Source organism: Apus apus, chromosome 5 (assembly GCF_020740795.1).
Source record: "Apus apus isolate bApuApu2 chromosome 5, bApuApu2.pri.cur, whole genome shotgun sequence".
In the NCBI taxonomy this organism is placed as follows: domain Eukaryota; kingdom Metazoa; phylum Chordata; class Aves; order Apodiformes; family Apodidae; genus Apus; species Apus apus.
Genome location: NC_067286.1, coordinates 17800963 through 17906612, shown reverse-complemented (window position 1 = coordinate 17906612; position 105650 = coordinate 17800963). Strand labels below are relative to the sequence as shown.

The following is a 105650-nucleotide window of genomic DNA, read 5'->3' as shown; positions in this document are numbered from 1 at the left end:
GCAGGCCTGGCTGCTGTTGTCTTTCTTGCCCACCTAATGGCGGATCCAGCGGTTGAAGTTGTCCTGCCAGCCCCTCCCGAGCAAGAGCAGCGGGGGTTTGCTCTGGTGGCTCGGACCGGTGATCGCGTCCCAGCGGCGGCACCTCCGCACGGCAGGTGGCGCCAGAGCCCCTCGCGGCCGCCTGTGGGGGCGCGGAAGCCGTCCCGGCGCCTGCGCGCTGCAGAGGCGGCGGCGGTAGCAGCGGCCTGAAGATCCCTGCGGGGAGATCGGGCGGCGGCCGTGGTAGTTGTGGTGCTTTGGTGTGTCGCTGGGCAGTTGTGATCGCGTGTCAAGATGCCTGCGGTGTCGAAGGGCGATGGGATGCGGGGCCTGGCGGTCTTCATCTCCGATATCCGGAACTGTGAGTGGCAGCTGAGGCGGAGGTTGGGGGTGGGTAGGGCTGGGGCCTGGGCTCAGGCCAGGCCGGCCGTTGCCATGGGCCGTTGTCCCTTGGGGTCGGAGCTTCTTTGCCTCAGTCTCCTCCCCAGTGGTCTCCTCTTTCCCCTACCCCCTGCGGCGCACTGCTTGGAGCGCTCCTGCCTCACGAAATGGCGACGCGCCCTGGGAGGGAGGCGGGGAGGCGGCGCGGCGGGAGGGCAGCCTGAGGGTTTTGGCTGTGGATTTGGGTTGGTTTGTGCGTTTTGGGTGGGTTGTTTGGGGTTTTTCCTTCTCCCCCCCCCCCTCCGCAATGGCGGAGGGGCTCTGGGTTTTGTGGTCACTGCCCCGTAGGAAGAGAGTGCCGAGGGGTCGATGCTGGCCGCCGCTGTCGTTGTTCATAGGGCGCTGCAGCGAAGCTGGCGTGCGTTTGGGGTGCGGGTGGGTTTGCTGCAATCCGGAGAGAGGCTTCTCTGGTCTCCTTCCAAATGTGTGGACGGCTTTCAATTCAAAACGTCACTGATGGAAAGCAGGCCTCGGTAAGGGTGAATGCATCAGGCCCTTTCGTGGGTATGCCTAGGCTTGGCTTACATTAGATTTAAAATTATGCTTTCACAGAAATCAGCTCCTAGGATCTGTGTAATTAAAAATGAGACGGAGAAGAGTGCGAGTAACTGTCCCCCTGAGGGAAGAGAGGGGAGTATGCCTGTGAGTGTGTGGGGCAGAGAGGAGTAGTATAAATCTGCTGCCATTTGGGGTGGTGGGAAAGATGTATGTCTGGGGGCACACTTAAGCCTTCCTTTTTGACAGGGAATTGCATGTGATAGCCATTTAATATTTATCGGAATTAGAGATCTAAGTGTATGATGTGGCAGGAATTGCCTGGGGAAGGGCTAAGGTCACTGATGTGATGAAACAGCTTTATTTTGTCCACCTGTGTGTCTCTGTAGATTACTGGAGGCTACTTTAGAAGTAACAGTGGTAAGGCTTAATCTCTAGCATGAGAAGCATATTTGAAGAATTCTTTATTGCAAATTATGATGATCTAACTAGGCTTGTATTGGGATAATCATGCTGGCTTGGAAAACTCTTCATATTTATGACTTCTAATACAAAAAACTGGGAAGAAAGTGATACTGCTAAAATGAGACTGTTTAAATGCAGTTTCCTAAAACTAAATTCAGGTGATTTGGACTTCTAGCCATGTAAACGGGCTTTGTGTATAAATTGAAGGTTGTTCATCTTACAGCAGAAGCTGCCCCACTGTTTTTTTTCAGAATAGAGATGCAAGGCCTTAGGTTTCTTCACACTTCACCCTTGGATGTATCGGCGGCAGCTCAAAATGTGTTATGTATCAGTTCAAGGTTAGAAGATTGATCTTGTGCTTTGCCTGGTTGGCCCAACTATTTACTGAAAGTTTTTCAGTGCCCTGGTGTTCCATGCAAGCTGCATGTTTAATGACCTGGTGTCATAGCATTTAAGACTTGCTCTTTTATTTACCCACTTTTTTTTTTTTTCTTTTTATAATTACTGTTTTCATTTATTTAGCTATAATAAGTATGATTTTATTCTTCAGTGTCGGTTACGTCTTGCAGTTGGTTAAAATATTTGTCCACTCCTGTTTTCAGAGAGTTCAGCGGAAGACAATACAAGAGACACATTCAAGCTCTTAGGTTCCTAACACATGTTTAGAGATGTGGAATAGCATGGTTTAAGGTAGTGGGATAGAACAAAGTAACTACTGATTTCCCCACAAGTTTGCCAATGCATAGTGCGTAGGTAGTGTGGGAGCTGATGGAGGAGCCATCTCTCTGTCCAGATTGAACAAGTCTTTCATGTTCTCAGTGTCTGCAAGAGTGACAAAGATGTAACTTGCTTGTGAAATAAATAAAATGTTAACACTTTTCACTGTTTAAACAAAAACTGGTATGTCTGAAATGCTTTGTCCCTGTCCAGGTAGCTATTTGGGAACTGTAACAGCTTTTTATCTTTATAATGAAGAAAGTAACTGCCTTGTCCCAATTAGCTGCAAGAGCAGATAGTTCCCAATAGCAGGTGATCTATGCAGCTTCTATATAGCTGTTCAGGGGCATTTGAATCTGTTTCCTTTAAGGGAGCTCCGTGTTGCCAGTGAAGCATGGGTGGTGTATGCGTATTCCCAACAATGCTTGAGAGCACTCTGTAGAGTGTGCTTTGCAGGCATTGGTATGGGCTTAAGTTCCATCTTTCCCTCTTCAGAGGGGGAAGCTAGATAATTGTGAAGAAGAAAAAATAACAGCTGTTTAGGTGAACAGAATCTTTTGACTTGTAAATCTAAGAAAATGTTCCTGTTCTGAGATAGGAGGGAAGCTAAACACCAGGTGCAGCTATTAACCTGTTTCTAGCCTTAAAATTGGACTAAATGGCTGGCATTTGCACTGATGTCCAAAATGCCTGCTGACATTCTTCATTTTGGTCTTAATTTTGGCTGTGTTGGACTCATTTCTCTCTCTGTAAAACTACCATGAGGGCATGACATTTTTAGTTTGCTTGCCTACAGCATTTCCAGATTATGAGTAATGTTCAAAAATAGTGTGTGTGTGGTTTTTTTTTTCTGAAAGATTTTGCACAAATAAGGAATATGCACCATAGATGTTGCTGAAAAATGAAAATGTAGTAGTTGTTTGGATGTGCAGCATGTGATTTCAAGGTAATAAAATAACAAACTTCAGGAATATACTTAAATAAATTTAGATTGTCCACTTTTGGAGCTGCTTAATCTTACAAATGCCCAAGAAATTAGACTTGATGTATGTACATCTGCAGCACTAAATAATACATCACCTCTCAGAAGTTTACATTACCAATTTGAGAGTGATGCTTGTCTTCCATAACTGTTTTTACCAGTCTTACATGCTTCGAAAAATTCTTACATTATAGTAATTTTCAGTGCTTACAACTCTAGTTGATTGTGAGGGAGCAAACAGCTCATGCTGCCAGTCTGTCTTTAACAGATAAAAGGTTAGTTGTCACTTGTATGTTGGTTAGGCATATTTTTGGTGCTTGTGTTATCAATAAAGCTTATTGATCTGTATGTTAAATGCTTCTATCATAGAATAATAGGATGGTAGGGGTCGGAAGGGACCTCTGGACATGATCTAGTCCAACCCCCCTGCTAAAGCAGGCTCATCTAGAGCAGGCTGCACAAGAGTGAGTTTTGAATGTCCCCAGAGAAGGAGAGTCCACAGCTTCTCTGGGCAACCTGTTCCAGTGTGCTTTCACCTTCAAAGTAAGGAAATTTTTCCTCATGTTCAGATGGAACTCACAGTGTTCCAGTTTGTGCCCATTGCCTGTTGTTGGGCACCAATGAAAAGATTCTGGCCCTATCTTCTTGACACCTGCCCTTTAGATACATATGAGCATTGATAAGATCCTTTCTCAGTCTTCTCCAGGAAAAACAGAGTCAGGTCTCTCAGCCTGGAGAGATGCTCCCTAATCATCCTCTTTCCAGGAGCTCCCTGTCTTTCTTGCACTAGGGAACCCAGAACTGAACACAGTACTCCCAATGTGGCCTAACTAGAGCAGAGTAGAGGGGCTTCAGAACCTCTCTTGATCTGCTGGCCACAGTCTTCTTAATGCACCCCAGCATACCAATGGCTTCTTGGGCACAAAGACACTTGGGTCACTCATGGTTAACTTGTTGTCCACCTGGACTCCCAGGTCCTTCTCTGCAGAGCTATGACACATAGGACTTTGGATGTAATTCTACATTACTTTAAAAAGTCTGCCTAAAACATGCTGATTTCTCAAAAGTCTGTCAAGCATTGCATTAAAAAAAAAAAAAAAAAAAAAGGATCAGCAGCAATTGCAATATATTTTAAGGGGCAGAAGTGCTTCTTAACACCTGGACTTTGCTCTAATATCAGTGAAACTGTAATATTGAGTGACTTTTCCAAAGTGAAGTGTTCTTTATTCATAGGAATATTAAGAGAATTATAAAAATCCAGTAGTATAAGAAAATTAATTATCCTGCAGTTCCTGATAGCTCTCTGGAATTTTGTTTCAGGGGAACTCCTGGTTGTAGGCTCTGGATTTTTCATATAGAAGTCCTAGTGCAGCTGGCAGGGGAAAAAAAAAAGTTTTTAAGAAAGTAACCCTTTCGTATGCCTGACAACTCACCAAATAGATGTATGGACTTTTCTAGAAACTTGCTCAATTGTATTGTTTTATAACATATATTAAATAGCACAGCAAATAGCTTTTTGGCTTATCTTTTGTAGACATCAGAGAAGAGACAAGAAAGGTATTGACTGAAAGTCGAAGTACTTGGTTAAGATAGCCCAGTTACTTAGCATCTAGTTAATGTGGCCCACTGAGAAAATAACAAGCTGTGATTATGCTGTAAAATGGATTGTGGTGGTTGTGGCACTGGAAAGCTCTGAATCCTGTGGTTTGGTTGAGTGCCATCCAGACTAAAGAGTTCAGGTCAGGAAGAGTCCGTATGGCTGCTTGGGTGAAGTGCCTCATGTACTAAAATTCAGCAAAATCTGCATGCGTTATAAGCATACAGACACCTGTAAGAAATAATTCTTCTTAAATAGTGTGTTACATCTTGTGTGCATGTACTGCAGAGCTGCTGAAGTGATTTGGCTTATGCAAGATGCTGCTTTATAAACTCCAGCTGTATTAGCTGACAGATACATCATCAGGAGCCTCTTCATTATTTTGAGAATAGCTTTATGCTTATCTAGTGATTAAGTACTTTTAAGCAGTTTGTCACACAACCTCATCTGTTGCAACAGTAGTATTATCTGCTATTCACCCTGAAAGCTAGGGAAACATGCATTTCTCTGTTTTTCTGGAGGTGGTACTGTAGAAATAGTTTCTATTAAAATATTAAGTGTACTGCTGGTAACCCCTGCCTTCGCTGTAAAATCAGGAAGCCATGTACTCTTCGGCTGATGAAATGAGCTTACACAGACAAAAGCTGCTTTAGACACAAGCTTGGAGGACAAAATAGTTCTTAACTTCCCTCACTACTTTAGATAATTGTCTTACCTTTTCAGTGTCACCTTAAATGTTGGAGAGAGGAAGGAAGGTTTCCTGTAGTTTGTCCTCCATATTTTTCTGTATATGTTCTGTTCAAAATACTGTTCATTTCTCCTTGGCCTGTGTATTTTTTTTCTAAATCCAACAGATACATTAAACAAAGGTCTATCTCTTCTCATAGACCTTAATGCATTAATTCCTCTTTGTACAGGATAGGAAGAGGTGTCCAGAGACTGAAGCCTCAAGAAGTCTGACTTCAGTAGCTTTGCTTCACTTCTCTATTTTGGTAATACGGTTTTTGATGTGTAGGCTAAAGCTAGTGCATTGCTCTGCCGAGGTGTGCATTCTTATTCGCATTGGCTGTAGCTTTAAAGTAGGACTTGAGTTAGATAGTTGATCACTTTTCTTTATTTGTATTCTTAGATTAGTTATCTCTGTGAAGAAATTTGAAGTTAAGACATCTTGATCTGCACTTTTACTTCTCTTGAAAGGCTATGGCCACTCATCTAATGTGGGCATGTTCTGGCCTGAAAAAGCCCTAAGAGTGTGCTGCTTAGAGCTATAATAAGCACTAAGTCTGGTATCACTTGCTACTATTTGCAGGAGAGTGGTTTAAGGAAAGCGCAGTTAGCATGAGATTAATCTGAGGAGGATGTGTAGAACAGAACAAGTGTTCTGCCCATGGCTTCTCTGTTTAAGCTTTCTTTAGGTCTTTTCATGGAGCTCTGAGGGGCTGGGTTTGTTTGGGTTTTATTTTACTTGTTTTTACCACCTGATGAATTTGCATATGTTTGGCTGGTAAAAGAGGAGAAGACGCAAATATGATAATAGGTGAGAGGCAGTAAAAAGCTAGAATCTTTCATGTGACATTCAACTTCTCCAATGGAGACACTGGAAAATATAAAATCTGCTGAATTTTAAACCCTTTGTATAAATGTACCCATCAGGATTGGTAAGATAAATTTAAGGACTATTGCAGACTAATACGTATCTGTATCAATTAGTGAGCTCATTCAGGATTTTTTTAAGGCCCCTGAAATAGTAGTTGGAAGTGATAGTTAACCAAGGAGACTTTGGATAAGCTTCAAACTGTTGTATTATTTGAACATGAACTAGAGTAGAAGAGTCCACAGTGCCTTGTACTAAAACAGTGCAAATACTGCCATACACTGTTGAAGAGAGTGTAACTGTACAGTGTGAAAATACTGTTCAAGGAAATTACTGTAAGTGCTGTTCAGACAAGGAAGGAAGAAGAGCTGCTTTATGTAGTAGCATAACCTTACACTTCTGGTTTTGCCTATCTTCTTTGCTTAAAGCTCCTTTGATAGGAGTGATATGACATTAAAGTACTAGAAAAGCTCTTTCACAAAGACGAGAATGGGTGCACTGATTACTTCTACATGAATGTTTTCCTATAAGTATTTGCACAATTTTTACTGTTAGTATTTGTTTTGATTTGAACCCCCTCTTTCAACCAGTTTCTTTCTCCGTCCTGCTTTCTCTGACAGCAGGGTTTAAGAATGCAGTGTAGCCTTAGTGTTATGCTGGCAAGTTGTTTTAGCAATAGGAAAGGCAAGTGGGTAGTTTCATTACTTTATACCAACTCAAGTGGGTTTGGATGGTGAATGTGGTGTACTTCCTCTCTAGCTGGTCATGTTTTCTGTTGTCGTCTTCCTACATTATCATTTGCAGTAAAGCTGATATGACTTACCCTTTTGGATAAGTGAATTTTGCCTTTGGCTGTTTCACTTACTAACTGACCTGTAGCAGTACAAGGTAATAGCAGGAATGTGTACACCAGTAGAGTAGTGTTGAAGAGCAGTCTGGACTTGCTGTCTTTTTAAGAAATGGAACCTGTAATCAAATTATAAAACTATATCAACATTTAGCTGAAGCTATTAGCAGTTTGACTGTGGTGTTTCTCCCACATAACTTGCCAATCTTCTTAGGTACTCCTCATGAAGAAGCTAATAAAAACATAACAAAACAGAAAAATTCTTATGTTTGGGCACTTGATAACTTGCAGCTCTGAAGGAAAGCATCTAACAACATCTTTTAAACTTGATAACCTATCTTTTGTGTAAGCACTGTGTTCTTCTCACATAGATGTTCCTAGCCACTACAGAGTCTGCTCTCCTAAACAGAAAACTGGAGTTGTCCTATCTTTGAGGCTTGTTCAATAATTGAATGTGAACAGAAAGGCATGTTCTGTTAGATACATGGTAGTGCCACAAATAGCAACCAACATTGCTACTTGCCTTCAAAAAGCATGACAGAATGCTGGCAAGCTTTTTCTTATGTTAACAGAGCCTTCCACCCAACATGGTTTGCAGTTTCTTCAAGCTAATAATGGCACATGTGTAATCACAAGATCATCAGATGGCCACGGGGAAAGGAAGTCTAAGGGGTAACATAGTGTAACAGTTCTGACCTGTGCATAAATTCAAAATGAACTATTGGGTGGGCTCAATTACATTAGTTGCTGGCCATAAGCAGATTTGAGCCAAATGAGTACTCAGAATATCTAAACTTTTTTGCTTTAAATGTGGTCAGTGCACCTGTCTCAAGAACTTGTCTCCAGAAGTCTACTTGTATAGAACAAGTGCTTCTCTGTTCCTTTGGAAAATAAAGGTGTAGACTTGATAAGAAATATGCTGGACTCTAAATGGTCTGTATGAAAGCTAAGAACTTGCAGCACTTTGTTTCATCAGTGCAGATGTGCTTTGTCCCTCAGACTTGGCTTATGCAGTCTACAGTTAGTACAGCAACAAGTTAATCCTGATGGAGCAGGTGAGCCACAAGCAGCCCACTGATTCTGACCTTAAAGCACTTACATAGTCTTACAACCTTGCTGCCAAGGAAGTATTAACAAATGATCTCTTCAAATTAACCAACTCAGCAACTCCCTTTCCTATAATTTCTGTTTTCTCATTCTCCTGCAGATGGTAATGCAAAACTCCAAACTGAGATATGGAGGTGGTATGCATGCAGTACTGAAGATCTGACTGTAGCCTGGATTACTAGGAGATTTAAGAATAGTAATTGACTCTCTGAAGAGCTGGATGACTTTTAATGTTCACTAGTCTATCTTTTTGTTAAACAAGATGGTAATTACAGATAATAGTGTACTGCAGACTAAATTCACCTTAATAATGAAGGCAGTAAGCAGCATAGTGCAGTCTGATGCCTGGCAAAGTGCCAAATATGAAGTAATCCCTCATAAGGACCTTGGACAATGTTGTGGCTCAGTATCTCTGCTCAGTTACTCATCTTGGAGAAGAGTATCAGCAGTCCTATACTAGGGCTATAAGGCTATAAACAGTATGTGTCTTTTCTGCAAAATAGCCAGCTACAACCTGGCTTGCAATCACCTATTGTAATAACTTGCTGTGGATATTTAATCATAGTCTTGCTAGGCTGGAAAAAGCCTGAATAAGGAAAAGTGAGAATGATGTGGCCTGAACTGGTGTGGAACATAACCTTGTGCTCTGGTTTAAATATTGTCCAGTTTGTAGACATGACATGAAATGACATGACCTTCATTAGGCTTCTCCAAGTTGAATAGCTTGGCTATAACTCATTTTGTTAGAATACAGCTCTTATAATTTCTTGAAAATGAAAGTTGTGTAGCAGCCTGTAAGTGAGGCAGAGCAATTGCCTGAGCAAGTTTTGAAATGCAAGATAGTTCTGCAACACAGCATTTATTCAGCTGTCATTAGTAGTGGTCTTACCTTTGCTTTTAACCATCCTTAAGTTTACTGAATTAATGGTAAAAATCAGGTAGAGAAGTAGAATTCCTTCAGTGAGTTTTAACGTGGCTGAGTAATGTGATGAAAATGTACCAGTTAATCAAACACATTTTCTTAGGCAGCCACTGGCCCCTTTCCCATGCTTAGTGGGACAGATCTAGCTAAAAACCGGTCCTTGTTTTTTGATACTTTGGTATTTTCTTTTTCCTTAGGCATGGAACAAATTGAAGCTACTTACCTCTGTGAGGTTTTGTTTTGCTTTGTCATCCTCTAGAACAAATAGTAAATTAATTTTGGATAAGGTTACCATGCAAACTCCATGCTGGAGTTCAGGAAATTTGTTTTTACATACTTCAGCCATGTTTTAACTTACAAGGTTATGTGATTGTCCTCAGTGACATTTAACACCCACTGTGTTAGTGCTGCTCTCTAAAACTGCAATTTCAAGCACACATGGACTGTAATCAGTAATAAGGAGACAAAGCTTAATCATTCAACTTGATTTCCAGTGTATGGAGTTAAATTTTTATCGCCAGCTAGTTGCTATGCTATTCATGTTTGATCAAGGTCTAGATGAGATTATATACTACTTTCAAAGTAGAATACTCTGAAGGAATTAAAAAGACTTTTGTTCATATGCTGTTCAAGTTTTTTACTTAGAATAAGCCTTCAGATGGGAATGTGGTGTTTATTATAGTTCTTCCTGTCAACTCACTGCCTCAGTTGTGTGCACAGGGAATAGGATTTTGATTTTTGTGTTGCTGAAGCAGCAGTCCATTTCTCCCAAAGATGCTGACTTCACAAATTCCTGAAGTATTTTAGTCAGGCTTCCCTTAATGCTCTGTTTCTTGCTTTGGGCACAAAGACCCCAGTTTCTAGCAGTAACTGATAATCTGCGAGCATAATGGATACATAATGCTACTTGAAAGGTATGCCAAGGCAATTAAAAAAAGAAAAATACAGCCTTGATTTCATCCTCCTCTCATTTTTAACATCAATGATTATTGCCATGCTTGTTGAGTTTAGAGAAACAATTGCTAATAACTCAAATATTCCAGTGCACTTTCCTTTCAAACAAAATGTAAAGATGCAGAGCCGTGTAACTAAATATCCTGCCAAGGTCAATGTTTAATGTAAATGAAATACAAAATCTCCAGACTCAGTGATAATGTTTTTAATGAGATGTGCTCCTCACTTGTTAAGACAGAAACAAATTACTACTTTTAGAAATTAGAATTTTCATCGGGATCAGATGGATTGCTGAAAATAAGGGAAGTCTTTTCAAGTCTTTGAAATAGGAGTGCTAACATGATAGCTTTGTAAAATTGGAGTGTTTATGTAAATAAACACATGCACCCTTTTGGCACGTTACTTTGGCCTTCTGTTTGTAGAGTATGGTCCCAGTATCAAAAGACTTGCTTCAGTCTAGTAGTAAATTTGTAATGCTGGCAAGTATCTTAGACAAGAACACCGGAGTATGCCGTGTACACTAGATGAGTAATCTAATCCAGTTATGACAAACATAAAATCTATTGTAGAAGAAACTTCAAACCATAGATGCTATGAGTTGCTGCTTTGCTGCTTGTTTATATAATAAATAGCTGGTTTTAAAGCACTAACACTTACTTTCACAGAATCACAGAATGTTAGGGGTGGAAGGGACCTCTGGAGGTAATTGATTCCAACCATCCTGCCAGAGCAGGACCACGACAGAATCTAGGGCAGTAAGGAATTTTTTTTCCTCATGCTCAGGTGGAACTTCCTGTGTTCTAGTTTTCATCCGTTGCCCCTCATGCATCACAGGGCATGACTGAAAAGAGATTGGCCCTTCCTACTTGACAGCTGCCCTTCAGATACTTATATACAGTCTTCTCAAGACTAAACAGCCCCAGATCTCTCAGCCTTTCCTCATAAGGCAGGTGTTTCAGTCCCTTAACCATCCCCATAGCCCTTTCTTGGACTCTCTCAAGTAAATCCCTGTCCCTCTTGAATTGGGGAGCCCAGAACTGCACACCATACTCCAGATGTGGTCTCACTAGAGCAGAGTAGAGGGTGAGGATAACCTCCCTTGACCTGCTGGACCCACTCTTCTTAATGCACCCCAGGATACCATTTGCCTTCTTGGCCACAAGGGCACGTTGCTGTCCCGTGGATAATTTGTCCACCAGTACTGCAGGGTCTTCCTCCACGAAGTTGCTTTCTAGCAGGTCAGCTCCTAGTCTGTACTGGTGCATGTTGTTATTCCTTCCTAGGTGCAGGACTCTACACTTAGTCTTGTTGAGCCTCATTAGGTTCCTCTTTGGTCACCTCTCTAGTCTGTCCAAATCTTGCTGAATGGCTGCACAACCTTCAGGTGAATCAGCCAACCCTCCCAGTTTTGTATCATCAGCAACTTTTCAAGAGTGACAGAGCACTGGAACAGGCTGCCCAGAGAGGCTGTGGAGTCTCCTTCGCTGGAGACATTCCAAACCCACCTGGACAAGTTCCTGTGTGATGTATTCTAGGTGACCCTGCTCTGGCAGGGGGGTTGGTCTAGATGATCTTTCAAGGTCCGTTCCATCCCCTAGGGTTCTGTGATTCTGAGGATGCACTCAGTCCCCGCATCCAAGACATGTGATGAAGATGTGAAGATGCTGGACCCAGCACTGATCCCTGGGTAACTCCCACTAATTACAGGTCTCCAGCTGGACTCTGTACCATTGGGCTCTGTTGTTCAGCCAGTTCTCAATCCGTCTCACTGTCCATCCTTGTAGCCCATACTTCCTGAGCTTGCTCATGAGGATGTTACAGGAGACAATGTCAGAAGCCTTGCTAAGGTTAAGGTAGATGACATCCACTGATCTCCCTGCATCTACGCATTCAGTCACATCATAGAAGGCTATCAGATTAGTTAAGCATGATTTCCCCTTGGTAAATCCATGCTGGCTACTTCTGATAACCTTCTTATCTTCCATGTCCTTAGAGATGACCTCCAGAATAAGCTGCTCCATCATTTTTCCAGTTGTAGAGGTAAGGCTGACTGGTTTGTAGTTTCCTGGACCTTCCTTCTTGCCCTTTTTGAAGACTGGAGGGACATTGGCTTTCCTCCAGTCCTCAGGCACCTCTCCTGTTTTCTGTGAACTTTCAAAAATGTTGGAGATTGGTAGTGCAACAACATCAGCCAGCTCTCTCAAAGTTTGTGGGTGCATCCCATTGGGGCCCATGGATTTATGCATGTTCAGTTTACCCAACTGATCTCTAAGCCGATCCTCATTGACCAGTGGAAAGCCTTCCTCTAGGCTTACTGTCTTACATCCAGGGTCTGGGATTCATGAGGGCTAGTCTTAGGAGTAAAGACTGAGGCAAAGAAGGTATTCAGTAACTCTGTTTTCTTTGCATCTGCTGTTACCAGGGCTCCCACCTCATTCAACAGTGGGCCCACATTTTCCCTGTTCTTCCATTGATGTGTTTGAAGAAGACCTTCTTGTTCTCTTTTACTTCCTTTGCCAGATTTAGTTCTAAGAGGGTTTGGCCTTCCTTGTTACCTTCCTATATACCCTGACAATATTCCTCTAGTTTTTCCAAGTGACGAGTCCCTTCTTCCACAAACTGAACTTCTTTCTTTCACATGATTTTTTTCAGTAGTTCCTTCCTCATCCATGCACATCTCCTTCCTCTTCTACCTGATTTTTTTACTCAAAGGAATGCACATATCTTGAGCTTGGAGGAAGTGACATTTGAATATTAACCAGCTCTCTTGGGCCCCCCTATCTTCTAGAATCTTAACCCACGGGATTCCTGCAAGTAGATCTTTGAAGACTAGAAAGTGAGCCCTCCGGAAGTCCAGGGTTGCAATCCTGCTTATTGCCCTGCTTCTTCCTGTTAAAATACTAAGCTGTACCATTTCATGATTACTGTTGCCAAGACTGTCCCCAACCTTAACGTCTGCAATTGGACCTTCTTTATTTGTTAATACAAGGTCCAGCAGTGCACATCTCCTCCTTTGCTCTTCCTCTGCCTGCACCAGGAAGTTATCACTGATGCACTGCAAGAGTCTTCTGGCTGAGTATGCCTAGCTGTGTGGGCTTTCCAGCAAATATCAGGGTGATTGAAGTCACCCATGAGCACTCAGGCACGTGATCTAGAGGCTACTTCCAGCTGACTGTAGAAGGCCTCATTGACCTCTTCTTACTGGTTGTTTGGCAGATTAATAAGAAAAGACTCATAACATGTTGCATGATACATTACTGAAAACTGGTTAAACTTTGTGATGTCCACAGGTGCATCTTATAAACTGAGTACACTGTGATCTCTAGCCTTGTCATTGTAGAAGTTAATTGGTGTTTCTAGGTCAAATCGAGACAGTGAATACTCTTTTTCTTTATCTGAAAACCAAGATGTGTACAGATAGCAACTACAACTTACATTTCAGAACAGGTATCATGAATTCTTGAGCTCTGAAAATGCATAGTTGAAAAGCAGTAAGTAGATAAGCAGGTACAAGTAGTTTTTCAGGGTTAGTTATGAGGGAAGTAGAATATTTTTGCCATGTGGAGTGCCTGCCAAGGCACACTGCACTTCACTGTTTTGAGCATTGCTGCTTGGAAAACAGTCCTGTAGAATGGAAAAATACCATTTTAGCAAATCTGTAGGTATTTTGTTAACATGACAAGGCAAACTGAAGTAGTTGTTTCTATTTTGGGCCTAAATTGTTTCTGTTTGTGCAGTGTCCTGTTCTTACTATGTGTCTTTACTCTTGTGGCCATTATTATAGGCATATTAATATAAACCAGTTTTCTGTGTCTTATGCAAGAGCTGGTTTGGGAAGTGCATAACTTCAGTTTCTTTTTTTGTGTCTAAATCAAGAAATCACAATCTGAATTATTTTGTACTTGACATAGGATTCCCTTATACTTGCTAATAACCTATCTTGAGGCACATATTTCCTTGAGTTACTTCATCACCTTTCATCTGGCCTGCTGTCAGGTCATCTTTGGAATGGTAAAAGGATGATTCACAGTCATTGGGTGGCACAGGAGGTTTGAATATGCAAATGTAGTAGGACATTTTAGTGTTGTGATTTGTTGCTTTCCATTTGTGGAAGAAATGGGTGAGATTGGAGGTGCACACAATGCCGGTCTCTTCTGGCTTTGCCACATACTCTCATTGCACTGACACAGCTGTAGTCATGATCAAAGTGTTGTGGGGGGAAAAGTGGTGTGTGAAAGCAGGGTATTTGATCACGGTTCTCAGAAGGTTGGACCATTTTCAAACAGGGCCAGGAAACTTCTGTTCATAACCTTGTAGTCTTGTACTCTTCATATTAGATATATGGTGAAGAGTAAAGAAGGCTGCCTTTTCTGCTGCTAGTTGATGTTTTGGAAACTGGAAGTTTGAATAGGTACAGGTCTGAATTTCCAGCATAACTAGATGGCTAGTTCTGCATTTCTGAAATAGACTGAATTTGCTTTCATCAAACTTCAAGCAACTGAATATCATACGTGAGTTGGATATTTTACCCCACCACATTCACTGACATAGGAGGTCATCTCCATCAACATCTCCATCAACAAAGCCTAAAATGCTGAAGGATAATAAGCTGCTTTGGTTTGGGCAATGCAAGTGTTACTTGAATAAGCTTGCATTATCAGAATTTAAACTGCAGGGTTTTTTTAATGAATATCTAATTTGAATTGGCACTAGAAATCCTGGTGCTTACTCTTAGATTAAAAAGTTGATATGAAGTATAAACTGCTGAAAAGCCTAAGGTGGTAAAGTTATGTAATAAAATGTGACTTTTAAATATTTCTGCTTTTTCAAGTGACTTTCAAAGGGCATGTTGAAAGTATGAACTTATGCATGTGTCCTATCTGTCTGAGGTCTCTTGAGTCTTTGGGCTACTTTTAAGCTTACTGCTTTGCACTGTCTATTAAGAATGTTTTTGAAGCTGTTGAACTGATTGACAAATTGGCTTGTCCCTAAGGTGAGAATACAGCATAAGCTGTTTGTTTACAAGAATGTGTTTAGGAGACTCTTCTTCAGGAGCACTGTCAACCTGGTAATCAAATTCAAAGTAAAATTCAGTTTTCTCTTTGTCAGTTTAAAGAACAGAGAAATGAAAGCATTTGTGAAAGTCAGTAATAAAGACATCTCAGATTAACTGTGACTTGATACTATGTGCAAAGTGTCTTGAAATAGGGAGGTCCTTTTAGCTTCACAAATTCCCTTGCAAAGCAATTCTTAAATCAATCTGTTATGTTTCCCTTTGTCGTGTCCTAATACTGGAAAGGGAGAGTAATATTTCTTCCTAATGTTTATAATTCATGCAGCATGGTTGGGTGGAAGGAAGCTTAGGGTGGCAGAGGACTGTCTGAAGCACTGTATACTAATATGTGTTCTTTTGATTTCAGGCAAAAGTAAAGAAGCAGAGATAAAGAGGATAAATAAAGAATTAGCCAACATTCGATCAAAATTTAAAGGTAAGTGACTCGATCATACTGAAACTGTCTTATGAGGAAAAAAACCCATATATTCTTCAGTGGGTTTTTGTTTTATTTCGACATGTTCAGACTTCTTTATAAACTGCTGATTCAAGCAAAATGCTCAAGCAGGCTGTTGGAGTAACTACTGAAAGTATTCTCTTATCTACATAACTTCCTGACAGTCCTGTGATTATTAGCCATAACAGAAGAAAAATCCCTCCTGTATTAAAGAGCTGAGCTACTCTTCACAAACTTCTTTCTGATGCTTTGCCTCCTAACCATGTGACTACTCAGCCTTGTTTCTTCCAGAAGGCCATGAACTAGTTAGAAGAAAGATGGGTAGATGTAATAATTTCCAGTAAAACAGAATCTATTTAAACTTCTCTGCCCTTCCCCCTGTTTCCCCTGCACCCTGCCTCCCTGACCCCTTCAGGATAGTAATGGGTTAGGCTGTCTTCTAGCAGAATTAAGATAAGAATGTGTAGTTGATGAAGCCATGCATATTGACCACTCCCAGAAACAACATCCATACAAATTATTCATAGGAAACAAAGAATATTACAGTGAGTATTTCCATCCTCATGCATTCCAAGAGACAATTCGCTTTAAAAAAACATGGAAAACAAGTTGTGTGTATGGCTTGAAATTATAAAGATTCTGAGGGGTAGTTGGGATGCTTTTGAATGGTTTTCTACCAGTAGTGGCTGTAGCAAACATTCTGTTTAAATAGATACGGGGCTGTGTGTGTAGCTAGATAAGGTGTTGTAGTGTGGAGATCATGTATGTGGCTTCAGAATTTGCAGTATTCGGATTAAACCTGTTTACCATAACTATCTCCTGAGTTTGACTAGTGTATCTATTTGGAATACTCAGTGCATTAGGATTTCTTGCTTCTTTTTATGTAGTGTGACTCTTTGCAGGCCTTCATAAGCCTTTAAAACTTGTCAACAATAGCTTGGAAGGGAAAAGTTGACCACAGTGCAGGACACTCAAGAAAAGTGAAGTTCCTCTAAATTAGAAGCTGTTGCATGCCCCTGTGGTAACATTTTTCTCTTTGAAATTTCAGCATATTTTATGCAGATTGGTAACTTCACTGATACAGTAACTAAGGAAATTTTAATGGCTATTTTTATAGAGTGAATAGAAAGAGGAACTTTAATTTAGTCACCTCCCCATGCTGTCACATTGTTTTTCAATTCCTTTTCATTGCAGAGCTTCAATCTATCACTGATGTTGGTCTGATTTTTGTCAGGAGTGTAGGAAGTTTTGCATACTCCATTGTACAAACTGTTCTCCCACCACCCAATCCAATGTGTCCATTTTCCAGCCACAGTAATTGCTTGTGTCCGTTTTCCAGACAGTGATCAGCAGATACCGCCTTCATATACTTAATGACACATGGATACTGAGCAACTAGCATGTAGAGAAACCTGCATACACTAGAAACCTGCATGCAGAAGTAACAGTCATTTTTCTTAGTTCCAGCTGTATGATCAAAGTGAATTGTCTTATTGCCTAGTAAAATTAAGCATAAATTTCTAACTTTTAAATAAAGCAGTTCAGTCTCCAAACAAGATCTAGACTAGATCTAGACACTAGTGTGTCTTTCAGATAGAGAGACAGTTTAATTAAAAACTGTTGAAGAATTGTCTGTACACTTAAGAAGCTAGTTGAAGTTTCATGTTACTGTATTGCTCAACTGATTTCAGTAAGTTGATTAATCTCGAAGATACAGCAACAAATACTGCTTGTTTTCTCTTGCTCTGTGTTTGCAAAACTGTTTGCTGTTGGATGGCGCATTATGGGTTACCAGCTATTGCTGAAATTATTTACAGCACCTAAATCAACTTTTCACTAATGAAACTGGAAACTTACATCAGACTAAGTCTTCAGTTTGTGGTGAAGGTCTGAGAACTTCAACAGGTATAGAAAATTAAAGTTATTGAAGCTTTGTAGAGCCTTGCTGCCTGCTCTGTGTTCCAGTGTCCTTGAAATATGAAGGAGGTTTTGTCAGACCTGCTCACTTCCCTGTTGGAATTAAACATGCTGTTGTAAAGGAATGCAATAAAAAATTGCAGAAAAATTCATAATGGTTAGGGCTGTTTTAAGTACTAACTTGCAGGGATATTGTCCAGTTCTTACTGTTTGGCTATAGTCAAATTCTATTAAGTAGTCTTCTTTAGATAAGAACATTTAGTATATCTCACTTGCTGCTTGCTAGACCAACTTCTTATGTTTGCACCTGATGTGAAAAGCTTTAATCTACAAGCTGAAATGGGGGAGCTAGATTCAAACCTATTCCATATGAAAGCTAAACATTCTAGAAAAAAGTATAAATGATGGCTTAACATGCTTTGAGTAAAACAAGTTAAACTCCATTTGGGTCTATGAACCTCATGAGGTTCAAACAAGGCCAAGTGCAGTGTCCTGCACCTGGGCCAGGGCAACCAGAGATACCTATACAGGCTGGGGGAAGATATACTAGAGAGCAGCCCTGTGGAAAAAGACCTCAGGATACTAGTGGATGAAAAGCTGGACATGAGCCACCAATGTGCCATTGCTGCCCAGAAGGTCGACCACATCCTGGGGTGCATCAAAAGAAGTATGGCCAGCAGATCCAGAGAGGTGATTCTGCCCCTGGTGAGACCTCACCTGGAGTGCTGCATCCAGCTCTGGAACCCCCAGCACAAGAAAGATGTGGACCTGTTGGAGCATGTCCAGAGGAGGGCAATGAAAATTATCAGTGGGCTGGAGCATCTCTCTTACAAAGGCAGTCTCGGGAAGTTGGGGCTGTTCAGCTGGAAGAAGAGAAGACTCCGGGAAGACCTTCCAATACGTGAAAGGAGCCTATAAGAAGGCTGGGAAAGACCTCTTCACGAGGGCATGTAACAATAGGAGAAGCAGTAATGGTTTCAAACTTGAGAAGGTTAGTTTTAGGTTGGACATTAGGAAAAAGTTCTTTAATATGAGGGTGGTGGATCATTAAAAGAGGTTGCCTAGAGAGGTCATGGGGGCCCCATCCCTAGAGGCATTTAAGGTCAAGCTTAATGGGGCTCTGAGCGATCTGTTCCAGTGTGAGATGTCCCTGCTTATTGTAGGGGGGTTGGACTAAATGATGCTTAGAGATCCCTTCCAACCCAAGATTCTATCCATACCCACTAACCTACTTAATTTTTTAAACTTGTGAGTGTGAGAGAAGTGAATCTGTTAATTGTTTTGGTACCGTAGCAATCAGTGCAGCCTTTAAAATTAATGCTAACAATAATTATGCTTTCTGAGTGCACTTACTCAAAGTTCAATAAATCCTGTATAGAATCACAGAATGAACACTGGCATGCAATTCAGTATTTTGTCCACATCAGTCTTCCTGGGTCTTGCCAGATGAAGAGTCTACAAACCATATTCAGAATGTTGCTAAGATCACCATAAATGGCACAACTCAGAAAAAACTGAGTTTGGGCTACTTGCTTCATAACTACTTGAGGCCTTGAGATCGTGAGGAGGCAATAATTGTGTTCTTTCTGCTGCAAAAGTTCTATGCAGGCTTTGTGCTGCGTGGTTCTTCCTTGCGGAAGGGCTGTATAAAAAGGAGAGACCTGCATTTTATTCTTGCTTTAAGTGGGTATCATTTCGGTTTAACTCAGTTTCTTTTTATGCAGCTCTAACTTTTAAAAATGTTTTAAAATAATTTAAATTTAGACAGATGGGTGACCGTGACCTTAAGATTAAGTCCCTTGCTAAATAATTATGGGGAGTACTGGGTTAATTACCTGGCCAAAGACCCAGCTGTTGAACTGGCTGCATTGCTGTAACCAGATTAAAAGTCTGACCTTTACAGAGGTACATTCTTGCTTGAGGCTAGCATATGAAACTGGTTACTTTATGCTCCTCAGGATACTTCGTTGCATTATCTAGACACCTCCATTGCATGTAATCTGCAAGATAGCTTCTATAACAGTGTAAGAATCTAAGTATTTCTACTTTTGTTCTATCATGCAAGTAGCTGGCAAGCCTGTCTTGCAGATTGTTTGGATAACCTGCTGGTGGGTACCCTTGTATTTAACAGGCTTGGATGGGACTACACATCTCTAGAAAAGCCATACTTTTCTTGAATTGGTGGAATGTATGCCATAGCTTTGGTTTCTGATCTGGCTTCTGTGCTACAAGTTTAAAAGAAATCTAGAAACTCTGTACTTAAGATGACTTTGTCTCCTGTTTCAGCAGGAGGAGGCTCTACTGCTGAGGTCAGTGTGTCCTTGATGGTTTCTTCAAGTGCTTCTGTGTTAACCAAGATAAGGTGCATGTAGTAGAGAGAAACTACACTAGGGTCATAAAGCAGAAGTTGTAGGAGTTAAATGTATAACAGAAGGAATGGTATTTCTCCACTTCAGATGTTCAGGCTGTGAGCTGATCTTGCTCCCATGGTTGAGCCAATCTAGAATTCTGGCTGTCAGAGTAGTAATTGCCTTGTAAATGAGTGAAAAAAATACCCGGCTTATTAATTTTTTTCATGATTTTCATAGAGTAGATTTTGTGTGCTAACGAAACTGCCCCCAAATATATATAAGCTGTTTCTACAGTCAAAGGAACATTATTCTCTGCTTGATTCAGGTTTGTTCTTTTTTTCCAGATCTGGCATTAGATTTTAGTTTTGTTCTGATTGCTTAATAGAGTTTGTGTTACAAGAGTGGCTGGTGGATTTCAGATATGGTCGTATATTTTAGTTTTGGCTTGTGCAGAGGTGCCCCAATGTCAGTTGGTAATCTCAGCTTCGTGTTGTTTTTTTTTTTTCTTCCCTTCAGCTCTCTTGCTTTCCCAGTTTCATGCAATTCTTCTCTGTTGTCCCAAACTGCACAATAACACTTCACAGGAAGTTCAAGATAAGCCTTTAAGTACCTGATTTAAACAAAAGCTGTGTAACAGTGAATTGGTTTCCTGGCAGGCTCTGAAAGCATAAGCTTTTGATGGGTCTGGTTAATCACACTGTCTTCTGATCATCTAAGAGATGTATGAAGGAAATCAGACAGTAAAATAATAGTGTTTTTTCTGACAAAGTGAACTGTTTTAAGTAAAACCAGGCTTCAAGTATTGCCTGAGTTGTAGGGCTGCTCTAGTAATGCTCTGTTCTGGTAGTCGTGACTAAATACTAGCATATGGATTTACACAAGTTGTCTGCCACAAATATTCATCCTTTCTTTTAAATGACTTGGACTGCCTCTCTTATGGAAAGACAAATTTGTCTCCATGTCTAGTTACGTTCATAAAATACAACTTCATTTTTCTTATCCTCTAAGCCAGTAGTAGGCTTCTGATAGAGAATAACACTGGATTGCTGTTAACTGCATGAACACAGGTCAGTGTTCATCTAGGAAGGAAGCACACTGAATGCACTGGAAATACTTACAAATGTTGTCCATCCTGTTTTGCATAAGCCATTGCTGCAGTTTTAAAAGCTGAGATTGTCTTCTCTTGGTGGCAGCAATCAAACATCTGGATGCTAGTGAGACTAAATTTGTAATGCTCCCTTACCTTCTACCCGCCAGGGAACATCCTGCAAGACAAAACTGTCCTTTTGCCCCTTTTGGCTGGTAGTAGGTTCTAACCACACCAGGCTGGTTTTTAAGTATATTGAATTAGATTAAAAAGCAGTTGCTGGTTTTAAGCTGTGGTCCAAGTTAGAGACAAAGGTGCTGTCCGAGAACTGAAGTCTCATAATATATTTGTGCCTTACTACTTCCTTTGTGGAAAGCTGCATGCCAGATCTATGAGCAATGAAAACCAAAACTTCCCTGTTGAAATATTAGAGGTGATACACAGAAATGTGAAAGTAGTAATCATTTCCTAATAACAGTAGTATTTGCTGTTCAGCTGTTAATAGTTTATTAGAAAAACTACTACTGAACTTTCCAGGGAGAGCAGTTAGCCTTTGCAATGCCTACTGTGCTCAAAACGTGCTGACGTGTGCTCTGAATCCTTCCTGTTTCTGCTGACTTGATTTGTAGTACTTGCAAATGTTCCCATCAGCATTTTAAAACGAGCTGAGTTAAATTATTCTATATTGCAATAAAGATAACGGAATGTGTTAAATTTCCTTCTCTTGTTTGGATGCTTGTTTGAGGCTTGGAGAAGCTGTATTACTTTAGCATATGCTTAAGCAATGAGACTTAGTAGTAATTTTTAAAATAGAAACTATATAACTTTATGAATGCGACATGGCAGCAAGAGGAATTGAGTAGTTAAACTTGAAATTTCAGTAAGAATTTGAATCAAAAACTGCTTCAAAAGAACTGGAATTAGACAACTGAAGTGAGACCTTTGACTGCAATGGGCTTTTTTCAAATTGCTCAACTCATTCAATAATAAGTTTAAAAGACTGCAATGTTCTAGTATTGCTGGAAACTAATAAGACTTGAAATATGAGTTGTCGTAACTGCTGTTTAGTTTAGCTTATAAACTTGTGTGTTACTGAGAATCTTCAGATGGCCATCAATGAGTAGTCTGGGTTGGAATGGGACCTTAAAGATTACCTAGATCCAGCCCCCTGCCATAGGCAGGGACACCTCCCACGAGGTTAGGTTGCTTCAAGTGGTGGATCAAGAACTGTTTGAAAGAAGTCAGAGAGTTGTAGTCAATGGGGCAGAATCTAGTTGGAGGTCTGTGACTAGTGGAGTCCCTCAGGGGTCGGTACTGGGACCGGTGTTGTTCAACATCTTCATCAACGACCTGGATGAGGGTACAGAATGTACCCTCAGCAAGTTTGCTGATGACACCAAGCTGGGAGGAGTGGCTGACACACCAGAAGGCTGTGCTGCCATTCAGAGAGACCTAGACAGGCTGGAGATTTGGGCAGGGAGAAACCTGATGAAGTTCACCAAGGGCAAGTATAGAGTTTTGCATTTGGGGAAGAAAAACACCATGTACCAGTACAGGTTGGGGGCTGATCTGCTGGAGAGCAGTGTAGGTGAAAGGGACCTGGGGGTCCTGGTAGACAGGAGGATGACCATGAGCCAGCAATGTGCCCTTGTGGCTAAGAAGGCCAGTGGCATCCTGGGGTGCATTAGAAAGGGTGTGGTTAGTAGGTCAAGGGAGGTTCTCCTCCCCCTCTATTCTGCTCTGGTGAGGCTGCATCTGGAATATTGTGTCCAGTTCTGGGCCCCTCAGTTCAAGAAGGACAGGGAACTGCTTGAAGTAGTCCAGCGCAGAGCCACAAAGATGATTAAGGGAGTGGAACATCTCCCTTATGAGGAAAGGCTGAGGGAGCTGGGTCTCTTTAGTTTGGAAAAAAGGAGACTGAGGGGAGACCTCATCAATGTTTACAAATACGTAAAGGGTGAGTGTCAGGAAGATGGAGTTAAGCTTTTTTCAGTGATGACCAGTGATAGGACAAGGGGCAATGGGTGCAAACTGGAGCATAGGAGGTTCAAGGTGAATATCAGAAAATTTTTTTTTACTGTGAGAGTGACAGAGCACTGGAACAGGCTGCCCAGAGAAGTTGTGGAGTCTCCTTCACTGGAAACATGCAAAACCCGCCTGGATGCATTCCTGTGTGATGTACTCTAGGTGACCCTGCTCTGGCAGGGGGGTGGGACTAGATGATCTTTTGAGGTCCCTTCCAGCCCCTATGATTCTATGATTCTAAGTCCCATCCAGCCTGGCCATGAACAGTTCTAGGCATGGGGTATCCACAACTTCTCTGGGTAACCTGTTCCAGTGTCTCACCTGCCTGTGTTCTTTATTAAACAATTGGTTTGCAGTATTCTGTACTCCCTCTTCCCTTCTGGTCTCCAAAGTCAGCACCAGAGTCATTTAAGAAGATGAGAGAACAGGGTTTATGCCTGTCACTTGCATATTGCAGATGGATTGTACACTAAAAAGTAGCTGTAATTTGAACTCTTGGACTCCTGGGAACTGCAGTCTTGAAGACTGGTTAGGGTTTTTTTTCACTTTCCATAAAGTTGAAATGGAAGCTACTTTCTCCTGCTTTTTGGTGTATCTATATCAATGAGAGAAACAACTATTTATATTAATGCTATTAAATACCATAGCAAGTCCTCAGTTATGTAGATCTCAGCCACTAGAGGAACACTGACTAAAGAGTATTCAGCTTATTTAGTCTCTCCTTCTGTGACTCATAAGATCTAGTAAAGCGTACCCAGCATCACCTTTTCCTTGGAATTGGTCACCTGGAAGCAGCTGGCTTGTCATGAGTTGGCATGTTCTTACTGCTAAGTAATACAAAGTCCCCCTGGTTTATTCACTAATTATTTCTTCTTCCAGATATCATGCCAAAGATCAACTGAAAATCAAATCCTAAGAGCTTGTAGAAACTTTTCTTAAGCAGCTGAAAATGTTTAAAATCTGAACTTTTCAGTCTGTCTTTTCCTGGGTTTTTTGTAGTTGATTTTGTGGTTGGTTTTTTTTCCTGGTCTAAGGAAGGAAGGTGTCTTTGATTTGCATCTCCCTACCGTGATGGGATGAGAGGAAGCTTCTGCTGTTGAGTACCATTTTACTGGTAAAATAGTATAACAGAAGGTGTCTATTTCTCCTGTTACAAGTACAGAAGACTCTGTTCCTTTGTTGTTCAAGCCATAGTTTGAAGACCACAGCAGATAGACATGGATGAAGATCTACTTTTCTCTCTGGCTGTATTGCTTCCAAAGAAGGAAAAAAGCAAAAAAACTTTCTCCCTACCTAGTATAGGTGTTTTGCTGTGCTGGGTCTAATGTCTAATGGATCTGCTCGCTGGCTCAGCAGGAAAATAGCCTTGTGGCAGCAAACTGTAAATATGACTTGAAGAAAACATGTCCTTGGGCAGCTTCTCCAGAGCTGGCTGTTGTCAGAGGATCTTGACAGGAGCTAGTATAGCAGGATTGCGCTGTCATGAGTATCTTCAGTAATGGTATTTCATGTAACTAAGTAAAATGTGACATGTCTTGGCTTCTATGGTATGGACCTGAAGTCAACTCTTCTTTATGCAGCATAAAATTAGCTTCAAGGTAAAGTTGCTTTTTATTGGCAACTGATAGGCAGTCTGTGCTAGTTTAAAACAAATAAAATGAAATGTCGCAGACTCAGGTTTGAGGGGTATCATTGTCTGTATTAAAATGGTGGTTGTAGGCTTAAATTTTTATCGGTTGAAATAAAACTAAAAAGTTTCTAAAGTCAAAATAGAAGCAGCTCCCCAGAATTCGTAGTTGCAAGCTGTAGACATAATTTTTTTTATCACCATCTACTTCAACGTGCTATTGTATTTTCTCTTGGTTCACTAGTATTATGGTCCACTAGTATTATTATCCAGACATTCATGGTAGTGTTCATTCCTTCAGAAACTAAGTTTAGTTTATCTTGGTGAGGTTTCTGTTGTTTTTATAGAGTCACTAAATGTAGTGTGAAATCTATGGGAGCTATAAATGCATGTGGTATGGAAAATCTAACCTGCTTCTGCACGAGTGGGTGAGAAGGAAGGAGAAGCTTCTATACTGTTAAGATTCTTTATTATGTATTTAGCTGTCTATGACATAAATCTGAAGTTTTTTAGAAAAAATGCAGCTTGAAGCTTATTTCTTAAGGGCAGTGAGTTGGGGATATCTTATTTAAGCTTTTTTAAAATTTTTTTTCAGTGTTATTTTGGCTGAATGGGCCCATCACTAAGGAATGCACACGGATCTGACAGACCAGTTATTCTGGGTCCAGAATGCAGAGGCTAAGGAGCTTATAGCCTTGTAGTCAGCAGCATCTATAAAAAATTTTTCTACCCTGACTGACCTCTAGCATTCAGGCTTGCCTGATTCAGTGGATACTGCTCTATCACTGGATTTGGCTTATGAATGTTTTGCAAAAAGTCTATGTTCATATCTAGCCCTTCTGGAAAATAAGTGGTCTGCCTGATGAGCTGTTAGCTGCTGTACTGTTCCATATAGCTTTACCAAGCTTCTAAAATACACCAATACTGCAACATAAGGCCAAACCTATTTAGGGGGCATTTTTCTTCTAAAACTAAAACACTTGGGAATACTTTCATTTTACAAATGCTTTAAAGCTGTCATGGTAATCTCATTTCACGTGTTTATTCAAGGACTTGGAATACACCTCTATTGTTCTGTCATTCTAAAAAGACTTGCTGTTTTTATTGCTACTGAGTTCTCTATTGTGTTTTACTTCAATAACTGTGTTAAGACCTTTTACTGTGATAAAGATTTAATAATTGCTTTAACAAGAGAATGTGTGTGCGGAAGACACAGTTGCTCTTTACAGAAACAGGGAAGTCAAAGTTGAGTAAGCACATAGGTGCTGCCTCATAGCAAGAAAATACAAAGCACATAGCAAGATAGCTCAGGGACTAGATGATTTCCTGACTGTCCTGTACAATATAGATAATGGTAAATTGGTAGAAGTAACACTAAAATCTTCAGCTTTTCTCATTGGTGTTTTGATGTGTGATTGGGGTTTTTTTTCTTCTAAATGAATTTGAGATTTAGATGAATATTTAAAACAAGCACTGTGTGATTTTCTTGTTGATTCAGTGACAGCTCCGTTTTTTCCATTTGTGCTCAGAGCTACTTGTTTTTCTGTCTTGGACCATTAGGAAGAACTACAAGCTACCTAGGACTGGGAATAATTTTTAGAAAACCCAAGAGTTGCTTGATTTTTTTGACATCTGTCCATGATGGTTTGTGATAACTTTCATGTTCAGTACAAAATTATGTAAAGGCTTATAGTCCTTTAAATCAGAGATAAGTGGATAGATTTAACATTTTATTCACTGTATAGTGAATAAAAGCTGAAACAATACATTTAAATTTTGTAAAATTCAAGTACTGCAATAGCTGAACTGTCAGTTTGTCCATATTCTGTAGGGTGATACACGGTGAATCAAATATTAATCTAAATTTCTAGGTACAACAAAGTCTTGCTACTGTAAGATATGTTGAGGTACCTGAGTGGAACTGACAGGGAGAGGAAAGAGATACAGGAACAACATAGGCTTGATTGTTCCTTTTTTCCTTGCTTTGCAGGTGACAAGGCTCTGGATGGTTACAGTAAGAAAAAATATGTCTGCAAACTGCTTTTCATCTTTCTCCTGGGTCATGATATTGACTTTGGTCACATGGAAGCTGTAAACCTGCTCAGTTCTAATAGATACACAGAGAAACAAATTGTGAGTAACTCAGTCTCCACAAAAGATAAACTGTTCTGACTAATATCATGCCTCAGCTGTATAGTTAAAGTAAGAGACTTTGCTTCCTTTCCCCTCCCAGCCCTGCCCACCCAGTCTTTAAAACCTTATTTTGGATCTTGCAGCAATTCTGAAATGTAAACGCCTTTGTGCACAGGGAATTTTGTACTAATTGTAAAAACTAAAATGTGCACTCTGAATAAAATTACTACTTTTGTTAAGAAACTGCCATGAGTCTTGCATTAAAAGGTAAGTAACCTTTTGATTTTCAGACAATCTCTTTAAATCTTTCTAGGTAAAGTTGTGCTTATCAGGTACACATAGCTTAACTTAGTGTCTGAATAATAAGCCAAATTATTGATTTGCTCCCATTCATCTAAAATGTTATATATTAGATAAATTGATGAAACATTTAAAAATTCTAAGTTAGGGTGGCGCTAAACTTAGTCATTCTTGTTTACTTAATTTTTTTTAGCTTTTGCTCTGCTTTCTAAATATCTATTTCTGCTCATAAGTTTGGTATTGGAAGAGAAATTGTTTTTGTTAATGCCACAATAATTCTTTGAGAAACACATGTCAAGTTAAAATCAGCTTTTGTTTTCCTTTTCTTGAATCACAGGGATATCTCTTCATCTCCGTACTAGTGAACTCTAACAGTGAGCTGATCCGCTTAATAAACAATGCGATCAAGAATGATCTGGCCAGCCGCAACCCCACCTTCATGGGGCTTGCTCTGCACTGCATTGCTAATGTGGGGAGCCGGGAGATGGCGGAAGCATTTGCTGGAGAAATTCCAAAAATACTTGTAGCTGGGTACGTATGATATACCTCCTTCAAATACAACACCAATATACCTTTACAGCAACTCGGTTCCATTGCAGCAGCTTAATCCATGCTTAAAGCTGTGCAGCCCTGGGCTTGCAGTGCAAATAGAGACAATTGTCAGTAATTGCAGATCCTTTGATATACCTGAGCATGGGGTTGCTCAGGTATGTTCCTAAATATACTAATACAATGTGAAAATTAAGACTGTCAGTTTCTTGAATAGGCTTTTACCACTTTGTTGTGATGAAGTTTTTGTTCTTTATAAATGTGTGGCAGTGAATACCCCTGAAATGTGTTTCACTTTCTTAATCTCTCCTGATGAAAGAAATAAATGAACCTAAGTAGATGTTTACACTACAGATTTTGTTATAAACTGAATTCTTATTTAAGTCGGCCTGACTTCATAAGTAACATAAGAATACTTTGTTGTGTGAGCTTTCTTGCTTCCTCTACTAGCCATGGAAACAGCAATTTCTATAAAGGGTAAATAGTCACTGCCAGCATTCTGATTTTCCCTTTGTATTGCTAGAACTGGCAGATGTCTGTTAACAAGTTAAGTAAATCTGAAATGAAACTTGTGGTTGCAGGGCTAATTTATGTTGAATGCCTGTATGCTAATGCACGCAGTATGGGGAATAAGCAGGAAGAGTTAGAGGTCTGTGTACGGGCTAAGGGTTATGATCTGGTAGCAATAACAGAGACATGGTGGGACAGCTCACATGACTGGAATGTGGTCATGGATGGTTATGTGCTTTTTAGGAAAGATAGGGCGGGGAAGCGAGGTGGTGGAGTTGCTCTTTATGTGAGAGAGCAACTAGAATGTATTGAGTTTTGTGCAGGGGCCGATGAGGGGCAAGTTGAAAGTCTGTGGGTAAGAATTAAGGGGCAGGCTGGTGTGGGTGATACAGTTGTGGGGGTCTACTACAGACCTCCTGATCAAGATGAGGAAGTTGATGAGGCTTTCTACAGGCAGTTGAAAGCAGCCTCACAACTACAGGCCCTAATCCTCATGGGAGATTTTAACTACCCCGATATCTGCTGGAAGACTTACACAGCCAGCCTTTCACAGTCTAGGAGGTTCCTCCAATGCATTGATGACAACTTCTTAATGCAAATGGTGGACAAGCCAACTAGAAGAGGAGCGCTCCTGGATCTTGTATTAACTAACAAGGAGGGCCTTGTTGAAGCAGTGGTGGTCAATGGCAGCCTTGGCTGCAGTGACCACGAGATGGTGGAGTTCAGGATCCTGTGTGGAAGGAACAGAATACCCAGCAGGATCAGAACCCTGGACTTCCGCAAGGCAAACTTTGGCCTCCTTAATCAACTGTTAAGGGAAATCCCATGGGACAGGGTGCTAGAAGGTAAAGGGGCTCAAGATAGCTGGTCAACATTCAAGGACCACTTCTTGCGAGCACAGGATCAGAGCATCCCAATGGTTAGGAAATCTAGTAAGGGAGCTAGGAGACCTGCATGGTTAAAAAAGGAACTACTGGGCAAACTCAAGTGGAAGAGGAAAATCTACAGATCATGGAAGGAGGGGCTGGTCACTTGGGAGGAATATAGGTCTGTTGTCAGAGGATGTAGGGAGGCAATTAGGAAAGCTAAGGCCTCCTTGGAACTTAACCTTGCAAGTCAGGTTAAGGATAATAGAAAGGGCTTTTTCAAATACATAGCTAACAAATCTAACACTAGAGGCAATATTGGCCCTCTGATGAATGAGGTGGGAGCCCTGGTGACAGAGGATATAAAGAAGGCAGAGGTGCTGAATGCCTTCTTTGCCTCTGTCTTTACTCCTTCAGGATTTCCCCATGAGCCCCAGATTCATATAGCCCCAGAAGAAGTCAAGATAGAGGAGGAGTTTGCCATGGTAGATGAGGATTGGGTTAGGGATCAGTTGCGTAATCTGGACATCCATAAATCGATGGGTCCGGATGGAATGCACCCAAGGGTGCTGAGGGAGCTGTCGGAGGTCATTGCTAGTCCACTCTCCATCATCTTCAGTAAGTCATGGGTAACAGGAGAGGTGCCTGAGGACTGGAGGATAGCAAATGTCACTCCAGTCTACAAGAAGGGCAAGAAGGAGGACCCGGGTAACTATAGACCGGTCAGCCTCACCTCCATCCCTGGAAAGGTGATGGAACAACTTGTCCTTGGCACTATCTCCAGGCATATCAAGGATATGGGGGTCATCAGGAGCAGTCAGCATGGTTTTATCAAGGGTAAATCATGTTTGACTAACCTCATAGCCTTCTATGAGGAAATTACTAGGTGGATAGATGATGGTAGAGCGGTAGATGTGGTATACCTTGATTTCAGTATAGCATTTGACACCGTCTCCCACAGCATCCTTGTAGATAAGTTGATCAGGTATGGGTTTGGTGATCAGGTAGTGAGAAGGATCAAGAACTGGTTGAAACGAAGGAGTCAGAGAGTTGTAGTCAATTGGGCAGAATCTGGTTGGAGGTGTGTGACCAGTGGAGTCCCTCAGGGGTCGGTACTGGGACCGTTGTTGTTCAACATCTTCATCAACGACCTGAATGAGGGTATAGAACGTACCCTCAGCAAGTTTGCTGATGACACTAAGCTGGGAGGAGTGGCTGACACACCAGAAGGCTGTGCTGCCATTCAGAGAGACTTAGACAGGCTGGAGAATATTTTAGAATATGCATGGATCTTGTTTTATAACAAGCATCGTAATAATAAAAAAGCAAAATTTTGTGTAAGAGCTGTAATAACACTCTAAATGTCAAGTATTGGAACTTGCAAATGTTGGACACGTGGTTGCTTATGCAGCACTAATTCTGACTGTCTTATGTGCACTGAGTTGGCTGTAAGAGGAAGGATATAACGTGATACCTAGTCGTGGCAAAAGTCTTAGGAAATACTTCTAAACTCTTAAAATAGTCGTTGTAATAGCCACACTTCAACACTGTAGCTGTTTTTCAGAGCTAAAATGTAGTATGGGCCAGAAAGAAAAGAATAAGCATTTAGCACCTGATGCTTAGTATGGGACTGGTATGGTGAAGGAAATGGGGAGAATCTATTCCATAATTCCACCTTTCTGAGGTGTGAAATTTCCTATGTAAAGGTGTATGTTTAGAGATGGCATGCTCTGGGGCCCTCTCAGGCTTGTTGCTGTCCTATCCTGTATTTGCCAGGTGCTGTTCTCCATGTAGCGTGGTGGAGGCAACACTGCAATGATAATGAACCATGGATTTTAATAAAATAGCCTTAAAAAGTTCACTTAGTGTCATCAATCACAGACAGAGCACAGCACCTTCAGACTTGTTTGAATTTTGTGTTTAAGTTCTGAGATCAATCTTCAGGGCCTCATTCCCTCTGCATTTCCAAGAGAATATATATAAAATGTGTGTGAGTACAAGTCACTTCAAAGTGATCTGTGCAGAACGAACAGTCTTAAGTTACATATGCAACTTTATTGTAGCTCCCTTGACTTGAATATAAATTGGAGGGAGGTAGGAAGGAAGGGAGGAATAGATTTGTGTTTTGCTTGTTGTTGTTTTTTTTTTTAACTGACATACAATTGATCTCATGGAAAATCGGTAAATTAATGAATAGGTGGACTGAACTGCTGAACTGGAGTGTGGAGGTTTCTAAAAAAACAAGATTGAACAGTCTAAACTGTCTCTTTAAACTTCCAGTGCTAATGCTCTGTACATTTTTAGATCTTGTTTCTGCAACATACAAAGTGCGTAATTGACTACACTATGAAAGGTACTTCACTGAACCAGAATAGTAAAATGCTGCTCTGAAAATAGGCCATTCTGTGACAGCAGCAGGGATGGCAAGATGAATACATTTGTGGCTTGCATGTTTGGTGATGGGTGGCTGACTTTCATGCTAGCTGTAAATACTGAAGCTGTTGAGTACTTAATGGTTATAATCTAATATGCAGGACCTATCAGGAGATCCAGCTTTGGTTGCATGCATAATATAGTATACTTTAACTGTTTTGCGTGAATCAGGTTGGAAGAAGCCTGTTCTGATTAGATGAGCTTGTGCTCATCTAATAATGAACTTTGAATTATCCTAAGAAGATGTGACGTGTCAAAGTTGGAAAGAATCACTATAGAGGCTACTACATATATATGATTGTTGAAAACTTGACTAATTAAACTCACTGGACAAAATTAAGAACAAATACTGTAACATAGGAAGAATTCAGGGAACTTCTGTTTCAGCTTCTGTTGAAAATGGAGGCTCTACAGAGGGATATTGACAGGCTGGTTCAATGGGCCAAGGCCAGTTGTATGAGGTTCAGCAAGGCCAAGTGTCAAGTCCTGCACTTGGGCCACAACAACTCCATGCAACACTACAGGTTTGGGGATGAGTGACTGGAAAGCTGCCCAGCAGAAAGGGACCTGGGGGTGTTGATCAGCAGTAGGCTGAGTATGAGTCAGCAGTGTGCCAAGGTGGCCAAGAAGGACAATAGCATCTTGGCTTGTATCAGAAATAGTGTGGCAAGCAGGACTAGCGAAATTATTGTTCTCCTGTACTTGGCACTGGTGGGGCTGCACCTCAGGTACTGTGTTCAGTTTTGGGCCCCCCATTACAGGAAGGACATTGAGGGTCTGGATCAAGTCCAGAGAAGGGCAACAAAACTGGTGAAGTGTCTGGAGCACAAATCTTAATAGAAGAGTCTGAGGGAACTGAGTTTGTTTAGTCTGGAGAAAAGGAGATTGAGGGGAGACATTCTTGCTTTCTACAACTACCTGAAAGGAGGTTGTAGCAAGGTGGGTATTGGTGTCTTCTTCCAAGTAACAAACAATAGGAGAAGAGGAAACTCCCTCAGGTTGTGCCAGGCAAAGTTTAGATTGGATATTAGGAAAAGTTTATTCACTGAAAGGGTTACAAGCACTGGAACGGGCTGCCCAGGGAAGTAGTGGAGTTGCCATCCCTAGAGGTTATTTAAAAGGTGTGTAGACAGGTGTTTAGGGGTTAGGTTTAGTGGTGGTCTTGGCAGTTTGCCAGGTTTATGATTGGACTTGATGATCTTAAAGGTCTTTTCTGATCAAAACAATTCTATGGTTCAGGGGTGCTGAGTCAGTGTAAAGATTAGCATAATGCTGGTCTGCAGGTATTGCTGTAACTTGATGACTCTATTTTAAGTCCTTATTTATGTCTTGCAGAGATACTATGGACAGTGTGAAGCAGAGTGCTGCCTTATGCTTGCTGCGTTTGTATAGAACTTCTCCTGACCTTGTCCCAATGGGAGACTGGACATCTAGAGTGGTGCATCTTCTCAATGACCAGCACTTGGTAAATCAGCTTTGTTATGCTTCTTGGGCCTACTCTGTATAGAGAATGATGACACTTCTACTGTTAAGCACACTATTAATGTGTTTCTTCTCAAGTCTTTCACGCAAGTGAGTTGCTGTTTTTTCAGGCTTGGGGAAACAAATGGTCCATTTTTAGTTGCTATATATATTTTTAGTAAAGCTTTGTTTACCTTTTTTTTTTTGTTTTTTTTTTTTAGAGATAGAAGAATGGTATGTACAAGTTCTTTTGCTATAGCTGCAAACAAATTAAACTTGTGCCTTGTGATCCTAAGTCAAATTGCATAGGTATAATACTCATTTTCCTAGGCCTTTTAGGATTAGACCTGCACTAAAATGCAAGACCTAATTTGTCAGTGCCTGGACTTCTGTCCTTTGGTGTCCATTTTGTCATTCTTATCTTGCTGGTTTAGAAAAAACTATTGTTCTAGATAAGAGACTCTGTTTTTCCTTAGTCTACTTGCTTTATGAAAGTAAGGCTATTAAGACCTGTGCTTCAGCAGTGAAGAGTCTGCTCTCTCTTCATGTTGGGTTGTCAGAAATCTTTCCTGGATATTCTACTGCATCCTTTTTCTTCATGTTTCTCTTATGTAATAAGGCAGTTTGCATCCAGCCAGTATTTTAATATAGCTCTCCATTATTTTTAGATGTACTATCCAAACATGAGACAAAACTGTACAAAAATAGAATTAAATGCTCTGCAAGTGTGACAATATCATGCTGGATGTTGAAGATGTGCAATTAGTCTAGCTGCTCACTAAATAAATTGCCTTTTAATGTGGGGCATTGTCATGGAGATAAAGTTTTTTTTCTTGTATATTTAAAAATACTCGATGTGAAAGTTGTTAGAGGGCAACATCTTAAAGTATTACGAAATTTAATGTATTGCTTCATTTTTTTTCTAGGGTGTGGTTACTGCAGCTACAAGTCTGATCACTACTTTGGCACAGAAGAACCCAGAAGAGTTTAAAACTTCAGTCTCATTGGCAGTATCTAGATTAAGCAGAGTGAGTTCCATGATAACTGATAATACTTCACTGTTACTTAATTTACTCAGCTTTCTAGGTCAGGTTAGCTTAGTGTTGCTTATTTATTTGGCTTCCTAGGTCAGATTAGTTTAATGTACCATTAAAGGTGAAGATGATTCAATTTCACTTGGTGTAGCTGATTCAGCTAATCTCTTCTAGCACTTGTTGCTTACCAGGGCAGAAAACTATTAGCTTGCCCATACTTTCCTGTTGTAATCCTTGCTCTGTACCAAGTCTATGTATCAAAAAGATGTCTTCCTCTCAACTGCTTATTTTTGAAAGGATCCTCATGGTGAGTTTTTAATTCTCATTTTATGTAACTGTAACACCAAACAGTAGTTGAATAAAAGGCTGATTCAGCAAACTTCAGCACAGAACCCTCAAAAATACAACCTGTACTTCAAACTTTATCTGTGCTTCTTACAAGATGAGTCATCTTTCTGTTCCCTCTTTTGAGCTCCTGATAGGTTAATAATCATAATAATCCTATTAATTGCTGAAACAAGGAGAAGTCACACTTCCAGTTAAATATTTTGGTGGTAGAAGATGGTCATCTTCATTCTGAAGAAAAGCAAGTATGCTTTCTCGAAGAGACTTCCTAGACTTCTGTGTCTGCAAAACCTGATTTCTATTGTTTGAAAACCTGATGGCATACACATAGTGTGACAACTTCATGTAATTAATCTACTGAACTAAACACTGCGAGTGACGTAGTTTTGTAAGCCTCTGTCAAAGGTTCTTCAGGTCCCTTCCATGATTGCACATCACTTAACTTCAGTAGCTGATGTGCTGTCTGCTCATTTTACAGATTGTAACTTCAGCATCAACAGATCTTCAGGACTATACATACTACTTTGTTCCTGCTCCTTGGTTGTCTGTGAAGCTTCTGAGACTGTTACAGTGCTATCCACCACCAGGTAATGTGCAAATCACGACACAGAGGCCATCTGTTTATGCAGCACACCATCTCCAAAGAGCTACTGTGCTGTAGTGTTACCATAACCTGGAGTGAAAGCACGTTGTCTTAAGTATACTGAAGTTTGTACTGTTGAGTGTTTTAGATTGTTAAAACTAAACCACATAATTCAAAAGGCCGTGTAGCTTCGAGCAAAGTGTCAAATCAGCGTGCATCTTACAGACCAGCTGCAACTGCCATTTAAACATCTTTAATGTTATCAACTCAAAGCCTTGAAATATGTTATAATGCAGATCACGCCTGGCTTTTGTTCTTACCCAAATAGAACTGTGACTTAGGATTCTTTTGGCAGCTGTGTATCAACAGAGGATGAACTGCTTTTAATGTATCAGAATGCTACAGTTTATTCAGATTTACCAAACTGGAAGGCCTAAGGTAGGGATTAGGGCATTGAGCAAAGTGAAGTTGTCCAACAGCTTGTTCTTCTCCAGAAGACCCTGCGGTACGTGGTCGTCTAACAGAATGCCTGGAAACTATTCTTAACAAAGCACAGGAGCCACCAAAGTCAAAAAAAGTACAACACTCAAATGCAAAGAATGCTGTCCTGTTTGAGGCAATCAGCTTAATTATACATCATGACAGGTGAGCTGTTAGAACGCTTCTGTTATGAGAGGAATTTTAATGAAAAAGTGTGGCTTTGTCTTCAACACCAAATGGAATTTTACTGGGGGAGGAAGATGGAAAAGAATAGAGTATGAAGTTGCTTGCTAGATTGGAACACAACCACAGCAATGGAATTGAACAGTATTAATGAACTGTGTTGCTGCCAGCGTATTTTTTATTGCTTTGTTTCTTACTGCTTCTTTGGGTTTTTTTTGTTTTGTATTGACCCCACCAGGCAAATCCAGCAGAGATTGTGTGTTGTTCACAGTGTCCAAATTTTCATTTCACTAGTGGGGCATTCTAGCAGACACTTTGGAGGCATGTAAGAAATTTCCACTGCAGAAATAGTATTCTGTACTGGTTATTCTCAAACCTGTTGCTTTTAACCCTTTCACTTTCTCTCCTGTTCTGTGCAGTGAGCCAAATCTACTAGTTCGTGCCTGTAACCAGCTAGGTCAGTTCTTGCAGCACCGAGAAACTAATTTGCGTTACCTAGCACTGGAAAGCATGTGCACGCTTGCCAGCTCTGAATTCTCACATGAGGCTGTGAAAACACACATAGAAACAGTTATCAATGCGTTGAAGGTAAATATTTAAGTGTGCAGTCTATTTTGAATGTTGTCTTCTTCTCTGCCTCAGTGCCCTCTCCCCCACTGTCCTAAGCCCCCGATCCCCAGTTAAGCTAGTAACTCATTTGGTCAGAAATCTGTTTTAGTTGTTTGTTTTGTTGCTTGTTCGGGTTTTTTTATTAATGCTGCAAAATCTTGCTGAACTGGGAGTAATAGATGTTAGCTTCCATTTATTTCTGCAGCTTACTAGTAAGTCTGATACTTGAGCTGTGGCCTCAAGTAACACTTTGGTATCTCTTCAAGCTGTAGACTGTAGATTAATAATTATTTAAAAATGTGGAATTTCAAAACAGAGAATGTTGGGAGAAGACTTTGTTTTTTTGCTGTCCTGCTGTTATCAGACACTATTTTTTCACGGCAGTATCTTAGAGGGATCAGTAGAGCAGATAAAGGTCTGCTGCATAATCAAAGTCAAGAAACCAAAAGGACACTTTCTGAGGCCATGTTTATGTGAAAAATCAGAAGTTGAAAGAGGAAGACTGATTTGCATGTAAATTTACATGCACACTGCTGTGTTTACATGTATTGTTTTCTTCCAAGCTGATGCTGTAGCATGTTAATACATTTGTCAAAAGTACATAAGTATTCCAAATGGGCTTCTGTTAATACAAGGCAAGCTGCAAGTAGCTAATTGGCCATTGGCCTGGTGACAATTTGACAGTTTCAGCTAGTTATTGCATTAGTGGCCTGAGGTGCCAGTTACCCAGTGCACAGCAGACCACAAACTCATTCACCCTGGTTAGGGTAATAGTGAAGTATTCTGTAGAAACTTCTCCATTCTTTTGACACTTGCATGGATTTGAATTTGTATACTACAGAAACAAAACCTGATTATTTGAATTTTTTTAATATTGTCTAAAAGCAGGAAGCTATTGGTGTCTTCAGTGACCTCTTTCTAGGTGACTGAAAATGAGAAAAACTTGGAAATTTCATAGCTTATGTGAAGGATATATCTAGGTTGAAGTTCATTCTGCATCTGAAGATTATGAAAATGCATTTATTTTAAATTTTACTATTGGTTATAGTAAGTTCCATCTCATCAGTAAGTTATATATGCTTTCAAAATAAAGATTAAATTATCCTCACCTTTTTCTTTGTCTTTTTGCAGACTGAAAGAGACGTAAGTGTACGACAAAGAGCTGTAGATCTCCTGTACGCAATGTGTGACCGAAGCAATGCCCAACAGATTGTGGCTGAAATGCTGAATTACTTGGAGACTGCTGATTATTCCATTAGAGAAGAAATTGTGAGATATTTACATTTCCTTAATTTTTTCACAGCTGGCTTTGACACCGTTTGTGTAATTTATTAATTGGACTGCTGGATAGTTTGTGATAGTCTTTTTCATTATTATAAAGAAAAACAAAATACAACCCCCATGAGTTTGTCGCCTAATAAGCAAAGAATGTTCTTCATTTAGGTTAAAATTAAAGGGGGTGGGGGGAAATTCCTTGAAAACTGGGGATTTGAAAAATGAATCATAGTCTCAGGGGATTGCATATAGAAAGTGAGGTAAATTTTACCAATTCTTGAGCATATACAATCTCTAGATCTGAGAGCTATGTCCTAGTCTAGTCAGCTGTTTAATAGCTTCAAAAAGTAGTATGACACATACTTACTTGTTGGTAGAACTTCATACCATGAGTGTTGTGAGAACATTCAGTCTAATGATTTTTGTTCCCAAGGCTTGCAGCCTAACAGTGCTGGTAAAGACAGAGGTGAAGAAAGTGTTGAGAACCTCTGCCTTTTTAGCATTGTTGGTGACTAATTCACCTTTCCTGATTAAGATTGGGCCAGTATTTTCTTTCTGATTCTGCTTGTTTACTTACCTGAAGCCCCCTTCTTGTAGTTTTTGACATCTCTGGCCAATTTCAATTCAAGCTGAGCTTTTGCTTTTCTAACTGCATTTCTGTGTGCCCCGGCAGTACCCTTCCAGTTTTCAACAGGTATTTGTCCAGTTTTCTGTCAGTTTTACACTCCCTTTTGTTTTTTGAGCACACTCAGAAGCTTGCAATTAAGCCAAGGGGGTCTCTTGCTTCACCTGCTTCCCCTATCTTGAAAAGACATGAACTGTTTTTTGCTTCCAGGAGAGCATTGAAATCTCCCAGCATTTACTTAGCTCCTTTATGCTCTGTGGAGGGATTCCCATGGAATGAATCCCTCCCAACTGAACTTTGAGCTGAAGCTTGCTCTTCTAAAATCAAAATCCTGCTGTGGAAGCAGGTGAGAAAGATGACGTATCTGAAACTGAGGTTTCTGGGTTACCGTGGGGTATCACTAGGTATATATGAAGGTGAATCTTGATGCACAGCTTACAGTAGAAGCTAGTCAACCTTCTTTATTCTCTTGTGTGTTCAGGTTCTCAAAGTTGCAATTCTAGCTGAGAAGTATGCAGTGGATTATACCTGGTATGTGGATACAATCTTGAATCTGATTCGCATTGCTGGTGACTATGTCAGTGAAGAGGTGTGGTATCGAGTTATTCAGATTGTCATCAACAGGGATGATGTTCAAGGATATGCAGCAAAGACTGTTTTTGAGGTGAGAACAATTTTTTTTCAATTCCTTTCAATGTTAAGTAGGAACAAAGTAAACTCCCTGTGATCTTAGCAGGCGTGTGTGCTTTCCCATGTTAGGGAAGAGTAAAAACATCATCCTGAATATTTCAACAGAACACTGCTGAAGCTTTCCATAGCATTGTAGATTTTCTTAATCAAAGACTGTATTAAGTTGATGAGAAGCTTTTCTGGCTTAAGTAATATAGAATACACCTGTTACTGTTCTGTTTTTGGTGAGGGAGGGCACAGTGGGTTATGCTGGATTTTTTATTTTGATGGATGGCATTGAATGGATGGCTTAGTAAGGAAATCACATTACCTGGAAAATTACTGAAATGTAGTAAAAATAGAACCCTTTTACAGAGCAGCTTGCTTTCGTGTTTATTTGTTTTGTTAGGTTTTGCTGGTTTTTTTGTTTTGGTTTGGGTTTTTAGTTTTCTGCATGCAGGAATCCAAATCATTCAAACTGATAACTTGATGATCCCTCTGGAAGCACATACCAATTCCTACTGTTCAGCTTCTGATCAAACTGGAGTTTGAACTGTTAAAGTAGAACACTTTCAAATGTCTGGCCTTGTTGCTCTGGCTTCATTTGGATTCTTCCTTTATTATTTAAGTTAACTTTCAGAACTTATCCCTGCTATATGTTGCTTCATACTTAATGAAGACAGAATTTTAATCTTGGGCAGCTTTAGCACATTCTTGCAAGGTTTAAAATATAAGGGGAAACCTAAGCAGCTGTATCTGTCTTCAGAAGTCCACAGTGCTAATAGATGGGCCTAAGAGTTTTCTTAAGCAACTAATACTTACACTGGAGATTATTCTATGAAATCATGCCACCTATCATCCTATCATGCTTCTATTAATAAGTGCTCTATAGTGCCTAGACCTATGGTCTACTTTTACAGAAAAATAGACTAAGAAGCTGGACATGGAAGTGATAGATATTTTTTTATATACTACATGTCCATGACTATTAATGTCTTCTTACAGGCCCTTCAAGCTCCAGCATGCCATGAGAATCTTGTAAAAGTAGGTGGCTACATCTTGGGAGAATTTGGAAATCTGATAGCAGGTGATCCAAGATCAAGGTAAAACACTGTCTAAAATAATTGAAGTAGTAACACTTTCTGTAGAGTATCTGATGTCTATTTGATAACCTAAAGGCCAGTTAACAAATGATTCGGCTCTCGCTAGTAATGCATAAAGAGTTGCCATGTCTACAAAAACTGAAAAAATTATTTTTCTTCCCATCTTTTAAGTCCCCTCATCCAGTTCAACTTGCTACATTCCAAGTTTCATCTATGTAGTGTTCCTACCCGAGCTCTACTTCTGTCTACATACATCAAGTTTGTGAACCTGTTTCCAGAAATCAAAACTACAATTCAAGATGTGTTGCGCAGTGACAGTCAGCTAAAGAATGCTGATGTTGAGCTGCAACAGAGAGCTGTTGAGTATTTGAGGCTCAGTACTATTGCCAGTACTGATATACTGGTAGGTATACTTTTTTTTTTAATTGTTATTATGCAAAAACTCTTGTTGACAGAAGACACAGCTAAACTTAACTATACTTCACTTGATTGCTCATAATGCAGGATTAAGGATCCACAATGTGGGTGCTGATTCTTTTGGTCTACGTAATTCAGCTACCTAATTAAGAGCTAAAATCCAAGTTATTATTGCAATAGTGGGACAATTGACCATGAAAGCATGCTAATCTGGAGCTGGAAAGCCAGTAAAAGCTAGCATGGTCCTACAGTATTTGGATACCAAAAAGTCTAGTGCTTTGTTTTGAGGAATTAGTTGATGGTGGGCAGGAAGCTTGTAATTGTGCTGATTGTTTTGTTGGGTTTTTTTCTGTTTGGTCTGTAGAAGTTCAGTGTTTTATCCTAGTGCTTTCAGGCCTCACTTCTGCAGCATGGCACACTTAGTCTTGACAGCTGATAAATACTTGGGTCTGACTAGAAGCTTGGGTAATGTGCTGTCAGTCTAGGTCTGCTTAACTTAAGGACCATTAGGTCTGAAAGGATCAAATTTTGTTAGGGTTTGGTTTTGCCTTGGTTTATGGTTTTTCCTTGTTTTGTTTTGTTGGGTTTTTTAATAGCATTGTGCTAGAGTAGTCATGTGCTCATTTTCTCTTGAACTGCTTTGGGAATACTTCAGAAAATTTGAAATTTTTTTTTTTTTTTTTAAAAAAAGCAAGTCTACTCCCATCACTGTACAATAAACTGCATAGTTGTTTATGTGTGCATAATTACTTCTGCTTTTGCCTCATGCAGTCTATAAGGGTGTGTCTTTTCAAAGACTCAGGAGCTGGTTTGGCTCTATACAAGTGTAAGTTAACACATTTTTTTCTGTGATAAGGCTACAGTGCTGGAAGAAATGCCTCCCTTTCCAGAAAGGGAATCTTCTATTTTGGCTAAACTCAAGAAGAAGAAAGGTCCAGGCACAGTTACTGACCTGGAAGAGATAAAAAAGGAGAGGAGCTCTGATATGAATGGAAGTGCCGAACCTGCCTCAGTCAATGCCAGCGCTGTTGTGAGTTTAAAAGCTGCTGTTTCAGTAATTTAAATAATGTGCAAGTGAGAAAACAATTTTTCTTTTGGCTTTTTAGGGGTTTAAAACTTCTCAAATATTAAACTATGGGTGTTTCTTATAAAGTAGTAGGGGAAGATACAGGTGCTTTCCCTCGCTGCTTACTTGGATGCAGTTTTCCTTTGGAAGTCTTATGTAACTGGGGACAAACTGTCAGCAGCCCAAAAAAAAAAAAAAATCTCTTTTGCGTTGTTAATTTCAAAAAATATTGCTCAAAGGTTAGAAATGGGAATTTCCTTGCTGCTGAAATTGCAGTGAAGGTGGCATGATAAAAATAATGTATTTTAAAATTCCAGTTACTCCTTTTAAATATTAGCTGTTCTTCTGCTTTGTCTAACGTGGTAGATATTTTGCATCTTGTTTTGAATTGTTGCTAATTTTACTAGAATTGGAGGACACTTGAGTTCACACAGATGTCCTTAAATCAACATGATGGTTTTACTGTTTGAGAGTACTTTTTTAATTTCAGTTATGGTAGACAAGGGCACAGTCTTGTTTCTTCTCAGCTGAAATTTCTGATTTTATTATCAATTAAAGCTGGAAGGATGAATCATTCCAATAATGTAATACTTGTTTCTGGTTTTAATGACTAGCATAACTTGCAATTACATTTGAGATGTAGTACTAGATTACCTAAGAGGAGGAAATATTGTAGTGCACACTCTGCACAGTTTGTTAAAAGCATAATCCTTTAATTCTTAGTCACTGCAATATGTAAGAGTAGATGTTCCAAGTGCAACATCTCTGAATGGCCAGAAATACCTTTCCAGCAGAAAAATTGCCATGCAATGTTTTGAGTGCAAAACTGACCAAGCCGCCTAGGATTTAAAATTGTCTATGTGTTAAGAGCTTCACTTTATGGGTTGCAGCCACATAAGAAACTGCTATGTTTGTTTTCAGTAGTTCTTACTGATCAGCCTCTGAAAACTTTTTGCCAGGGAATTTTTTGTTATATTGCATCAAATTCTGTCTGTTGTTTAAGATAACTTTTAATTGACATAAAACCCCAAAATTTCAGTCTCAATCCCAGTGCATCTTATGACTCATCTCCAGCATATCTGGCATATTGTAGGCTGCTCATGTTTAGTACATTAACATTTTGTTTGAGTCTGTGCATTGCTCTTGTAAATGATTTGGGCCGATGTATGCAAGGGGAAAAAAGTGGGAGGAAAAGAAAACAACAAACCCTCAAAAACCAACTATATCAGTACATGACCATAGGTTGAAATGCAAGGTGATAACTATACTCATGAACCGTGTATCATTCAAAGCTTGATATTGGATTGGGGAGAGTCATGTTGCCATAGTTCAGTTGTCTGTGCAAAAGAGAGAACTTTGTTTTAGTTTTGCTGTAGTGTACCACTAAAGTGTCTTGTCTTCCCTAGTCTACTCCTTCTCCATCTGCTGATCTGCTGGGTCTGGGTGCTGCCCCTATCACCAATTCAGCTCCTCCACCATCCTCTAGTGGTAGCCTGCTGGTAGATGTATTTTCAGATTCAGCTTCTACGGTTGCACCTCTTGCTCCTGGTTCTGATGACAACTTTGCAAGGTAATGAAGTCACTATGTAAGGAATGTGAAGAAGAATTTGTCTGTTAAAAGAGGATTTGAGAAAAAAAATATACATAAAATAACTTTTGGCTTTGTTCCAGCCAACTACCACGTTACTGGGTGGTAGTTGGGCAGCAAAAGAGGTGTTCTTGAACTCTGTGCTGGATTTTCTATCTTTATCTAATACCTCTGCTCAAGGAAAACCTGAGTCTGTAGTAGTGGACCTGAGACTATTGGCCACACAGTATTGCCTAGTTTTCACAACGGTTTTGCTTCTTTTTTAAGCTAAGCTGCATGTGCATCTCAATAAATCTTGAATTTTGAGATTATCTGGCCCGATATAAATACCTTTATTCTTGTTGCTGTTAAGTATCCTTGTGTCTCTCCACTTATGGCAAACTGATAATGTTACAGTGAGATGGATTATATCCAGACGTATTTGTTCTCAAAATCTCAAGATATACTTAAAATTGTTCTGCTACTGTCTAACAAACAGGTGTGAAAAGGGGAAATAAATAGTATAAGATCACAGAATGGCTTTAAAAATCTCTCATCTTACTGGCCAAAGAAACTTTTACTGTTGTCGAGGACAAAATCTGGAATCATGACAAATTTGCATTGCATCTTAATATAAAAAAGATAATTAGTGACACTGTTCTGCCTGAATCATGGAGACATCCATAAAAAAAAATTATACTAGGCAGTGCATTATTGTAGGTTTGCAGTATTTAAGACATGATCCTATGTTTTTCTTGGAAGGCAAACAAGTGATTTTTATCATGCTACACAATACCTAGACTTATAGAAACCACATGAGCTTTTTAGAACTTTTTTTAAAAGAGGAAAATAAAACCCAAACAGCCCCCAATACTAGTAGCTTCATAAGCTAAGAATTCTCTCATTCTGCAGAAGAAAGTATAGCATTGTCCAACCTCTTGGTCTCTCTGTAGATGGTTAAATGCTTCTCTAATGATACTGAGGAGTTGCCTTTTACAGTTTCCTGCCTCTTTTTAGTGCTGTTGTCACTTTTGTTTCTAATCCATTACTTGGGTAAGTAATTCTCTGTGTGCCTGTATATTCTTGCCTATGCTTAATATTTGTGTGTTTTAAAGAACTGGTTGTGCAGCTGTAGTTATAAGTGCCACTAAGGTTGATGAGGCCTCTACTTCAAAGTGCACATTTGTAGTAGTAATATCTACATTTATGGTTTTGAACTAAAACTTTTTTTTTGTCACAATTAAACACCTACAAGGACTTGGTTCTTTAAGAGGTATAAATTTAAGTTACTGAACGTCTTCAGCTGTCTTTTGTCTTTGGAAAGAGTTGCTCGTTCCTAGCAATTGGGGGTGGGTGGGATGGGGGAGAGAAGTGGGGGAAAACATTGCCTAATGCCTAAAACCTTTCTAGGTGTACTGAGCTAGGGCAGCTAATAAATTTTCATGCATTAAACTCAGCAGTGCCATTTTTGAGGAAGGAGGTAAAAGAAATAACTAAGCACTAAGCTGTCTTTACTAACTCCTGCTATCTCTGTTGCTACTGCCTTTCTTCCTTTTGTGCTGCCTGAACTAGTCCTGACCTGGCTTCATCTGAGGTAGTTTCTGAGGAACCAGCTGATACTGTGCATGATGCTGATGAGCATTTTCACAAGTAAGCAATACTAAAACCTTGCAAGGCTGGGCAACTTCCAGAATATAGTTATAAAGCAAAACTATATTGTGCATTAACTTAATACCAGCAAAACTGGAACAACATACACTGCCAGACCTGTGACTAGAACACGTCTGTAGATGCTCTGGATTTTGTGACAAAATCATGAATACACAGGTTAGAATTTCCTTTTGAGTCGGTGCTATCACACACTGCTCTGAAATGAGGCAATGACAGTTGTATTTTAAATTTTGCAACTATTCACAAATAAAGGAAAAACAGAAGAGTAATGTGTCAAAAGTACTGATATTTGGGAATATGTAATAAGTGCCTTATACACAGAAGGTGGATGTTTGCTGACCACCTCTTCTACTTTTAAGTGAAGGGTGACAGGACTGAAATCACTGCAGGATGAGTTTCTTTTCTCAAAGGGGAAGAAAAAAACCAGCTCTCAGTTGACTTCTGTGATACAGAACCGATAAAACAAGGGATTCTTTTTTCTTTCAGGTTTAAACAGTCAAATCTTCAAACTTTTCAGTTCTGCATCAACCTAATGAGTTTCAGAAGTTCTGAAGAATCTGAATAAGAAATCCTAGTCTGTTGCCTGGTCCTTTATAGAGACAGTGTGTGTGTGTGTGTATAGCATATTGTGACTTCCTTCATAGTTTCTCAGACATCCTATCAAAAATCTTTTTTTAGTGTCCTACAAATGGTGTTGTTTTTTTTTTGTAAAATTGTTTCCTAACCAGTTTTGTGCAAAGGCCTCTCTCACAGACTGATTCACTCTAGGTTAACCACAATCTTCATCCTCTGTGTAAACCCTGAAGTTTGGGGTTCTAAATATTGTTTAATATCACTCAATTTAAAACACACTTTGCCTCTCTTCCCCTAGGTTTGTGTGTAAAAATAATGGAGTCTTATTTGAAAATCAGTTGCTGCAAATTGGATTGAAATCTGAATTTCGACAGAACCTGGGTAAGACCTTTCAGGCCAAGTGGTTAGCTGTCTGTGTTACCAACCCCAGCACCAGCACAATAGATAGGACTTACTTTCCACCTGCTTAAGAGGGAAATGTGATTTCAGGCCTAATGTGTCTTAGAATCTTCCCTGTGTATCCTCTGCAACCCTGGCTTCTGTGCATGGGTTCTTGTTCTCATGAACTTGTTGGGTTTTTTAGTAGCAAAGATGAAATGAGAGTGTTAAATGGTACTGTAAGCTCCAGCTCTTGCTGCCTAGTTGAAAGGCTGGTACAGGTAGGATTATAAAGGACCAGTTTCCTCAATTTTCATGTTGCAGCATAACTTATTGTGATAACATGATACACAATAAATACTGGACATGCTTATCATAATACATTAATGCACAAGATACTGAAAACATCTAGGAAAGAGCTGGGAATCAACCACAGACCAGTACCCGGATTGCTTGCCTCTCCCCTTCTGCATCACTTCTGGTACTGCAGTAGCTTCTTTACATAAAAAGTAACATGCTCGGGCTACTGAAGGACTTCCACTGATTATCTAACTAACTGTGTGACAGCCACTATGGGAGAGGTCTGATGGTTTTGTTTAATCTGTTACTTCATCTTGAACTGTGAATATCTTGGCAAGATAAACCATGTAAACTATGTTTTGTTTTTAAAAGTTGTCTTCATGACAGGTAGAAAGACGAAGTAGTAGAGACTGGGTGTACAGGTAATTCAATATGATTACATTTGACATACCTAAAAATTCTGTCTTTCATTCTTTTTTCTAGGACGTATGTTCATATTCTATGGTAATAAGACATCAACACAATTCTTGAATTTTACTCCAACAGTAATCTGCTCAGATGACTTACAGTCAAATATCCTTAAATGCAGTAGCGTATGTGATCTTATTTGGGTTCTGTGTTTTATGCCATGCCAAATTATGATACAGCTGCTGGATAAAGACCTGGTGTCCTAGGACATGAAATGAGAAGCTTGCTGATAGTTTTCTGAAGTTCTTGCAGAAAGAACAAGTCATGAGCAGATGTGGAAGATTATATAGAGAATGTGTGGACATGATGCTAATTCCTTATATAGCATGTCAAAGGATCTGCCATTTTTTTTAAGTTATAAATTCATTGATCATTTTCCTTAACCAGTTCTTATGCCTGAATCTTCAGACAAAACCTGTTGACCCCACAGTTGATGGAGGTGCACAGGTTCAACAGGTTGTGAACATCGAATGTGTGTCAGACTTTATGGAAGCTCCAATCCTGAACATTCAATTCAGGTAAAAACATAGGATTCAAATGCTAGTAAATTAGTGAAATGACAGATGTTAAGTTTGTTCTTGTTCCCTCACTGAAGTGTAGAATATGCACACACAGAGATTTGTCTTGAGTACCTGACTTAGTGAAAAATTGATCTAACTAAGCTTTAAGCTACTAGGGGAAACAGGAAAATCCACTTGGAACAATATGGTTGGAAGAAAACCAACAATAAGCTAATCAAGAAACAGCTACTGATGAATTGTCTCCATGACTTGTCTTTCTGCTATCTGTATAAAACAGCAGACTTCCTGTTTGCTTAAGAAATCTTGACAGGAATATGCACAGTAACTTCTCCCTTTTGGAAACTAAGAGCATTCTGCATACAACTTGACCTGGAAATGCATGCAGTCAGACATAGAATCTTATGTCTGCTCAACATCAGCCTTTGGAAAATCCTGATTTCTGAGCTACATTCTGTTATTTTACTCTATACTTGTTCTTACTGGTATGCTTTCTACAGGGATATGTTTTCACTCCTTTGGGTGTTATCTAAAGGGATAATATCCTATGTTGAAACTGAGAGATCTTTATTAGAAGTTCTGCCTATTCACTTTTGTGTGCCATCTAAGCATATATATAAAAGCATATATGTAACATATAACCATATATAGGCATATATTTAACCGTGGATTAAAACTGTCTTAGAAATAACATTATTTGCAGTTCGTAGAATCAGAGTGACTTGTGTTGGAAGGAATCTTAGAAGATTTCCAACCTAAACCATTCTAAGATTCTGTGATTTCTACCCCCCTGCCATGGGTAGGGACACCTTCCACTAGACCAGGTCATTCAAAGCCCCATCTGACCTCACCTTGAACGCTTCTAGGGGAGGGGGCATCCTCAACTTCTCTGATCAACCAGTTCCAGTATCTTGCCACCCTCACAGAAAATAACTTGTTCCAGTTGATGGATATTAGTCATAACAGTTGCACCTTAGTGTTCATCCTCAATTCTGTGGTTGATTTAGGCTGAGAGATTGCTGATACTGTGTTGCATACGCTGTGTTCTTTCTTTTCCATGTGCAGGTATGGCGGAACATTTCAAAATCTTTCAGTAAAATTACCCATCACACTGAATAAATTTTTCCAGCCAACAGAGATGTCTTCTCAAGACTTTTTCCAGCGCTGGAAGCAACTGAGCAAGTAAGACCTTGTCTGGGCTTGGGCTTGGGCCTGAGCCCCTTGTGGTTGGCCAAGGGAAGAAGAAGGGTGTATTTGTGTTAGTAGCTGGGGCGGTGCCCCATCACATACTTAATCCTGTGAGTTACAAACTTCCCAATATGTTGCTATTGAACATATAGTATATGTGTTACACTGTGTATTCATCTTCCTTTTCTTGCAGTCCAAAACAAGAAGTACAGAATATCTTTAAAGCAAAACACCCGATGGATGCAGAGATCACAAAAGCAAAGGTGGGTGGTGTTGTGGTATTTTTAATTTGTAGTGGTATAAGCAAAATTTGTTCAACTTGGTTTAAATGGCAGTTGGATCATCCTGTTAAAATGTAAGCTGATGTTGTGTAACAGACCTCAGACCCGTGGCAGTGCTGGGTTGAATGGACTGTTTCTCAGTGTGGCTTGAATTTAGATGTTGTCTTCAATAGCAGCTTGAAGCTATCTAAGAGAAGAGAAATTCAGGGCTTAAAACTGAAAGATACTTCAAGCCTTTATTTATACTAGAGTTACTAGTTAGAAATGAAAACAAGTGACTTTTTATAGAACTGGCTGCCTTAGGCAAAACAGAAGAGACTTGTGTAAGTCAGGAATGGCTTTATCAAAAACTGGAAAGACTTACTTAATCTGTTTTAGTTCTCGGTTTTCAAGAGGAACCTTTTTTCAGGAACAGGGCACTGTCAGCATTACTGTTGCTTCAAAAATTTTTTGTTGTTAAATTGGTATTGCATAATTCTTTAGTGTCTTGAATACTTCCAACTAAAAATTAGTCTACTACTTTTTTGCTAGTTGTTGATGGCTTTGCTTGGATAAACTTGATATTGGTGTCCTGCTGTCCCCACACCTAAGTCTTCTGGGTTTATGTCATAGATAATTGGCTTTGGATCAGCCCTTCTTGAGGAGGTAGATCCCAATCCTGCTAACTTTGTTGGTGCTGGTATCATACATACAAAAACGACTCAGATTGGATGCTTGCTTCGCCTTGAACCCAACCTCCAGGCACAGGTATCTGTTAAAGTATACAAGTTCTTGTTTGAACTAATTGCCAGTATATATATTTTATTTAAAATCAGTATTGCAGTAGCTAACTATGTGGCTGCACAGTCCAACAACAAATTAAATTGTAGCAGCCAGTCCTGGCCTAATTTTGTAAGCTGCTTCTTAATAGCAGTTCTCTTTCCTATTGGAAGAGATGGCTGTATTACTCCAGACTGTCCATGGAGTCTCATCTTCTCTTGAATGTTGGAAACTGTGTTTCTGTCTTGTGTACATTGAGACAAGATTAAGTATAATTCCCTTTGCCATTTTAAATTACTAAAAGAATGATAGGTCAAAAGAGAAGGCATGAGCAAACAAACACAATATTAAGAATATTCTTCCTCAAGCATTTTGATAGAGGCTTTATTAAAGTTAACTGAAGACTAAAGTTTTGAGTGGTAAGTCTCCTGTTTCCTGAACTGAGTGGTGGTAGAGAGTCTCTGGACTTTTCCACTAGATTTATTTATTTATTAAAGAAAAAATGTGGACAATGCCTTGCTGTTAAAGCCTAGAAATACTAGACCAATGGTAACTCTGAACAGGGGCTTGAAGATCCACTCTAGCCCATGGTTTGAAAAAGCTGTGTTACTTAGTGGGTAGCTGCCTCTGAATGTTTTAAGTTGACATCTTTTTCCTACAAAATCAAGTAAGAGTTAACTAGTAGTTTTCAGTAGTTGACTGTGCATTCACTTAATGCCAAACTGTTTCAGAAGTAAATAATGCTTTATGTTCTTTTTCAGATGTACAGGCTCACACTACGAACAAGTAAAGAAGCTGTATCTCAGAGATTATGTGAATTGCTGTCAGAACAGTTTTAATATTAACCATGTCAGTTTGGGTTTTTCCATTTACATCACTGTCATCATACTGCAAATAAATGTCTTGTACATCACTGTCTGAGTAATGCGATGTTAACAAGTACCAGCTCCCTGCCTTAATAGGACTTGACCCTTGTTTGAAATTAAGACTATAAAATGTGAAGAACAGGGAAGTGACTTTTTACATTAAAAATGGCTTTTAGTGTGTTACACAAAGGGTGTGAGGGCTGTCTTGTGGTCTCTTTTTTGTTTTTTTTTGTTCTTGGTTTGTTGGTGGTTGTTTTTGTTGTTGTTTTTTTGGGGTTTTTTTGTGTTTGTTTTTTTTTTTTTTTCAGAGGTCAGGCTTTTAGACTTGTTAAAGGGAAATTTATTTAGATGCAGTACCCAAGGATTTCAACTGGAAATGGCTAGTAATATTCTGCTTAGTGCCTTTTAACAGGTACTCCCTCTGCTCTGAGCTGAAATAAACCAATATAATTTTGAATTCAGATGTTAATGTAGAGTCAAAATTCTGTCAAGTTGCACATTGTCACAGATCTTGTACTGAATGGAAGGGCAGAATCCAAAATGTATTTAAATATGATTTAAGTAAGAATTTATGTTCAGTATCACCAATTTTCCTATTTGCTAAATACAACAGGACGAGACTTAATCTTGTAATCCTTTACATCTTTGTGTTTTTTGATCTCGTGAAAGTGGGTTGAACACAAAAGCTATTGTTAATCCTTCTGTTTATTGCAAATAATGAGGTGAGCTTCTCTGGTAGGTGGTGAATGAATACATGCGTGTTCATTGTTAGTAAAACTGAAGTTAAATACTCCATTCCGTGTTTTTTCTGTTTCCCATCAGACTTAGCAAGTGATAGTCCTAATGATTTGATATAACTAACTGCAGAGTCTGGTATTGTATAAAAGTAGAAGTGGGAAAAAATGGGCCCTGGAAGTGCTGTAAATCCTGCACTTAGATGAAAGAGTAATTTTAAATATTTTTTTTCCCCAGTGTACAGTAATGTTAAAACTCAAGAGAGTGAGTAACTGATACCTGAGCAGTTTCTTGTCTGTCAGTGGTGGTAAATAGATCCAACATGGTATAAAGGCTTGTGTTAAAATGGAGAGTAGAACGCCCAAAAGTGTTAAGCTTTTGTAGTGCTTTTTACAACCAGAGCCTTTGTAACTTGTTCCACATCAGCAGCCTCTTTGCAGAAGTAAGTGGCAACAACTTTGGCTCACACTCTGAAAACCTGGAGATGCAACAAAGGCTGCTGAAACAAAGCAGGTGAGGTAGTGCAGTTAGAAGCTGTTGGCAGCTGTCAGTGAGTACTATAGGTCACAATGAAGGAAGTCAGCTGCTGCTGACATGAGAATTGAACCTCAGATCAAGGTTTTCTCAAGCTTACTTAAAGGAAGCCTGAGTCTGGTGTCTCACAATACATACAGCCAAGTATGCCCGTGAAATAAAGGTTTTGAGTGATAGTGATGATACTGAAAATACACTTAAAAGTTATTTCATGCTGACTGGTGCACAGCAGGGGACAGGATTCTGCATGATTCAGTGTGCCTTTCATTTTTTTTTTCCCCTCTGTTTTTGAGTTGAATTATGGAACTGGGTGATTATAGTTTGGTTTGGTTGAAGGCTAGTGATGGTACTTGTGTGCAAGTGAAAAATGAGGAAGAAAGGTTTGGGTGTGCTGTGTAGATTTTGGAAGATAGTTTTGTTTCATAGCTATCAGAAATTGCTGGTAGCTATGGATGTTAAGACAGAAAACTTGGCTGTAGACCTGGTCTTTCTGCAAAAGTTCTCCTGAACAATTGACCCTTTTATGGACTATTAAGTAGTTAATCACGACTCCTTGATCACAGACATTGTCTTTGAAAATCTTCATGAGCAGTTCCTGCAGTCAGGTTGGGCAGTTGGCAAAATACTAATGGACTAGCTTATGTTTTGTGCTTTGGATGCCATATGGCTCTTTTAGTACTTTTATCTTAACTCTGCTGTTGGCTGCGACATTAAAAATCCAGTGTGTTGAAATAAAGGGAGTCTTGGCAAATATGGAGAGGAGCTTCTATTTCAGTTGTTCCAAATCCTGTTGTATATATGTCCCTCTGAAAATGTTGTGTGCCCTCAGGACACCTCAAGACACTGCACTACTTGTGTTAACTTTGCTTTGGTTCAAGCTGTGCTAAAATATGCATTAAAAATGTGGGAAGGAGGGGAGTAAGGGAACATGTCTTTTTCAGTGGTGACTGTATTAAGCTTATCACTGTTCACGCTTTGTATTAAATGTCAGCTCAAAGAAACCATGAGCAGAAAAGTGAACAAATTAAGGACAAGTACTTGATTGTTTTTTTTGTGAATGATGGTTAATTTACCAAAGTGATGTATCCTGTCAAGCAGACAAAGTAATTTCTGCAGTAAACAGTGTTATTGTTTCTAAGTACAGTATTTTCAGGCATTGACATGTGAAAATAACTGAATAGCAAAATAGGTAGCCTATGTTCATTCTTGACCTACACTCCAGTATGTAACATTTATGGTGATTGTCTTATTTGTATAAAACAAAGTTCTGTCAAATTAAGTGGATAATTTTCATATAGAAGACTATATATTAGACTATATTCATCAGAAGGATGTATTAAGATTAAATAAAAGATTAGAACAGTAATCAAACTGTCCTTTTTTGTCTGGAGGCATGGAAGTGTAAAGAATACTTACATGGAACAACAATTGATGTATAATGGTAAATTCTTTTCTGTAAACTACTGGTGGGTTGTGTTCACTTTAGTCTTACTTGGCCAGCAGATTCTCTGCTCCACAGTGAGGTTGTTTATGGATTTTTTGTGGGTGTGTTTGTTCACATGGTACAAATATTCTGCTGTAAAAAAAACCCAAAAAAACTTGATGTAGAGTCTTTGTTCCTGTAGTGTTTAACAACAGTAAGTATATTAACTACCTGCTGAGGTAAAGTGGTGTAGCGGTGGGGTATTGTTGAGGCTGTGAAGCACAGACTTGTAAAAAAGTTTGTTTAGAATATCTAAATTTCTAATTAACCTCACTGAAGCTTTAAATGCATGCTTCAGATTTTCAGTACTTCTCCACAACTTACTAAAAAAAATTAAATACCTGGGTACTATGAGCTTTTGTGTATTGATATAACTTTTTTTTTTAATTAATTGCAAAAAAGCAGTAAAGAATACTGTATATTAGCAGAAAGTAGAAATTGGTTGTCAGGTAACTACTGGTGTCCTGTTAAGACACATATGATCTTTGATTTCTTCCAGAGAAGTGTCCTGCAAATTTCTGCTTTGGCCAAAAGCCACACATCTGTGTTAATGATATTTCTAGAAACATCTCACCACATTAAGGGTGCTTGTAGAGACCTAACAGCTTTTGGTTGGCATCATGCTTTCTGACAGCAGCTGTGTATGCATGACAAGCACAAGTGCTGTGTCCACTTTGAAAGGAAAAGGAATACGATACCCTAGTTGTTTCTTCATCCAGTGAAGTAATGGGCTGTTCCACAGGTCCTAGTTCAACTGTAGTGAACCTAACAGACTATTTTCAGTAAAATTAATTGATCAAATACTGAGAAGTTAGCAAATTCAGTTCCTTCTACTTTATTTGAAAGTCACGTTATTGTACAGTGCATACGCCAGTTCTTAGCCTCTAGTCAAATTATCACCTTGGGCAAGGCCGCACAGTCTCTGACAGGGTTTTCCCTCCCAATACCCACCCTGCCCTTTCCTTTCCCTTCGCCCCCCTGCACCCTCTGCCCCCCTCAACCCCCTCCTGTACAGGGATAATTTATCAGTTAACTTCATTGACACTCCAGGTTGCTGCTCAGGAAGCCTCACTGCAAGGCTATCCTATATAATCAATACAAGAGAACTCCCAGCAATGAGCAGTCACTGTGAAAGTACTAAGTTGTGATCAGTGTTTAATTAAAAAAAAAATAAAAATAAAAAATATTGGTATCTCGGGCCATCTGGAGGTCTGTCTAGCTAATATATGCAATTTTCGAAGTTACAAACACAGCCACTAAATATAGTTATTTCTGTGACAAGCCTTTTCCTAGGTTTGTCTGGATCTTGGCATGGTAGTTGGAATTCCTTCTTAAGAAGCTGAAGTGGCCTACAGCAGCTGCATAGTGTGTTGACTGTCATCTTCTCAACATTCAGCCTGTTTGGAAGAGAGAGTAGATCAGTTAGGATTTGTATACAGCATTTTAGACTTACAGCTTTTCAAGTATTTGAAGGTTTGTTTTTTTCCTGATGGTGGAACATTTAGAGGAAGGAGCACAACCCTTCAGAGTTTACTGGTTCCGTCAGCTGCAGAAGTACAGACAGTGCAGCAATTCTCATGAGTGCTGCAGACGTTCAGGTGTACTGAGCTTCTGCCTTCTTAAGACGCAGTTTGCAAAGGGCTTACACATGATAGGCCTTAGACCTCACTAGGACACTAATAGGATTTGTTTTCCCCATTCTGCTTTTGCACTTTTGAAAATGATAAAGTATATATTTAAACTTTTTAAATATTGTGCACTGGACTACTTAGAATTAATTGCAAAAGGTCCCTGGTATGGTCTGTTAACAAAGATGCTAAATTGCATGTGATCCTTTTGCACAGTTCGTGGAGGAAGGAAAATCCATTTCCTCCTCTTAACTGTTAGTGCCAGAATCTAAGTTGATGCCTGCATAGTCAATTCTGGGCTGTGAGGTCAGTTATCAAAGTAGTAGTAGACATACATGTCTTGCTGAATTAACAGGAATAAAGCACAGGTTGGTGAAATTATAGCTTGCATAAGCAAGTGAGATTTAGATCATCTTCTGATAGTAATGTTGATCTGTTATACTGTTGCTTTTCTGACCATGTCCAGCCAACTGGCTACTGGACTTGCTCCAATTTTTTTTTTCTTTTGTCAGTGTGAAGTTGTATAAACTTAGGCTAGAATTCATCTGTAGGAACAAGAGAGTTATGGAAAAAAATATTTTTGTAAAAATCTCTACAAAAGGGAGAAAAGTCTGCTTGGTTTAAGCACAACTTTCTGAGTGATTATGATGAACCTTAGTAGTTCTCAAAATCTTTTTTCAGACTTTACATAAAACTCAAGATGTGAAGTGAGTCATTCCATTTTCAAAATGCTGAAGTCAATTTGAGGGGGGACAGCATTTAGATTCAGGTTTAATTTAAATTAGTTTTTGCAAAAGCAAACCCCTTCATTGGTATCCTGTTCTTGAACATTGTATTTGATTGGGTTGTTGGGAATATAACAGTTTTAATTTTTTCCCGAAGAACTGTGAACTCTGTAATACTCCTGCAGTAAGTTTAATCGAAGTCTTGATTCCCTGTCTGCATAGTTTTCTAAAGAGCAATCAGAACTGCATGTACTTGAGACAACCGACTTGGAACTATAAAATAGCCCTGAATTACACTATTAGGAGAACATAAGGAAACAATGAGAGAAATTCTTATTTTGCTATCTTGGATGTTTTGAAAACAGGTGTTTGTAGTCTAACTGAACTTTTATATATTAAAAAAATAAATAAATTAAAAAAACAACAACAAAAGCCCCCCAAAAGTTCAGCACTGGTCTTTTTTTTTTGTCTTTTTTTTTTTTTTCCTTTTAAAAAAAGACTTGAAGTGAGACAACATTCCTTTTTCAAATTGTATACCAATGTACTGTGTGGCCTTATTAACTTGTTTCTAGTTAGCTGGCTTATACTGCAACATTGTATTGCTGGGTAGATACCAACTGCATTTTTTTCCCTGAATTTATAGAGTGGTAGTTAACAAACACTGCTAGTTACAGATCACAAATAAGAAAAAACTTTCATATTAATACAGTTTCTTGGCTATCTTACTTTGATGAAGATGGACATGATCCTTCACATCTGCTTAAAGTGACATTTGTAGAACAGCCTTTGTAAGTTATTTTTTCTTCATATGTGAGTTCTCTACAATGCTCTGTCAAATGTAAAAAGAAAAAATTTATAGCAGAAATTTGTCTTGGTTTCTTAAGTGATGAGAAGCCTCCCCAGTTGGTTTAATGCAAAGCCTTTCCTATTACATGAAGCAAGTCAAATGTGAGTAACACAGCAGCATAAAGTTTTAAACCAGGCAATGAAGATGCATGAGAGTTACCCTGGAGGACAACTAGTTTAATGCAACTTGCTGGAATTGCAAATGAGCAAAAAAAGTCTTGTTAAGAATGTACTGTGAATTCAGTCCAGCAGGAAAAAACCACTGATGAGAACACAAAGATGCAAATAGAGTAACCAGCTGGCTAATTCTGATGGAGTTATTTCTGGTTCAGAGACTTCATAATAGATTTTACTTATTTGAAAAATGATTTACTCATTTTGAGGATTTATTTATAGGTAGCCAGAAGTTCACAACTTAAACTGACCGATGTCTGTCTTTCCTTAGTAGATAGAATGTATAATTCTACATAGCAGGTAATTATTATATATATTGATCTTGCATGTTTTTCTGACTTGAAGCAAGACACTAAGCACTTTATGAAGCGAAAAATGATTGAAAATTCAGGTTTTCCAGCAAGTTTAAAGACTGTATTTGAAGTTTATATAAAGAAGAACAAAGATGTTGAATACTGCACAGACTTATGTACCTCTTGTACAGTGCTCTTCTGAGCACATTCAGGTTCCCTGCTTGAAGGGTTATGAAGGAAACCTGAACATTGTTGTGTGGAAGGCTCAGTTAATCCTGTAGTAGGAATTTGAGAAGTTATTTGAAAATAAGGCAACTAATAACTGGACAGTAGACTTAGGTATTATACCTGTGCATCATAAATTAAGAGCTCAAAGCCAGGCCCATATTTAAGTTTTCTTTCTGGACTGAAAGGTGTTGTTAATATTCTGCAAGACTGAAAAGTAGCAGAATTGCTCAGTTAAGGGCTGAAAAATGTGCAGATAAAGGAGAAGAACTTGTTTGCAACTTTGTGAACTCATGAAATAAATACTGGGAGATACTTCCTGTTAACTGCAAGGACTAAACCTAGTAATGGTATAGTTGGGAAGATACTGTTCTGTAGCACTTCCCTTAGGGGAAAAAAAAAAAAAGTGAATAAAACTTAAAGCAGGCACCAAAGCCATTAGTATACTGGGAAAAAATCCTGCTTATGATAGTTCCATTCTGTGAGGTTAAAATTATGAGGATGCTTGAAAAACAGTGAAAGGGAGTGGGGCAGTAGAAAGAATCCCATCTCCTTGGGTCACACTATAATTTCCTGATGCTCATGCAGTCAGTCAATTTGAGTCCTTTCTGTTAAATAAATCCTGAAACCAGCCTCTTTGGTCCTGCATTACTGTTTAACAGTGGGAGGAAGGACAGATACTGTATTCAGTTGCTTGTTCTGCAAGTAATTAATTCTGCCATGCCTTGTGAAGGAGCTGACTGACCTGTACAAACTCCACTCTTCTGACAAGATTGACAGTGAAAACACTTAGGATGAAAGGTTCTGCTACAGGTGACTATTCCCACTCATATATTGTTTCTTATATCACTGTTTGAGAGTATTAATTAGCCACAAATACATTTTCCTTAGATGACTATTTGTGACCCTTTGTGTAAATCAGTCTTCTGGAGTAAGCACAGTAGGTGATGAGTTACCTGTGGTGTACTGCTTTGCTTGTTCTTTTTGCTGTTAAAGCTAAGTTTCTGGTTCAGTTGGTCTGATTGTAAGGACAGAATGGAGGACTTTGTGTGATGATTCACAACAACTAAGGAAATAGCATATAGTTCTGTGGAAAACATTTGAACACGTTTCAAAGATAAAATGCAAATACTTACAATATCATTATTAAGCAGGATAGAAAAGGGCAGGCCTATTAGGATGCTGCACATCCCTCCTAATTCTTGAAAATGATAAGGCAAGTGAAGGTTCTAACTTACTGGTGGTGAGGTTGTACTTTCTTTAGGAATTTAGGAAAACACCAAGAAAATTAGACAGTAGCATATGATAGTGGAAAAGGCAACAAGGAAAAATGCATTATGATATGGCTAAAGTATACTTTCCAGATAGTTTCTCTTGTATGTTGAACTCTCCCAAAGAAAAAATGCAAAAGTGCAAAATAGCTGAAAGTGAAATGCTAACTCTTTTCTGGGTCCTCAAACAGTGGTTAAAACAAATGAACATACCAACAAGAACCACACGAGGAATCTGCCTTTCATTCACAGCTTTAACATTGAGTTCCCATGTCATTCTGCTTTATTTGTAGAACAGTTAATCGGTATCCTAGGAAGTGTTGAATAAAAACTGCCTGCCTTACTGTTTCTTCACTATGAGGGTGGTGAGACTCTTGAACAGGTTGCCCCAGACGTTGTGGATTCCCCCTCCCTGGAAATGTTCAAGGCCAGGTTGGATGGGGCTTTGAGCAACCTGGTCTAGTGGAAGGGGTTCCTGCCCATGGCAGGCAGTTGGAACTAGATGACCTTTAAGGTCCCTTCCAGCCCAAACCATTCTATGGTTCTTGTTCATCTGCACCAGTGTTCCTGACTCCTGTACTGTAGATCCTAAAATAGGACAGATCAGTTTAAAACCAGTAGTGAGGATGTTGCTTTGTGTGCTTCTCTTTACATAAAGTTCTGCAGAAATTGTAGAATGTGGTATTCCCTCAGCCAAAACATACTTGGTTTTAAATACGCTCAGCAGCCCAAGAACATCACTGTACCTTCAAATCTGGGAAAACACTATCCCACAGAAGAAATACCAACAAATGCTCAAGTATGCAGAAAGAGCATATAAAAGCTATCAGGAGGACTGCAGGGTAAGTCAAGAGATAGCTTTTACAGGCTATTTCTCCTACAGTGTTTAACTAAGATTTTAGGATTAAAAACCCAGTGATTCTGTGACTCTTCTGATACGCAACCTGTCAGACTCCTTAACTTGAACTTTTTCATGTTTGCATTAGTATATAGCAGGGAACCTGTTGTTACGAAATCAAAGGTTTCAGACAGCTACTGCAGAAATGACACACAAAAGATGGAGCCAAAACATACAAATGGTATCATAGCAAAAAAAAAAAAAAAAGTAATATATGTATTCATACATTCATTAAAGAAAAATGTGGTAAAAAAACCCCCATGGTACCAGAAGTGATATGGGTATACTTTACCTTGTGGTACTGTTAATGGTACAACAGAAGACAAGGATGTTGAAACTACAGAGGTGAAAGAAGGAGGTGATGTAGTGTGGGTCGTGGCTAATGTTGTTTGCAAAGCAGTCCTTTCAGCTGACTTTGTAGAAGCAGTAGTAGTAACACTGGGAGCAAAAGTAGTTGTAGATAAAACAGTAGGGATCAAAACCGGAGTGGACTTAATAGAAATACTTGCAGGAGCTACTAATGAAGATGTTTTGCCATGTGGAGTAAATGTATTTTCAGAGGAAAAATATGTGGTACTCTCAGCAGTGCTAAATGTTGAAGTAGTGAGGGCCACTGGTGTAGGCATCGGGCTGATGGTTGCGGCCAAAGCAGAAGAGAACGTAGAAGTGGCAGTAGGTGGCAGCTGGGTGCTGAGCAGGGTGCTGGGGGCAGGTGTAGAGCTGGGACTTGGAAACATCCTTGTCAGAGGGACCTGGGTGCTGCTAGCAGAGCTGACCTCTCTGGAGACAGACATCTTGGAGGTGCTGCTGGCAGAGAACATGGCAGTGGTCTTCTGTATGGTAAGAGGCGGCACAATGTGTGGCACAGTTGTCATTTTGTGGGTGTAGGCTGCTGGAAGGAAAGCACAAATCAACTGAGGATAGCAGGACAAGAGAACAAGGTAAAGGAGGTGAAAACAAGCCCTGCACTAGGGCCTCAGGCGAGAAAAGCAGCCCTGTATCTCGCTGAGTCTTGCTGGGCAAGAGGGAGGAGTGGTTCTCTGGCTCCTTCCCTGAGTGTCCCCATCCTTCTTAAATTCAGCTGGGACCAGTGTGTATGCCAGTTCACAGTGGGTTGACCCTGCCTGGATGCTAAGAGCCAACATAGCCACTCGCTGCCCCTCAGCAGGAATAGGAAAAGAATAAGAAGTGCAAAAGAAAAAAACCAAACATCCAGATACAGACTGGTTCCAGAAGTGAAGATACTAAAGGAAAAACAAAGCAAAAACCACCCATGAGTTACAAAGGCATCTTCTCACAGGTGGCCAATGCCCAACCAGTCTCTGAGAAATGGCTACTTCTCTCCCTCTACTCTGCCCTAGTGAGGCCACAGCTGTAGTACTGTGGCCAGTTCTGGACTCCCCAGTACAAAAAAGACAGCTCCTGGAAAGAGTCCAGCAGAGTGCTATGAGGATGAGTAGGGGACTAGAGCCTCTCTCTTAGGAGAAAAGGCTGAGAGACCTGGCTCTGTTCAGGCCAGAGGAGAGGAGACTGAGAAGGGATCTTGTCATAGAATCATAGAATGTATGGGGTTGTAAGGGACCTTCAAGGGTCTTCTAGTTCAGAACCCCCTGCAGTGCACAGGGACCATTTTAACTAGAATCTTGACATCCCTGATGAGCTCGCATGCATTGGTGACCATCAGGTCCAGCATCACATCCCCTTGGGTAGGGCCATCTATTTCCTGTCTTAAGAATTTGACCTCAAGGCACTCCAGTAGTCTTCTGGATTTCCTACAGCTTGCCGTGTTACTTTCCCAGCAGATGTCGAGGTGGTTGAAATCCCCCAGCAGGATAAGAGCCTGTGAGCTGGATGCCTTCTGGAGTTGGAATAAGAATGTTTCATAAGTAGGTTCTCCTTGATCAGGTGGCCTGTAATATGGAGTCTCTCCTTGGTCACTCATTTTGGGTCAGTTATCCTGACTGTATCCTCAGTCAACCTCTTGCCCAACCGTGCCAGCTACCAGGCAGGAGGAGGGAGAAAGCCTGGATGCTGTGCTGGCACTCCTCAGTAACAGATATAAAGCATTTGTGTGCGATCAAAACTTGCTTGGACACATGTAAAGCACAGCACCAGGCAACTGATTAGGAACAGAAATGAGGTACATGGCAGCCAAGGGCAGTACACAGGCCAGGAATGAACCACGTCCCAGGCTCGACAAAGAGAGCAGAAAGGGATGTCCAAGATGAAAAAACGTGCAAGCAGTGAATTGTTCATGGAAGGAATGAAAGGATGGAGAAATGAAGAAAGGAAGGGAGAAAGCTGGGAAGAGCAGGCAGGGTGTTGGGAAGGGTAGGAGGGAGTCTTACTCGGGACTGAGGAGCTCAGCCATGTTGAAGACACAGTTGAGGAGGGAGCAGAAGCAGACGAAGGCAGTGGGCTGGTTTTGGCAGTGGAGAGTGTGGAGGACTCGGCTGCCAGCAACTCTGTTGGAGCACTGGACATGAAGGAAGACAGCTTGGGCCTTGGGGTTGTAGGGGTGGACTTGAGGCTGGTGGTTGGGGCCAATGTGGAGAAGACTCTGGAGGTGGTGGCAGGTGGCAGAGGGGTGCTGAGCAGGGTGCTGAGAGCAGGCGTAGAGCTGGAACTTGGAGATGTTGTTGCCAGGGGGACTTGGGTGCTGCTAGCAGAGCTGGCCTCTCTGGAAACGGAGGTCTTGGAGGTGCTGCTGGTAGCAGTGGTCTTCTGTGTGGTAAGAGGCGGCACAATGTGTGGCACAGTTGTCATTTTGTGGGTGTAGGCTGTTGGGAGGAAAGCACATGTTGGTGAGGATGGAGACAAGCTGGGAAGGCAAAAGAGGTGGGAAACATCCTGAAGGAGGGGACACATGCAGGAGAGGCAGCACTGTGCTGCACAGAGTCTTGCTTGGTGGGAAGGATGAGTGGTGTCTGGCTCCTGGCCTCATCTTCCCATCTGGTATCTTCCTCAAAAAAGGGGGGACAAGAAGACCACCTGAAGGATTCCCTCTAAGGCATAAGTGAATACCCTCTGCCTTTCTCTCCCTGGAAGATGACCCCTCAAGATCTGGGTGTTTCCCTTGAAGGAACAGGCACAGTGTAGCATGTGCCCCCTCCCAGTCCAGCATGCCAGGCTCCATGGGAGAACCCTGTTCCCAAGGGCCATACCAAACACAGGCCCCAGCAACATACTGATGCCAAGAAAGTGGGATCAAGGAGCTATGAGAAGAACAGCCTAAGTGGAGTGCGCTGCTAAAAAGGAAGGGTGAAAGCTGGGAAGAGCAGGCAGGGTGTTGGGAAAGGTAGGAGGGAGCCTTACTTGGAAGTGAGGAGCTCAGCCATGTTGAAGACACAGTTGAGGAAGGAGCAGAAGCAGATGAAGGCAATGGGCTGGTTTTGGCAGTGGAGAGTGTGGAGGACTCGGCTGCAGGCAACTCTGTTGGAGCACTGGACATGAAGGAAGACAGCTTGGGCCTTGGGGTTGTAGGGGTGGGCTTGAGGCTGGTGGTTGGGGCCAATGTGGAGAAGACTCTGGAGGTGGTGGCAGGTGGCAGAGGGGTGCTGAGCAGGGTGCTGAGAGCAGGCGTAGAGCTGGAACTTGGAGATGTTGTTGCCAGGGGGACTTGGGTGCTGCTAGCAGAGCTGGCCTCTCTGGAAACGGAGGTCTTGGAGGTGCTGCTGGTAGCAGTGGTCTTCTGTGTGGTAAGAGGCGGCACAATGTGTGGCACAGTTGTCATTTTGTGGGTGTAGGCTGTTGGGAGGAAAGCACATGTTGGTGAGGATGGAGACAAGCTGGGAAGGCAAAAGAGGTGGGAAACATCCTGGAGGAGGGGACACATGCAGGAGAGGCAGCACTGTGCTGCACAGAGTCTTGCTTGGTGGGAAGGATGAGTGGTGTCTGGCTCCTGGCCTCATCTTCCCATCTGGTATCTTCCTCAAAAAAGGGGGGACAAGAAGACCACCTGAAGGATTCCCTCTAAGGCATAAGTGAATACCCTCTGCCTTTCTCTCCCTGGAAGATGACCCCTCAAGATCTGGGTGTTTCCCTTGAAGGAACAGGCACAGTGTAGCATGTGCCCCCTCCCAGTCCAGCATGCCAGGCTCCATGGGAGAACCCTGTTCCCAAGGGCCATACCAAACACAGGCCCCAGCAACATACTGATGCCAAGAAAGTGGGATCAAGGAGCTATGAGAAGAACAGCCTAAGTGGAGTGCACTGCTAAAAAGGAAGGGAGAAAGCTGGGAAGAGCAGGCAGGGTGTTGGGAAGGGTAGGAGGGAGCCTTACTTGGAAGTGAGGAGCTCAGCCATGTTGAGGACGCAGTTGAAGAGAGAGAAGAAGCAGGCGAAGGCAGTGGGCTGGTTTTGGCAGTGGAGAGTGTGGAGGACTCGGCTGCAGGCAACTCTGTTGGAGCACTGGACATGAAGGAAGACAGCTTGGGCCTTGGGGTTGTAGGGGTGGGCTTGAGGCTGGTGGTTGGGGCCAATGTGGAGAAGACTCTGGAGGTGGTGGCAGGTGGCAGAGGGGTGCTGAGCAGGGTGCTGAGAGCAGGCGTAGAGCTGGAACTTGGAGATGTTGTTGCCAGGGGGACTTGGGTGCTGCTAGCAGAGCTGGCCTCTCTGGAAACGGAGGTCTTGGAGGTGCTGCTGGTGATGGTGGTAGTGGTGGTCTTCTGTGTGGTAAGAGGTGGGACAATGTGTGGCACAGTTGTCATTTTGCGGGTGTAGGCTGTTGGGAGTAAAGCACATATTGGTTGAGGGTGACCATGTAAGATAAGAAGGTGGGTGATGTGCATATTTCTGGCATAGAACGATAGTTGTAGTGTACAGTCAAGGAAGTCAGGACTGGTTTCTACATATTCTGTGGTGTTTTTTTCCAAAGATCAATGGGAGGGTCCATGACCCCAAACATGTCTTATCCCATCCTCCTTCTTCAGAGAATTGCAGGCTTGTGATGGCTCTGAAGGATTTCCTTTAGGAATTTATGCCTGTCTTCTTCCTTCTGTAGCTCTTGAGAGGGGAAGTGGTATCTCTACTTTTGTATGTGTTTCTATTGGTTGACAGATAGTATATAGTTTGCCTGCTGCAGCCTGTGCTGGATAGGATCCAAAGGCGATCTGAGGCTACTGAAGGGACAGTCATTAACCATGCATGACTCTTAGCTCTCTCCTTACCAGAGCACCCACTGGTTACTATTTTACTAAATGGAGTCTTAGCTCTGGTTGGCTCTCTTGCTACAAAGAAAGGGATGAGATAAAAGAATGGTTGAGTCTTGGCAAGTATTCTAGGCAAAGCATATTGTGGCATCTCCTCAAAGTAGGCAAGACAACCCAGGCATGCAGATTCTGATGGGTGTAAGTGGGAGTACTTTATCCTGGAGTTGAGTGTACACCTTCTTGCCCACCCTCCAGTGGTGGCTCTTTTGCATGCAGGGTCAGCACAGGCCAAAGAGATGGCATATGTTGGCCATCACTTGTCATGGGTGCTGCAGGGCTTGGGCATCCACTGGATGGAGAGTATTCCTTATGTTCTGCTTCTCACCCAAAACTGTCCTGAGGTGTAAGCTGGGAACAAGTTTCCAGTTTCACTGACTTCTGTTACCCCCACTGTGTATTCTCAGGGCACTGCTGTAAGGGGAGAGAGAGTGTTCTAGCTTGTTTCTGACTGCTAGTTACAGGGCAGGAACTTGCATGTCTGTATCCTGATAAAGGCTTGTGTTCCAGAGCCAAACCCCTGAAGTGACATGGGAGGAGGATGCAGTCAGGGTCATGTGCAGCCCAGTCTCAGGACCTGCCTGGGTCCCAGGAGTCCCATGGCAAGACCAGTGGGAGTTGAGAAAAAATACCAAAACTGTATCTTCTGTGGGACATGCTGCTTAGAAGAGAATGATAGGAGCTGGAAGGAGCAGGCTGAGCAGCAGGAAGGGCCAGAGGGAGCCTTACCAGGATGTGATGGTCTCAACCATGTCAAGGACACAGTTGAGAAGGAGGAAGAAGCAGATGAGGCTGAGGTGGTAGGTAAAGAGCTGGGGCTTGGAGATATCTTTGTCAGCGGGACTTCTGGGCTGCTGGCAGGGCTGGTCTCTCTCGGGACAGAGGTGCTGCTGGTGGATGTGGCAGGAGTGGTCTTCTGTGTGATTAAATGCTGCACTAGGTGTGACTTTGTTGGTTTTCTGTGGGTGACAACTACATAGAGAAAAGCACAGGTTGATTTAGGATGGTAGGGCAAGAGGGGAAGGCAAAGGAAGTGGGCAATTCCCAGGCAGAATCACCAGGATGGAGATGGGGGTAAGAAAAGCAGGACCTGACCCTACTGAGTTGAAGTGGGCAAGATGGACAAATGGACCAATGCCTACCCATAAAAAAAAAAAATGGGGCAAGAACTGAACCTGAAGGGTGCACTCTGACAATTCAGCACCCCTTTCCTCTTCCTGGAGCTCCTGAGGCAAGAAGAGCCTCTCTGGATGTGTACATCTCCCCTCCAAGGCATTCAAGACTGGGCAAGAACATTACCTAGGAAAGCTGGGGTCAGTGAAGTAGAGTCTAAGGCCAAGGATATCTTTCAGCTTCCTCTTACTCACCTACTGGGAGTTGGTGGGACAGAGGGGTTTCTTGGGTTCCCTCACTCTCTGTAAAGTAAGGAAGAATGGATATTAGTAACAGTTGGGAGCTGGTAAAGTTCCTAGTTAAAGTGGGTTGTGATACTTCCTCAGTGGAAGCTGTAAGTACTGGCACAAGAAGACAAAGATATGTGCAACCCAAAAGTACTTTGTGGGAGATACATGTACTGGAAGAGAGTATGCACCTGCCCTCCCACTACAATAGACTTCACCCTGCACACTGTCTCAGCCTCTGGTGTCAGTTGCTAACCTAGTAATTCCCATGGCCGTACAGACTCAGAGATTGTCCTTTTTGGCATATGGAGTAGCTGACATCCCAAAGGATGATTTCCTTTTTTTAACATTTCTTTTCAGGAGAATCTGTTACTATTACTATGGGGAACACATCTGTGAATTTTCAAAAACATGCTTCAAAGCATAGAGATTTTGCCTAAATTTGAAGAAAGTGTAGGGTATGGCCTTGAATAGAAATGTTAGGTTTAAGATGATATTTGGATGTCATGTACTTTCTCCATTAGCAAGATGCATAAATTTCCATTTTTATCACAGTTCTTCAGTTATTCATGTCCTTTCTTATCTATTTGCAATGTTAAGGAAAGTAGTAAGAATGTTTGGGGTTTTAATAAGGAATACATTGACATGTGTCTTGTGAGTGATGGCTTCACCTGGCAGATATCAAAAAGTGGTATTTACCTACTGTTGTTTGTTTAGGCTTGCTGAAAGTTGAGATCTGAGATATGGTGGTTTGAGTAGGTATTGAGGTGGTTGTAATTTCCTTTTTGATAGTGGTCTTGAAGGGTGGTGTGGTGAACCTTATTCCATCTCTATTGAAGCAGGAGTTGAGGTAACAGGTGTATGCGTTGGTTTGGTAGTAACAGTTCTTCTTGTAGAGATAGTTATGGAAGGGGTAGTAATGGTTGTAGTCATGTTTGGTGTGGTAAAAATTGATGTCATATGTTCTTTTGGAGTAAAGGTAAATAATATAATGTGACTAATCAATTCATTGAATAAATTAAAATAGATTAATTATGAAGTAGCTACCCATATCCTGGAGATACCTTTTTCACAAATGTTTGTATTAATGTTATTATAAGCTTGCCAAATCTTTCTCTACTCTTACTTGTTTTCTATTGTCAAATATATTTCTTTGTTCTCATTTTCTGTATTTTTTTCCTGTATTATATTATTTTTGATATAATTTTTCTAGAGAAGTTAGCTTTTTTGTCACTTATTGGCTGAAGTCTGTAAGGGCTTTCCCAAAATGACAATTTCATTGGCTATTCTTATGCTCCAAATCAGCTAGTTTCAGCTTTTCAACTAAATAATATAATACTATACGACTTTCCTTGTCCCAGTGCACAAATTTGTCACAATGGCAGCCTTTGAAGTTGTGCTTTGGCTCCTGTGGGACCTCTTTTTAACTCTTCTTTCTCTGATAACCTTAGTCTAGTCTATTAGTTGAAGTGCATGTTGGTGGGAAGCTACATGTTATTATGCCTCTCCACAATAGAATCAGAAAGTAATTTATATTAGAGGAGTCATCCTCCTGAGAGCAGGACTCCAGAATCCTAGACAAAGCTGCTGCACAAAGCTTGTGTGATTATGCTTTGGAGCCTGCTTATATTATTAGCTAATAGGTTGGGTGCTCCTTGGATATGACTGCATAATCAGTGGAAAAGAGGCTGAGATAATAAATCCAACTGGAGCTGAGCTGACTCACTGCTTAAAAAAAACTTCTGATGTGTTTCTCAGCTGATTCACACAAGTGGTTTGGTTGTATTTTTAACTGACTATATCCTTTCTTTTTCTACATAATGTCAATCTGCATGTCTGAGCATTTCTGGTTTACAAAACTCCCTTCTGGAAGCCTGCTTCATGCTTTGGAGTCTTATGCTTGGATGTTGAGAGAGCTTGCAATGCTTTCCTAGTGGAGCAACCATCTCAACTGTGTGTAGAGTAGGTTCAGCATGATTTATTTTAGACAGTAACACTAAAAACCTACCAGTTGTTGACTTCATTGTGACATGAGGTGATGCTGTGATTTTTGAGGCTATTGTTGGATTTGTAGTCTGAGGAGATATAATAGCTGCAGAAGAAGAAATACTAGGTACTTTTGGTAGAGTACTTGTGATAGAGCTTCTTGTTACTTTAGGCTGCACTGTTGTGAATAAGAAGAAAAATTTAAAAATCAAAGGATAAAAAATAGCACATGGCAATGTATTTATAATACACCTATGTAAACTGAAAATTATTTTGAAGTGAAAACACTATATTAACAACTATTAGTAGTAACTACTGTTAGAAAACATTACCTATTAGCCTAAACATTTGAGAGAAGTTATCTGTCTAATCCTTTGCTATTTTGTGAGTGAATAGATTAAACAGGAGTTCATGCAAAAGTATTACACATAATTCTTAATCACTTTAAAGCAAATTTGGCATAAATACTTATGCATACCAGCAGAGATGGAATTACATTTTATTGTTCAGACAGTCAACTGTGTAACTTTTTCCCAATACCATTAGTCTTCAGGGAAATAAGCGAAATTTCTAACAAAGATGGGTGCAATATAGATTCCTTTCCTGGATCAGGCTGTAGGGCTTTGGTAGACTCAGTCATACATTTCCTTGAAGGCCTTCTGAAATGGTCAAAGTGTTATATGGCCAGACACCACTATGAACTGTGATGAAATTTTGTGGGATTTTGTACATCATAAAATAGTTTGTATTGGTAGGGACCTTTAAAGGTCATCTAGTCCAACTCCCTGCAATGAACAGGGATATCTTCAACTAGTTCATGGAGCACTGAGGACTGCAGAGCTGGATGCAGTACTACAGGTGGGGTCTCACCAGAGTGGAGTAGAAGGACAAAATTACCTCCTTCTACCTGCTGGCTCATGCTTCTTTGATGCAGCCCAGGATACAGTTGTTTTTGTGGGCTTCAAGCACGCATGGATGGCTCACGTTCGGTTTTTCATCCACTAGTACCCCCAGCTCCTTCTCCACAAGGCTGTTCTCAATCTCTTCATCCCCCAGCCTGAATTGATACTGGGGGTTGTCCCAACCCAGGTGCAGAACCTTGTGCTTGGCCTTGCTGAACCCCATGAGGTTCACCTGTGCCCAGTTCTTGAGTTTGTCCAGGTTCCTCTGAATGGCATGCTGTTCTTCAAGTGGCTCAGCTGCACCACTCAGCTTGATGTCATCCATGAACTTGCTGAGGGTGCACTTAATCCCACTGTTTATGTCACTGATGAATATATTAAACAGTACTGGTCCCACTACAGACCCCTGATTCCATTGTTCACCAGAAACAAGACAGAAGTCCTTATTTACTAACAAAGATACTTCATATTGTTATTTGGAAGTGCCTGAGTATACTCAGGTTACGCTGTTCTCTCAGTTTTGTTGTGTTGGGGTTTTTTGTTTGTTTGTTTGTTTTTTCTTTAGATGTCTAACAGATATTTATCTGATTTTTTTTGGTGGTAATTATGATACCAAGTTACTTCTAAGGGATGTGAAACTGGTAACAATACTATATGATGCAAAAAACGTATGTGAGGTATTACTTACCTCGTAAACACAAACCAGGACACATATCAGCATGTAAGTACTGGTTTGTCAACTACATAAACTAACCTGTTGAAGGTGGAGATGCTTCAGGTGTGGTACTAGCGCTTTCATCTCCTGTTGAGTAAAGGTTATGTTTGTGAATGAAAGCATATTAAAATATTCCAAATAAAGCAAATTTCAGATTGAATTAAGAGGATTGTGTTAATCAGTGAGATATTCCTGAAAAGGCTTAATATTACAGATTTCAGTAGTAAACTTCACATCAAAGGAGTTAAACAAAGACTATGGAATAAATACATCTCAGATTAATAATGAACACAAGTAGGTTTTTGGTAACTTTCTTTTGATTTTTATGCTTAAGAGCACCTCACTTTCCAGGGATAATGGAAAAGTGAATAGAGATCTCTAACTGAGATCCTAATTACATAAGATAGAATTCTTTAATATGAGAAAAATTGTACTTTAATTATTTACATTGGCATTAAAATACAAACTATGCAGTTAGTCTATCCAAAACATTGTTAAATAAAGATAGGTTTTCAAAGAAGTAAAACATATGGTAATGAACTTGAACTTAAAGTAATTAAAAATATATATATATCTAAAAAGATATTTGCTAAGTCGAGTCCATTAGCTAGGTATGATTCTCTTGTATATGTTATCTTTTTTAATGAAAGGTGATGCATATACCCAAGAAGCACAGATCTGCTGAGGCAGCCCCTCATGCACATCAGAACACCAATATACTTTCAGGAAGACTCACATTTTGAAAAGTATTCACAGCTACAATGTGCATAACTTTCCATGTTGCTAATTAAAATCAACCAGGATCATCCAGCTTCACTATAGCATTCCCTACCCTAATCCTTCTTTTAATTAGTCCTTCTAATTCCCTTATTTACAAAACAGGAGTAACCTGAAGACTATCAGGAAAGACTACAGAGCACTGAGAGAGGTGGTGAAGGGCTCAAGCACAGGTAGTGTTTTCATCAGTCCTTCCAGTCAAATGGAAAGGCCTGGAAAAGACAGACCTAAATGGAAAAGTCAACAAAAGGTTACACGAGTGGTGCTTCAGTTACAGGGCTTCAGTTCCATAGACCACAGGACTCTGAAAAACCTGGTCTCTTGGGGCTGATGGGCTTCACTTATCTGAGAAAGGGAGAGAGTCTTTGGCCAGAGGCTGGCCAATTTAGTTAGGAGGGCTTTAAACTGGTGATGCTGGGGGAGGGAACCCTCAACTCATCCCATACCCATCACCTTGAGGACAGAGCCAGTAACAGATGCCCAGGGCCTGCAGGAGGATTGCAAGACAACAGGAAAGCATCTGAACTGCAAAATGTAATCCATGCCAGCATGACTGCTTTGAAGGGGGCCCATCTTAGATGCCTCTTTGTGAATGCACAGAGCATGGGAATAAACAAGAGGAACTGCAGATGTGAGCATGCCTGCAGGGCTATGACATTGTTGGTATCACTGAGATGTGGTGGGATGACTCCTGTGACTGGAGTGTGGGGATGATTGGGTACCAGCTGTTTAGGAAGAACAGGCAGAGCAGAAGAGGAGGGGGTGTCTCCCTGTGCATCAATGACCAGCTGGAGTCCCTGGAGCTCTACCTGGGGATGGAAGAGAAGTTGATTGAGACCTTATGGGACAGGGTTAAAGGGAAGACAGGGGCAGGAGATATCATAATGTAGGTCTGCTACAGGCCACCCAACCAGAATGATTAAGAGGATGAGGCTCTGTATAGACAGACAGGAGCAATTTCACTCTCACAAACCCCAGTTCTCATGGAGGATTTCAACCACCCTTATACCTGCTGGAGGGACAACACAGCAAAGCAGCAGCAATCCAGGAAGTTCCTGGAGTGCATTGGTGACAACTTCCTCCTTTAAATGATGTGAAATTATGTTGATGATGTGAAATTTAATGGGAGACTAAGCTGCAGTGACCATGACATGGTTGAATTAAGGGTCCTTAGGGCAGCGAGGAAGGAGCAAAGCAAGCTCACTACCCTTGATCCCAAGAGAGCAGATTTTAGTCTCTTCAAGGATCTGCTTGGCAGGGTACTGTGGGGCAAAGCCCTGGAGGGGAGCCCATGTATGCTGGTCCATATTCAAGGATCACCTTCTCCATGCCCAGGAGCTATGTGTCCCAGTGAAGAAGAAGGCAGGCAGGAGAGCCAGAAGGCCTGTATGGATGAGCAAGGAGCTCCTGGACACAGTTAAATGTAAAAGCAAGGTTTACAGAAAGCAAAATCAGGGGGGTAATACAGACAAGTGGACAAAGAAGCAATGAAGCAGGTAAGGAAGGCCAAAGCATGGAGAGAATTGAACTTGGCTTGGGATGCTAAGGGCAACAAGAAAAGTTCTATGGGTATGTCAGCAATAAGAGGAAGACAAAGGAAAATGTGGACCCACTTCAGAAGGAAACTGGAGACCTGGTCATGCAGGCCATAGAGAAGGCTGAGGTACTCAATGACTATTTTGCCTCAGTCTCCACCAGCAAAGGCTCTGATCACAACATCCAAGTTAGAGAAGGCAAAGGCATGAACTGTGAAAAGGAAGATCTCCCCACTGTAGGCGAAGAGCAGGTTTGTGACCATCTGAAGGATATGGAAGTATATAAGTCCACGTGACCTGATGGGATTAATCCATGGCCCCTAAAGGAACTGGCTGTTGAAGTTGCGAAGCCATTGTCCGTCATATTTGAAAAGAATTGGCAGTCTGGCTAAGTTTCCACTGACGGGAAAAGGGGAAACAACTCCCATTTTTAAAAAGGGGAAAAAGGAAGACATAGGGAACTAGAGGCCAGTCAGTCTCACTTCTGTGCAAGATCATGGAGCAGGTCCTCCTGAAGGCTCTGCTAAGACACATGGAAAACTAAGGGGTGGTTGGTGACAGCCAACATGGCTTCAGCAGGGGCAAATCCTGCCTGACTAATCTGGTGGCCTTTTATGATGGAGTAGCAGCATCAGTGGACAAAGAGCAAACAAGGTTATCTACCTGGACCTGTGCAAAGCTTTTGACACTGTTCTGCATGACATCCTGGTATCTAAACTGGAATGATATGGATTTGATGGATGGACGACTTAATGGGTAAGTAGTTGGCTGGATAGTCGCACTCAAAGATCAATGGCTCGATGTCCAGATATAGAACAGTGACCAGTGCTGTTCCCCAAAGGTCAGTACTCAGACCAGTGCTATTTAATGTCTTTGTCAGTGACATGGAGAGTGGTATCGAGAGCAACCTCAGCAAGTTTGCTGATGACACCAAACTGTGTGGTGAGGTTGATGTGCTGGAGGAAAGGGATGCCATCCAGAGAGACCTTGACAGGATTGAGAGGTGGGCTCCTGCCATCTTCATGAAGTTCTACAAGGCCAAGTGCAAGGTTCTGCACCTGGCTTGGGGAAATCCCATGCACAAATATAGACTGAGTGGAGAATGGATTCAGAACAGCCCTGAGGAGAAGGACTTGGGGCTGATGGTGGATGAGAAGCATAACATGGGCCGAAAATGTGTGCTTGCAGCCCAGAAAGCCAACTGAGTCCTGGGCTGCATCAGAAGAAGTGTGCCCAGCAGGTCAAGGGCCTGCCCCATGTACTTCATTCTCATGAAACCCCACCTGGAATACTGTGTCCAGTTCTGGGTCCACCAACAGCACCCAGGATATGGATAAGGATATGGAGCTCCTGGACCAAGTCCAGAGGAGGGCCATGAAGGTGATCAGAGGGCTGGAGCACCTCTCCTATGAAGACAGGCTGAGAGTTGGGGTTGTTCAGCCTGGAGACGAAAAGGTTCCAGGGAGACCTTAGAGTACTTTCCAGTACCTGAAGGGGCCACAGGAAAGCTGGGGAGGGACTTTTTACCAGGGTGTGTAGTGAAAGGACAAGGAGGATCAAAACTGGAAGAGGGAGATTTAGCTTAGACATTAGGAGGAGATGCTTCATTATGAAGCTGGTGAGACACTGGAACAGGTTGCCCAGGGAAGCTGTGGAAGCCCCATCCCTGGAAGTATTCAATGCCACTTTGGATGGGGATCTGTGGAACCTGATCTAGTAAGAGGTGTCCCTGCCAGTGCCGGGCGGTTGGATCTCGATTATTTATAAGGTCCCTCCCAACTCAAACCGTTCCATGATTCTATGAAATGGAAGTTTTTGCATACTAGCAGTACAATAATATGGTTATTTAAAATGAAAGTTATGTTTGGGTGAGCACTCATTAGTAATTGAGAACTACTAGGAAAAAATACTTTCTTTGAGAATACACAAATGTTTTAGTATAATTTTCCAGTCACTTTAGAGAAATAGAATGAGTATATAGGTTGCTGCTTACCACATGGCATACATCTTTCCTTCTCATAGTCGAAGTATTCATTATAAGAGCAGTTATAACAGCCTGGAGAAAGTAGAAGTTTGTCTTATATTTCTCAGAGAACAGCATTTAATTTATAGTGTTTATAGTCTAAGGTCTTTCACTTCTGTTATTAAAAATTGTATTGATTGCAACATCACCTATACATGGTAGGCATTTCTAGTGTCATCCTCATGACATATAAATTTGTCTAATAAAAATATTAACTGCTCTCTCCACACTTTCTTACCTAAGTACAGCGTATTCTTTTGATTTAGTGCAAGTCAGAATTTCTCTTCAGGATAGGCTGAGCTCAAGATAAAACTAGATGCAGTACAGGTGCTGAATTTTTTTAATGTATTTGGAACAGCTGTAGTAAGGTCAAGATCAGCAAAACTGCTTCAAAGATAGCATCAATTAGAATACTGTTATTTAACTGTGGTATGACTGATAAGAAAAAAAAAAACAATTGAAAATAATTACTGTTGCTGTTTCCTGGTTTACACTAGTATAGGCTATTACCTTCAATGTTGACGTATTTGTAGTTTTGATTTGGACAATTACAAGGCCTGTAATGCCAGATGCAGTTCTCATTGTTGTAGCCATATGAATAAACATCACCACTTCCTGTTTTTTTGTGAGAATTATAATACTCACAATAGACAGCTAAAAAAGGTAGAAGCAAGAGAGCAATCAGAATTTTTCAAATTAATGGCATGTTATTTTCAAACTACTAAACGGAGGACAGAATTAATAAACAGTTTGAATAAAAAATTTTGTCACTGAAGTTGTTAGCTTCTGATGTAAATTGCCATTTATGCTCCAGTGAGGTTAGTTTCTTTTTTGCAAATGCACTATACAGGCATTTTCACAATTATTAATGTATAACATAGCAAAAGGCTGAAAAGAAACCACCAAAGATGACATTACTGTTGATTTATAACACACTTATCCTCTTTCTTTCCTCCATATGTGGTGTTCTGAAAGACCTTGATATCTTTTTCCTGTTTTAGAGTGTTGAAGCCAACACAACTGTCTTTCTTTTCTTGACATCCACACAAAAGACTATTTCATCATTGCTAAAATAAAACCTACTTTTTTACGATTTTGTGCTCCCTCTGCTGACAAACTGACAGCTCACTATCCTGTAGCAGCAGAAGAAATAGTCTGCCTTCTGTGATCACAGTATTTTCTCTCTCATTACTCCATGGTGAAAAGAGAAATAATATTTTGGTTAATTTAGCACAAATGAAAACTACGGAGTTCAGAATCTGGGTGACTGAAGTAAACTGTTTGCCCTGAGAGAAAATGCAACTTAGGTGAGGCTTATTAAGCCATTACATATGTTGTCATATTGATATACTCACAGTAACAATAATACCTGTTTAGAGAGAGCTTAAAGAAACTTACGGCAGAACTCAGGGGTCCTCCAGTCAATGCAGATACCTTTATCTAAGCATGCCAGGGCATACACTGCAATGGCATCACACATGCATTCACAGTCCCCTCCAATGTCACAACCACAAGAGTCTCGAACACAGGCTTCATAATAGGGCATACGGTTCACCTGCATTGGAAAATAAAGTAACACATTTCCTAGGATTCTTTTGTGCCTATTTGCTAAGAAGGTGTTTTTCCCTGGATTAAACAATACATGTTCCATTACATGAGAGTGAAAAGTATTTCCTCTGAACACTTATCAAAGCAATTACAGTACCACTTCATAGGATTCTTTATAGGAAGAACGGAGGTGTCTCCTCATCAACAATACAAACTGATTCTGTTTTGCCAGATAAGTATTTCTAAATTCATACTAGTCCTGAATATATTCTGTTTAGTCAGCTAAAAAAATCCCCCAAATCCATACATCCATTCAGGCACAAGTTTGTCAGCCTTCCATAGATACGCATGAGCTCTGCAGCATTATCCACACTGGTCCCTTGTTTTCACCTACTGAATGCAGAGATTTTCCTTCAGAAGGCCTGGTTCTGATAAACCTTGCAATATTCTTAAGTAATGCCAGTCAATAACTGGTGAGAACAAGGGTTTTCAGGCTTTTCTAAGTTTGATTTTCTAGTAAAGGCTAAATGGTTTCAAAAGAGTAAGCAGTGAATTGATCGGTATCAGTTATCATCAATGGACTGCTTAACTTCTGATACCAGGCATCATCAATGGACTGCTTAACTTCTGATACTTATGTCTTAATTCTTTTTTTCACTCTGATAATTTTAACTAAGTAGTCAATGCCATACTTACCTTTTGTTCTTACAAAAGGGCTGGTGAAGTACAAACAAGAAAGGATGACGATTAACATAAATGAAAGCCATAAAACATTTAATAAATATTTTATTAAAATGTTTTTTGGGAAATGAAGATCAGGCGTTGGAGTGTGAGCATTTTGGAAGAATACAGGTTATGCCTATAAATAAAAAGGAGACCAAATCAACTCTTACCTTATTGTGACAGGCAGAAAATACTTGGCTGTTGATGATGGAACATGTCTTTTCTGCCCATGCTTTACGATAAGGGTTCTTGCTGCAGGGGTCCACTACAAAGTAGACATCCCCACAGAGAGGATTCTCTCTCCAAGAATTTACAAACTCTAATTCATTTGAGGCCACATACTTGCTTCGAGTTTCAAAGTCATCCTTCATATTGCCATTATAGTTCCCACACAAACCGCATATAGTTTCCTAGATTAAATCAAAGCAGCAATGTCAGTTCAGTCAGTTGCAGATACTCGCCTTCCCTTTTGATAAGTTTCTTCCCTTTTGACAATTTCCTGGTTTTTAGTAGTGAATGTGATCTACAAATACTCTCTCATGCATTCTAGTGTCTTCCACACGAGATTCTGTTCATCAGCGGATGAATGTATAAAATTGTAAACTTTCATTGTTAGAGATCAAATTCAAGTATGCAGTTGTATAAAATACAAGCATTATCTAAAAAAAATCCCAAGTGTAGTAGGATGATCACTTAAAAATCAGCCTCTAGTGAAAATCTATGTTGTTTTGGAGATAATGACGTGAGTGAATTGCTAGTAGCATCTCTGAAAAACCTTTGCCATTGTAGAGTCAAGACAACTGTCATCAAATGTGCAGTTCAATCAGAATTGAAGGACAGTTTACTGAGGAAGTTATTTCATAATACCTGTGATTCTCTGGAGATCTTGATGAAAAAATTCATATGCTTATTCCAGATGAGGGTCATGTTGTATTTTCCTGGGATAATAATGTCAAACATCAGGTGAAGGGCATTATTTTTCACCTTATATTGTACGCCAGGATTTTCTCCAGAAATACTGAAGGTTTCATCTCGCAATATAAATGTCAAATTCTGGAAGAAAATTGATCTGGATATCATAACTTACCAAGTTTCTGTATTTTCCTTATTCTGTGCCACACTGCTGAAGATCAGATGCTGTGCTACTGTGGACTGTCATGACATTTCCACTTATTTTTGAAAAGTCATGGCAGTTAGCTGAAGTCCCCAAAGACTGGAAAAAGGGAAGCATTGCACTCGTTTTTAAAAACAGTAGAAAGGACTACTGTAGCCAAAGAGCAGTGGTCAAGAGCTCAAAGTCCAGATGGAGATCACTAATGAGTGGTTTCCTCAGGGGTCTGTACTGGGACCAGTACTGTTTAATATCTTGATCAGCGACATAGACAGTGGGATTAAGTTCCATGATTTTATTTTACAAGGCTTTTTTACCCCCTCAGAATTATTTTCTTATGCATATGTAAAACTTTACAATAAACAAAAATATCTGTCATTATTCCATCTTCACTGTTAGGTGTGCTAGCAGTCCAACTTCATTTTGTGGAAATAATATATCTACATTCAGCCAGCATAGTAGAAGAAGTATGTTTTAATATATTCCTAAGAATAATTCAAAAGTTACAGGGAAAATAATTCCAGTCTTGAACTCTATTACCATCTCCCACTCTCATGTGTACTCTTACAACTTTACTCCTCTCATACTGCTGTGTTTCTATGTCTAGATAACCAACAGAAACGTTTGTCTGGAGCATGCACTTATGAAACTGGATCCCAGGCAAACAAACTTTTTCACCACACCACTGACTAGCTGAAACTGCCAGCATTTAGTCAGTAATGTGGCAGATGAGTGCTGATCCTTGCGATAGAATCTGTCCATACTGAAACCACTGGGCATTATTGTCCCATAGAACCAAGAACAATAACACTTATCTAATTCTAGAAGCTGTCACACAGCAGTAGGAAGGAGGACAGCTGCTCATTGCTGTAGTTTCAGGGACTTACCTTGGATAACATATGGATGTATTTTGAATTGCAGATATTACCTGTACTTAGAGAAATTTGGAGAGATTTTGCTCCTCATTCATGATGAGACTTCCTGAATTTTGTACTATTATTTTTCTGAGTTTGGTGGGGGACGGCAGGGGGGAAATAAAATATCCCTTGGCCAAGCAATTCACTGCTGATTCAATAAAGTTCAAAATTCTACAGCTTCTACACAAGCAAGAAGTTTTGGGACTGAAACATTGACATGAGAATTGAAAAAAAACCCCAAACATCTGATGGCAATTCCTACTAAAACTGAAGTTGTAGATTTGGCATATAATTTCACTACAAGACATCACTGCAAAGACACAAATAAAGCTCCCAAAAAGGAAGCACACAGGGGCTTACAATAGTTACTGAGCTGGACAAGAGCAGAATGAAAATCTTACCCCAAGGTAAATGCTGATGGATCTGGAGCATGTAACCCCTGATTTCCCACAGATGACATTCTCAGTAACAATTTTGAAAAAGGAAACAGGTCTACTAACACTGCAGCCATCCTAAAAAAAACCCCAGAAAAAACAACACAAATTACAAAAAGCACAAAACCCCAGTACACTCTGTAACTGGAACCTTCAAACTTAAAAGATAGAAGCATAGAAAAATAAAATTTAAGCATGTAATGACTCAAATTCTACCTGTTTTGGGAGGTGATGACCTGGTAGTCAAACCAACATAACTTCCTGAAATATATAGTTGATTGCTACAGAATATATACATATCAGTGTCTATTTAAACATGTTATTAAATCTAAAATTGGTTGTATTTGCATAAAAATCCCTGTGTTTTGAGAAGTAAATTATTTTAATCTTAAGTATTGAAATAAGGAAAATATATAGAAACACATTAAGTGTTCATAAAGATTCAGTGCACGCTATTGGTTTTAGATACTGCCTAGAATATTTTCACTAGCCATTTAAATAATGCTATTTCTTGATGCTAAATACTGCCAAAATAAGCAGCAAAGAGGCAGATTACCATAGCTAATATGTATTCACAGTTGCCATCAAACACAAAACGTTGTCCATCAAAAGTGGTGATGTGGCCTTCTCCATAGAGATTACATGTTGAGGAACACTTTGATTTCTGAACACATTTCCATTTGCCTTTTGTGCAAGTGCTAGGAGTGAGAAGAGAAACCATACTTAGGTTTCAAAGAAATACCACCTTAACATACTGCTTTTTCATTCATGCACCTTTATAGATCAGATGTCCATTGAACTGACTTGTGTACAATGTGACCTAGTTAAAATTAATAAAAGAAATATAACTAAAAGTTATGAACTTCCTAGAAAATAAAGTAAATTTTGGTGTGGGGTTTGGTTTTTTTAAATGAAAAAAAATACAAAACTTGTTTATTTTTGCTTTCAATGAGAACAGATGTCACTGTTCTGTGTGTGTTGGGGGTGGTGGTCTTTTTTAATTTTAATTCGTAACTGGAAAGGAAATAAATTACTTTGAGAATGCTGCTAAAGGGATGGAAACAATCTTTTATGGAGGTTGCTTTATCTACAGAAAAGAAGGAAGATTCTGCCCTCATCTTTATTTAAGTGTTAATCCTTGACCTTGCGTAAATTACAATTACAGGCCCTACTGGATGCCCTTATTGCTGGATATGTATATGGCAGAAATTATCCTTGAAGCCAGTACCATGACTCTTTTATCTATAGATATATGTCATATGCCGAGCTTCTCTTTACCAACTCTGTGCTATATCACTGTATTCCTTCCATTCAGCTTTCCTACTCTCCTGTCAACTAAGTGCTTTTGTTCTGTAGTTGTCAAGTTTAGTGAAACAGAGGTTCTGCAATGGAAAACTGAGTGATTCTTACCAGATCTCACATTCAGTTTGGATCTGTTCACCTTTTCCATAAGCAAGACCACCATATTCACATGGACACTCCTCAGCTGGAACACACACACCATCAAGATTTTCGTATAGCCCATCACCACAGACACAGCCTGATTCGCATTTAGTGGGTATCTGGTAGAGATCAACACATTGCAAAAACGAAAAAAAAATGGAGATGCTTTTCCTCTTGTATGTGGATGGTGTCAAGAATCAGCCTGTGCTAAGTTCTATTTCTTGCTTTCAGTTTTGTGATTTTTCTTGTACTAATATACTAGTCAGTTGAACCAGTTTCATTAAAGTTGTAAGATGTACTGCTTGTGTGAGGTATTAAACATACTTTAAGACTCTGAAAAATGTATATTTCTTTGCTACCAATCTTTCAGACAGAGTACCACAGAAGTTTCTTTATATGAAGGAAGCTTATTACAGTTCTTCCAATTAGTCTGCTTCCTTAATGTGAAGGTGTAAGAAAGTCCTATCAGGATAGACCAGAAGTTCACATAGCCTAGGTCTCCTGCATTCTGTGACTATCAGCAGCAGATAGTTTGGAAAGAATAGAACAGGAAACATAAACCACATATTCTACCAGTTTCCAGCTATGGAGTACATGAGCCAGATGTAATAGCCATGTAGTTAAGAATCTGTAATGGATTTTGGTTTCATTCATTTAATAGAAATTAATTAATCAATTAATGAGATTTAATTCTTTACTCATGTATTGAATATATGTAATTTGTGTCCACAATCTGTGGAAAGAACTTTGATGTTTAACTGAATCATATTGAAGAAATATCTTCTTTTATTTCACTAGAAGAAACATAGTCAAGTTCTAAGTAACAACTAGAACATTCTTCCCTTCTCAAGAGGATAAATATCGCAGAGCTGTGAAACTCACACATTCTATTCCAGTAGCCAGCATCTGACAGGTGGGGGCACATGCAGCTCCATACTTGTTTTCTAACCTTACAGAACATGATATATACTTCTTAGGAGCTTTACAGCTTTCTAGGAAAAAGGAAGAAAAACAAACATTGAGGAGATTGAGAAGTAGAAATTTTACAACATGGGGGGAGAAAAAATGTTTCTAAGTAAATCATATCAGACACATACCTGCAGGATTCTGAGGTTTGCCCGTGCAACTTAGCCTCCCATTAACACAGTAGCTAGGGGAAAAAAAAAAAGAATTAAGGGAATTTTAATGCCACTTTCTCCTAAGAAAGAAATTTTAAATTTTTTTCAAAATTATTTCACATTCCTAACCATTGGAAATGTTTAATTTATGTTACTAGTGACTCCTCATCCTTCAAAATGGAAAAAAAGTTAACTTGCCTCTCTTTACTTTTTTGTGGAATAGAGTAAGATCAGTTTTGAAAGTGAATAGTACAACATTTGCTATTATGGTGGCCTCAAGTAATTCTTGAGGTTTGTATATAGCTGTCCAGATGCTGTTGACAAAATCTCCTATATATATACCTATGAACTCCTAACTTCTTCCTTAGCATTTCCAAGCGTAAGGTAAGTAAAATGCTTTTTGTTTCTTTAAGAAACTTTGTATTTCAGGAAAGGGCAAAAAATGTAAAAAAACCCCAAGCCCAAACCTTTGCTATTAAAAGTAAAGGAGACGGTACTAGTTTTGGCTGGAATCGAGTTAATTTTCTCTATGTAGCAGCTCAATGGTGATATGTTTTGGATTTGTGATGAAAACAGTGTTGATAACATGATGTTGTTTTAGTTGTTTCTGAACAGCGTCAAGGCCTTCTGCATTTCTCATGCTGCCCAGCCAGTGAGTAGTCTGGGAGCGTACAAGAAGGGAGGTTACACAGCCAGGGCAGCTGACCCAAACTGACCAAAGATATATTCCATACTATACAACATCATGCTCAGCAAAAAAAAGCTCAGGGAAAAAAGGAGGCAAGAGGCATACTTGGAGTTACGGTGCTTGTCTTAATTCCTTACTTAGCTTTGATTGCACATACCATGTTGCTTATTAATAACAAAGTTATTAAATTTTCTCTATCTCAACTCACACATTTTCTTACTTTTGCCCTTCTGATTCACTTCCACATAGAGCTGAGCTGGAGTGAGCCAGTGGCTGTGGTGCTTAAGCTGCTTACTGCCATTAACCCTTCACAGGAACACATGAAGACCCTTCATCTCCATTTTCTCCATCTTTAAACTTGACACACTTACCAGGTAATCCCACTAGTTACAGTTGACTGATCAGGCAAGATGTACTTTCTATTTTCTAAATAGCAAGGACAATGGGATTTGTGAACACACTCATTCTTGTGGTTTAAGTACATCCCTGTGGGACAATGGCAGCCTTCAATAGGGATGTCAGCTGCATGACATTCCAGGGCTCGGTTGGAGAGTGACAAGCATGTCCTGTCACAGGCCTGAGCGTTGTAGCTGAATGTTTGATTGCCAGTACAAGTAATGGCTGTAAAACAAGACAAGAGTGTGTGTTAAACTTCATTTACTTATCTTCTTCCTTGTGAAAGATAACTGTGCTCATAATATGCTGCATATACTGTGTCAACAGCTTCAATGCTTATTGCTTCCTATTGCTTCTCTTCCTGTGGATGTGGAGCCCTAGCAAAAATATTGCAGACCAGGGCTGGACACAAACTATGTAGTTGTTCTGATGTTTTATGAAGATTAAATGTCTTGATGTTTCTTCCTTTATCTTGGAATAAGATAATGCAAAGAGAAGCTTTGCAGAAATACAGATGTATTTTTGAGAACCTGCAAAACCTGTGCCTATGTCTAATTGTGTAATAGCAAAATCCCATTTGTAACCAACGTTTCCAAGTTCTTTCTCATCTTATGGTACAATGTAGTTTTATGTATCTGTTTATTCCATCACTTAATTATCAAGTCCTGGAAACATCCACATGTTCACCTTGAAGCATATGAGTAATCTTTTTCATGTAGTCTTAAGAAAACACTCCTATTCTGAAACAGACGAGAAGGGCATTCAGAAGATGGATATCTGTCATACTATTTCTGCCTTCCTGTTCTTACTTCTTACTACTCTTACATTTTCTTGCACACTGGTTAGAGTATTACTTCTCTGTTTATGATTTTGGTTGTGTTATGACACATCAGTGAGGGCAGCAGGTCCTGGGAATATGGCTTTTATACCTGGTGATTGGCCTAGCTGAGCAATAAGTATCTAATGACTGACAAGTAGTTCTAAACTATGCTCTTACTCCTATTCAGTTTTGTCATAGGAGAATTAAACGTGGGAATATTCTAAACGGAAACAGGGAAATGCATGTGCATGCATTCATCTGATGCCAGACTATTAAGAGCTAGTTTGGCTACTTACTACAATTTTCCATACTGCTTCTCCAGTTCTCAAGGATTAAACCCATTGAACTGCATGTTCGTGCATACGATCCCAGAGCAGAACAAATGTAAGGAAAGGTCTCTTCATAATTACAGGCTTGGTAGACACATCTCTGAAAGCCAATGCACGGAGAGTACTCAGTTACTGGGGAGCAGATATTTGCAAGTGCTAAACCCTGGGAGAACTTAAAAGATGTGGAAATGTGATGCTCAGGGACATGATTTAGTGATGGACTTGGCCGTGTCACGTTTACAGTTGGACTTAGCTCCTCCCTTATGAGGAAAGGTTGAGGGAACTGGGTCTCCTTAGCTTGGAGGAGACTGAGGGGTGACCTCATTAATGTTTATAAATATGTGAAGGATATCAGGAGGTTGGAGCCAGGCTCTTCTCAGTGATGTCCAGTGATAGGACAAGGGGCAAGGGGTGCAACCTGGAGCATAGAAGGTTACATGTAAGCATAAGCAGAAGCTTTTTCACTGTGGGGGTGACAGAGCACTGGAACAGGCTGCCCAGAGAGGTTGTGGAGTCTCCTTCTCTGGAGACATTCAAAACCCACCTGGATGTGTTCCTGTGTGAGCTACTGTAGAAGATCCTGCTCTGGCAGGGGGTTTGGACTAGATGATCTTTTGAGGTCCCTTTCAACCCCTAAAATTATGTGATTCTGTGTGATTCTAGGCATTGCTGATCCAAATGAGTGGGATATCATAGATGAGTGCATTCTGGTTCATATTTGGAATCCTGTACAATGGCTGTCATAACAATTTCCTACCTTGTAGAAAGGAATAGGGTTCACCACAGCATGGCATTTCTCAAACACTGTATCCTTCTTGGTAAGAATGGAGCAATGAGTCTCAGCAGATATTTCTAATTAAAGTAAATCATGGACATTAAACAGATAAAGTTAGGGAAAAGGAATTTAAAACAAAATGCTGGACACACTACTGTAGTCTTAAGAGCTTTTGGCAATAATGGATTGAACAGCAGGACAATTTCTCAACTTGTTAGCTTGCAGACTATACTTCCATACAAAGAGCTCAGTAGGGCTTTTTTTTTTCCCTGGATTTGTTTTTTGGTGCTTTTTTTTTGGCTTTTTTTTTTTTTAAGACCAATAACAATAGCGGCTTGAGAAGGCAAAGCCTGGATTTCAGTCACAGCGTTGCTAAGCAAGCCTAAGACAACCATAAACATTGCTATTTCACTGGAAATATCTCCAAAACCCTCTAATTCATAATCTCAATCCCAGATCTCTAGAATGGGATCTGATAAGGTTTCAGTAGGTATTTATTCTAGAAATCAAAAATGTCTTGCTGGTGAGAGAGTTTGTGATGTTCAGCCATCTCAGTCTTTGCTTCTCTCAGACTCCCACATTCCTTTGTTCTGGGCCTATGGAAGTGTCAGACAAAGCTAGCTGGAGAGATCAGTTACAAAAGCATCATCTACTTACTGTTCAGTTGACTCAAAGCACAAGGGTCAGTATCTCTCTCTAAAGCAGGATGGCAATTTCCTGCCCTCCAGGAATCTACAAACAGGGAGGCTGTTCCTTCAGTGATGTCCATGCTAGTCATAAAGTCATCTGTAGTGTCTCCATTGTAATTGCCACACAGACCTAATTACATCAGAAATGCAAGAGATGGCTGAAATGTAAAGAATATGTACAGAATAGTGTATGTTTCATTCTATAATAATGAGAAAATTTATTCAAAAGTTCTACATGGAATGTCAATGGATACTGTAGGTGAAGTAGCCGGATGGTATTGATTATGTACACACTAAGTCTCCCTTCTCGAGTATAGATTGTCCACTTCTATTCAATGACAAGTCAATACAGAAGTTTTTGTCTCATTTTTAGAAAAAAAAAAAAAGGCTTTTTCAAACGTTTTAAATTATATAAAAGAGAAAAGCCATGAAACACTTTTGCAGTTACATGTGTTTTTGTATGTATATAGAATCTGTAATAATAAAGAATATACATTTAGACTTTTTTTTTTTTTTAAAGCTAAAGCTAAAGCTTCTCTGAAATCCTCAAAGATAATTAGGATGTAGGAGATGCCTTTGTGGCTAATGCTGCTGTGCAATAAACATAAACATCTCTGTCTGGCACTTATCAGCTGAGAAGCTTTTAAATTCTTAGGCTTATTGTGTTTACAGTGATTGTGCACTGCATTTGAAGCATCATGTGTTCCAAGATGTAGACACCACAGAGATTAGTTTGTTGCCCCTTTATTATGCAGTAAAGCACATATTGAAAACATACATAAAACATGTGAAAAATAGTATTACATTATATGTGAAAAATGTCACCCATCTAATTTTTTTTATTAATTTAAAAGTTATTAGCAAAACCCAAATTCTCAGTACATTGGTTTCCCAGTGCAGGTATTTTTGTTGTTTTGTTTTGTGTTTTTTCTTAATCTAGAGAAGAAAGTTTATTCCTTAAAGGATGTGTAGTAAGCTTTCAAAATTACACTCCCTACATTTTCTCCTTCATATGGGGACTAGATTTCTTACCTAGGGTTCTGCCTTTAAATTCTGATCCAACTTTCACATAGGCCTGGAACACAGGTGATGTTTGAACTACAAGTTCCAGCCCGAAGGTTGTATACATTTGAATGTACATTGAGGACTGTCTGAAAACAGTGATGTCTCCTAGAAGAATGAGGATAATTAGAGATTTGCTGCAAAGGATATTGCCAAGTAATTATTTTGATTCATATGGAAGTGTTCTAGCATTCTGTCTATGAGTCTCCTTCCACACACAACTCTCCACAGCGGAACAGATGCAACAGGAAAGATTTTATCCTTCTTCTAAAAACGTGATTGTGAGATGCTGGATAAGGGTAAAAGAGACATATAATGGAATTTGGATTTTACATATATTCTCTTTTCTTTACCTGATCTATAAGGTAGCCATTTAAGCTCATCATCGTCAGTAAGGAGTTCATTCTGAGAAATCACAATTTTATCCTATAAGAAAAGGACATGGAATCAGAAGTAATTATCTGTACTGATGTTATTTATATGTTCTTTAAAATTGAGGAAATGTATTGTCAGCGACCTATATAAAAGGAAAAGACTGATTTAAGCTTTTCCTCACATTATTCCATCCTGTTTTTAGTTTTCACTTTGAAAATACTTCCAGAGTTGATGTGGCAAGTGAGGTCTTTACTGTGTATGCATGAACTTGAACATACCTTTATTATCTGTCTCCCATAATTTTTCATTTCAGGCTACTAGCAATGTCTTTAAGTATCTATTTGGCTAATCTGACTTTGGAAATGCTGTATAGAACATGTGGTGGGAATACATACCTTCGTAGAGAGGTAAATTACAGCACTAAGTGACGTCTCAGAATAAGAATAACCTGTTTTTTCATATACAGCCATGAGTGTTCCATTGTGTGGCAGGCTGGAACTCTGGAGGAAAACAGTGAAAAGGGAAGTCCGTGTCAGAATAGCAATGATTCGGAGACTGGATATGTATCATAGGAAGATTTTGGTTTGCATTGTAATAGAAACCAATGACAGACTTAAATATATATATTTGATATTGTGTGTTTCTAGACTGTAGGAAATTACCTTTATAAGAATGTAAGTGCAAACCCCATGGAACCTGTATGATCTAGAATCAAACGTGGTAACAAAGGAACCTCCTTCCAGTGAACACCTTCCAGGGCAGGGCAAGTCTTCACAGTTCCATTGACCCATCATACATTTACTGAGGAAAACAATCAATTCTGTGTAAGGTTATTCTCATAGTAAGGCTCTATTTACCAGCAGAGGGTTTGGTCCTCCTGTCTGGAGGTTTTTCTGTAGCTGATCAACATACAAAATTGGTTAGCAAACACAGAGTAACACACATGTACATTCTGAATTTTCATTTCCACTGAAATTTCTTTATGCTCTAAAAACTCAGCTGCCTTCTAGTAATGGAAGGTTTGTGATTTGTATCACTTTTCCCCTTATACTTCCTGTGCTTTGATTTTCTTTGTATATCAGTTGAAGTTGTTAATCTTAATCCAAAGTTGCTGAACTCTCATATGGATTGTCAGCAAACTTTCCTGAATAGATTAATCATGAAAAGTGCATTCATTTTTACAGTTCTGAGGATCAAATTCTATTATTTATCCTTTATTTTAGTTATTAGAATTATGAGAGCAGGAGAATCACACACAAAAAAATCATTAAAATACTCATTAAAACACCTTTTGCTACTCACCAGCTCCTACATGCTGCTTTCATTGTCTCTCCAGGAGCATATGTTTTCCCATTCAGTGTACACGGACAATGCTTAATGTGAACACATGTTCGATTTTTTGAGATATCATCAAGAACAGTTCCTAGCGAAGAACATAAAATATATTCCATACCCTTACTTAGCACCAAATATACTATACCTTGAATTCTTTCCAATATTAACTTGAGAATTATATTCTTTCACAAGTGCCCATATTTAGAGATATAACTTGCAGGATATTTTCTCTTAATTACTATAAAACTGACTCTACCAGTTTTACCAACTTTTGGCTACTTTCTTAAAGAAAAGGGCAGACAAATGTCTTGATTTGAACTCGATTTGTAATGGTAGTATGCCTGAGTGTTTGGTGTTTTTTGTTTGGGGTTTTTGTTCGTTTGTTTGTTCTCTTTTGGTTTTGTTTATTTGTTTGTTTTCTTTGGTATTATTTTTGTTTAGTTTTTTTGCTGACTAAATAAGCCAGCAATTTGGAAGAGTGGAGACATTCTATTTCCTAGAGTACTAAGTCTAGTTTTAAATATGGAGCTCACAACACATTACTTTTGACTAGTAGTAAATTATTACTATATTGACATAAATACCCACATCACAGTAATCTTGGAGGATATTTCAGTTCTGAAATTTCAAGAAACTATGCAAATTATAATAATGATAATTACAATATTTCTAGGAAGTTAATCAAACTGTTTCAAAGGTATTTTCCAAAATGCCCATAACATTGCAGAACTTCTCCAGGGTATACTACCTCTTGATGACCCTGTAAGGTTAGATAATTCTTTGGGACAGGAAATTAATTAGGCTTACTCAGTATATTATAGTACAGAAATTTAAGCAGACAGCATGTAATTATCCCATCACATATCAATGTCTTGTGAGGAAAATGCTTTCACAACTCTGTTCTTGCAAATAGTTACAAAGGATCTCTAGGGACCATGACTCCAGTTATATGGTTTTACTTGAGAAATGGCAGTTTTAGCAGCATGATGCTCTGAGATGCACTGCTAATTCATTGTTAAGAAGTCTACTACATATTTTTATGGGTCATTTAGGATATGATGAATACAGAAATGATACCTTCTGGACAAAAGCAACCATAGGTACAATGACTGGAACAGCTGTACTCTGGGTTGGAACAAGTTTTAACACATGGAGAACCACATTCCTCATAGATTTGGTTAGAAGAACATTTTCCCACAGCTGCAAAAAACAGTGAAAGTGTTAAGATTTTTAAAGTGTAGACAGAAGAATCTCTAGTCTGCCACCTAAGATGGAGAAGACCTTGTAATTTCTGGCACTAATATTCTCTTATCCTGCCCCAATACTCTTATTATCTGAATGTTCATAATATTCACTCTAGCTTTTATTCATTTTTCATGCCCTATTTATCAGAAACTTGTTTCAGAAGCCTGAAGAATGACAAACAGGCTATACTGCAGCCTAATTACAACAAATAAGATTTTCTGTAGTACTTGAGGGATTTAAAGAATATAAGTCTTGATCATCTGCATAGCCCCTGCTTCTCAGACACAATTTGCTCTTCAGAAAGCGGCTACCTAGCAATTCTAATATATGGAACTCAGACTGTGTGATAAATTCAAGCAGATTTTTCCTTATGTGAAAGAATAAAAATCAGTGAGCTAGGAAAACAGAGGTAGGTAGAGATGAGGCTGACACAGTAACAATAAAGACTGAAAAGTTATTTTTCTTTGTATATTTGGCATTTATTTGCAAATTCTTACGTTCTCAGCTTTGGTTTTTGGAGGGGAAAAAAAGGGGATTTCCCATGTTGTTTTTTTTTTTTTCTTTCCAGCTTCCTCTTTTATCACTTTGCTACCAGACCTAGTAATGGCAGTATGAAAGCTTGTATGACTTGGAGAAGACCAGCTTATTATTTTACTGTGATTAGTAAGCATTATTGCACAGTTCTGTGAATGCACACAGTGCCTTACTAATATTTATCTGAATCTATAATATGCCACTAGAAGCTTACACTTTTGAAGGATTCAGACCAATTGCAGACCAACCAAAGAATAAAATGGGTTAACAATTTATGTAAGGCAAGTAACCTTGGAGAAGAGGAGGGAATAAATTATTCAGAAATAAGTGTAATTCTCAATTGTCAGGGATAATAATGGAGCTTAGTAGGGAATGTTTTCATTAAGTCTGAGGAAAGAATAGAAGAAAACTCAATGTTAAATACAAAACAAAAAATGAAGACTGGCACCAGTACATGAGATCAAGAGAAGAGCAGAGGAATATAGCACCAGAGATTCAGGAACGGCAAAATGGATGCAAGGACTTGTAACAATGGTGAGACTATGGCACATTAAATAATTACTTCAGGAATATAATTCAACTGTGATTTCACTATTCTTATGCTAAAATCTAAATGATAGTGAACCTTAAAGGTTTTTGAAACAGAATAAGAATCAAGGGATAAGAAGAAATATACTGTCGTCAAAACAAGTTATTTTATTAATTTGCTACCCATAGCCATATATTCACATCAAGTTTAAACAAAAATATGGTTAAATTGTATGCTTCTGAGGAACAAAATCATATTTAAAAGCTCACTTTGAAAGGTCCTCTTTTTTGACATGATCTGTGTCTCTGCTAATTTAATGTGTGAGTCGGCTTAGAAATAACACCAATTAAAATTACTTTTGACCTTTTTTGTGCTTAGCGTGTTCTCTTGTAAAACAATGAATCCTGCTACCTAACACTAACTATAGATTGAGCTTCAGGTAGATTCAGAAAGACTGCAAAAAGTGAATCAGAACCTTGTAAAAAAACAAGCGTCTGAAAAAAAAGCATGTCTAACCATGTACAGCTTCCAGACTAATGGAAGATTTGCTTCCTGTTTACTTCCTATCAGTAGTTATAATTAAGAAGGCTGAGCATGTGACTATGCACGACAGAAAATCTCCTGTGAATAAAAGGGGCTCTGGCAATCATTGGCAGAAAGGTTCAAAGACTTCAGAGGCCATTTAAGAGTTCTCTCCCTTCACTGGCCAATTTACTAAGTATAATAATGAAAAAACCTGCACTAAGAGAGGATAGCCTCCTGTTGGAAATCTGAGAAATTGAATAGCTTTCACTTGGTGGAAGTTTATCTCTTTTATGGTTGCTGATCTAGATGCAGGAGCTACATTTCATGCTTCCTCCTTCTCCTTTGAGTTTTCCATGCTCTCCTTCTTAATGCTTTACCAAAGACCACTGTAGTTGTCTTGAGAAAATAATTTTATTCAAGACAGTAGAAACTTTTCTATCAGTTTATTTAAATTTCAGTTAATAATAATTCTTCCTTTATGTAAGATCTAGCAAGATTAAGTACAATCTCCTATGAATAAAATGTTTGAACTTACAGCAGAAGTTTTCATTTCTCCAGTTGAACACCATTTGATGGGACATGGCACATTGCCTTGAATACTCTGAAAGTGTAGAGCAAGTGCAATTGTTTTGTCCTGGCTCACTGCAGTCCTTCATATCGAGCTGGCAACGAATGACAAACCCATCCTTTGGCACACTGCAGGTTGGTGACACCAAGTTAAGCAGCTGAGAGCAGATTATTGCCTAAATAAAAAGAGAGAGAAAACCGCTCCTAATAGTTTTTTTTTTCTCATGTAAAAAAACCACAATAGAATATCACTGCTCGTTATGATTTTCTTGTTGGTTTGTTTGTTATTCTCCTCCCCCAGCCCCCCCAGTTTAGTAATATGTGTTTGACTTAAAAAGAATCAGAAATTCTCAAATAGAAGGCAATATAAACCCACTGTATAACAGAAGGATATGTTGAATTAGTTCCACTTCTCATTAACCTGAAAATCAACAAATTCTTTCAGTACCATCAATGCCCCTAAAAATGGCTAAGAACATTACAGGCAGGGAGTATGTTGTCTCCTGGAGGTTCGATTCCAGGACAAACATCCTCAATGTGAAGATGGCAACATTCATTCCACTTTGAGCAAACAAAGGCTACACCTTCCAGCCAACAGTTGTTCTCCACCAGATCAAAGTAACTTTTCAGTGTGATTACAAGTAATACCTACAAACTTCTTCTTCAGGGAAGTACCTTCCTGGACCCTGTTCTTTATTCCTGCTCTATTTGTTGAAGACATGTTACAAAACTAATGTTTCTCTGTGTTTCTGTTGTGGGAAAAGGAGAATCTTGGAAGGAGTCTAGCTGGCTCTTCCTCAATAGTATGAAAGCTGAAATTTTTAGTGAGAGGACTAGTCTCTGTGTTCAAAATAAGATTCTTGGTTTGCTAGAAAAATACGATTAAACTGTTGTGGAAAAAAAAAAAAAGAATAAAAATCTTCCGTTTCAAGAAGAAAATTGTATGTATTTTGTAATTACTAGTAACTTCTATGGTGTATAGAAATAAGGACATGAGAATTGCAAAGTAAGGTCACATTCTTGTAAGTACAAATGGAACCAAAGAACATGATCATTCTATGCAAAGCAAAATGCTTTTTGGAGGATAGCAATGAGTACTTGTCATTAGGTATATGGTGACTCTATGACCACCTAGGTTGAAAAAAAGAACAGGTTGCTGATAGCAATTGTGGAGTTACCATCTCCTCAGCCTGGAGATATTAAAAAAACTACTGACATTAGCCTGGACAACCTGCTCTAGCTGACCCTGCTTGAGCAGAGGGGTTGGACTAGATGATCTAAAGATATCACTTCCAAGCTAAACTCTTCTGTGATTCTGTAAAATCTGTGTGGGAATGCAAAACCTGAGTTTCCTGGGTGAAACAACAGAATCATCCTAGGCAGGATTTGGTTCCTGTATCTGAAAAATTTAAAAAATAGAAGCCCTTTAGATCTTTGCTGCTACCAAGCTTTCTCTTTCAACTGTAGTTACATGGATGCATGATGTCTTGGGTATGCTGATTTTATTTTCATCTAGGCCTCAAAGTGATAGCAGTTCATAGTGGTTGTCCCTGTTATGAGCACTGCTATCTGGAAATATGTTTAAAGCATGGTTTTAGTGTCTTCAGGTCTTCAAGTCTGTACAGCTTACAATGTCAGGCCTTTAGACGTTCAATAAAAAGTTCTTTAACTATTCACTGGTTTCCTGAAATTCTTGTGATGACCTGCATGAAATTTCAGAACGATGAGAGCTAAATGCTGATAGATTTATATAAGTGATATGAATCCAGCCTCAAAAGTGTCCACAGGTCTTTTTCAAAATGTATTTTGATGCAAAGAACTAATTGTCTTTTTCATACCATGCTAGTCATTTTCATGAAACTACCACCTCTCTATAATTATTTGCTGTCTATTTTTCCACCTCTCTTAAGAATCCTACTGCAGAAAAACCAAAAAGATCTTTCTTACATATTCGTTGTGAGGAATGTTGGAAATTGATATCTCCTCAGACAGGCAGATCTCTGATGGATCATCCATTTTTTGTAATGCAGCGTATTTATATGTATCCAGCAATTTACCTGTAAATTGAAGGGTCATAATTTGTCAGGAAAAAGCCCACATGGATTTGTTGTTGTGATGTAGCAAAACTCGGATTCTAATCTTTGACTGTGAATGGTCCTAGTACTAATTAAACTTCCTGGTGATAACGGCTGCTACCTTATTTGCCCTTTACCTGAAGTCTATTCAGTAAAGCATAGATTTATCTCCTTGAACATTTCTCTGAGCTATTTCCTAATCTATCACATTTTACCTTACATTATAGCAGCCACTAGTCTTTTTCTGTCAGCTGTGTTATCTTCTGCCAGCTTCTAATTAATTTCTCTTTCCTCATCGCCCATTCTTATATTTTCTCCTATGTGTGAGGTTAAACTCATCGAAACCCTTCAAGAAATAGAACTTTTTAAAACTCTTTTCTGTGACGTGTACAGAAAACTGTCTGTATTCATCTGAGCTTAGTTTATTGTACAATTTAGTGTCTCCACGCTAGCACTGTACTTCAGATTAGCAGTGTGCTTTTAAAGCAAACCTTCCAAACATCCCCACTCTGTATAATTTTATTTCCATTTTGGAGAAGTCCTGAAATAAAGAATTCCTTTAAGATGAAACCACACCAAAAAATGTGCTCCAAGAGCATGTGTAATGAGCTTCTACCACTAATAGGCATTAGTTCAACAGAGTAGACTAACTCATGAGTGAGCCCCACAAACCACAGATACCACAGATGTTAAATTGTCAACACCAACTTTTTTGTTCTAAAGATCCACTCTTACTGAGACACATTACTTGTTAATGTTCTTGTCCACTATGTTCTTCTTATTATAGCCTCATTCTTGCTTCTGCCTAATGCAATTATTTCCCTCACTGTGCATTGCTATAGATCTAGACTGTTTTTAAAATTAGGTGAGAGAGAATGTGATCCTTACCACCTGTTTCTAAAATATGAGAGAGTCCTTATCACTTGTCTGAGGAACCCACAATATTATCATCATAGCAAATAACAGTGTGTAGCATAATCATATGATAGGTGTGTTGGTGACCTATGTGAGTCCTTTACTCAGTTCTGAGGCTGAGTGAGCAGTCAGAGCAAGGTTAGTACAGTATTAAATTTACACCTTGACTCAGTTTAACTAGTTTGTCTTTCATCTGACCTGTTCTTAGATCTTACCTTCATTCACAAATTCATTAAATTCATAACCATCATAATTTCCACACATTCCACAGGTTTTTCCCATGTATTTTTTTTCAGTCAAAACCTAAAATAAAATAAAACACTCAAAAGGATCACTCTAAGTAAAATTATTTATACAGCATTAACTTCCTCAGACAAATTCAGTTCAGGGATCCAATTAAAAGTTATTTTTCTCATTAATTTCAGTGACTTGACTGAGGAAAAGTTTTGGAAGCAGCTAACTTATTTTCACACTAGATAAACAGTGATTGTTGTGTTTTTTCATTTAATAAAAGAATAAGATTTTAGAACATTTGTATAGAAATGAAGGAGGATAATAATCTAAGGAGCTAGAAAAAATAGAAAAGGAAATTATGCTGTTTCCTTGCTTATATCTTTGTTGACAGAGCATTAAATTCAACTTCGTTCTCTTAAGAAACTGGTCAGAGGAAGAAAATCTTCTTTCAGAAGAAGGTTGTTGAATTTTCTATTGCTTTGGAGAGTAAAGTGGTAATATTACTACTGGCTACAATGAATGAATTATTATGAAAACTTAGAGCAGCAGAAATAATCTGACTATACATAGAATAGAATGTGTATCATCATAGTAACATTTTCTTTTATATGTGTGAGAGTAATGCTGGTAAATCTCCCAGACAATTTATTACATAACGATTTTCCTCTTTTAGCAAATGTACCAATCTAGAATTCAGTGTCTTTTGTGGCATTAATATCACAGAAAATACAACCTCTTCTCTAAAATATAGCAGGGATTTTGGAGGGAAAACATAAAGATTCAGAAAAAAGAAAGAAACAAAGGAGCTGGTAGGAGCACGGTATGTTTGAAACTAAAAGATGTCCAGGGGAAGCGCAGCAGAAATGGCAAAACTATGCATACACTATTAAATTCTACACAAGTTCAAACTTCAACATCCATTTAGCAAAACATTATAACCTTTTATAACCTGAGAAAAGTTTAAAATCTCTGACAGCAACCACATACCTCAACATCGGTGTCTTTAGTTAACTACCAATGATGGCTTCAGTTAACCACCAATGTTGGAAATTGAAGGGCAGGAAGGTATAAAAAGAGAAGTTGCTTATTTCAAGAGGATCGTATGAAACAGGAAAAGAATACATTTCAAAAACAGTAAACACATGCAAAAAGTATCCATAAAGTCTAAAGAAACCTTGTCATTCCATTAAGTCAGTGAAAACATTCTCTTTGCTTTATGAGAACATATTACAAACCATGAGATAGTCATCGTTGTCCCACATGACAACTAGCTCCATCTCCATCAGCTTGGCCACCAGACGGATGTTGTGTCCATAAGGTTCTATTTGAATTCCATTGCTGGTGTAAGGCAACTTAATGGCACTGTAATAAGGCAAGAAGAGAAACTGACCTCATACCAATATTATGCAGGTATTTAGTTATCTTTTTTAGATATAATGCACAAACAATCTGAGTACTTGCAGCAACACGGAATAGAATTTTTTTTCATTTGTAACTGTAACATTTCAAGATACATTAAAATTCATGTTGATTGAAAGTAAATGTCATCAGTTGCATGCAAGAATTATCAGGAAATGGTTGTATAGTGATTATACTAGTGAAAATGTATGCACAAGACTGTGTATATTCACTTGGTTTTGTTTTATTATGGTATAGTTATACATTTCAAGAACTTGTAACAATGCAGTTTGTGTGGTAGAACTGCTGTTGATATCCTGAATAGCTTCTATGTAGGAATTAATGCTGCAACTGAAAACTGACAAGGTTAGAGAAACATAATGCTACTAGATAACAATATTAAAGAACACATGTATTTAGCTAATTACTCAGTAAATTTGTGATACAATCATAGAAAATTTGGTCAGAAGGGACTTTCTGAAGTTGTCCAGGCCAGTCTTACACCTGAAGCAGGGGTTTGTGCAATGGTAGACCAGACCAGTCATGGTATTTGGTTCTTGTCAATGTAGGACAGAAATTTAAAATACAGATCTTTGGGTTAGGCCCATAGATTTATGTAGGTCTCCTGAAGCACAGACTAGCATGGCAAGTTTTTCGAAATACAGTTTTCTAAATTCAGGTATAGCTGCATATTGTCTTTTTGTCATGATGGTTATTGTAGCCAGGCAAGTATTTCTATGATGCAGAAAATTCACAATTATTTCCTGTATCCACTTGTACTCACAGACAAAAATTCAATACCATTTTTCTGCTAAAAATGCTGAAAACTGGAGAAGTTTCATTGCCATGAGAGCGATTTGTCTAAAAGAATGAATGATGCAGAACCAAAGTTTCCCATAAGTGCAATTCCTCAGTAAAAAAGCTGTTTTCTGGGCACAGTAATCCTTGGAATAATGTGAACAGTCAGTGGTCTCATACACAAGGACTTCTTTGTAAGCCCCTCCAATATTTCTCTGTTGGTTGTATAGTTCAAAGTTTCTCTTATATCCTATGTATATATTATCTTTAGCACAGAGGGTTCAGAGTTATCTAAGTCTCAAATCAAATGAACTCCAAAAAACCACTGGAATTTTAACTAATATATAGTAAAGAGTATAAGCTGTTTCATCTGTGCTTGCAGTAGAGATAAGCATAAGCAGACTGATAATACCCAGGAGACTGTAGTTTCAACTTAAGAACTGTTTTGATCTGAGTAGGTTAGTTCATTGCTTTGCCTACAGAAATGTACTCTAACCATAATCCAAATAACTGCAAAGAAAATAAGTATCTAGAGGGTGTAATGCTTGATAGGAGGAAATGGGAGTAGAGTCCAGTTAGGTGTTCGAACTTCCATAATTTGCTAATTAATTTTTGATACACAAGTAGTCTTCCTCAGTGCAACTGCTATATAACTCCTTTCCTTCTTTAAACACTTTTTCTCATTCGTCACAAAATCTTACCCAACACTCCTGACAGAAATGCTGCCTTTCTCAACAATGACAACAGAAGGCCCCAGCTCAATAATGATCCTTGCAATTTTTTTGTCCAGCCCACGGCGGAACTGAATGTTGAAATCTGGGCTCGTTTCATCACATACAGTTGCAAAGATATAGTTGCAGGTCCCAATGAAGTCATACTGGTATTTATCAAAGGTTGAAAAATGCCCTCCACCCCAGGTAGAACAGGAATCCTTGCTCAAAACTATGAAAGTGAAAGAGAAAAATGGATTTAGGACTCCTAACAGCGTAATTTCTCCTTCTGATAGCCATTTCAATTATACATAGCAGGAAAACCTAGTAACTTTCTAGTCATATTAATTATGTAAATAACATCCTAGCATTTTTTTTTTTTTTCCATAATCTCAGAATTTTAGCACAATTCAGGAAGTGAAACAATAGTTGGAGTAAGAGCAATATTCTTATTTACTGTAAGCAGTGGAGAGCTCCATAGCTTCCTACCCTGGGAAATGCACTTCCACTTAATTCATTGTTAATATAAGGGTTTACCTTCCTGTTTAAGTCTGCCTGATCTCTTTGTAAGGGCAGCAGCTTGCTATTGGAGAGATGTTTAACATCTCAGGCACAACAGCTATGAAGCTGTCTATGGCATTACTGTATCAGGACTCTCTGCAGTCACATCATTAGATATTCAGACTGTCTTCAAAGCCCAACTCGTATTTGCTCTATGTTTGTGTGACACACAGTGTGACCCAGATAGCTTTCTAAATATAAGCAATGTTTTAATCAGATTTCATTTTTTAAAATAATCATTTTTATATTAATAGATTGATTTTAGAAGGTTGAAATTAAGCATAAAAAAGATATACAACTCCAGCACTTGATATCAGATATTTCTAAACCTACTTAAAGCATTTGAACAGTCCCTCTGAAGTTGACAGACCTACAGAAGTAAGTAAAATCATGTCCTAGACTATATATTTGTAGGCCCAGATTGTTACTTTTCATTTTTAAATTATTTTTGCATATGGAGTTATATGAAGCTGACATGTCTCAGAATATATCTTAGAAGCACAAAGTATCAGCCAAATTTAACAAAGTTTATCTGCAATTTATATTCACAGCTTAAAAGCCAAAACATATATTTACTCTTAAAGAGTGATCAAATTACTATAGAATGCTACTGGTTTTCTCAGGTCAAGTAGAAAACACTGTTTCCCAATAAGCTGTTACCTGTTGGCAAAAAGTACTCCTCTTCCATACTTCTCTGCTGTCCAGAACGTTTGACTGGAAAATAGGAATCATCTAATTGTTATAATTGATTCTTCATGCCTAACTCCAGCTAGTTTAATATATTATGATTAAATGATACTGGCCAACAAACCCCAACTTTTTCAGAGTGTGGAAGGAATGATTACCTGGGGTTGCACAATGGTGAGAGTGCAATAGGTGTCTCCTTCTATGAATGTAGGAGTGCCTTCTGGGTATTTGTTTTATTTAAGTTGTATCAGAGAAAAGTTACAAATGGGAATGCTAGTAACTGAGAGAGTTTAAAACTAGATTATATATTTGTCTTTTGAGTTCCATTCTTATTAAATGATAGCTATGGATTTTATTTTCATTTGTGTGTATCCATTTTAGAAAGGACCTAGTGAAAACTCTGTTTTCAGGAGGGTTGTAGCCTTCTGTATCCTGTCTTAGCAGAAAAACAGCATGTCCTGTAAAATGCAGTATACCATGTTAGCATGGTGACATTTATTCACTCTTGTCACGTGTGTGGAAAATTAGATGTGTAATGAATGAATGAAATTTAAATTGAAAAGTCAGTGCCTCACAGTTCTTCAGAAAGTAACATGTGAAAGGTTGTATTGGTTCTGACCAACAATTGATGTATCAGTATTTTATTTTCAGTAGTAACCAGAAACTCTCCAAGGGAAAAGTACCATCAGGTCAAGCACATACACTTCTCCAAACACTCTCTTAGTCTCCAATTATTTTTAGTTCAGGGGGTTTTGTGAGGCTTCTGGTATTTGTCTGCTTACCTGACTTGTGCTCTGGCTTCCAAGTACTTGTTCAGCCGCCTTTTGAATCAAAGTGAAATTTCTTTGTAACAGAAAATGCCATAGTCACTGAGGTCAGAAGTAGCCATTTTGAGTTAACGTTTTAATGACACCTGCCTTTTGAACAGTACCTTTGATAACGAATATTCTTATTACTTTAAAGCTATAATATGTTCATTATTTTGTGCTTTGGCATGGCGTAGATTTTTGCGCAAGTACCTTTTGTATTTCTTAGACTCAGAAGGACTAGTGCAAATTTGCAGTAAGTAGGTGGCTGGAGTTAATTTTGCTTACAGATTTGGGTATATGCATACAAGCCATTCTTAGGAGATAAGGGAAAACTTTTGGGAAACTGCCATAACTGTGACAAGCATAGCTTCAGCTGGCACAGCTGAATGTTGAAGTGGAGATCTGTCCATAACCTGATTCTCCACTGGCTGCTGGATATAAAGATAAGGAATATTCCATATTCTGACCTCTCACTTGCACATAAATTTGTTTTAACCTGCAATCTTTAAAATAATCTCATAGTCTTATCCTGGATTTTGCAGCATCAACGGATCCATTTCCTAAATTCCTAGATAATATTAGACAGTTATCAGCAGGAATGAAAATCAAACATATCACACAAATTACCTCAATAGCAAATTTGTAATGTGGAAGGTTACTGATCTGCTCACAGTCTCTATCTTTAGACATCAAAACCTCATCATGGAGCATTAAAGCACCTTCCATTTAGTGTAAAACTTAAAAGAGTGAGACAACATTTTTTTACTGTTTGGGTTTTTTTAGGCAAACTCTTCATTTGCAGTTTCTAAAACCAATGCTTTAAAACACATGCTCTTTGAGGCAGGGAGTTATTTTTATTATGTGATTAGTTCAGTATTTTCTGCAACATAGAATTGAGGCTGAATTGAGTTGTTACTTCTAATTGCAATGTGAACATTAAATATCAGGTCGGGCACTTACTTCTCTGTAGAGATTCTTTCTGTTTTTGGAGAAAAAAGAGGGGCCAATAATTTCCTTCAAAAGCTGTGAAGAGAAAAAGACGAGAAAAAGTTATCCTTTGAGCAAACAAAACTTAAATATTTGTATATCTATTTATTTATTTATTTTAAAACATGGTACAAGTGAAAGCAGGGTCAGCACATATAAATTGTGTTGTGCCAGAGAAAATGGAATGGAAATTATAGTGGAAAAATCACATAATTCAGTCTGTAATAAACAATTCTTCTGTGACTAGTAAAATGTTCCCAAAAGCTGCCAGAAATCCTATACAATATGGGATTTCCTGTACTTCATCCTCAAATTCTATGTTCCTTGTGAAAAAAGAAAGGTGTGATAAATATTTCCTCATGTTTTTTCCTCCATCTGGGTAGAAGTAGTGAAGGAAATGGCCAAAACTGGGAAGAGATAGGAAAAGTAATGTCTCATGTTTGTCACAAGAATCATGCGATCTGTAGCTGAAGAATTGGAAACACGCAGGCCTAGTTGTTGCTTTTACTGCTTTACATTAAGGCAGAATGCTGCAAGATGTTACCAGCTCCCTTCCACACACCTCTTCACAGAGCCTGTTCTGGTTATGAGAAGCCAAGGAGTGCTTAGCAAATGTGTAGTATAGTATGGCTCCTCTTCCGTCACAAACCCAGAGCTACTGCATGTGCACAACACCATGTTCTCATACATACCCAAACGTTCTTTCACCTAGACACTTGCTTCCTGCTCAAAATGAGAAAATAGATGTTGAAAAAGGTCATCACAGCCAAGCTACAAGTGGTGAGCATTGTGCAGAATCAGAGGTGGTGCATGCATGGAGTCAATGTTAAGTCAATAGCTAGATGGTAACAACCAAATCAAGCTGTAAGGAAAAGAATCTGGGGTGCTTCAGAAATGTGCTACTAATTTTTAGTTTGTCAGGTCCAACATTTCTTAAATAGCTGGTGCAAATATCATCTAGAAACCATATGGTTCTCCATTATACGTTTAGGATCTTTTGCAAGAGAAATATTGTGGCAGAAGGTTTCTTTAGTCACATAAACCAGACCAAGCCTCCTAACATATCTATATATACACTACAGCTCTACAGGCCTCTGTTGCCTTCTACTGAAGAGAGTAAAAGTCTTCAGGGCTTTTACTGAAATAGACTCTCCTGGCAATTCTACACTATGCTACTGAATGTGAAGTAGTATTTATGATGTGGTATCTCAAGGATTGTAGGTAAACAGGTGAGGTTCTGCCTTGTATGTAGGCTAGATTAAGGCACAAGACAGCAATTTGGAGAGTAAGGATTTCAGCATGTGCCTTCGCTTTGGATCTGAGATCCAGACATCTCCAGCTTCCCCATCTGTCTATGTCTCAGTTCTCTACTAATTGAAAAAGATGTTATAAGGATAAACTCATATAAGCTTTTAATAACTAAAATACTGCACTGGTGGAATTGTATGCAAAGAATATCTAGAAAGAAGGGAAATAAAACAAGGTTGTAAGTTCAGTGACAGAAGTGCTCCCACCCTGTGTTCTAATAGCTTTAAATGACATTCATCTCAGCCAGTAGTCTAGACTATTTTCACAGGCTATGAAAGTAAATACAAATTTTCTGAGTACAATTTTATTTGCAAAATATATGTCTAGTATAGAATAAATGAATTACACACAATAATTTTATTTCTCTCTTCTGCTATAAATGAAACCTTAGGTGACTATCTGCAGTGTACATGCCATGTATTGTCTCTATCCTTCTTCCTAGATATTGTGTCCATTTCAATGGCACAATGCCCTACAGACAAAAATGAAATTTAAGAGTAAAATGCAAAATAAATGTACTAAGTTAGAATCAGTTACCAGCATAATAATAATAATAGAATGAGTTTGTGCGACTATCAAGCTAACATAACATAGCTCTTTACATTTAGAGTTGCTGCTGCCTTTACTGAACCCCTTGATTTTGGTATCTCTGTTTGTTCAGTTATTGTTGATTTAACAGTTTTACAATCCCTATAGTTTAATCCCAGACTACAAACACTATATTAATTGGATTTAAGAGTGTGTAACAGCTGCCTTCAGAGGATATTCGATTTGCAGGAATTGAAAATAGGCCTAATGTTATTTCAAGTGAGATCGATCTGGAGAGCTTGATGTAAAACTAGAAGTCTGATACTTCATGAACAAATATTTTAGATCAGGACAGTTTGATTCACAAAGCTTATTTATAAGGATTTCAAACTCATGATTCACAAGACTAAGCATGCTAAGCAGTTACAAAACGTTACAAATACTCCAGGTATGGTATATAGATTAAAAAAATTATTATAATAATTGTCCTGGATTACATGGAGATGTGCAAGAGTTATATTGAAAACAACTAAGGGCATGAAATCCACTTTAACTTTTGACTCAAGGAATGGCTAGTAAAACAAATGCAGAGGCATTTGCTGACTGTCTGCCAATCAGTCTGTTTCCTGTCAGATTAAACTATTAAACTAATTACAGCCTGGTAATTATTCTCAGCATTTACATTCTTCCTCTCCTACTTAACTCTGAAGAGATTAGTAAAATCATCCTGGCAATGTTAATAACCATTCACAACCACATTAAATTGCAGATTTTACAGATGCAGTAAGTGCTACAGACCCATGCAGCAGCCGTATCTAGCAACCATGAAGGATTTTATTACTGAAAAGGCTGTATTAGTGATAATGAGATTTCTAAACTACTGAAATCTTCCCTACTGTCATTTTCCTGTTATTGCAAATACTCTGTTTTCCTTTGAGCAATGAGATTATTTTGAATTAACATGAAACACTTAATTTTGAATTAGCTCAATAGCACTTTAAACAAACTTTCACTTTTCTAAGGTAAAGGTATTTTCCTTTCAATTCCTACTCTACTCTAGGTGGCCTGACTTTCTTGAGAATTGTATTTGTCAAAGTGTAGTTTCTGTGTGGTCAGTCTGTCTAGTTCATTATAGCAATACAATTCAGACAGAGAAGGTGACATACTGTGAATAAATAAGTAATTTTGTCCCTATCCTACAGTTACTATGAGACATCCTTATAAGGAAATGCAATTTTATGTGACAGTGACTTCAATCAAAGTATTCCACATCAGCTAAATGAATTAAAAAAAAAAAAAATCTATTTGAAGTAAAACATGGAAATGAATTCTTTTTTGTACTTCCAAACAGAAAGAATTTAAATTTATGTTCTGTAAAGACTTCAGAATATAAAATGTCAAAAAATCTGAAAAAGTCAAGAGCTTTAAAAAAATTATATTAGCCTACAATTAAATTTAACAGCAAGGGTAGTGTTTGAGTCATAGTTGCAATAGTAGTAATCAGTTACACATATTCATGAAGATTTCTTTTCAGTATGAAATTATTAACTCCCTTTGTCTCTTGCAAAACAAGATGGCTGAACAGCATAAATCAAGGTAATTTCCTGGTTACGTACTTAATAAGAATAAATATCACAAATGTAAGTATACTTCTGTTAGGGATCCATGCACAGTTTTGTCTATTGAAACAGTAAAGTAGTAAATCCTCAATTTACTAAACGAATCAGAAGCTTTTATTAAGTAAAATCTAGAACTAACAATTTAAGTCTAGTTTTAAACTTTTAGGGTTTTCTAGGCCTTGCTTTTAGGCTTTTATGTTTAAATTCAACTGAAGTTCCATCCTAGACAACACAGTCCTTTATAGATGAAGCCCTATTTGTATTTGACAAATTTAAACATAAAGCTTGTGGCTGAGTAGGGATCAACAGTAATTTTCCATTTTCCAATATTAGTATTTATAGTAACAGACCTACTAATCTAATATATGAAGTAATTAAGATTAAAAACTTGCAGGCATCTGCATTTGGGGTTAGGATCCACCTGATTTTAAAAAGTAGTTGAGATTAGAAATTGGCTCTGAGAGTCTACAAAAGGGTTGAGTTGCTTGTTTTAATTTTGTTTTAATGCTACAGTTTAAGCACATTATTTAAGAGTAATACATGTCCTTGCACAATTTGAACTATAAGGTTCATTAAATGTAGTAAGCCTAATACAGAAGAGAAAAACTAGCTTTGTTCGAACTACAGCAAGTGAAGTACACTTTTTAGCAGTTTGTAACCTGTTCTTGAAATCAGAGATAATTACAGGGACTATACAGAAGAGATAAAAAGAAACCATTACCTTAAACAATGCTAAAGAATGGCAAAAAAGGTTCACTCTCAAAGCAAAACACTACAGGAAGAGGAATGAATAAGAAGGCAGAGTAGATACAGAGTCAATGAACTTGTCAAGTTTTAAAAAAAATTATAGAGTCATCCAGTGGTCAGATAGGTTGGATCAAGAAAGTATGACAGAGCCCTTTAAAAGACTAAAGAATTGTATTGAATAATATATGGAAGAATACTTTAAAGGGACATATAAAATATTTAGACTGGAATAATTCACCTCTTCTCCAGCACAGGATTCTTTCTATCACATCATTCTTCAACAAAGTAATACCATCACATAGCTCATACTTAATACTTTTTGCAGTTTGCGTAACAAAGAAGAAAGTTTTGATCATTATTCTACACAGATACAAGGTTCCACAATGACATCATTAGAGCACTGCATCATGAACATGAGAAAAATGAAGGCACTTAGCAGCTTGTGAACACAAAACAATTTCCCTGTATCTAGGGAAACACATTTAGGGAATGATCCAACAAATCAGTAACCACATTTCAAAAAGACATTTAGAACAAGTAGTTCTCTATCAGTCATGGATTGATTAAATATGCAGGTGTGTTTTAAGAGAGGTAGAAGAAAATGTGTAAACTTAACTCTGATGGTTGTGGGAAAGGAGAGCAAGATCTGAACCTTATTGTAATATTACAACAGTCACCCACTTTGTTTCAGTGATGCATATTTCATTCCAAATCATATAGCAGAAGGAAGACAGATATCTCAGACTTACCAGTAGATTGCAGAAAACTGCAGAAGATGAGCAGTATTAGTATCGGAAACATGATACATGCCGTAGTGGGGGAGTTTTGTTCAGTACTTTCCTCCTTTCCAAATGTGCAGTGCTGCTGCTGCCACTTTCTAGGCTTACCTTTTCAAGCTTGGGTGCCTCATATATAGAATTGCAATGCCCTCCCTCATTCCCATGGCTCAGAAATTGTAACAGCAGAGTACCTGCCAAACAGGATCTCCTCTTCATCAAGTTCAACACAGCTAAATACCATTTAGAAAGAAAAAATAAAAAACAAGTCTCCTCCCATTCATTATCACTCTTACAAGGTACTTGCAATGGCTTCTATTTGTAACAGCTCAAACACATTTAACTTCATTTAGTGGACAAATTTGGTATTATGCCCCAAAGCCATATGCAAAAAGACAAATAATGCACAAATTAGAGCTCTATCTGGTAAGATGAGGAATTATATTGGACAAGTATACAAAAAGGAAGAATTAAGTGCAGGAGTTTTGGAACTGTAAGAATTGTAAAGAATAAGTGGATATAAGTGGATATAAGATGGTAAGGCATGAATGTTACAGATCTCAGATTTTTTTTTTATTATTAACTCCTCTTTCACTACTTTTTATTCACTCTCATGAGTGATTGTATTCACCTCTCCCTCATGTGACTTTTTAAGTAAAATTACAAACTTTGCCTCAGTAAAAAGGGCTGTCCATGGTACAACTTCTTTCCTGAGTTTGCAAGTGAACTAAGTAAGCTCTTGTCTTCCACCCTAGCACTTCGAAGTACAAAGAGCAGTCTGGAAAGGCTATTGCACTGTGGTACTTTGGCAATTTTGACAAGTTAATGCCCACCAACATCTCAAAAGATCAATTCCAGTTCTTTTTCAGCACGTGGAGCTCTCCAAATCAGAGGCACTGGGTACATTCACTGTATCACTGCCACCACTGAAATAACACAATATAAGAAGAACGTTACTTGCTTGATCCAGTCATTTTTCACTGTAATTGCTTCGGGAAAAAATAGTCTAATCAGAAGACAAATTTCCTCATTAAATAAAATAGGCATGGGTTACCTCTCTGTATTAATTTCTTCAGCTTTTCCTGTTTCAC

The 105650-nt window shown here is 39.2% G+C and overlaps 2 protein-coding genes across 5 annotated transcripts; one reads left to right on the top strand and one right to left on the bottom strand.

The window, feature by feature from the left end:
- The first annotated feature begins 215 nt into the window (after nucleotides 1-215).
- Nucleotides 216-52527, top strand: AP2A2 (adaptor related protein complex 2 subunit alpha 2). 4 transcript variants are annotated; one of them, XM_051622318.1, is made up of 23 exons: nucleotides 216-400; nucleotides 15581-15649; nucleotides 26668-26810; nucleotides 27448-27641; nucleotides 32804-32933; nucleotides 33856-33957; nucleotides 34787-34895; nucleotides 35389-35536; nucleotides 35974-36142; nucleotides 37295-37432; nucleotides 38545-38727; nucleotides 39738-39835; nucleotides 40007-40238; nucleotides 41109-41282; nucleotides 42725-42888; nucleotides 44458-44535; nucleotides 45428-45510; nucleotides 46291-46380; nucleotides 46670-46793; nucleotides 47859-47975; nucleotides 48175-48244; nucleotides 48875-49009; nucleotides 49783-52527. In XM_051622318.1, exons 1-23 carry the CDS (start codon nucleotides 334-336, stop codon nucleotides 49858-49860), a joined length of 2895 nt encoding a protein of 964 aa, XP_051478278.1. In that variant the 5' UTR covers nucleotides 216-333; the 3' UTR covers nucleotides 49861-52527. The 4 variants fall into 4 exon arrangements, with proteins under 4 accessions (XP_051478278.1, XP_051478277.1, XP_051478280.1 ...); XM_051622317.1 differs by having other exon boundaries at nucleotides 35386-35536; XM_051622320.1 differs by lacking the exon at nucleotides 44458-44535.
- Nucleotides 52528-53858: 1331 nt separating this feature from the next.
- Nucleotides 53859-104584, bottom strand: MUC6 (mucin 6, oligomeric mucus/gel-forming). Its single transcript, XM_051621066.1, has 37 exons — nucleotides 104533-104584; nucleotides 99555-99617; nucleotides 96529-96769; nucleotides 94867-94993; nucleotides 93613-93700; nucleotides 92355-92464; nucleotides 90376-90583; nucleotides 88085-88207; nucleotides 86975-87095; nucleotides 86335-86473; nucleotides 86068-86172; nucleotides 85651-85723; nucleotides 85268-85405; nucleotides 84204-84365; nucleotides 83529-83623; nucleotides 82739-82871; nucleotides 81598-81847; nucleotides 80518-80570; nucleotides 80303-80412; nucleotides 79388-79539; nucleotides 78534-78675; nucleotides 77945-78055; nucleotides 76383-76568; nucleotides 75686-75925; nucleotides 74643-74799; nucleotides 73755-73898; nucleotides 73215-73277; nucleotides 68948-68996; nucleotides 67315-67478; nucleotides 65274-65321; nucleotides 64636-64878; nucleotides 62982-63422; nucleotides 62015-62446; nucleotides 61048-61479; nucleotides 58992-59591; nucleotides 55719-55821; nucleotides 53859-54036 (listed from the first exon to the last, which is right to left on the bottom strand). The coding sequence occupies exons 1-37, from the start codon at nucleotides 104582-104584 to the stop codon at nucleotides 53859-53861; spliced, it is 6276 nt and encodes a 2091-aa protein (XP_051477026.1).
- Between the last annotated feature and the right edge of the window lie 1066 nt (nucleotides 104585-105650).

Bases quoted from the DNA above. Each gene is read 5' to 3' on its own strand.
- AP2A2 (XM_051622317.1), top strand. From the start codon at position 334: ATGCCTGCGGTGTCGAAGGGCGATGGGATGCGGGGCCTGGCGGTCTTC. The intron at 34,896-35,385 runs GTAATGTGCAAA...GTTCTTCTCCAG, and splicing joins ACAGTGCTATCCACCACCAG to AAGACCCTGCGGTACGTGGT. The intron at 48,245-48,874 runs GTGGGTGGTGTT...TTTATGTCATAG, and splicing joins CAGAGATCACAAAAGCAAAG to ATAATTGGCTTTGGATCAGC.
- MUC6 (XM_051621066.1), bottom strand. From the start codon at position 104,584: ATGTTTCCGATACTAATACTGCTCATCTTCTGCAGTTTTCTGCAATCT. The intron at 73,278-73,754 runs GTAATAGCCTAT...TACTTTCTCCAG, and splicing joins CAAATACGTCAACATTGAAG to GCTGTTATAACTGCTCTTAT. The intron at 63,423-64,635 runs GTAAGGCTCCCT...TACTCCCAACAG, and splicing joins GTTGAGACCATCACATCCTG to CCTACACCCGCAAAATGACA.